Source organism: Dicentrarchus labrax, unplaced genomic scaffold (assembly GCF_905237075.1).
Source record: "Dicentrarchus labrax unplaced genomic scaffold, dlabrax2021, whole genome shotgun sequence".
Taxonomy (NCBI): Eukaryota; Metazoa; Chordata; class Actinopteri; family Moronidae; genus Dicentrarchus; species Dicentrarchus labrax.
The window spans coordinates 25,363,239-25,507,417 of record NW_026136719.1 but is presented as its reverse complement, the minus strand read 5'-3'; the positions used below and the strand labels follow the sequence as shown (position 1 = coordinate 25,507,417).

Below are 144,179 nucleotides of genomic sequence, written 5' to 3'. Positions count from 1 at the left end.
TGTTTATGCAATAAAGGTTTATAACTATGGTGACGACAGCCACCCCCCCCCCCAAAAAAAGGGTCCGAGCCCATCAGGGAAAAGAAAATAGCCTGTTCTGACATAACACAAAATAGCCTTGGTGGGGACTGGCTAATAGTGCTTGGATTGAAGAGCACAAAAGACTCAGTGCTTGATCCAGTGTGAACGTGTAAGGTGAGATGCCTGGAGCTTCTGAAAACTACAATGAAGGAGACTCTTACATATTCCCGCCAAAGGCCTCTGTCTCTGCCTGCCGTCACTACTGATAAAAACAAAATTCTCCCTGAGTGGCTTTTCCTAATTAAATCCAACTTAAACGCACTGAATATGCAATTCATAAAAAGTGTTTCACAAATCTGGCAACGCTCAGTTTTTCAGCCTCCTTATAGACCCCAGAGGCATGGGCAGGCACATAATAACATACTAATTTAGTCTTAAATTGCATTATTTATTACTTCATTTATTTGCTTAAGAAGCAACCCAAATCTGGGAAACCTGCATGTTCTACCTGCCTGCAAATGAGCAATCTATTGAGACTGATATAGAGAAGAAAAAAGTTCTATTAGTTGAAGTTAAATTTCAATTAAACCAAATCGGCTAAAGGTCTGCATTACTACAACCCTAAAGCACTCAAAAGCTAAAACTAAAAATGAATTACTGCACATTTGATGGTTGAGTGTCACTGCAAAAACACAGGCAAAAGGACTTCCTTTCTATCTCTCTCGTGGCCTTGATCCGCCCTAACGTGGTAGTTAAAATACAATTAGAGATCATTATTAGACATGTCAAAGCAGTTATTGGATTAAAGAATACCAGTCTGAAGACTGAAAAGACGTAGGCTCTGTCACGTCTTGTGTGTCAACATGCTTCTTCTTCACCTTTGCACAAATTGTTCAGTAAGGTACTTTTCAAAAAAGTAGCAGACCAAGAACTGGGGTTTTGGTTGTGTTCAAACTGTTCTTTTCATATCCTCATTAGACAAGGGGAGCTGCTGAGTTTTGAGATCCACTGACAACCTATTAGGACCTTTTCATCTACAGCTTGCCTCTTGAGAAATGCTAGAGACAGGGCTATGAATGAGGGAGCTGTTCGAAGAGGCCGACCAAAGGTAGTTCGCTGTCTCCTTGCCACTCCATCACTCAGTGACCCCTCCACAGGACACGCCAAACCAATCAGTAGAGAGGCCTTTAAAAAATCACCCTACCTGTCCCAGGCGATCTACGGTCAGTTAGCGGACCCCTCCCTGATAGGTAGAGCAGTGGTAACTGGAAGAAGGCCCTTATTTCAGAGAGGCCATTAATCTTTCTTTCCTTCTCTTTCTGACACCTGAACCAGACCCACCCAGCAGCCAGCCGCTTCCCAACCGCCCCCCCTCTCTGGACTCAATAAGATCTGATCAGAGGCACACGGCAGGCCGCCTGCAGAGAACCAGCACCACTATACTACCTCCAAACACATGTATGAACACACACACACATACCATGTAAAAAAAACTATGCTGACGCACAAACATACACTTTTTGGAAGCTCACTAACAGGAAACCATCTGAGACTGACAGACAGCAAGCTGATCCCTTCCCCTCATCTCTCCCAAACTCACACACACACACACACACACACATAAACACATCTCTACCTGACAATTTCTCTCATTGTAGTCAGACACCAAACGGAAGGGAGTTGAGGGGCTTTAGAGATGACTTCCGACACTCCCCGCAAAGGAGGCACCTTAAAGATGCTCTGAGGATGGGGGTTTGCCTAAATGCATGTTTGTTTGAACGCACACAGGTGCACTCACACCCAGATGTTATTGCTGTTACTGACACTAAAATGACATTTCTCACTGAAACCCCTGATACTGATGCTTCCTCATGAACTGGGTGGATGATGTGATGACAGTAAGTTCAGAGGATACCGATGATGCGCAGTGATACGACAGCTTACAGCTGTGATACCTGTTTAGACAAACCCTCTGACAACAAGATGTGTCACTAAGCAAGGCTTTAGCACAGCCGATTCCCTCATAACAAGATGCGGATTTGCTTGCTTTAGAAGTATGGAGACTAGTCTCGAAGCCTCTCTTATGACGGTTAGCACTAAGCCACAATGTTTACACAGCCCCTCGGGCCTATTTCACTTTCCAGCACCAAAATAGCAGTCATCTCCCAAATCTTCTTGTGAGGAGAGAAAGTCTCATTGATGAGGATAAGAGGAGAAAGGGACAAGACAAGCTTGGGGATTAGTGGCCCCAAACTCCTGCACAGCACACTCCACCGTCTGGTACTGTGCATTGAGCCGTCTTGACAGGAGGGGGCTGTATGGCATTTGAGGAGGTTAGATGGGGTCATGGAGCGTTGCTCAGCAGGGATTAGGAGGCGTGTGGCCCCCTTCGCTTTTAATCAAACCCTTCCAATCAGGTCAGATTACAATGGGATAAGCAGCTTCAGCACATTGTGTGGTTAATACTCCTCTCTTGAAGGGTCTCCCACAGTCCCCTGCAACTAGAGGACTGTATTATGTCAAGAGAATGCAAATTATTTTCATAATTGCTTTTTATAAAGTTATCCAAAAGCAATGAAGCGACATTTAGAACTGTTGTTTGAGATTTTATTACATTTTTGTGCCACACCGTTTTTCCAAACACATTCTCCAGTCCCTTGCTCTTTTCTCAATAGTGACCCCCGGGGCAAATGCTCTGTCCTTTAATGCCCTTGTGTTGCACATTTGATTACATCGGAAGTATCTCGGGCTGGTTAGTAAGGTCTAATTCTTGCTTGCTGATCATAAACAGGTTTGGATGTCATGTAGGAAACATTCTCCACAGGCTTTATTGGTAAAGAAAAGAAAATCAGTTAATGTCTTAGATGAGTTCAGCTGCTTGGTTTGATTCACATGCACCTCTTTAGATCCACGTCAGCCAGATCACAGTGGGGTTTTGTCACAACTGACTGTTTTACTAGTTGTTTCAACTCTGCAGAGCTTTTCTGAAGAGTTAGGTAAACAGTGTTAACAAGGTAGAGGTTTTCATGGTCTGACTGAACAAAAGCCAGAGACGAGGCACTTTGCCTGCGCTACCATCCAGCACGATCACTATCCTTAATCTGGGAGTCAGGCTGCATACCTTCTGATTTCTCTGTTAGAACATGGAAAGAAGAGCAGTCCGTGGAACTTCAAAGGGCCAGGGAGACGCACATGGCTGCTAATTTTTCAGACTGGGCATATGTGGCGGAGAGCTTGGATTTGAGGCTCTCCTCTCACTTCAAAGCCAGGCGCCTTAAAAGGTCTGGCTGGATCTGCAGAGGTGAATGAGAATCAAGCACCCGCTGCAGACCCTTCAGAAGTCAGGCTCACTCTGTTTAACCCCCCCTCCCCAATTCTCCCTCTGCACACACTCTCTCCTCCCTGCCCTGACAAAGAGAAGAAGAAAAACAAGAAAATTCAATAATGCCTTTGAGAGGCAGGATTACCTGAGGAGACGCCTGCGCTGCTATGCCGCGAGTGAAATCTCATGTGCCCTCCTCTCCGTCTGCTCTCACCACACCCCTCCCTCTTTTCACTTCTCTCTCCCTTCTACTCCCGAACTTGGCTAAAGACAGCCCTCAAAAAGCACATCAAAACTCTCCTTTGATGCCATGGCAGGCAATTAACCCCTCGAGTCCAAAATTACAGATTGCTGGGGATGTGACACATTTTGGTTGGGTTGGGTGGCAAGTGTGCATGTGCCTGCTCAGGGGGGTGTGGGTGGGTGTATTGTTTGTTTGTTTTAAAGCAGGCTACTTCTTTAATGAAGTGATGCCGTGGCAGATTTGAGACAACCCATTTCTGTCAGTTTGAAAAGTAAAGTAGGGTAAACCTCTAGAGAAAGGGCTAGCTTCACCGGAGGAAGTGTTTGCACTCGATTATTTGTACTCCTGCTCACTTCTGATGAACAATGCTGCAATACAGAGGGAACAAAGGAGCCAGGCTCCTTGCGAATTTTAATTAAGTCGTGGGCGCAGCCAAACAATGATGAGGTCTATCCCAATTTCAACTGTGTTTTTGTGTCACTCGCTCCTCTTGTGTTGCTTTGCATAAAAAATAATTAGGCTTGGTTGGAGCAGCAGTGGTGGATGGAGATGGCAGATAAAGCCCAGTGTTCCCTTGACTGATGTAGGTGATGAAGAACATTATATGTCATTGGGAATTAACACAGATTGAATGCCGTGTGTAGTTTTGGCACCGCAAAACGATTTACAAAATGACTATTTTGGAGACTCTGCGGTCGCAGGGCAGGTGTGTAACAAGCTTTGCCAAGTAATGCAATGACAACGTAAGGTGTGACAAGCGCTACACGGTGTGACAAGAATGGCCTAGTGTGAGCCCAGACATCCTGTGTGCAGTGACTGGTGACCCCTGGCAACAGGGGCTGTCTGTCTGATAAAGTGCTATGGCTGTTGCTGTCCACGCCGCTGACATTAAACACATCAAAACACCTGAGACCTTCAGCGCAAGGCTGTTCAGATCCAGCAGTCTGTGCGTGCCAGATAAAACACAGCACAGGCCAAATAACACTGTTAAAGCTGAAAAAAAAAATACTGATGAAGATGTGTACACACACACCTTTTTGTGTTTGCTTCTAGATTTTATTATTCATGCAAGCACGGACCTACCACAGCTTTCTCTCATGGTGAGTCCCGTTTGTGGCTTGCACCCATGGGTCTTTCACCTGCTAGCTTGAGAGTTAGTGATGCTGTCAGTCATGGCAGTGGGTGTCTTAAACTTTGTTTCACACATGAGGCCTCAGTGTGAGCTTCCAGGTATTCACACGCACAGTTACCTAGGTTCAAACAAACGTGCATGCAGCACTGTGATCTAAACAATTAGTGCATATCAGAGCGGTTAGGTACACAGCAGAAATCTGCCGTTTTTCTCTGCTGACGACCAACGAGTCATTTTTCCTCCCTCTCTGCAGACTCCCTGCCTTTTTATCCTGCCAGATACAGGCAAAGGCTTCTGATCTCCCCAAGACATTGTTTTTACTGAGGGCTTTCACGCCGCCCTCCCCTGGCAGACAGTGAGATTACACAGTGATTATAAGCAACTCAATATTGTATGACAGCCTCTTCCACTTGAGGGACTTACAATCATGTTTCATTAATTCAGCTTGAATGAAGCCTCATTTCAAGCATAGAGGAGCTTAAGATTTATGTGAAATTAATAACATAACAGATGTCTTCAGAATATCCTATCTCTGGTATAAATAAGGGAAATCAGATTTTTTCAAAAATGCATTAATAAATAAACATTTTGGACCTGAATAAAACCAGGTTTACAGGGGTGGTACCTACAAGTTCAAGAGCTCTTCACTTACATCATACATTGTAAGGTACCAGAGGGGGTGTCAAGTGACAGATTTGTATCAAATGTCCTTATTTAACACTGCCTCTCGGCTTTAATGCTGGCAAGCCATAGCAATGATCGTGTTGGATATTTCAATAGGATGTAATCACCAGGGGATCTTGCTGAAACATGGTATGCATCAGAGCTTTCCTTTTTTTAATTTTCATGAGTTGCCATTACTTCTCATCTATTCTTTTCTTCTGTAACAAAATGCATCTGTGTTTCGAAAATGTCTCACGCACTTTGTTCAAGCTCAGGGAGCCCTACACAAGATAGCCTCAGGCCAGAACCGCTGTACTCCCTTTCCCTTTTGTATGCACTGTCTCTCTGCATAGACTAAATATGGGGACAAGAGCTTCACAGCCTACTGTCTTGCATGGTGCTGCCCTCCCCAGGTACTCCACCAGCGCAGCTCAGACAGAGGCAGTGGGGAGACAGCATTTCTCGCTTCAAAGAGGGGAAAAAGATAAATCATTCAGGTTGGGCTTTTGTTCCCATATGCCACAGAGCTGCGATCACAATCCCTTTTTCCACTCTCTTTGTTTTCAAACTAAAGCGTCTGAATGTGACAGTGAATCTGACTTCCTCTGCAGGTTGTTTATGCAGCTCAATCACTATAATTCTTCCAATTTGAAATGACACCATTGACGTGCTTGCTTTTAGAAAAATGGAGCTGTGAGAACATCTTGTGCAAAGATTGGCCACTTGTCATTTAAGAAACAAGTATAAACACACACACAAGCACACATATATTACCAAATACTTGAATATACAGATATATTCTGCGGATAAACTGCTATTTCAAACTGTACAATAAAGGCAATAGAGTAACAGAATAATAAGTGCAAGCTCTAAGATGAAATGTGATTAAAATATGATTAATAGAAGTTAAACTGACAAACTGACAATGATCACTGTTATTTTTGAAGCTATTTGAGCTGACACAGACATTGATTTACTCTGTAATTAATTTAATCACATTTATTCTGCTCCACTAAGTCAGCTGAACCATGAATTCAACTTTTTGTCATCCTTACTGAAGGGCCTGTATTTATTCGTGCTCTCAGTCACTGATGTGAGCCCTGTGTACGTCTTTGTCAGGCGAAGCTGCAGAACTCCTGTCTATGCCAGCCTGCCATCCAGCCTGGTTAAGTCGTTTAAAAGAATACAATGCAAACAGAAAAAACAATAAAGGAATATCTGAGTTATTAAATTGGATATTGCGGTAATGCATAATCTAACTTCATCTCAATGGATCTGATGGAAATTCTTTGTTTAGCCAGAGAGAGCTGAGGCACTCTAATAATTGAAAAACCAATTCAAATTTATATGAGAGCCGGGTCTATGCAAAAGTGGGCGGATGGAAGAATGAGGTGTAGGGGTGCATTAATCTTTATAACATTATTATTTTTTCTTCATTTCTAGAATAACAATTGTCTGCTGCATAATAGGATCAAAGTGAGTTTGCTAATAATGTCTGAAGAAGAAGGGGCTTACAGTATGTCAGTCAAACACTTTCTAATGGTGTCTAATTCAGTCTGAACTCAGCAACCCTTTGCACTGCTCGCTCTGCTTTACACATCAATGGGCACAGTGGCCCTCCAGCTCCTGCCGAGAACACAGTGAGGCAGAATAAAACACAGCATTGTGCTAAACTGTCTTTAATCTATTCACTGTTAGGGCTCGGCTAATGTTCAGTGTTTCTGTTTTATAATTACATGCAGACAACAACTAGTACAACTCTTAACATTCACTGTACATTCGTGCTACATCGCACCATCATACCACGGAGGTTGTAAGGAGAAGGCACTTAAAAGAACCAAAGCCCTTTTGCATGCACAATTTAAATTTTTTATCCTTGATTGACATCCAGATTTTGCAGGTCATGGAGGTGAGAGGGAGGGAGGTTAGGAGATCCGGGGCAGGTGGTGGGGGGATGAAAGTGTATCAATGTGACATGATGTTAATTTACTAATAAATAGGGGAAGGAAGGTAACAGGGGTTCCAGAAGAGGGAAAGTGCTCCTGCTTATGGCCCCTGGGGTGATGTGTGGAGAGACATGGAGCCCAGAAGCTCTGGCCACTTGCCAGCGCTAACTGTAGTTCTCCCGCTCCTCCCTGCTGAGAGAACATCCATCTCCCTCCCCAACCTGACACTCCGTTTATTCCCACATTCATTTGTCATGTCCCCAATCAGCTGGATGAATAGAAAGGCTGTGACCATGATGGATGGTCATTCTAATTAAGACCAAAAAAAAAATAAAAAATCTACACTCAACTTGCTCAAGATGCTATTTTCTTTTTTTCACTCTTTCTGTTTATCTAATAAGAGGGTATCCCTATCTTTTTTTTCCCCTGCTGGTGGTGAGTGATGGCCTTTACAGTCAGTGTCAGTCAGCTGTAGGTCATCTGACAGGAGAGAGAGAGAGAGAGAGAGAGAGAGAGAGAGAGAGAGAGAGAGAGAGAGACAGAGAGGCGAGTGGGGAGTGGGGGGCAGCTGAAGTAACTCTGGACCCAGGACGCTTTTGTTTGTTTGTTTGCTGTGTTTAAAACAAAGAGCGCATGGCATTGAGAATTCCATCTGAAGGAACTCCCCTCAGAGATTAGTTATTCAAAGGCATGCAAATGACATTGCCATGTGCTGGTTTACAAGGGGGTTGTGTTCATTTTGGATCTGCTTAATTGCTTCATTTCTAAAATAACTTCTCTGTTGTTTACCAGCACAATACAGATAAAGGCTGTGTACAGCAGAGCTGTAGCACATTTGATGCATCCTTTTTTTTGCATTGTGTGTGCATTATTTTGCTTGTTGGTCTACAATACGTTCATCAAAAATTCAGAGGCTTCTTTTTAAAATACAGTATGATGTGGGTGAGGTCCTTTTGACAGCAATATTGCAAGCACAAAAAATGGAAACACTTAGAAATAAAAGAGCAGAAACACATTTTGAACTTCTAAACATTATACATAAATCACCTTGGCATTATCTTTTCCGAATAAAATATAGAAAAGTTGTAATTACTTCATTTTAAGCCCATTTACTAAAATATCTAAAATATAGAACCTATATAATATCTTAAAGCGAGAATGCACTCTGCAAGGGGAAAGTGTTTCTATAATCTGTTCTTTAAGCTTTTTGCTCATTTTAACTAGCTTGTTTGAGAATAAAATACATTAGTATGATTATTTACAGTCTGTAGTTTACAGTGAATAAATACATATTAGATCCTCTTAAATGTTACACACTGGATCTTTAAATATGTGATTTACAGGTAGCTTAACCACACCAAAAACATGAATTCCACATTAAATTACTGCTAATCTGCTAGTTACCTTTAACAGGCGGTTAGTTTTTAATCTCTACAATAAGTACACTGAGATTCAACTACTGCCTCATTTGGTTATGTGGAATATCTCAGTGAATTACCGAGATGTCAGTTATTAAAAAGCGAAAAATCTGATATACTAAAACTAGCCTTGAACCTTTAGTTTTAATGTTAATGCCTTATATAGCCCTATTATTTTAGCTGTGTTGTTGGCTGTTTCTTTGTGGCAAAGTGAAATAAATGCAACAGTAGGTTACAGATAGCCCAGAGATGACCAAACTGTAGCCACAGCAACCATAGCTGTTTCTGCGTTTTGTCTTGGTTTTCAGCTCAAATTTGTTTTTAGTACATTTTTAAAATGCTGTTGTCACGGAAATTATACATTTGGCAAAATATGTTTCATATAGTAAACATGTGACAAAGACAGATTCAGGTCTTAACTCAATTTTGACCAAACTGCATCTTGCCTTTGTAGCGCTGTATTGTTGTCAGTTAACCACAAAAAAAAATAAAATTATAACATCCACATTTTCAAAGCCAAGTCAGATAAAGAATAAGGGGATGTGAATGTGTGTCATTATGCATGAGATTACATGAGAAAATGATAGTCAATGGACATAATCCAGGGGAGGAAGTCCAGCAGCACTTGTGTTGTAGGGAGTTAATCACATTGGTTAGGTGCAGAAAGGCTGGATTGAATTACAAGAAAGCAACGAATCTGTGGAAGTAAGCCATGCGTGACATTCCTGCACTCCTTTTAAACATCCAATGCTGGCAGGGGCCTCAGCATTTTAAAATCATTGAAAAGAATCAATTACTGTAAATGCAACAGGGGCAGTCAAGCATGTAACACATGACATATCTTTGCATTTCAGTTTGGGGAGCCTAAAGCATCTATTGTGAGATTCTGTAGGGTAGCCAACATTATTCTAAACTGATATCTGTAATACGTAGCACATACATCCCCTCAGCGATGTTGGATACATTTCTAATGCATCTTTTGTGAAAGACTAATATCAGCCAACAAAGAGCACCAGATTTGTTATATCTGATACAAAATAATAAACGGCCACATGGCTGTCGTAGCTGGTAAAATGGTTGCCAATTTAATAAAAAAAATGGCTGATGCCACTGCAGTTTGTGACACCTACAGAAGGACATAGCTTACTTTGACTAAGCAGTATTTTTTTTAAACAATCTATGAATGGCATGTTGTAGCATGTCTTCAAACCAAAGTCTTTGAAAATCTGTGAAAACTAGTGTGAAAACAGCGTATTCTGGATCGCTGTCCTCAACTAAGCCTTTCAAAATAACCCCAATATTGCCCAAATATTCTTATTATGTACATCACATAACCTGCTTTACTTCCAATCAGCCCAGAAGCCTTACTTCAGCTTTATATCAGCAGTAACATGCCTAATCCCATGTTAAACGTAATAACATATAATAAAAGTGAAAAATAAACATCATCTTGTGGTCAAGGCCTAAATCTCTTTTCCATGTCCGTCCTGAGTGGACAAGCAATGTTATTTATTGTGAAACAAGGCGGGGACAAGGATCAGAGCTCTTCTTTGGGCACCATCTGAGGACTGAACCACTGTTTTCGCATCATATCCCAGTGTATACAAGCTGTAAACCCACACTAGTATGGCCTCGGTCCTTTGTTAACACTTGTATATTGGTCCTCCTCTTGATCAGACATACTCACAAATATTGATCGCAACAAATTTTTTGACATTGTCCACATTGCCCAAACAGCAACCTTGAGAAAATAAGAGGTAATGCAGAAGAGGATTGCTTGTCTAGCTCTGTCTGTGTTGTGGAATGACATCCCCCCCCGCCCCCTCAGTGCCTGTGTATGCTTATGCTGGCTGTTCTTGTTTGAGGGGCATTGCTTGATCATTCATTATTAGCTCACATCTGTCAAACCAAACAATGAATAGACTGCTCAAAATTGATGACTATATAGAAGTGCATATGAGCAAAAAGGCTTTCATTTAGTGCCCTTCTCTCCATGTAGGAGGTGACAGCCATGATGGATATGACACTATACACCAGATTTATCTTGGAAATGGAATAATTATGCACTTAATGCATGACTGGTGGTCTGCATTTATACTGATAGCTAACAGGCTAGGCAGCAGGATAAGCAGAGGGGGTTGGACAGTAAAATCCCTGAGGCTTTATTGCCTTGGGCCCCATTGGAAATCTTTAACTACTGGAAAATACATTTTCTTTGGTCAAGGTTAAGATACAAGTCTACATATGCCAAGTGACACTCTGACAGTGTCACCTCCACAGGGACGGCCAGCTCATTGCAAGGTGACCTTAGAACAGCTAATGGTGACTAATACCCCTGTAGAAGGAAGCTAAGGGTCATAACACGCCACACCACTTACAGAAAGAACGATACAGAGACACCAGCTAACACGATCAATATGCTGCATTACATATTCCTCCATCTTTCTTTGTTCCTCTCTACAAGATCAAACACGGAGACACATAATGTAGAAATAATGTAGATTTCCATCCAATCTCCTGTGAAGGCAGAACACAAACACCTGGCATGTAAATGCTCACTGTTTCAAAAGAACGACTTTCCATTACAAGTTCTCAGTTTGGCTGTTGCTCAGGGAACTGAACAAACAGCTTTACATGCAGCGCTGCCTTTATAATTGAATGTGCATTTCCCAGACATCAAAATGATCTGAATGTTGCGGTGGAGGCCTCTCTCTTCATTTTACCTCAGCCTAACTTCAGACAGGGATTCTCTTCTTATACCATGGGGGAGGATGGAATCCCTCAGTAGTGTCGCTGAGTGTTGTGTATAACACTAGACAAATAATCCTTCCCTCTCAGAGGCGTGAATGTATTTTACAGGTATCCGTCATCCAAGTGTCAATCCTGCCAGCAGATTTCACACGCCACTGGCACCACCGCACCTCTGCCTGCTCGCTTCCTGATTGCATAAATACTCCCAGTGACACAGTGGACTGCTTCCAATTCCACACCTGCCCAGACATCTCAGGCTGCACATGCACAAGTCATGAGGTAGAGGAAGAAAAAAATTAACTAATAAACACAGAGCTCCAGTTAAGGACAGGGTGAGGGGTGGCTTCTCAACTGCTGAACTTGTGAGGTTCTTCTAGAATTGTTCTTTTTTTAGAAATGTGTCATTTGGGAAAAGGGTCATCAGAGAGCCTAATAGCTCCTATTAGCTAAATACTATGTGTCTCCACACCTTAAAGACAGCTACTCTGTGATGAAAGTCATTGTGGTCATTAGCCTTGCATTTCTTTAATAATAAATTCCCAGAGGCTTAGTATGATTACACTGTTGTGCTGAGGCCCTTTGAAAAGCCACAAATCCACCCTGGCGCTAAGCTATGTACAACAAATGTTACAATGCCAAATTCTAGGTACAGGATGATGAACAGCAGCTGAATGGGAAAAGGGTTCATATCCATCTGGCGGGGTCCTATTCATTCCTGTTCCTGTGGTTTTAGAAGTGTGCGGTGGTGGTGCGCTGCCATGCCTTTGATCAGCTGATGGAGTCAATGCCGCTCTCCTCAGCCCTGTGGCACGGGGGTTTACCTGCTGCTAAGTCAGGTATCACAGCCAGGGACCGAGCACCTTAAAGAGGCTTTAACCCTCTTCTGGATCAGGCTGACATGATTCATGTGGGCTGGGTGTGGATTTGTGTCCCTGCTGTGGCACAGCGTCTTTCATGTCAGGCTGTTTATGAGAATATGGAGATGGGTTTTGCGTGCTTGCGGGTGTTCCTTAAAGCAGCGATACGACCTCAGGCTGGGCTTGATCCCTGACGAGTCAGAATCTACCTCTCGATGAATCTCTTGTAGCACACTTAATACCCATAAGAACATGGTGCACGAGGCCCCTCATCTTGGTAACAGAAAGGAATTTGAGAGCAGATTAATATTATGAACAGTAATATTCCCCCGGCGGCATCTGCATGCGCCAGGGATTACAGGGCTCTGGGGTGATTACCGGCAGGGGAAGAGGGGTTACAAGTCCAAAAAACTTTTCATCTTCACCCAGGGCACAAGAGCACACACATAGAGAGACATATAAACACACAATAATAGAGCGTCTGTAGGTGTGCATGTCTGCTTAAATCTGTGCCTTGTTATATTCATCACAGAAATATATTTCTTTAGATAGGCACTGTGTCATGATGCATGGATCACATTTTCTTATTTACTCACTTTTTGTCCCATATCTTACTTTTACGTATCTTTTCAAGATGAAAGCCAAAATTCTGCAAGTACACACATAAATGAATAAACATATCAGACATTACATTGGGTCTAACCTGTGCTGTAAGTTCAAGCCTGTCTTTTTTTTTTTTTTGCACATTATTAATCATATGAATTACCCCAGTATATCCAATCTTTACTTTGAGTATTTAATCTTTTTCTTTTCTCCCTGATGTGTGAGTGCACTATTAGTTTAGTGAATTAAGAAAGGAAGCATACAAGGCAAAGGGTAGCAAAGCTAATCTCCCATAGGACGGCATCAGACTTCCCTCAGGGTTCTATGTCCGGCCCACTGTAGATATCAGTTTTCTGTGAGGCATGAGGACCTGCCAGGCTTAAGGCCCTGCTCACTCTAAGCCTCATTATTCCCCTTGCCACCGGGCTGACGCCAGGTCACGCGTGCAAAGCAAGCCAAGGAAATCGCCTTCAGGACTTGTCTTATGACAGAAGACTCAGCAATTTCCTCAGCACCTTTTGCGTGAGGATAAACACAAAGTCCACTCTGGCCATGTGCAACCAATAAGTTGGCCTAATGAAGGCCAGGCCGTGCAGCCAAAGGGGGGCTGGAAAGGGCTGAAACGGGTCTCTCATGTCTGAAATTATCCAGAGGAAAGTGGTCTGACACGCTGTTCTGCTGCTAGGTGGTGGCGTGAAAGAAAAGAAACAACACTGTTTCCATTTAGAGTTAAGTCAGAATCACAGTGCGCCAGAGATTGCACACATTTGTGAGGGAAAAACAGCAGGATATTTCCCTTCTTTAGACTCTAATGTTGACTTTGTAGATTCCACAAGGTCTCAGGGATTGAGTAGAGGAAGGAAGGCAAGGGGCACTGCAGTATGCCGCCATGCAGCGTCTGAGTTTGTCAGCAGCTCATAAGCCTGAAGTTCAAAGAGCAATCTGATAGAAAAGCTGTCTTGGCAGTGGTTTCCTCCCGTGTGTTTGCCAGCAGACTGCTTCCGTCGGACTACACCCAGTAGTCATCAATTAGAAAACTGAAGGGTGCCATCCACACACAAGCACTGCCACTATTTGGGTGTGAGTTGAGCAGACAGCATTGCTGAAAAGATTTCAGGGCTACAATCATATGGGACCAATAAACAACAATGTTTTGTGATATGTGCTTTCAGTCTAAAACATTCCTTGCTGTTTTTTGTTTGAACTTACTCAGCAAAACAGTTCTACTAGTAAAATGTGATCAATGTGATCTGCTGCAAACTAAACAAAAAGCTGTTTTGACATCTGCAAATGGAAGGGAATAATTCTGCATACACACAAAAGTTGCAAATGAATACAAATAACAGAAGCTGGGATACAGTTCATAATTGTCCAAAAGAAGCATGAATTAAAAGAACTATTTGTCATTCTTTTTCCCCCCAAATGTATTCATTCTTAACACACAGCACATTACTGTGTTTCCAAAAACTAAATGATTTGATTTTGATTGATCACTGGCACAAAGGGGATTATATCCCACCAGGCATACAGTATATAATGACAGGGTAGGGCTCTAACGTAAGAAAAACAAACTTAAGGTGTAAATATTTTTTTGTTTTAGAAGAATCTAAATGGTTATATCTGTAAACACTTGACAAATGTTTAAAGTGGATGGATCAACCAATGTGTGATTGGAAAGATTTCAGCTTCATTGATGTCTGAAGACAAGATTGAGTCTGCCAAATCTGCCAGGAAATAATACTGAAAATTATTATTTTCGATTATCTTATTAAGTTCAATTCTATAGTAATGCCGGAAAATGCTAAGATTTTATGTTGCTATAGTAAATTATCATGGATTTACACGTAGTATATATATATCCACTGTGAATTATCACCCAAGTCTGCAGGTCCCCTCAACTCTATGGAGTATTTTAGCTTCTTTCACATTGTCTTGGGTTTTTAGCCGACAAATCAACTGAGTTTCTCTCACTGCTCTTATTAGCATCCTTTCCAGCTGCAGAAAGAAGCAGCAAAAAAAACCTCTGGAAACCTATTGTACGCTACCTGCCCACCACCAAACAGCAGACAGGCAAAGCTGGCAACTAGCTAGTCAACATGGTGGAGTATATAGCAGCTAAATATTTCCCCCAGGAGTTGGTAGAAACCAAACCACTAAGTTTGCCATATCAACTTAAAAGGTGGTAATATGTCTGTGTGTTCACAGTTTTTTTTCAAGATGGCATTGGTCCAGATGCCACCTGGGTCTCTCTCTCTCTTTTATTTTATTTGTTTATTTATTTTATTATATTTATTTACTGATTATATTGTTTTTTTACTGATTCATTTTATATTCTAAGTGAGCATTCCCTTAATTTCACTGCATGTTAAAAAAAACCCTGAACCTTGAACCTTGAACCTTGCTTGTCTCTGCTGCCCCCGAGTGGCAAAAGAAAATCAGTTATTGCAGGTACGAGGTGTCAAGTATATTTCAGTTTCATTAGTGATGTTTAAACTGGTTGAGAATAAAGAAAGAAAGCCAACAATTCTAAAATAAAATAAATAGCACAAATGTTCTTATATGCCATGATTTAAAAGACAAAGACCTTTACTGTGTTTCTCTGTCACAAATTGCTTTTGGGGATTCAACAGAATCTCAAGCCTGCAACAGAAAAAAAAAAAAAAAAAACAGCCTGTAGGAAAAAAACTGGCAAATGATCTTTAGACCTTTTACCTAAATATCATTTAAAATTTTGTGTGAGGAAACATCCCTATTCATAATGCTTGAAATTTATCATTATTGGGATAATACGTTGGATGAATTACTTTGCAAATGGCAGACGCCTGGAGGGTGACCTGTGACAATTCCATACAACACCTCCTCAGAGCTGAAGGAATTCATTTTCATCTCCCACTGGCTGTCTTAATCACCATGTTTCATTGTGACAAAGAGTTCACTGTGGCTGCTCACATTTCAAGAATTGGACTTTAAATGGGTTTCACTGCTGTCCAGCAACATTCTTCATGAGTAGAAACAAGGATTTTTTAAAAATCCAGTCAGACTTCTTGATCAAAACAGCATCAGTGCCGGTTCACTCTCTATATTATCTTGTTTTGGGGGGACAGCCTATCATTTGTGAAGACCGGGTTTTAGAGAGTACAGAGGTGACAATCTACATCACACAGAATATAACCTTTACAATATGTCATAATGTATCAATCACAGCTGGCTATGTGAAAGGTTGACAGGATTAGCAAACCATCTGTTTCAGATCTTTGCCTTATTTAATCCCCTGATCTTCAATTGACAAGTTTCATATCTGCAATGAAATATACAGATTTAAAAAAAAAAAAAAAAAAAGGATTTTACAAAAACATATTATTATATGCATATTATAGACATTGTTAGCTGACTGTACTTAGGGAATAACATCAAATGAGATATCATCAGTTGTATTTAGTTAAACATTATGCACAAACAGATTTCAGCATTAACTTAAACACAGAAAAGACCAGCTTTGTTGCTCCATGTTTCTTAAATGACAATAGTTCTGGGGTTAGAGATGGATGGAAACTGTGGGTAGCAGTAAAAGAAGTAATATAAGTGCAAGAGCACGGGTGCTGTAGAAATCAATACCCCATTGCATTTGCATTGCTTTGATCATGTACAGCAGGACCAGGAGATTAAGTAATACAGATTCTGCCTGACAGGCCGATCATTAACACTAGTTTGCAATCTGTCTGTGAATCCACTCGTCCTGCCTAACGCCTTGGGAAAGACAAGTATTCTACATAAGTGAATTTAGGAGGGCACATGTAAGACAGAGGCTATAACAGGCCGAACAACGTGCTAGGTGAGTGTTGTCTCAGTAAATCATCGTCTGACTTCAATCACACCTAACCTAGAGCCACTTAAGTAAAGAAAGAGGTGTAGGTGAGATCAAATGCTGCAATTTCCTGGAAAAATAATCATCAGATCTTTGTAGCTGAGGATGGATGGAATTTGGGTCAACAGTGACGTTGTCAAAGGTCAACCTTTGCTCTTTGTCTCTCCAGTCAAACAGGTCTCCGTAACCCCCTGGCTCACCCTCCTCCCTTGAATCCAGTCAAGGGTCATTCTGCTTAAATGATTTAGCACACTGATCCAAGGACACAAAATACTATTTCATATGTCACTGATATTCACAAGGCTCTACATGTGACTTTCTGGTCACAGTCTGCCCCCTTTTGCTAAGTCTGAATGCACGCACGCACACATATACACAGACACGCACACATGCACACACGCAATGATAATATGGAATAAATCTGGTCTCAATGTGGCCCAGTTGTGGAAATCACTGTCCCTGATACATTACAAAGATCTGAAATATAATGTGGTGGATTATGCTTTGATATCAGCTCATACTTACTATTGTGTGTTAGGGAAAAACACCTGCCCTCTATCCCAATAGGATCAGCGGATTAATCTTGGTGAGACATAACACACACAGATGGTCAGACAGGAAAAATTAGAAAAATATGCAATATGAATACATTTGTCTTGCGTAATATCAAATATGATTCATCTATCACGGAGATAATGGCTTGATGCATTGGTATACTTAGCAAAGAGACAAAGTTAATTTCTTTATAGGCCAAATATTCCTACCAAGATCTCCCACGTAATAAAAATGATTCAATGGGGAATATTATATAAATTAAATGTAAGCCATCTATCTGGTTTGCATAGTAATAGCAATACCTCGTGCACTGATTCATTTCTAGTCACATTTCAATACTGCAAACACAATGCACTCAGGAAGATATGTTACCACCTGCCATGTGTTATATATTATTTTATACAGCAATAAATACACTCTGGTGGAAAATCAAACAGCGACCAGCAGATTACTCACCTTTTGCTATTAATTTTAAGGGTAAGGTAAAGCACAAGAGCCCGTTGCATGAGTGTCACCCATCAGAAGTCTGACTTTGTTGTTTTTTAGGATGAAGAGAGAAAGGTGATATGGTAATTTGGAGCAGCACGATCGCTGCTCCCCAATGGCCAGTGGGCCTCAGCTTCCTGACAAAGGTCTTTTTCAATATCCTGCAAACAGGGACAGCGGCGGCGTGCATGCTATCCGGTACTTAAAACACAGGGGGCCTATGGGCTGCAGACACGGCCCTACAAGACTCAGATCACAGGTAGCAGCAATAGGAGGAGGCACGGCTTCCATGGCCAGAACACAGGCTCATACATTGGCACACCTCTGCTGCTTGCTACATCTCACAACAAAGCTGTTTTCATGCAACAGTCTAGACACTGGAGTCGTGGTTAAACAGGCCATTACTAATGCTAGGGGTGCATAGACAGTAATACAACTCCCATTTTAGTCAATACAATTTTTTTTTATTGACCTCTCCCCAGCTACCAAAGAATAACAGCAACATCAGCTAGTGTCACAGTGACTCACTCTATGGCAGATACAAGAAACTGAGCTTTGAAGGCTCACAATCTTACTGCCTTGTAATGTGAATATGTTCCCAATCAATCCCTGCAAATATGTAATGGTTATTGTTTGCTATGTGGCTGGAATGCATATTTCAACAGGAAAAAAACTACACACTGGTTGAGCTGTGCTATCAGAGGTTTATACTAGATAGAGAGTCTGGTGTGTTTCTAGGAAGCCTGTAGGGTACTTAGTGGAGCAAAAAAATGTAATCCAACTCTCTCTGACCAACAGGGTGACTAGGGGTCAAACAGAAAAAAGAGAAAACTTTATTGAATCATGCTTCCTCGCCTTCAGAGGTGACATCGAGCTTGTTATTGACAGGGAATAGGAAATTCACTTTTGTCTGGAATTTGTGACGGTGGGCCCAAACCATAATAGTGAATGACCTATTGAGCTTTGAAGGCATTAGTGTTATCCTCCAGGAAGCAGGTTCAGTAAGATGACTGTGGGGATTTGTTTGAGCCACTTCAAATGTGACTTATGTTTGAATGTAGGGGGGGATGAAGTAAAAAAAAATGAAGTCCAGCTGTTGAAATTTGCTGTTTTAGGTAAAGTAGGTATGCCAAAACATAAATCAAATCAAATCAAATTCACCCTGTTAGTCTGTTTGCATGCTGTAATCAGATTAAAGGTGCTTACCTAGGTGTACACTTTCCCTGAAAGTCCTGTCCAAAGGGACATAATGTTCGAGACCTCACCTGACTGACTGTGCAGTATATTCCCAAAACTTTCGTATTTATTAAACTGAAATGATAACCTGAGTGTGAAACTGTTCTTGCCTGGCAAGAAAAGGAGGACACACTGCATGGCAATTGAATATGTCAAAAGGAGGCTAGGCAGTTTTAAAGCTGAAGGAGCCAGGAAGGATGTTGCCAGGCCTGGCCGCCTTTCTACTTTTAATGAGTGAAAGGAGATAATAGTGAATCGGATTTCCCGGAGGGTCTCTGTTGTTTTGGAAACACTATTCTCATTCTGTTTTAATTGATGATTACTTATCTGCTGATTGTTTTTTCATTCTTAATTAAACTCCAAGGGGGGGAGAAAAAAAAATCACCATTAGCATAAAAACTGGTGTTAATGTATGACCTATGGCTGAGGTGGGACCCTCAGATTATAAAACAAACTATTTTCAGATGAATTGTGGAGGACGAACATTGGCGTAAAGTAATAATTATTGTAGAGTTTACTCATTTATAAGCTAAAAGCAACTAGTAGACAGACAGAAGCTTCAGACGCAGACATGTGCAAACAACATAATAGCTCATCTGTGGCACAGCTCTCAGGACTGTCAAGAGCAGCAGACAGACGGCAGCATTTCAACACTCCTTTCACTCACTTGCATCATGCAGTATTTCATTTTCATCCAACAATCCAGGTACCGATGTTCCTGACTTATCAAGGCTATCCATTTACGGTGACGGCCAAATCAGATCACTGCTGAAAAATTCATCCCCAAGTGTCAGCCTGAATGCTCAAAACACGCAAGAGCCACGGCACTCCAAAAATACCACTGTGAATATTTCAGAGTTACTAAAAGCAATCCGAGGCAGACATTCATATTTCATCTTCATGTACATCAAGATATCTTTGAGGGTAATTTGTTTTTGATGTGAGAAAGGCATCAATATTTGAATTTCTTAAAAGATCAGGCTAACAGGCCAATAATGTCTCCATCAGGAAACATAGCAAGCACAAACAAGCTGTTTAGCTGTCCTGAGTTGTAATAACTAAAACTCATGAGTCCTGAGGATTTTTGGGAAATGTATTTTATTGCAGGGGTCCTGTAACTGGCACAATCTCTGATCATAGAGACTTTCTTTGACTGCAAACTCTGTCAAATACTTAGATATAAGTGGACTTAGGAAAGATACAAAAAAATTACAGAATTAAGAAATTGAGAATCAAAAACAGAGATATACTGGGAGAGGAAAAAGAATGAGAAACATTGTGCTGAAAGAGAGTACAAACTGTGAAGTGCTGTAGCGGGGTCAGCCCTCCCCTGTCATGCTTATTCCCATCTGCTGTTGCCAGCCTCTGCCACAGAGTGGTGCCGACACCGCTGTCTTGGAGTGAGGCAGGGCCAGCCCCGTGTCCTATAAACACACACAAATCATTTACATGCTGTACTCATCAAAGGCAACTCTTCCTCATCTCCACCGAGATTTGCTGCTGATCTGAGCTTCCAATATTGCATCTCAGAGCGTTGCGGCTAACCTTTGCAACTGCCAAGAATGTGATTAATTTTTTAAATACAGCTGTTGACCTATTATTGAGATGGAGAGGAGCCACGAGAGACACTCATCTCCTCTCCTCTGTATAATGGAATGCATTATTGCATCAGTGTTTACAAGGCGTGCTAAAAGAGAAACAGAATGTGGGAGAAAGCATTAAATAAAGCAATTCGGCTAATGTCGCTTTGGGCCTTGTGCACACACAAAATGTCAATCAAAACCCTGCAATTCTTTGATTCATTGCAGTTTGCTCTGGCAGTTGCATCTGAGAGAAGAGTGGTGACACAATGTGGAACAATAATTACCCTGCAGTGTTAAAGTCCTCCAGTGTCTTGGTGCATTCATAAATAAAATATGTTCAAGATAATGGATTTATGTTCAATAATTCATCATCGGAATGTTTCAAACCGAGTGATATAATATGTGTCACAGTATTCTGTAACACAGTGCTTAGCCAAATTAAGTTATCTTGAAACAGATTTATTGACAGGGCTGTTGCTGCATTCATTTACTCAGCAACCATTGCTTAATTACTCCTGCAAAGCACATAAAACAAACAATGCCAATAGACTGATTCTAAACCACTCAGTGTCAGTATTAACTACACACCCAGGCTAACTATGTATTCAAGCCTGGACCAAACAGCACTGAACATTACATACTCTATCCTCTCTGAGCAACTCTGAGTTGGAGTGAGAGGAGAGGAGCGGACAGAGCAGCAGTGGGACTGTGATATTTGTCATTCATGACCTTGGTGCTAGCCAGCTATACAGGCAGTTTGGTTTGATGACCCTTCAGAGAATCTGTTTGGGTCCTTGCAAGAGCCAGAGGACCAGGGTGAGGGAAGAGGGTGACATCCAGGGCTGCGGTCTGTTCAGCTGGACTGGGGTCAATCAGTGGGTCTGAAGATCCAGAGCCAGCTGGAGAGCCATAATACGACTGGCCTTCATGTCCAGAATGTCCCATTCCCAGTCGCAAGAGGGGGCCATGCTGGCATGCTGGAGGAATCCACTCATCCTCATAATTAATGACATGAGTTTATACGGTGGAGGACCAGAGCAAACATATTGCAGCCTCGCATTAAGTCACATGTGCATTACAATGTAGAAATTTTCAGAAAGTCGTTCACACTAAAACGAAATTGTCCGTAATGAAGCTGCCATGTATCATTTATGTGTCGCAGTGTAAACGCTGAAGTACAAATCAGCTCTACGAGTGTAAAGCATTGCACGAAACCATGATTGTGTTTAAATCAGCCATCTCAGCAACAAACAAATACAAACGGATGAGATGCACTTGCAATCAACAGCAACAAGACACACATTTTCACACAAAAAAGCAAACCGTATTTCATCAAAATACACACACACACACACACTGTGAGGCGCTTCAATCTAGACGAAGCTTAAGCATTCAAGGGAGGCAAAAAAAGAAAACAATTTACATGCAAATCAAACCTTATCATCACAATCTCTTTATGCCACTTTCGCCTGCAAAATTGCATTCATATGCACAAAGGCATTCAATTACTGTAGCTGTGGCTCAACTTTTCACATCTCAGCATTTTCTATTTGGAGAGGCAAGCCCATGTACATTTAATAGGTAGCCATTCTGTTCCCCGGCTCTGCCAGAGATCACTGAGAGTGTGTCAGTTGGAGGAGATGGCAGCATGTATCAGTGCATGAAATAAAGCTCCTGCTCCAAAGTGACAGGCCCTGGATATTGTTGGCAAATGGATGTTAAATTCACTCTGCAACCACCAACAGCAGCCCCGGCTATGAAAAATTAACTGTACTCTGGCTAAAGGGAAGGGAAATTGCTTTGCTAGATATACCACAAAATCCTGTTTGTGAGCTATCCATCTGTCAGATGTCTTTGCAAAAAAAGTCCTTCAGCTTTCTCTATTAAGGAGTCATACTGGATTACTGTGAACAGCACATGAGAGCGGAAACAAAGAGATGTCAAAGAGAGTTACAGTAAATCCTATATCTATGCCGTACACTACAAGACAGTAAAGAAGACTGGCTTCAAGGGCTTTAGAAGAGACTAGAGATGCTAGGTGTATATCAGCCACCAGAGGGCAGTGATGCTGATGGCTCTCTGCTGCAGCCTCAACAAACTCACTCTGTACAGTTTGTCCTGAATTTGACTCTAGTTCAGAGGGTGTGAGTCAATGTATAGTGATCGGAATTTTCTGGCAGTGATTAGAAAATTGTTTCATGGATCATGTGATGAGTCAGTGATCTGGTTTTATGCAACACAGGGTGTTTTGCTTCACAGCAACATTCAGCACCTCCCCAGAGTTAGGCAAGGTGGAGTGGAAAAAGCAATAAAAAATAAGTGAAACTTAAAACCTAAAAAAGAGCATAAGTGGTTCAAACAGTACTTAGATTTAATTATCAAGGGAGCATCTTCACACAGGTGTCACAGCACAGAAACACCATAAAACAACAAATTCAATAAAAATAGAAGGTGAGTGAGTTTTAGGTTAGTTAATGAGCAAATATTTTGGTAACATATAAATATTGTATATATTTAAATATATGTAAAGATTTCATCTGCAAAGATTTATGCCCCAACCTGCTTGGCCCTTTTTCTTTCTTTATCATGTACAGTGTGACCTTTGATTTTTCCAGCTGTGCAAATGTTGACAGACCCTTCAGTTTAATAAAGTTGTTTGCACCAAAAAAGTGTAGGTGGAAGTAGGCTAAATGCAAAAAATAAAACTAAGAAAGAGATAAATCAGTGTTACCAGTGCGGTTTTAGTTACACGCGGTTCACTCTGCCCTCTTTAACCTGATACTGAGGTGAATTTTCCCATCCCGCCACCAGATGTCAATATACCACTTTAAATAACTTTTGGCCCGCCTACAGCTGGGTGTCTGTGTAAGTAATATATTCACTGGTGTTTTATTTACACCAAGAAATAACAGCTTTGTGACTATTACACTAAAGGAGTTCATTAGAATGACAGAATGATTAATTATTTCATTTGATCATGTAGAAAAGGCTATCCTAGAGAAAGGGGAGAGGTCCAGTTTGAGCAGGAATAATAGTTTGGATTAGATTCTTTAGTGGGAGTCAGGAAGCGTCATTACGCCTTTTCTCATGAATGAATATGAAGTGAATCACTGCACGCACCCCTCAGTGTGCATGTTGTAGTCTACCTGCAGGCTCCAGCCCTGCGACATGTCCAGAATATAAAGCAGTAACACAACAAAATAGGCAGAAAGATTGGATTTCATTACTATTTCTTGATGACAGGTCACTGACCCCGAGTTGGTTAACTAATGCCATAAGTTAACTTAACCCAGTTGTGCCACAGGGAGGCTGGCAGCAAAGGAGACAACAACGCAGCATCATGCTGACCTAAGTACCACAAGAAACATACGCCAAAGGATATCTGGGAAATAATAACCTAACTATTCAACAACTACAACTACTACACATTTAGTCCTATAGAGTCCGGTTAATGCAAATTGATAATTGCCATAAACTGACCATCCAGCACCCCCAGTTATTTCCATCCACACTGCATCAGCTGTAATTTCTGGACATAATATCTTTAATTCTTTTCAGTCAGTTACAAAAAAACAAAAAACACAAGGCTGACTGGGAGGTCAAATAAATGACTAAGAATGTGTGTTTGATTGTGTTCTCCCCCGCTCCTATTTCTCAACCTGGAGACTGCGCAGAAAGCTGTGGGGGGAAAAAGTGCGTGTGCAAGCAGAACTGAAAAAGTTCATAGAGCAGTGCAGGATGTCCCGTTAAGGAGAAAAAAAAATCCTGCAGAGGAGCAGAGGCAACACAAGCTGACGGGGTGGAAAGACTGCAACCGAGAGAGAACGGCATTTACCACAGCTAAGACACAGTAAAACAGAGGAAAATGGGCTTTCCGACGATATTTAGTTGTCGTCGGACGGTTCTCAAAGTACTTTTGGTTCAGTTCATCGCTTTTCAAGCAACATATGCTGCCCCATCGCCTATTATCAGGTTTCCTGGAGACGATACCCCCAAAACAGACAAAGAAGTTGCTCTGGTAAGTTTATTGGTTGTTTTTCATAAAACTACGTAAAAGTGGGTTAAACTGCTGGGAAGTAACATTTTGAACTCTTACAGTATAAAAACTCAAATGTTGGGGAATAGTTTGCAAATCATTTGCTTTTTTTTTTTTTTTTTTTTTTTATTTATTTATTGCAATAACTTCATAGAAATACTTAATCCTGGATGAGTCAACCCATTTGTATGTCTGTGTTTCTCTTTTAGCACTATCTGAATAAGTTTTATGGATGCCCACAAGACAGATGTAACCTTATGGTGCTTAAGGACACCCTGAAGAAAATGCAAAAGTTCTTCGCTCTGCAAGAAACTGGAGAGATTGATGTCAAAACTGTGGATATCATGAGAAAGCCCCGCTGTGGCGTCCCAGATGTGGCCAATTACAACTTCTTCCACAGGAAACCCATGTGGCAAAAGAAAGATGTCACTTACAGGTTAGGGAATTGCTTTACCTATACCTTTTCTGGAGTAGTTTTAGATTGTCCTGCACTGGAAGTACTGGATTTTATCCTGTAAAGTATTTTATAATGGGGGTGGGTCCCAGTTCACTGTGAAAATAATGACATCATGGAAGTTTTAAGCAGTATGCCCCATAAGAAAGGTACAAAGTTATTTTAGATGCCTTGCATGGACCACATTAGGGCATCATATATGATGTGTGCCAACTAAAGAAAGATAAAATAACGGTAAAATAAGTTGACCCCACCCAATTTGAGCCCATAAATCAACCCACTAGTATTGAGAAACACAACTTGGAATATGCCTGAGTCACCCCATAACGCCACAATCTAACAGTTTGAATGTCATTCCCAAAGCAGTGTTTAGTGACTGCACAAAAGTATAAATACAAAGCCAGAGTCTGTTTGCTTTTAGAGATGGACCACAGCTTGGCCCCGCCTGACCCACCCACCCTTCCCTCCCCTCAACTTCCAGTCCACCCCACCCCCATCCAGACAGTTACTTCGGCTCTTGCATCTTGCTTCTTGCTAACACCAGCATTCCTACACAGTATGTGTCAGGTCTTTTGTTTTTGTTCTGTTTGAGGTTTACAACAATGTGGAACTGGTTTATTTATATCAGCGGTTCTGTGTGCCCTGATCATTCCAGCCCGTCTGCCTGTGTGTTTGTAAGGAAGACTGCGAGCCAAAGACAATAACAACTAAGAGATCTTAGACTGCTTTTAAGAACAGGACTATAACAGGGTTTGTAGCTCAACAGTGTTTCAGGAGCATTTTCACCAGATGATTCACAGACTGTTATTGGTATGGTGTAGATGGATTGTTTTCCATGATGTGGAGTAGAGAAAATTTGATCTTATGATATTTCTACATGCTTTTCTAAACATGACACCACCACTATTCTGATTACTTACTTTTTGACTCTGTTAACTCTGCAGAATCCTCGGATACACTCCCGATCTGGATGAGGAGGTCATAAATGATGCTTTCTTCAGAGCCTTCAAAGTATGGAGTGACGTCACCCCGCTCTCATTTACCCGCCTCATGGACGGAGAGGCTGACATCATGATTAATTTTGGCCGCAATGGTAATGCATGTATATAGACAACAGACAGTATATAAATACTGTATTTGTAAATAACTGTACAAGTGTAATGAGTTGAGCTATCGACAGGTTATCTCTATATTGTTGGGCAGTGCAGTCAGTATCTATGAACAGGTGGCACTTTGTTGTGTGAGAAACCTGGCACCACTTCTTGGATTCATATTGTGTATGCCTGCCAGTCAAATTTCATCAACAAATTAGATTTATTTTGCATTAAAATATCCCATTTGCCCTAAAAAAAAAAAAAAAAACATGCTTACTGTAGCTATCATCTGTCATCGTTGTCTCAATTCTGATCTCCTGCCTTGGGATATGGGAAACAATCGTGCATGTATGCTTACTTAATGGGGCTCAGGAATGGTATTGCACGTTAAAATTCAAAGATTTTCTCCCAAAGGACTGTTTATGCACTCTAATAACTAAGTTATGATTATATGAAGTTGCCTCCCACTTCCAAGACGAGTTAGGAAAGAGTTGAAGAGAAGTTCACTGCCTTGTTGACTAATGGTGAAGAAGCAATAATCCAAGTTATTACAGTGACTCACGCGGCACATCTCCAACCTATATTTATGAACACTAAAATAATTAGAACTGTGGTGTTCACACGGGTAATACTACTCATTCCAACTAAAACAACCATTTGATATTTACTCACTGGATATTTATTCACAGTGTCACAATATTGCTGGAACACAAACAAAAACCAACCACTTCAGAAGATGTGAAACTCTTATTTTAGGGACATTAATAGTAAAGAGTATTTTGATGATTTATTATGTACAACTATTATTTTCATTTTTTTTGTATTTTCTCTTGGAGCTAGCTAATAGCTTCACAGTTGTACCAGTTGTGCCTGTTTAAAAAAAGAAAACGACTTCTGATTTTGTTAATATTGAATGATGTCATCAACAGAGCATGGAGATGGTTACCCCTTTGACGGCAAAGATGGCCTCTTGGCTCATGCTTTCGCTCCAGGGCCAGGAATTGGGGGAGACTCCCATTTTGATGATGATGAGCAGTGGACGCTGGGAGACGGCCAAGGTAATAGGGAAACACTATTTCCTAAAACCAAAAGCATATTGCAGAAGCTCCACCGTTCCCCACTACAATTGTGATTTGTATAATAGTATAAAATTTGAGTCCATTCGTCTTAACATGCATCGCCAAATAGGTGGATTTTACATATGCATATTTAGTGTTTTATTCAAAACAAATGATAGGTACCACTACAGGTGACATTAAAAGCATTGGTGAGATGACCTACACAGATTTTGACATTGATAATACATAATACATTTGACTTTCAGATACTTTGTTTTGATTTTCTTAACTTTGTCTGAACTTTCTGGCACTCAATATGACGAACCTCAGCCATCTGGAAGCTGAATAGAAAAAAAACCCTCTCTATTGTACGCATTTGTATTTGCACGCATTGACCCAGATAGTTTTATATGTTTCCTATTACTCAGATCCTCTTGTCTGAATTCATCATTTGTGCAGAAGTAATCTATGAACCTATTTCCCTCGCTCAAGTCTCACAAAAACTTAGAACGAGCTGTTTTCTTATTCCATCTGTGCGTTTGTGAGTTATACCCCATTTATTATAATTCATCATATGTGCTTTACCTTTGAACTGTGCTGACTGTTTTTTGAGAGCCTACTTTTTAAATGTCTTCCCATAGTCTAGGTAGCCACTTTGGTTCCATTTAGTTTAAAACAGTATTAAAGTTTACTTGCAGGAACTTGCTTGCTTCAGATAGGCAGTCTATCACGTTAAACATCATGTCACCTTCAAAATTGTTTGGGGAAAAAATGGATGACAATAATATAATATTTAAATGTTTTTTCCTTGTTAAAATGTGTCATATAATCATTGATCTTCTTAACAGTGGTGAAGGTGAAGTTTGGAAATGCTGATGGAGAGTTCTGTAAATTCCCCTTCCTGTTCATGGGCACCGAGTACAACAGCTGTACCTCTCAGGGCCGTGACGATGGCTTCCTGTGGTGCTCAACTACCTACAACTTTGATGAAGATGGCAAATATGGCTTCTGCCCCCATGAATGTAAGTGTGTCCTGTGGTTCTTTTTTTGACGTAACAATATGGCATTGCGATGTCTTCTAACGTATTTCGCTCCAGTATCTGCACAGATTTGGCATCTCATGGCCCCACTTGACCTCAGCAACACTGATGTTATGCCTTACTTGCATCTTGCTGAACGGAAACTGAAGCACTTATTTCTATACTGGCAACATATTACTTTATATCAGATTACTGCTATATTCAAAGCTGCTCTGCTGATTTTGGACAGAAAGAAAGTAGGTTGAACAGTATGCCAGGAAAGTGTTGTTTTCTGTTTGGAGTGGATTATGGAATATTTCTTATCCAACTCTCTGCCCCACTTTAGAACACTGGGCTTTGTTAAACATTTTGTTTATCTGTGTTATGTTGCTGTCCATGGTACTAACATGATCGCATGCTTGTTATATCGAAGTGCCAAAGTACACATGTACTAAGTTGTTTTAGATGATGAGAACACAAGGTTGGACTGGAGCTGTCTGTTCTGTTAAGCTCTTGTATTATTGATATTCCACCTATTTTGCTCTATTCAGATTTCTGTGTCTTACATCATCAATCAGGGGTCAAATGGTCTTAGTTGGTAGCAATGATAATGTAGGAATTGGAGTTTATTCTTTGTAAGCATTGAAAAAATTTGAAAATGTAATATGTATAATGCTACTTGTTTCTCTATAACACTTCTTTGTATTTGTTGATTTTTGTTTTACAGTACTATTCACCTTGGGTGGCAACGGAGATGGCGCTCCATGTAAATTTCCCTTCAACTTTCAGGGAGTGAAGTATGACGGATGCACCACTGAAGGCAGGGATGATGGTTACCGCTGGTGTGCCACCACTGAGGACTATGACCGTGACAAATCCTTCGGTTTCTGCCCTGAAACTGGTAAGTGGTGTCATCTACTGCCTGTTATGCTGATCACATAATAGATTATTGTACCATTCTGTTGTGCATTGTTGTCGTACATTGCCCTCTGTTTAAGTGTGCTGTTTAAGGGTTATGTGCTTGCTTAGATGCATACAGTGCATTTTACTGGCTACGTTTATTTTGATGTGCAGTATATGGTGCCCTCCTGTGCTTTGGTCTACAGGAATGCTCCAGCTGGGGCTTTCGGTCTTGCTCGTGGTCTGCTGAGTGGCTGTGAAAGTATTTTAATGTGCAGTGGCAGGGCTTATTTTCCATTTTGTCAGTGGGACTGGTTTTAAGGTTGAGGTAGTATGGTAGGGAGGGAGAGAGACAGTGAGATAGATGGAGAGAGGTACAACCACTTGAGCTTTCATCTGGTTCTAATTGATTAGGAATGTAGCTTTGTTGTAAAGCTGTGTGCGATAGCTTGTGCTGAATATGAAATTATATATATATGAAAAAAACACAGCTCAAAACCAGTCTTGCCAGATTGAAAATTATCTCTTTGAAAGAAAATCAATTTGGATGGGTGCTTTTTGGTTTTGTGCCCAGTGGAGTAGTTATTGATGTCATGTGTCTTGTGCCAGTGCTTTCATGATGCTGTTTACAACATCATTTGCGCTCCCTTCAAAATATAATACAAACCGAACTGTTCTGAAGAAACATTTTGGCATATGAATGTGTTCATTAGACAGTGCAGTGGACCAGTGATCAACATTTCACATTTGCAGTTTTATCTTTTTCTACTCCCTCCAGCCATGTCAACAGTGGGAGGAAATGCAGAGGGAAGCCCCTGTGTCTTTCCCTTCACCTTCTTGGGAGACACCTATGAGTCCTGCACCACATCTGGACGAAGCGATGGCAAAATGTGGTGCGCCAGCACCAAGAGCTATGATGATGACCGCAAATGGGGTTTCTGTCCTGACCAAGGTATGAATAGTTTATGTGACATTTCTTGTTGTAGTTCTGGGAAGTGAATTTGCCACTAAATGAGGGACAATGAGTGCCAGATAGTTTAGACAATTACAGAAAACTATGCATTACATATTTTGTCGCCCTTACTTCAGGCACATTACTGATAAACAGGGAAGTAGGTTTAGGTTTATCTGTCCTGATGAGGTGAATGCAAGTCATTTGGCACTCCCAATAAACAATATGTATTACCTATGTGTCTCACCATCAGATGAATGAACATTAAGTAAAACCACTGTAGCTAACAACTGAAAGACTGATCCATATTATCCAATTCCCATGTTCTACTTGTTATTAAGGGGTATTCACTGTCTGTTTCCAGGCTACAGTTTGTTCCTGGTGGCAGCCCATGAGTTTGGTCATGCCCTTGGCTTGGAGCACTCTCAGGACCCTGGAGCATTGATGGCCCCCATTTACACTTACACTAAGGACTTTAGACTTTCTCAGGATGACATCAAAGGCATCCAGGAGCTCTACGGTGAGATGAAATGTCATGTGCGGCTAGTTTCCTGGACAGGGATTAAGCCTAATACTAGAACAAAAAAAAGAAAAACATTTTCTTATTAGAAGCCAGGAAAGATTAATGTACTGTGAGTGTAATTACTCCCTCCGAGGTGAAATATTCTGGGAAATCTCTTGTAAACAGGTGTGCCAACAGACAAGCCTTTGCCTCCAACCTCGGGCCCAGTCACTCCAATGGACATCTGTAAAGAGCCAGTTATCTTTGATGCTATAGCACAGATCAGAGGGGAGACCTTCTTCTTCAAGGACAGGTAATCAAATCAAACAAGAAGTCCTAATGTTGTTTTGACATGAACTAGACTTTAGCAAGTGTACATAAGCCACTCTGAGACATGAGGTGCAATGGGGACAATGAGGTTGGAGCAGGAACAATGAATCCATCACGAATCAAGGTTCCTGACCATGTTGTTTGGATATTCTAGCTGCAATGTTTTCATTAGCTCGCTGAGTCATAAATGCAACATGAAGTCCATGTTTGATTCTCTTGAAACTTGCAAGCACTGCCAAAGTCTGGTTGAATTTCCTGTCTGTGATCTACAGGAAGAACGACAAACAAAACCCAATAGCCTGCTTCTAGTTTTATGACTTATGTGTGAAATAAGCCAGCATGGATTTCATAATAATTTCCCCACAAACAATGAGCAGTCTGACGTGAAGTTTCTTGTTAATTATAGTTTCTCTGTGCCACTTGAACATTGTGGTTCAGATGCTTGTTTGTTTCATGATGTGACAATTAGTAAGAGGGAAAAACAAACTATTCCTCTACTCGTGCACTGACAACCAAAATAGTCATCAGTCCTAAACACAGTCCTTTCCTTCGCCGGCGCCAGTGAATCCAAAGTCTTGTAAGCTTACTGTGTCTACTGGCTGACCTTCTGTAGAAGAGGAGTTTCATCAAGTGCTGTGTTTTCGTCAACCGTCTTTGTGAGTCAGAGTGTTTTCCCGTAGGACGGTGAACACCAGCATCACAGCAGCTGAAGTTCGTTATAGACAAATTCTCCTGAGAGTCAGTAACAGTAATGTAACAGTAATGTGGTAGAAATGGAACTGATAGAAAAGACAAACAGCATCCTTGTTAGTTATGATGTGTTAACACTTCTAGCTGTGCTGAAACATCAACTCCTTGCAATTTTAAGGTTAACAGAGCTGTATATCTGTCATGGCCATTTTGGAAATGTGTCCAAAGCAAACAGGCCAGCATACCTCTGTACCAAAGAGTGTAGTCTTTCAGTCAGCCTGGTTTTCCTCTCTGAGAACATTAAGTTAGAAACTGTGAGAAACAGGCCACAATCCTTCTCATAAATCCTGGTTTAATACAGAATTACTTTGCTGTGGCTCTCTTCAGCACATTTGCAATGATCGTCAAAGCAGCACAGACAACCGTTGGCCTGTTTTTGGAAATCAACCTGGGCTGATCTTTATTCTCTGCTATTCTCTGCGGTTCACCAGACTCCTCAGATAATGCTTTAGTAGTCTGAAAATAAAACTTATGAACTATACAACCAATAGATGAGTGCACCTGATAACCATCTGAACTGTTCATTTTATAATGCATATCAATGTATAGCATGGCTATGATCATTAATTGGAGCACACAGATGCCAAAATGCCATTTGGGTGCTTGTGGGGTATTGGTAGCTATGATATTAATTATGTTCTATTTGAGCCAAGGGACTACACCACTCTTTGGGTATTTGCAGCTGGGCTCATTTCAACAGATGTGTAAACTATCATAATCCAAAAGAAATAGTTTTCAGCCATTGAGGAGAGGCACATTGGCCTGTGTACAGTAGCTGAAATATGCATACAGATATTGCATTTGCTTAACTGAAACCTTATTTAGATATTGATATCCAAAGGCCATTTTGCTTCAGGTTCGGCCATGTTCTGCAGCTCACTGTGTTTGTTGGCTCTCTTGTGTTACCATACAAGACTCTGTGTGATATTTTTCTGATTTGATTTTCCTTAAAGTTGCTATGTGAAAATGTGCTGAGAGCTGATGTGAAGGCAAGGGGGAGAAATTGAGGACAAAGTAATCTCAAGGTACTCAGATGACCATTATATCTATCTGAAGGCTGAGATTAGTAAAGTTTCAGTATGGACCTGTTATGTTGACCTTCACAAAGACTTAATGAGTTGCCTGAAGGTCATGTCAGGTTTGCAAGCTGTAGAGCTCTGGTACAAGCAAAGTTTTATAGCTTCAGAGAAAAAGCGCTGCTCTCTGGGTTCCAGGGCTAATTCTCACTTGACACACGCTATTGTAAATGTAAGATTCCCCTTTTTCTGGCTCAGCATATTTATGATGTAGGACAAATCTTGACTTGATACAGTGAGTAATGCTTGTAGCACTCCCTGAGCTCAGCATAAAACTGTGTCTGTCTGTCTGGGGGATTAAGGAGAAGGCAATTATGAAGTCTGTCTTATAGAAACAGTTTGGCCAACCTGCTCATATGCTTGCGTCGTAGCATGTAGCCAACAGAAGCCATATACAGTATTTAGTTTAAGTTGCAATCCTTAAGATTTTAGTCTTGGATATCAAGGACATCAAATCGCACTGGATTACATGCATGCCTTTTCCCATGAATACCACAAATTGAATGGCTATTGCAGAAATAATACTGACCATAATAGTATCAAAAATAGGCTAGTTCACAGAGTACTGAGAACACCCAGTTAACTGCCAGTTGGCCTTTCTATTGAATCTGTTGCCCAAACAGGTTTCCTCTGGACAGCAAGACTGATACGCTCGCTACAGTGTGTTTGCGTGTTGTCATTTACAGCAAATCACATATTTACATTACTTAAACTGTTTTCTGATGTAAAACTTGTGTGAGAAATCCATTTAAGTTTTTTATTACATTATTGTTGCATCGTAATGCATTACCACACAGTTTTGACATTACTTAGATAACACCAAATGCAAGATAAACTGGTTACCATTTTGAAGGTTTGAAGTGTCAGCAATGGTTTGGAAAAATCACTATATTCTGTCCTCTTAACCAAAAACTTAGGCTGATTATTTATTTTTTTGTGTTATATTAAGAGACTAGAGGAAAAGACAGAAAAGCCTCCTGGATATTGTTGGTACATCACATGAACTTAAATAGATCCACAAAAACACTGCTAAATGAATATAATATATAGGTGGCTAATTCAGATTGAAGTATGTCTCTTGTTTCATCCTGACAAATGCAAACAACACTGAGGATATCTATGTATGTTAGTAAAGTTTTATTCTCATCTTCACTTTATCTTTATTGCAACTCATTTTTGCATTTGGCAGATTTTTTTCTCTTCAAAAAATAGGTCAGTGGAAAAGAGTTTGGGAAGCTGCCGTTGTTGTGCAGCTGTGTATTGGAAATCCGGGCAAGATAGGTCTTGTTCCGCTGGCGTCTGCAGCCTTAGTCCTAACGAGAACCAGATGCTCATGAATCAGGCCATTGTGGCTGGCTCGGCCAGTGAAGCACTTGCACTAAAATCTCCTCTTACACACACACACACACATACACACACACACTTCCCCCACCTCCTCATCACCCCCTCAGCCCCTCTTTCTCTCTCACTCTCATTTCATCCCCAGCTCATCAAGCTTACGATCACTCACCCGCTCATTCTCTTTGTGCCAGGTTCCTGTTCAGGTCAGTCAACTTCAGAAGCAAGCCCAATGGCCCAATGCTAGTGGCCACCTACTGGCCAGACCTGCCGTCCAAGATAGATGCTGCCTATGAAAATCCAGTGGAGGAAAAAACAGTGTTCTTCTCAGGTACGCTGGAGAAAAGACACTGCGAAGAAATGGCAGATTTAGACATTGCTGAATATTGATGTCAAATTGCATGAACTGTGCACCCTGTTCCTATCCTCCCTATACTTCTGTGGTAATCACAGAAACAGACAGTTCCACTTCAGTGAGTAACAAAAAGGTGTCTTCACTCTTTTACCATTTGGATGCCTTTCCCTTAACAGTCAGGCGTTTCTACGAACTGAAACATTAGGAGAAGCAGGAATGTTGGCTCAGCGTGTAAGAGTGTGGTGTGCACTCTTGGGACACTTAAGATATTCAAGCATAGTTATTAGTGGTTTATGATACATTCTTCACATTTTACCAATATGACAACCTTCCTGAATACTAATGAAATTTACATAATATATTTGCACGCTTTGAAGACATTAACAGCAGAGCTGGTTTGGGTATAGGAGAAACTTACTACCCTGATTGGTTAAGGCATGATCTCAGACTGATGATATAATATAATTGGTTAATACATTTGGAGGAATATGTTATAACACCCTGATCAGATGGTTCTGTGTTAAAAGAAGGTTGAAGCCATGGTTCAATGTTTTTTTTTTTACTTGTTCCTCCCTCACAGGCAATGAGATGTGGGTCTACAAAGCAGATGCATTGGAGACAGGTTATCCAAAGAGGCTCTCCAGCCTTGACCTCCCCACTGACCTGCAGCAAATTGATGCTGCTTTCAACTTCAGGAAGAACAGGAAGACTTACTTGTTTGCTGAGGACAAATTCTGGAGGTGAGGAGGAGCAAAGCTACTGAAACTATCTGTGAGCCTTAAACCCTTGTCTGATGGACCCTAGCTTGTTTGTTGATGTCAGCACCTCTTACTGCAGTACTGGGCTACATCTGGAGCTGGTTAGTGTTCAGTGTGACCTAATCTGTACTGCAAACCACAACAGCTCTGTTAGCCCTTGCCCAACATGGAGATTCACAGTGTTGACGACTAACTGCTTTATCTCCATGGAAAAGTATGAGTAGTGTGTATGTGTGCGGAAACTGTGTAGCGCTCATTAAACCATGCACTTTTACTTTGTGTACAGATACGATGAAGATAGGAAGAGGATGGACCCTGGCTTCCCCAAACTTATTGCTGATTCCTGGAATGGCCTCCCAGATGGCATAGACTCTGCCTTCAGTCTGAATGGCATTGGTAAGAAAAAAATAACTTATGAATTTAGAGGCTTTGTATGATTTTAAGAAGGAACATTTGACCAGAAACTTGCAGCATGAGTTATAAATGCATCAACTAAACCCTTTAGAAAATTAAAGGACCATAATGGAAGTTTTGCAGCATGGTTCTTTGATGATGGGAAAGTGCAAACCATGTTTTGGACACTAGAATAAACAAAAACATAATCAGAGGAACACAGACGGTGTTACAGTTCATCCTGAGGAGAAGAGGAATTTACGTACCACATTTTGTAGCAATCCATCTACTAGTGTTTCAGACTTTTCACTTAAAACCACAAATGTCAACCCTGTAGTGACACTAGATAAAATGTCAGAGGATCATTATAGAAGTCATTATAAATTCATCCTCTCTGCCTCTTCAATATCTGTACTGTATTTTACTAAAAACAACAATGGTGGTACTAAAGGAAAGGTCAAGGGCTTACCAAAGTCAGTCTCCATGGTCCTCTAGAGACCATGAATGTTTGTACAACATTTCATGGCAATCCATCAAATAGTCAGAAATAGAGAGATAATTCAGTCAGGACCAAATGGTGAAGTGAGCAAGACACAGACAATGCTTTCCCTAGACCCGTGTGGATAGTGTGACTAAAAATGATCACATCATTCTTTGACAATATGAATTCTGCAAACATAAAGTCATCTTTTACAACATGAAATAAATACTACACCAATGTACCAGTCACTCTCGGAAGGGCTATAAAATAATTATAGAAATAAACCAGCAATGATCAATGTATTGGTTGTATATCAAAGAATAGAGACAGAATAGCAAAACATATCCTCGGCCCACAATTTGTTTCTGAGTCTTAGGGGGAAAAGGATTTATGGGGTTGTGGATTAGGGCTGGTGCTCTGTGCTAGTTTACCGTCTTCAGACTAGCATTCCTTCTGGTTAAATTACAGGCAAATCCAGACAGCTTTATCAGCGAGTCGGGCACTGTGCCTCTGTCAATAAAACTCCTTATATCCCACAACCCAGCAACCAATAAAATGCAATTTAGCGTCATAACCCAGAAATGAACAGTTTAGGGGAACTGACTGTTCGATGAAAGGAAGTAAAACAGGCCAAAGGGAGTGCTGAAGTTAGGGAGTCATCTGTGGTCTGATGTTGATAGAAGACAGAAGGGAGGCAGTTGCTTGATATTGCCCAGTTTTGAATTTGCTGTGAGTGAATAGCCTACCACACGATGGCTAATGTTCATTTTAAGAAGAAGAAGAATTCCTTTAATATGTATTTTACTCATTGGTGAGCAGTGCATTGCAACTAGAGTGCAAGAAATATATGGTGGTGAATTTTCATTATAATACCACCGGTAAACTTCCTCTGAGGCTGTCACTGTCAGCCATGTACCCTTGAGGTTAGAGGTGGTATGTACATTTTTGTCTATGGCAAGCAACTGGGGATTTTTCCATTACTGCTCTCCTAACATACACACATTACCGTAAGCATCACATAGCCCCTCCCCCACACAGTAAACAAACATATTACTATAAAGCAAGTCTGTGCCCCTCTACAGAGGTGCCTCTGTATGCTTCCTGATTAGTATGATTCTGAGAAAGAGGCTTAACATTTGCTTCAGCAGAGCCTGAGACTGATTCTACAGTTAGTCTATGCTTTCGTTGAATCTTGATCATTTTACTGTTATTTCATGGTTGTGGTACATGGTTTTTTACTTGTTTTACACAAGCAATTTAAAATATTTTAAACACAGTGTGCGTTGTGCTTGCCTTTCACAGATTACAGCTACTTCTTCAAAGGTAACCACTATTTCAAACTGGAAGACAACAGCTTGAAGATTGTCAAGTTGGGTGAAATCACAAAGGACTGGCTCGGTTGTTGAGCAATTCCAAAATGTCTCGCAACTGGCTAATTCCTGTATTGACATCTGGCCTCATGAGGCCATAGTGTGGTACACAACTTGCGATCACCGCAGTGCACACTGTTGTAAGTTTTTATCCCAGCAACTCTACACGCTTCTGTGGGAGTCCCTTCCAGCCTGTATAACCAGCCTCCAGCTTTGTAGAAAGGCACCTTGGGACCTTATACACAGGCTGAACATAGGCAACTGGATACTTGCTATATTACTGTGTGATATTGACTTTTCATTTTTAATGCTGATGCAGATTTATTACAATATGTACCCCCGTTTTATTGTTTTATAGTTTTTTTGTTTGTTTTTTAAAAACTCAGACATCAGGTATGTCCACACTGCATTGAACGCAGTGCTATACTGTGCTGTGAGATATTGCCGTTTTATGCAAATTTAATTTTGAAAGGCTGTTTTTGACCATATGAGGAATTCATGTTGGCTTAGAATTACTTCTATGTCCAGTGTACTAAGTGCAGTTTTATAAATGTTTCACTTTTAATTAAGTAATTGTCTCATTGTTATGCAATACATTTCAAAAAATGAATTTGCACAATGTGTTTGACCGAAAATGGTGCTTTAGAGATTGCTTTTTGCATATATATATATATATATATATATATACACATACATACATACACACATTTTATATTAATGTCCTCTGGATGTCAAAAAGTAGTATTTGCAGGCACACATTATTCTTCATTTGGTTAGCACTTTGTATAGGACTATACATGGGAACTGCTCAATATGGAGACCAAATTATTTTGATGGCAACTCCATGTTGCATTTCCCTTCACTTATGGTACAGAAAGATAAAGGCACAGGTTGCCTCTAGAGGCTGTATTGGTTTGCTGCATGATGGAATCATGACAAGAGTACCGCAGTAGTACTGTTTTATAATCTTTTTTATAGTCTCTTTTCTCTTTTGTGTTTTAACAATACAGTCATTGTGGTTTCTGTTGTTTTTAATGCTTGTGCACTTTGTTACTGTCATCAATAAAGATGGTCAATATAATGTGGATCAGTGATACATGCTTATTGGCAGGAATGGAATATAATATTCATAGTGTATAATCACCTGAATATAGGAATCCTGTTTTCGCTACCTTAGAATGAGCCATTTTATCTACACACCATGGGTTGCCTTACATGCAATCTGTCATGTTGAACCGCCATGTTTCTACAGTAGCCCAGAATGGACAAACCAAACACGTTTTTTTTGTCCACCGTAGTTCCTCCTACACACGTTACAGCCTGTTCTCATTCCTAGGTTGTCAAATGAAGATGCCAGCGATGTTCACTTAGTTGCAATCCGCAACTTGACTGCTAGATGCCACTAAATCCTACACACTGCTCTTTTAAGTAAAAGTACATGCTGTAACAATTATCAGCACAATGAACTTGTATCACAATTGAAAATATTCCCCATGTAGAATGGCCACTGTTAGTGTTTTTATAATATTTGTTTATGAAGTGATGCTATAATGTGTGGCTGGCAGTGGTGGAGCATGTTTGAACTCCTTTATATATTGAGGGGTGGTCAATGCATTATATTTTCAAGCTCATCATTAAGTTATTGGAAAATCTGATTGTAAAGTAGTACAGTGTTACAATAGAGGAATAGCATGAAGTAGCGTATAATGAGTATGCCACAGATTTGTACTGTAATGAGTAAATATTTACTTTCCACCACTGCTGAATAACACTTAGGAGAGCAGACATGACTTCCTTTTTTAGGGCAGGACCAGATGAGATTCTGTGAGGAAACTGCGCCATCTTGTGGACATTTATGAGAGCTCGTAAACATATTTGTTCACGTATGTGTTAATACGTTATTATTCCCTTAAATCGTTGCCAATTCGCTACTTGTGTATTACTTCTAATATCTTTGGGCTTGTGTTCATAACAGATTGATCAAATCACGGCTGCATTAATCAGCATTTTCACAAAGCACATTGCAACGGTCCCCGACAGCACCGTCTCCAGCCCTCTCTCTCACCTGATCCGTTTCAACATTTAACAGAAATAAGTCTAAATGAGTAATAACATAATGCAAACATCCGTAACGCGGGTTCTCGGAGTGTATAAACGGGTGCAGGCATTAGGAACACACCGATCGGATTCGAACCGTGCAGCGGTACCCGCGTTGGAGGCGGAGCTTTGGAAAACGCTGGTCCGGTTCCGCTCTCGCTCGCACGCACGATCGCTCGCTCGTGTCCGCGCTCACCCGTCTGATCTGATCGTCTGATACTGGCCTGGAGGGGGGTGGGGGTGAGAGAAACGAGAGAGCTGGGTCCCCCCGTTGAGGAAGTGAGATGATAACATAACGGCGCCTCGACTAAACCATTTGCCTGTTTCTTCCTCCACTGGACTGCAATGCCGCCACAGCGAGTGTTCGCCCTGCCGAGGCAACAATCCCTGCTCCTGCCCGCCGTCATCAACCCGTTCGTCCAAGACACCAAACTGACCACAGCCGCTATCGTTAAAGTGAGTATGGCGTTTAAGCTCAGTGGTCATGTACTGGCAAGCTTTTGAAGAATATAGTCATCGCTTTGTGGGGAAACACATAAACAGTGTTTCATCTGATGTGTGAGATTACACACGTACTCACACACACACACACACACACACACTCACACTCACACACTCACAGGCTGCGGTGTAACCAGGGCCTGTAATCTTCTCCAACGAGGCTTTGACAATCGGCTTGTAAAGCCTCGTTATGTGCAGCACAAACAATAAGAGCCGTTGTGTGCTTTCTAGAAAGCTGTCCAGTGAGGTGGATTTTCATACTCGTGCAGATTTCTGCTCTCAACCACTAATGGCTGTGGTAGTCTCTGACAGCAGTCCTTCCTTCATGATGTGTAGGGCCTGTGTAACTGTGTATGTCCTTCTCCATGCAGTGCGTCCTCCTGGGAATCTTTCTGGTCCCCGTTCGCGCCATCCTCCTGTCCCTGGTTCTTATGGTGACATGGCCCGTGGCTGTCATAATAACCTTCAAGCATCCCCTGAAAGGAGCTGTGGAACCGATGACAGGCTGGAGACGGTAATTAGGATACTAACACCATCCCACTGCAACACAAGTCTTCCACTGGAGCCACCCGCACCTCCCAGCCACCAGAGCTGCCTCAAGACTGGCCTCAAAAAGCCATGGCCTTTTAGATATGAGACTCACTTAATCACTTATAACACTTAAAGCACTTAAAATGTAATAGTTGCACAATACAGCTGCTTTATTGACATCAGTTTGGGTTAAATGTGCAGAAAATTCTCTTTTTTTTTTAACTTGCCTAAGTAAATTGCACTTTGCCTAATGCACAGCTTGCTTCACAGGCCCAGAAACCTGCTTGGACATTGTGTTTCACCTTCTTCTACCAGTGCATTGTTGTACATTTTCTGTGCTTGCAAAGCAACCGCATAGACAAACATTGTGACTATTATTTTGCCCCCCATGTCTACAAAGAGGGAGTAGGCTATTAACACCTCTCTTTCACATCCTATTCAGTGCATATGAACACAGCTTTTGGTGAAGGAATACATATACTTGCACTAAAACAGTGAGTTATGCTAAAGCAAGAAGTAGCAGAAGCTGTGTGTTTCCTGGGTTCATAAACTGAACAGTAAAACACAGCGAAGGCAGCATATTCTCAAAATAATAGTTCCTGACATTGCTTGAAGAATGTGCAGCTGCTTGCACTACTGCCGAATCATACTTCTGTAGATGGTATCTGCACCACAAGCATTACTCAAGATAAGTTCCCCTCAGTTCTCAGAAAGGAGAGAGCCGAGTAGTATTAGTGGGGTTTAATAAAAGGAACTGGAAAAAGTGATTTCTCTCTTTAAATAGTCAAACCAATGTTTCATCATCTAATGGTTGTTATGCAAATGAATTAAAAGGGTCATCCAACTGGACAGTGTATATCCACACAGTGTGAATACAGTATGTAATGATCTGTTAGGATTGCAGTAGTTTACCTCTGAGTACCAAACAGGGTGTATTGCAGATAGTAGCTGCAGTTCTACAGCAAACAGAAACAACGGTGTGACCTTAGACCATAGCTTCTTATATGATTATGACCAAACATGGTGTAGGTGACAAAGGAAGCTTATCTTACCTCATTCTATGTTCAGCTATTTATTGCTTTGCTAACAGGCTCAGACATTCTCAGGTTGGTTTCGACAAGGAAGCTAAGGTTTTACTATGAAACTGTGAAAGATTGCTACATAGTCAAATGTCACAATTGGAATTAGTATTTGTTCATTAAGTATCATAAAAACTCCAATAAATGGTGTCTGTGATGCTTAATTGAACCAAATAATGGGCAATAATGTGAAAAAAGACTTGTATTATGAATCCCACTGAGAATCAATGCCTCACTTTGAATAGCAATGTTGTTTTCAACCACTTTCAGGTCACTGATTTTTGTTTGCCAGTCTGTCACCAGCCTTGCTCAAAGTGTGTAAAGACACATTGCACTTCAAAATTGTATGCGCCCTGCCCTCTGCAAAAAAGCAAGAGATATGTTGCTCTGTGCCTCCTGCATATTTATGCAGGCAATATCTTAGCCACAATATCTTAATCAGCCGATTGTATATCAAGGTGATGTTGATGCTTTGTGTTTGTGTAGGAAACTTTCTACTTACGTTGCATTAAGCTTCCGGCCCCACTGAGCAGAAAGATTAATGCAGCTTTAAATATTCATAGCTTGTATACGAGACAAAGGTTTTTAAAAGTTCCATATCGCCATGCATCATTTTGTCACAGTGTCTGTACAGTATCCGATTCGAGACACAGCTCGGCCTCTGTTATGACTTCATACCCTTTTTCTAGATTAAAAGGAAGTAACTGGAATGTTAACAGGAAAGTACAAAATGGTGAAACACGCTTACTAAACCACTGACAATTTCCCCCCCAGTCAATAAAAGCCAACAAAACATGCTGGAGACATATGTAAAATACTTAGACCACATTTTTAACATGGCTGGTGCCAGTGTGAAACAAAGCGGTGCCCTTTTAGATACGCATGTATTTTTTAATTGAACAGAATTTTCCATAATATAAAATTAAATTCAGTGATGAACATTCTGGTCATCTCCAGGTTCATGTGTCGGAGAGTTATGGCTGCCTTGGGGAGGACGTACTACTTCTGCATGGGCTTCAGAGTGGTGGTCAAGGGCAAGCAGGTCGGCAGCAGTGAGGCTCCCATCCTGGCTGTGGCTCCCCACTCCACCTTTTTTGATGGGATTGTGTGCATTGTTGCAGGCTTGCCTTCCACCGTCTCCCGTGTGGAGAACCTGGCTACGCCCATCTTTGGCAGTGAGACACCTTTCATTTGCTTTGTTGCTTCAGTAGAGAAAAGTAGGGGCGTGTGTGGTTGTAGGCGCCATCTTGTCCTCTCAAGCTCCAGTACAGTATGTACGTGTGAAAACGTACAAAAGTGTGAAACGTTTGTGTCGTTTACTTTACATTTTTGTTTATCTTTAACTGTACAAATCACACTTTCCGTGTCCAACGTGACAATTTAATGAAATGGTACTGCCTTATTTAAAGATAATAAAGTCATGCAATTAAACAAGGCCTGTGCATGAAATATTTAGTGAAAAATATGATTTAAAAAATGATTATTTTACTTTTCTTAGTTTATATGTTAATGTGTGTGTGTGTGTGTGTGTGTGTGTGTGTGTGTGTGTGTGTGTGTGTGTGTGTGTGTTGTACTTTCTCTGCAGGGTTTGTGCGCTGCCTACAGCCAGTGCTGGTGTCCAGAAAGGACCCAGACTCCCGGAAGAATACAATCCAAGAGATTGACAGCAGAGCCAAGTCAGGAGGCAAATGGCCACAGGTCTGTCTCAACACAAAAGAATGTCCCTAATATGAACCTGCTAGTAGAATAGCTGCAGAGATACTCGTCAGCTTAGAAAACCCAAGAGCTCATCTCAGGATGTTGGTTTGGTTTCACAGTTTCCTTTGTCACGTTTAGAGTACTTTTTTTTTTTTAATCAGAGGATTAGCTAAAGTGCATCTAATGTTGTCTCAAATATAAAAGCATACCTTGCGTAATTGCATAATAACATAATTGTACAGCATGTGATTTTACCATTTACTAATGATATTTTGTTCCTCAGGTTCTGATTTTTCCAGAGGGAACATGTACAAATCGTTCATGTCTTATCACGTTCAAACAGGGTAAGATGCAAAATCAAAAATGAATGTAAGGCCCCCGGTTAGCTCAGTTGGTAGAGCTGGCAACCCATATACGGAGTTGCTGCGGCAACCCGGGTTCGAATCCTTTTGCTGCGTGTCATCCCCTCCTCTCTTTACCCACCTTTCGTGTCTATCTACAGCTGTCACTATCAAATAAAGCCAATAAAAGGCCAAAAAAAATAAAAATACATTACAATTAACTTTTTACTGATCATTCCATCTATTCCTTAGGGCACATCTAGCATTTTCCCAATCAAGTGCAAAGGCTACACGACAGAACACTTGATGCTACACTGTTCTGTTCATTCACTATGTGATGTTGTGTGCACTGACTTGCTGTCAACTGATGCTGACAAAACTGGTTGTGAGTGTATGGAATGGGAATGTGAGATAACTATTCAGCTTTCATTCATTCATAATGAGAAATAACAGACTCCATGATTTCTTTCATACTGTGTGTTCCCCATCTCTAGGTGCCTTTATCCCAGGGGTCCCTGTGCAGCCTGTGCTTATGAGATATCCCAACAAACTAGTGAGTGATTGTGATTATGGTACAGTATTAATATATTTCACATCACATCGTGAGAGCCTTATTCATACAGGCCACACTGTACTACACTGTTGTTTGTACAGAAGATAAATATATAGAGGCAGAGCCAAAGATGAAATGCATCCTCTTGGGATATTTCCATCCAAGTAAAAGTACATGGATTTATCGGTGAGCGGAATCTTTGCTGACACCCCTTCATGTTGTTTGCCTTTTCTGTTCTTATGAATTTGGCTGGCTGAACTGTCACAGACTGGTACCAACACCTCACTGATACAAAGGACTTAAGATCAATTTTGAACAAGCCTGTGGTGAACTCTGCGTTAGCTTTATGAACAACATGGTAGGAATCATGGACACCTTGCTATAGTTAAAAGTTTGGGTGCAAGATTATGGTAGCTCTTTCACTACAAAGCTCAGTTTATTGGACTGTTATATATAAAAATATTAGTTTTTAATTCTGTTCTGTACTTTCAGCAGTGAGTGACAGATAAATACAGACAAAGGGAAAGCACTTACTGCATACTGCCGTTAGAGACCGAGTACAATTAGATTATTAGCCTGATCAACCACCGTCAGTAATCAATACACACACATTAATAAACCATTAATCAAACCAATAACTATACATAGCAGCTTTCCTGCACTCTCCGGGGAAAATATTACACCAAACTCCTTTAAGAAATATGACCTATTAACAGTTTCTTATGTGTCCATAAAAAACACATTCTAGAAACACAAGATGAAGTGCGTCGTATGTCGAGAGTCTTCTTGCTTAATTTGGCATCAAAATAATCCATCAAGATAAACAGTTTTCTGTATAAACATTACATTGTTTCACCTCAACTCAGCAGCCTCCATTGGTTTGCTGTGCTTAGTGGGAGAAGACCATTAAGATTCAGATCTCTCACTAAAATAAGTGCTGGTTACCGAACTACACACAAACTCATAACTGATCATTATTTGTCCGTCACATGTATGTCTTTTGGTCCGTGGCTTGTCCTGACTAACCCCTTTTCGTGCAAGCATTATTAAGATGAAATCGTTAATGCAGGTGCCTTTTAAATTAATTTGAGATTTATAGATCACAGGTGTGAAAGTTCCAAATGGGCTTCTTAGAACCTGCGTAAACAAGGTTTCTATGCTCAGTACCTTTTATGAATCAAACATGATCACACCATCAGAAATTATCTTAAGACAAAGTTCAAGTGTAAATCTAAGAAGATTTTAATAAATGAGGCTCCTGAATACCATTACATCCCAGTGTTAATGTTTTATGAAGCTTTACGCATTCCCCTATATTTTCTTCTCCAGGATACAGTGTCTTGGACTTGGCAGGGTTTCAGCTCGTAAGTACGCTTTCTACATGTCTGTATCTTGAGAGGTTTCTTATTTTTCACCCGGATGTTTGGTGAAGGTTGTGTCTGCTGCTACTTTTTCTGAAGACAGTAATCACAGTTATAACACTGAAACAGCAACATTATTGCCTAACAACTGTTTGTACTATTGAATCAATATATGTGACCGACTGTCCTGCTTGTATTATGTGCAGGAAGACGCTGCTGCTTCTGACTCTGTGCCAACTGTACACCACTGTAGAGATAGAGGTAACATTCATTTAGTGTGCATCTTTTAGACATTACATAATGCTTTCACAATATTAATAAAAAACTTTGATGATTCATAATTTTTCACCAATGGAAAACCTTTTGTGAATCCCAGTAGCTGTATACAGCATCTTTTTTAAGAGATGATTTGATTTGATTTACCGGTAGTATCAATGCCACCATTGAGTTCTTTTTAAGAAAACTAAGTATGCAACCTTAAGTTGCAGAAATACAGTTGGATTTTATGTTGTACTCCAAGGTACTATATCAGCCTGAGCCCCAGATGTGTTTTCTCCATTACCAGGTTTGGTTTCCATGCAGAGGTTTAGGGGTCTACTTTCTTTTTCATCTAGTTTATGATCTTTTTTTTTCCTGTTTGCTCTGTTTTTTTAGTTTCTGCCGCCACATATCCCCACAGAGGAAGAGAAGAAAACCCCGGCTCTGTTTGCTAGCAGAGTGCGAGAAACTATGGCCCAGTAAGTGTTCATTGGTCTTCATGCAAGAGTAAAGCAAAGTGAAACAGTAAAGCAAAAGTATATATATATATATATATATATATATATATATATATATATATATATGCGTTTACAGTAGGGCTGGGTATTGGAGTATCGAGTAGTATCGAGACTGCGCCTGTCAAACGATACCTGCAATTGGTTCTTTTTCTACCCACTACCCAGATCAAGAAAACAATGACTGTTTCTATGGTTTTGCTTTGTATGGCGGTAAAGCGGGTGCGCCTAGTAGTCTGTGGCGGAGTTCGCTGCTCCGCATTCAAAGATTTTGTGTTGTGACCTATCCACACATGAAATATTCAAATAAGCCATGTGTTTAATCGCCACAACACGCGCTCACTCACAGTTGCTACCACCAGGCTGTCAATCAAGCTCTCAGCGACAGTGAGCTAACGTCCGTTGTTGGACTGAAATTCTGAAAGTGCTCATACTCAGATGTATAGGCTGTGCCTAGGCTGTGCCTATACATCTGAAACAGCTTTATTTTTTTTTACCCTTTATCTATCCAGATAAAAACATTAAGAACAGTTTCTGTATGATGTTTATTAGACCTATGTAATCTGAATTGGAAGGGCACGTTGTCATGAGCTGTATCTTGTATATTTATTATTAGCTATGTGGTATGTGTATGCACCTTTATGTTATCTAGTGGAAAAACATATTCAAATTTAAAACCGGATCATACCAAACAAATATCTGTTTGCGTGTCCGTGTATGCAAAGTGTCCTTTTTGATGTAAAGGAAATGGGCACCCTAACACAGAGCAACCGTCAACTTCAGGTAACATATATATACACACATATAAAATTATTCGTTGTACATATTTGTACATTTATTAAATAAATATTTGAGCACTTTCAAAATGTATTTGTGTAAAAATCTTTTGAATGGGGAGGAGTGGTGACATTTACGAAAAAAAGTATGGAATGAAGTTCTCAGTTGGTATCGGTATCATGTTAAGGGTACTGGTATCGGTACTGGTATCGAACATTTTGAAACGATACCCAGCCCTAGTGTACAGGTAGTAAATACAATATAATTCAACCCACCATTTTTACGGCATTAGAAGTGTACATTGAGTTTGGTGATTGCATTTATTGGAATTTGCCTATGTTCCTGGCCTGCTGCATCCACCTCTTTATAGGCGAGTATTTAAGCAGACCACTGTATAAGCAAACTGTCACTGTGCTTTCAGGGCTTTGGGAGTTCCAGTGACAGACCACACATATGAAGACTGTCGCCTGATGATCTCTGCTGGCGAGCTAACGCTCCCCATGGAGGCTGGCCTGGTTGAGTTCACCAAAATTAGCCGTAAACTCAAGTAAGAACATCTCACTTAAAGGTCAGGTGTGTAGGATTTAGTGGCATCTAGCTGTGTAGCTGCACATTGCAACTTTCACACACTCTCACTACACCCTCCCCTTCCAAGCGCGAAGGAGAAACTATGGTGGCTGCAAAGTGTGCGAAAAACGCGAACGCCCCTATCTAGAGCCAGTGTTGGTTTGTCCCTTCTGGGTTACAGTAGAAACATGGCAGTTCAACGTGGTGGACTCCATGGAAGGCGGTTCTAAGGTAACAAACACAGAACTATTCCCTATATCCAGGTGATTACACACTAATGAAAACATAGTTATAAATATTATGTTCCATTTCTGCCAATAGAGCCTCCTAAATGTTACACACTGGACCTTTAAGTACACTGTTGGCATCACCAAGCAGGGACATTAACAATGACAAATTGTGCCCTGCTCCCTCAGTCTGAAGTGGGACAATGTGAAGAAAGAGCTGGAGGGCTTCGCAACCATGGCCAGCTCTTGTAAAGGAGGACGGATCACTATTGAAGAGTTTGCCAGATTCCTGAAGCTTCCCGTCAACCCCCCCCTCGAGGAGCTGTTTGCGCTGTTTGACAGAGTGAGACTTGTATATCAAATATTCAGATTTTATACAACCAGAGCCTCTTGGACCACTGAATAGCACCCTAATGGATGACAATTAAATACTGAAGTTCCTTTTTGTTGACACACAGCCAGGGTGTGAAAGTAGGTAAGAAAAATGGCCCCGACCCAACCTGCTGGAAACACACTATAATTATAATGGTTGACATCATAATGTGCAACAATCTTAATATTCAATTTACAAAATCATTTATATGTATTACATCACTGCATATTCTATGTACCAATGAAAGTAACATTTGGTCATTATGCTGTGAGGATTTATACAGTCTGGAAGAGGAAACTATGATCAAAGTAGTTTGGCCTCCTTCCCTCTGTCTACCAGAGACTTGACTGGGAAGAGAGGACTTAAAGCATAAAAACATCCAGTTCAATGAGTACCCTTTTCCCTGAGAAAATGTATGCCTCATAATTTTCCTGTCTTATTATATCACCCTTTAAATTCCTCATACTCCTTTTAACATTCAATACTGTTGATGTCAGACAAAACAAGTCAAAAAGTCTATATTTCTAGACCATAAAAGGGTAAAGTGCTGTTCATCAAAATAATGTGTGCTTTGACCGTTGCAAGTATTTTTATTGCTGTCTCTTTGACCCCGTCTAGAACGGAGATGGCACCATTGACTTCAGAGAGTATGTTATTGGCGTGACCATCTTGTGTCGACCAGCTAACACCGAAGACGTTCTTCGAATGGCTTTCCAGGTATGACAGAAATATTCCACACATGAAAACAGCATGAATTCTTCAAGGTGTGTAATCAACACTGCGTCAGAAATGTTCCACATTCGTCATGCTGATTTGTTTGCACTATACATTTCCTGCTGACATGAATTCTTTCAGTTTAACCGTTTAATATTTTTTGGATTGGATTTTATCGCTTTTTGCTTGGTAGACTTAAGCTGTAGTACCATGTGAAGCAAACATTTTTTTTTAGATGTATTAACTAGAACTTGTGACAAATATTGCATGTATAATGTTTGCTTTTTATACAAAATAAAAGTAAATAATACAATTACCATTAAAAAATGCAAGCCGCATGCAGACAAGTGCTAAATTTAAGCTAAATCACCCAGCCCTGCTTTTATTTGATTTTAGAGCACAGCAGACAGTAGCAGCAGTACTGTAGGAAGAACAGAGGCAGCATTCAGAGAGGCTTGGATAATGTCATGTTAACAATGTGTGTCTGTTGTGGAGAGCATGGAGTCATTTTGCTGGCCATAAGGTTAAATGTGGTTCTGAACAAACAGTCCTGGTGTTTATGTAATGTGACTGAAAATGTTATTTTTGTCAAACTAATTTAGCCAAAAAAAACAAATTTTGCACCTTAAATAACTCAAAAAATTGTGCAAAGTGAAATACATTTTGTCTGTTTCTGTCCTCTCTCGTGCAGCTGTTTGATACAGATGAGGATAAGAGAATCACCCGAGAGGAGTTTACTTCTCTGCTGCGCTCAGCTCTGGGTGTGTCGGATCTAAACATGACCAAGCTCTTCAAGGAGATTGATGCTGACGGCTCTGGTTTCATCACCTTCAGTGAGTAGACTCTGCCTTAAGACAAAAACAACATTTCGATCTTTTAACCAGGGCGTTGTGGGAGTATGTGCAGTAGATAAATGGATTTAGTGTTTTATCATCATTATTTTTACTTTCTTTATCCCAAGCTACACTGGATCGTAATGCTTTTCTTTTTGCCTGTGATTCTTCAGGTGAATTTCAAGCCTTTGCCACGACCCACCCGGAGTATGCCAAGCTCTTCACCACCTACCTGGAGCTTCAGAGGTACCAAGCAATCCAGGAGGCGAGGCCAGGTGATCTGGAATTGTCCAGCCAGACCGATTCAGGGGAAAAACAGGAAGACAGTGTCTCTGACAAAAAAGATGACTGAGATCGGGGAAGAACCGATGAGCTCTCCTTGACTGCACCGGAGGACATACACTGTATCTACTGCACTGAGAAGGAATTAGCAAAAGTGTCATCTGCCCTCCAACGACTTTTAGCAAATTCAAGTCATTTGCCACAGCAGAGCCATATTATAGGTTATGTGCTTGCCTTTTTATAGATGATTTTTAGAGTCCTTCTATTTTCAATTTTAGTGCCTTATAGAGATTTTGAAGAACCACTTACCCAAGCCACTGCACAGGAAATGTCTTCTTTTCACTCCTAAAGTGTTTAGTGTGTGTACTTTGGTTATGTGCCCATCAGAAAAAATAAATAAATAAATAAAAAAAAGCTAGTTATAGGATGAAAATATGGCAGAAAACTCATGGGCCCTCAGTGTTTTAACTGTCTAAACCCTTCAATATAATGTTAGTGAGTGTTTTATGATGTACTTGAATACTTTTTTCAGATCGTTGACTGATATTTGACATAGATACATCATTCTCTGAAGCCTGAGTTTACCCCCTTGCTTGGACTTAGATGAAAATAGCTTTGTGTACCTTCTCCTTTGTCTTTGTGGTCCTCTGTAAATGAGTGTAAAAATGGCAAACCAACACCTTTTTAAATATAAGCAAAGAGTCCTCATGCTTCTGTGTTGCAGTATAATTAGTGTACAGTAAGCTTTATTAAGATCTTTCCAATCTGGTAACCCACAGATGTTCTGTATTAAAGCTATGTCTATGAAGAGCATACATGCTGTGCATTACACTTTTTTCCAAGCGCTCAGGGACACAGACGTTGTAAGACGGCTGTATAATTAGCCAGAGGTTTGCTTTGCATGTGTATCCATTTGCATTTCTACTGAAGATTGTTGTTGCTGAGACAGCAGCGTGTCTACACAGTTTTAAGTTTACTAAAGCAAATCAAGCACTGAAAATAGGGCAATTTGTGAGCAAAAAGGCAACAGTGCTTCTTCACAACAGCATATTCCAGCAGGGTATGCTTTCAGACTAACTAGCGGCACTGTTGTTCATGCAAGGTGCATTGCAATTATTTTTTTCTTTTTTGTTAACACTGCAAAGTTTGCTTTTTAAAATAAAACAAGAATACAATTATATCTCTGCCTGTTTCTTTATATTCTCCACTGAGGGAACTTGTAATGACTTTTAGAGACTTTGTTTATTATGAGGCATGGGGCAATGCAGGGTTCATTGCTGTACCTCTGGTTCTTCATATAACCACTAGGTGGCAGCAGTTATCTATTATATTTCCATGTCTGTTTTTGTTCGACTTGTCAGCTCCACTTTGTGTTTTAAATCTTCTGTCATTTTAAATCAACTTCAGGGCTATACAACAATGAGGTTTAAGTTAGAATCAGATTTACTGTGTGGAATTAATGCGTGTGCATGTGTGTAATATTACTTTACCCATAAGATACTGTTTTTGAAAGTTACGGACATAAGTATTCTGCATATATTGAGGTTTTTTTTTTTATGGCCAAACTTAGGGCCATCACTCCAAACACGAAATGCTTTGAACCAAATCATTAACTGTGCAAAGCAAATATTTAAGTCGCAGCAAATGTTACATTAACTCATGAGTGAACTCCCACACTAAAAAAAGTGGAGGCATAATATGAGTGATTCTGTTATAATCTTTATATTTTAATACCAGCAGGATGAACATAAACATTTGAATAAATCTATAGTTTTTCTCTTCAAAGCACAAAACGTCTAAGCAATATCTTAAAGAAAATAACTATGATATATGGCTTATGTGCTATAATGGCTTGATTCGTCTGCATTGCTGCATGGTGTGTGGTCTATTTGGCCTTTCTGTGAACCAATCTGTTTTCATCATGAGGTTTGACAAAAACTGGATCATAAACATTAGATACAGTATTTGTGTGCTAATAGAACATTTTATCTTTACAGAAACAATACAGAATGAGCATATTTGTTTTTGTTGTTATATACTGTATGTGCTTTTCTGTCAATGCATTTCTTGAACAGAGAATTTGTGTAAATCTCATGTAAATCAGTGCACATGAAATGAAACATTTTCTTCAGAAAGTCCTTTCCTTTTATAACAAATGAGTTATCCAGTGGCTTATTGGTCAAAGCATTTCTTTGTGCTGAGGCCATCAATTAATTTTGGCTTAACTGCTGTCAGGAGAGTAGTTCATCCGTAAGGAGGCCATGATGCTCATGCTTACACTCACACACACACAAACACACAAAAAAAATGCACAGTCTCGCTCTATATGCACACAGGAGGCAGAAATGAGTGATGGAGAGCAGGTCGCTTCATTAAAAGCCCGCTGTTAGACAAACTGTGATTACCAGCTGTGATTTCCACCTTCAATTTGTTTTAACCTTTTCAAACGTACAGAGGCTCATTTCATTTTAATCAAAATTGATGAGATGGCATGGAATCAATTAAGTCACATTGTTGCCGCACGTACAACAGTGTGACTCCTTTGCCTACCCAGAGCTCCCGCTCTCCTCTTTGGTCCCACACCCTCCATCCTCCCCTCTTTCCTCTGCATGGCTCTTGTATATTGCTGTATCCATTTCAGCCCAGCCTGGGGGGTGATCCTGTCGCACCAGATTGTGGGAGATATGTGTTGGTAATCTGATTTGGTCTCCTCAGGACCTGAGTGAGTGAGCAGCCTCTGTTTGTGGACCCAAGCTGGACACGGGCCTCATACGGATGGGAGACTCACTGTGCCAGGCTGGAAGGAAAGGTCAGAACCGACAGGCCTCGCTGGTAAATGGATGTGACACTACTGTGTGCCTCAGTTTAACCAGGTAGCCCAGGCATCTTGGGCAAAACGAGGATGAGTACTGGCTGGAGTTCCACTCCACAAGTTTAGACACAGTATGCCATTTATTTCAAAAACTTAAAGGTTTTTTTCCTATGGTATAACATTGATGGGTTCGACTTATAGAGAGTAAATATGTATTGTTCAAGTTTCTTAATACATTCTAACTTAAACTAATGCTCCTTCCCATCCACTGAGAGTATAAAAACATTTTTACATCTCTATAAATACAGTATATGCAGACTTTACCCAAGGTGCAAGTTTAAGCTTTTACCATGACTACAAAAACACAATACTACAGACTGATTCAGTGCAATAGTACAAATTAAAATTACATAAAAATTTAATATATTAGACTTTGTTAAAGCGAGGATATTTAGGGAGCATTACGTAAAAAGGAAGGCTTTATGTTCCTGTAGAATAAACCTTCCTGCTAAAAACAACAGGATACCTGGGTGTGTATATACACTCCTGTGACCCCTCCTTTGTCCTGAATGACGAACATGGATGTGTAGCCTATAGGTCTTCAAAACAATCAGCACAGTGCATTAACATAAGCCTACAGGTTAGAGAAATATGGGTAAGTTGCTGGATAGAGCTACTGAGTGAGCGAAAAAATACTGTGAACACTGGAGTGAGGAAATGTTAAGTACAAGAAACGTTATTCACTCCAAAACCATGGCTGAAACATTGACTCTCCATGGCCGTCACTATCCAATGGATGGATAACATTCGAGTCTTGCACATAATTTTCACACACATTTCCCTTTAAAGATGGACCCACTGGTTGGTCCGCTCACAGAGCAGACATGGCTTCTATCCAGCTGCTCAGTGCAAAGAGTTCACTTATCTCTGATGGGTGTTTACTTCTACAGATGCTGGCATGGTGTGGATTTTTGCACATTTTTGATGCGAGTCATGCACTCAAACATACACAGGCAAACACACATTTCTTGCACTACCATTGACTCCTGCAGGCTTGAGCCTGGCAAGCCGTCTCCTTCTGCTCTTCAGGGAGTTCCTCCAAACCTCATTGTTACGTTTCCTTATCGCACCAGATGACACCTTGTTGATTTTCTCTCTACTATTATTCTCTCAGGAAAATGATTGTTCTTCATTTCCTGTGTGATAGTTTATGGGAACAGTGAAGGTCCTGGTGAGGGCAAAGTTTGAGGAACCGTATGAAACATCAGTGGTCCAACACCGGTATCTGCAGTCCAGGTTTGTTTTCTCGTCTTCCTCAATGTTTTGGGTGTTTCACATCTCTGTGTTTGATTCTTCTCCAGATGGATTTTTGGATGACAGGCAACAACTTTTCCTGTGTAACATTTGAGGATGGGTCAGCGTAAGGTTGTGGAAAAGACATTTGTCTTTTACTTGTCAGTGAGACTGGCCAAATAAGGTGTGGAAGTGTTTATATGTGCCAAATAAACTCAAACCCATCCCTCTACACTCTGTGAGACAAGGAAAAAACATGTTAAAAAACTGTAACTTTTTTTTTTTTTTCACTGTAGAAACGAACAAAGTATGATGTGTTACAGTGTTTATGACTGTGGAACAATATGTCTTACGCAACATTTACATAAGAGAAAATCTGAAATGTCAGTATGGAAATTTCAAGTGTCGCTCTTATGGGAGATTTAAGTTTAGTCTGAATATCTCTCTGAGACTTGTCAATCAGTGGCAGCCTTTTTTTTCTTTTTTCAAGCACTCTCACAGTTCAAACAGCAATCATGCCAATCCTCCTGCCGTCAAGCCTCCCTTTTTGTGCCCCATAATTACTACCCACCATTCTCAACTCAACTTGTGTGTAGCCCCCCATTGTGTTCTCTATTCACCAGTTGCTTGGGGATTGAAGGGGTGTGACCTACTGAAAGATAGAACTCTTTGATACATAGATGAAGGAGACTGCCAGAAAACCTGGTTATTATTTTAAGCATTTTGAGGACAATGGCACTGCATTCTTACAGATTGATTCTGGAGCGTAGGTGTTGGCTGAAGCATGAGATGAGGTGCTGCAGAGAAGCTCACTTTAGTGGCCTGCACCTATTGGTGTTAAATATACATTTTCCAGATGTGCTGTGTGCTGCTGAGAAATGTTACTCTCTGACCTGACTCATACTGCTGTTTCTTCTCACTGAATGTATACAGCATGCAGCGAATAAGACTTAAAATTGCTGAAGTGCTTAAATCTTTGCAGATACTAGTAAAGCCCGGAGAGAAAAGCTTAATGACACTCCTCCTATCGTGAGGCCTGCAGAGATTGAGACCAGAGATTTTTAATGGGGCGCAGAACAAAAGCAAAGCCCCAAAAAACCCACTCTTTGTTAATACCATGGCCATAATTACCATGTGGTAATTACCTGGTACTTAAAGTCCATGGAATGACATAACAAGAAATGATCCTAATGTGGGAATGTCACTGTTTTTAATGAAGTATTAACACAGTCAAATTTAAGAATCATGGCTCACACGTATACAACACAATCTGGATAGTCTCAGTAAAGTTGTGTTATTATGTCAATAAATGGTCATTCTTATTTGTACTATGGAGTAAGACCCTTTATGGTGTAGGGTTGACACTAATGGCACGGTGAGTAGGTATTACGGAGACTGAAACTGTGAGGTCACCTAAACACTTCAAGAAGGTAGGTGAAAGGTTGTGATGGTGTGTGTGTGTGTGTGTGTGTGTGTGTGTGTGTGTGTGTGTGTGTAGTGGTTATTATCCATTCAAATGGCTATAGTTTATTAGGTAGTGTAAAGAAGTAGCAGTGGATGTTTTCACAAGTAAGTACAGAGGTAAAAGGACAGAAAGGAACAGCGGTAGCATCTTTGCTGTGACCCTAACCAAATGCATGGGTTAAATCCAGAGGGTCATACTGTGGCTGCTGAGAGGCTGCGTCTTGTTTCATTAGCTTTCTCATCCTCAGGTCAACATGGGAAAGCCTGGGGGAACCTTAAGAATGAGAAAGCAGGTCTCAAGAATTGTACGCAGCCAGATGCTGGATGATTGACGTAAAGGGTGATGGATGATATCATTTTGCCTTGAGCAGTCCTGTACACTTCTATGGGTGCAGCAAGATGGTTGAGGTTACAGGTTCAGTTCCTACTTGTTACTGTCTGTTTTCAATATGGCACCTACAATGTGCAGCTCCTTTACACCTGTAAGTCTCTTCAGAGGGACGGTTTCAGACTATGCTACTTTGAAATATTAAGAAACCCAGTTGTTGAATGTACATAATCACACAAGTGGATATTTATCATACACCATCATGATGTTAACACAAAACATTTGGTCATTCTTGGCTGGACAATACCAAACAAAGTGCAAAAGAATAGAACTAATTCAAGAGAAAACAACAGTAATAACACATTATTCTTCCTTGTTACCTGTTCCTTTGCTTTACTATCGCTGCAATCATTCAATCTTCACAAACAAAATGCCCAAAACCAGCCCTATTAGGGTTTTGTAAAACAAGCACTGGAGAGCAAAGAGGACATCCATTGTCTTTAATGGGATGAACTGATCAACCATATCTAATAGAAATCATTGCCACTGGCAAAAGCTGCTGTAGAATTGAATTACTCATGGAACACAATGCTTTTATGGCTTCTTAGAAAACTGTAATTCAATCTGTTTAGTACAGAGAAGAAACAGATAAAGTCCAAATTAAAACATTAAACAAAGTTTTGGTGAATGTTAAAGTCAACTACTAATATGAAGCTGAAGGTAAGGTGATCTTATACCTCTTGTAAAATGTTAATTCCAAGCTCGAGTCTGACCAGCAAAGAGCTGATCTGTCTTTTCACCTTGCTCTTGACATGGAAATCACATAAATAAACATGCCCATAGCTCATAAAGTTCACATAAAGTTTTTCTCAATAGAATATTTTATTTATAGAAATGGTAAACCGTCCCATTAAGTCCCACTCAACATGGATTCATCTTAAAAACCACTCTGCTCCAGACTGATTGGTGCACCTACAAGTCAGGAGCAGATGCACAAGTTTATGGGAACTTGAGCTTCGACAAAAGCGATCATGCCAAGTCGACATCAAACTGGAGAGAAAGTGTTCAATTATAAAATATCACGTGGAAGAGAGAGAGGAAAGCGATTTAAAAGCTCGCATTTTATATCGTCTCGGCTGGAGAAGGCGAGTCTTATAGTTCCCTTCAGAATGGGCAGTCTTCCCTCAGATGCAACTGGACAACAGCAGCATCGGGTCATGGAGAGGTGTCCCTAGTTTTACCAAGTAAGGAGGAAAGCCTTTCAGCTGCTCAACTTTAAATTGCTTTAGTAACGGTGACATATTCAAATAACTATTTATCTTTCTCACTGTCCTTAAAAGTAATGTTTTAAGTAATTGTGTGATTGAGTAGACTGTTTCGCGCACAATGCGCTGAGTGCGCGCGGTGACGTAGAGAGGAATTCGCTGTGAAGTGTCTTTCACTTGACGCCTGCTATTGCTTCTGCATCAGACTGCAGACACAATGTTTTATCTTAATGCTGTACTGGTAGTTGCAGCACACATGCATTGGGTCTGTCTGCTATAGGAGAAATAATGTGACCTATTCATCCCTGGTAGTCGTAGCCTTTATTTCTCACTGTGCGTAACTGTGCTGCAACTTTACGCACAGACACCAGACCTGTCCGAACTCTCTGTTTCTCTTCCCTCCTCTCCAGCCCATGTACGCGGAGGTGTCAGCTGTAGTTTCGTTGGAGAAAGCAACCGTATCCGTTTTTTGCCAGCGAGATTGCCGTCCTTATCCAAGCGCACCGACTCAGACCATCTGCTCCGCCAGAACCCGCAGGGGGCCGTGAGAGCACCGGGCCAGCGTTGGCTTCGTACGCACCGCAGAGAAGATGAATATCCAGGTTCTGCCAGAACACAAGCTCTCGTCGGTGGCCCCGCTCAAACAGTGTAATGTGGAGAAAAAAGAGGTAGAACTGATACTGGTGAAGGACCAGAATGGCGTCCAGTACACCAGTTCTTCCATCATTCCCACCCCTACCTCTGGCCACTGCGCAGGTCCTACCAGACCCGAGGACGACCGCGAAACTTGGGGCAAGAAAATAGACTTTCTCCTGTCGGTCATTGGCTTCGCGGTGGACCTGGCCAACGTTTGGAGATTCCCTTACTTGTGCTACAAAAATGGAGGAGGTGAGTAAACCGTGTATTTTTAATCGATCAATGAGCGTCCACAGCTGCTTGACAATTTAGAAGAGGTCACAAAACTTAAGGCGCGCCGCAAGTTCTGGCGCTAAATGCTTGAAGGAAAAAAAGAATAAAATAATATTAGACGTGACTGAGTCTGCAAGTTAAAGTACATCCACACAGTAAAATGATCGTAGTTTGTTCTTCACTGATGTCTTATGTCTTTTGTTTGGGGGTCAGGTGACAAAAAGGGTTTCTAGTTTTACTTTCAAATGTCTCAGAAATGTGTTCAACCCGTCTAACCAAGCAAATACTGCAGCAATGTTAGTTTAGATTAGATTAGATTCATTTTGCTATGTTGTTGTTCTAATTGTGGTTGCTTTAATCTTCTTTAATTGACGTTTTAATAGTCCCAGGTGTATAAATGGGGAAGGGCATTTAGCTTTCATGATGAAGGAAATACCTCATTTCATCAAGGAATTCACATGGAAAGGGAAATCTACAACTTAATTGGGACCGTCAGATCACCAAAAGCGACAACATCTCCTACCAAATGTATGATTCACCTTATCAGAAGCAGTTTTATCTGGAAATAAAAACACTGGAAAAACAAGTGTCCGGGCTAGTGGTTGCTCAGCGTGTCTTGATGCAAACTAACCAGCGTTAGAATGATTGAAAGCTGAAGGCGCACTGACGTGGGTGGGGTAATAATGGAGATTGTGTCATTGAATCACCAACAACAGGTTGTTTTAAAACAGCATTTTAGCTTCAATATATTTTAGTTTTCCTTTTAATTGCTTGCAAAACTGTATTAATAAACAAACAACACTGGTATATTAAAATATCTTTAAGGTTGTGCCACTTTGAGCTCTTTAAATACATTAATAATTAATGCGTATTTTAGCTTACATGATGAATAATGTCTACTTTCATAAAGGCATGTGCTTCTATAGATAAATTAAATGAACTATTTTGACTACTTATTTGTCTGGCCTATATAAAACTTGGAAAGCAAGTGTTTGAGCTCATTGCTAACGGTTTTCAGAAGTATTGAACACTGAAGCTGCACTGTTGAGAACAATTTTACAGTGTGAGTAGTCTAATCAACAAATGACAGTGTTGTTTCACCTTCGACACTCATGACAACAGAGTTCTCACTAGAAGGTGCACTCTGTCCTCTGTTTGCCTCTGTGTCCATTCACATGGTTAAAATCAACATGTTGTGCTCAGTGCCCCAAAGGGTCAGCTCCACCGCTGGCCTGTCAATCATATTGGCCCTCAGCAAAATGTATTCATTACTGTAGATAATGTGTCATTTGTGATGGACAATGTCAAGAACAATTCAATTACAAGGGGTCATTTCCTTGTTGGTGGATGTGCTACTGAGGCACAGCATGAAAATAGCTGCAAGCCTTCCTGCATGTATGTAATGGTGTGTTGTTTTTCCCAACAGTGCCAAAGACCCCCAACTGCCACTTTTTATTCCTTTTCAAAAAAAAAATTGTATTTTGTTATGTCCAGCATTTCCACAATGAGCACCAATCCTACAATATAATTTTTAATTTAAGAAATATATAAGTTACACTAGCGGGGAATTATCTGAAAAAATACTGTGTACCATGAAATGTTATTACTTTACTTTACTTTACTTTACTTTACAGGTGCTTTTTTGATCCCCTACATTCTTTTCTTGGTCATTGCGGGGATGCCATTGTTCTACATGGAACTTGCCTTGGGCCAGTACAACAGGGAAGGGGCAGCTACAATTTGGAAAATATGCCCCATCTTTAAAGGTGACCTTTAACACAAACACACACGCACAAGTACGCACCCATGTAACCCAGCATGTCCGTTTCCTTCAGCCTTTCTCTGACCTCTTAAACTGTGCTACTTACAGCTCAGTCATGCTCTCTTTTTTCTCTTTACAGTGTCTTGCCCTTTCATTTCATCCCTTTGTTCTTTTCCTCCCCCCCTTAGGTTCATAAGTGTCACTTGTAACTAATCTCTCTGTCACATTGTCTCTCTCTCTGTGTCACCTCTTTGTATTTTTTGATCCCTCTCCACTTGTACTTGCAATCTTCTACCCCGTTGAATGTCGATTTGAAATAAGTGAAGCAAAACCAAACCAGGCTAGTGTCCATGGCATGCTGAGAAACACAGTTGGGGTCAATTTAATTGCAAGTCAGTTAATTAAATTAATCAGAAACATAACCAAAAATCTCAAGTCAGGATTTATTATGCACTATTATAGAGAAGGCTGATAGCACAAGACATTTGGGGGAAGATTCCTACGTACCATTTTATAAATCAGCTGCTCTCCTTGTTTTAAAATTAGAATACCAGTATATACTACTTATCTTGGAGGGGTACAGATGATAACAAAATGAGGATAGTTCTTAAATAACCCAAGGACACGTTTGTGTTTTTACTTTGGAACAAACAGAGGTCCGGGGAAAAGAGGATGCTGTAGGCCTAAGCCCCATATGTTATGATAGTATATTTATAAAGTAGGCCTACTTACAGTATGGCGTACAATATTGAACTTACAGGTGTCTTCGGAAGCTTGAGCTGATAGAGGTTTACTGAGACTATTGTTACAGAGTACAGAGTCCTGTTCATTATTGTTATGGAGTACAGTAAGTAGAAAAGAGCAGAAAATTGACTTTATGAGGACTGTTGTAGATGATAATCAACTTTATAACCTTTCACATCGCAACTGTCATGAACAGTAAAGGACATGATCACTACAGTACAGTAGTAAAAAACTACAGTATAAATCATTTCTAAATTAATGTTTTTACTGCCATATTCCCTGTAAGTACTGTACCGGTAATTAAGTATTGTTTAAAGCATTACCCATGCATCTGGAAAACCATAGCAGCACTTAAGACCTGACTTCATATTACTTTTAAGTCTCTTAATCAACAGATTATTATTTGATGCAGGATGTTTCAAATGTGAGCTAAGTACCTCCATCTGCACTACTGAATCAGCACCGGTCACTGTTTTTGTTGGCTTCGACACTGAGGAGGGTTTTTGTTTTGTTTTCCTGCCTACAATGAGTGGGTGATGGGTTTATGGCTTCTCTGTTTTCATGTAACGACATTACATTCCAGTGGAGACCAAACAACTCATCCCGTAATTTACTCCCGAAAAGTGCAAAATGATGGAAAGTAAGCATTAAGGCATAGTGGCTGTGTGTGAACACTTTTTCAGATTTGGAGAAAGTTTAATTAATGACGACGTGAATGTACCCTCCACTGCACCGCTGAGGGAAAGATATGGGTACCTCATGGTGATAAGATGGTGAAGGGGACCGAAAATATTTGGCGAGGTGCACAAGGTCTCAGATATGAGGCAGAAATGACAACTTTTTATTGAATCAATGATTTACAAAACTGAACTGCACAGAACTTTAGTAAAACATTTTTTATCAGAAAAGGTATACAACACAGCTGACGGTTCTTAGAGATGTGGTGTCTGATAATGACTGTTGATATGATTACTATCATTATTGCCTGGACCCTGCAATCTGTATCTGCAGTCCATTTGTTTGTTTGGTATTATGACAGTTCCTAAAACAAATATATTTATTCAATATTATCACACATAATAAAGCAAACATCATCTGCTTTTTAAAGTGGATCTCCAACTGTCACCAATATTGGGATGTATTGATACAAATTATAAAAAAAGACACATTATTATTATTACATTATTATCTTAACAGCAGGAAATAAAGAAAATAAGGTCTATATGTGTATTAAATGAATTTACACCAGGCGCATGTTCCTCTGCAACAGAGAATGTTGGAATGTCACATACAAAAACAACAATGTCTAGCACAGCAGTTTGTTCTTCCTCTCTAAAAGCTCTGTGTTCCTCAGGTGTGGGCTACACAGTGATCCTCATTGCCTTGTATGTTGGCTTCTACTACAATGTCATCATTGCCTGGTCCCTATACTACCTGTTCTCGTCCATGACCAGAGAGCTGCCATGGCTCAAATGTGGCAACAGCTGGAACAGTCTGAACTGCACCGACCCCAAATCCATTAACGGATCCATCCTCGGCAATGGGACGTCTTACGCCAAATACAAGATCACCCCTGCAGCAGAGTACTATGAGTGAGTAATTTCTGAAAATCAGAGGAATTTATTCATCAGACAGTGACCTGTGTAGATCATTGCGCAATTTACATTACATGCAACATAAGAAAAAAATGTAGGACAACCACCTAAAATTATCAGACTTTTTTTTTTCAGTTTTAACAGGAACATAATATCCTGTACACCACAACTATTCACGCATCCAATTAATCTCCTTTACAATACATTTTGCCAATCCATTAGCAACAAAACACATTAGACGCGGTTATTAAGACATGAAGGCTGAATCTTTACTGAGATAATTTAAAAATCAATCAAAATGGTAAATGTCAAAATGTAGTGATCTTAATTACATTACGGTACTTTCACTGTCTTCATAAGACCATCTATGTTCGCATGTTTTGTTCATTGCCCATTTATGGAAGTTTGTTTATTTTGGACATAACTGATACAATTCGGCTGAGTCAGTATATTGAGTTAATCCAACCAACAATAAACAGCATCTCATCACATGGGAGTGATGCTTCTTTGTTTTAAGAGTGTGGTCTGAATAATACTAGTCGCATATACAACCCAATGAAACACGTGAACCACTGTCCATGTGAAGAGAGTGACCCACTGAAACGTGAGTGTAGTGACTCCAAAATTATCCAACCGTAAATGTTTGCACTATAAAAAGGTGTATACATAAAAAGTTCAAATGCACTCTTTGAAGTGCAAGAAAAAAGCTCCATCTGTTTATACTTCAAAGACAGCCAGTTCTTCCCCAGCTTCTGTGAAGACTGACTGTGCAGCCCAGAGGAAGTCTGTGAAGTGACTTGGACAGTACAAGGGACACATGCTAAGCATGACGCACAGAATACATTGAGCATGCATCCCAAATAGAGCTTGAGCTTGTAAAAGTTCCGCTTCCATTCTGCTGCGCTGCACTGTCTCATACAGTATGTTTATTTAATCAGTATCCTTGGACATCTTTCAACTTCCAGGAACCCTCAAACCTAATATATTCATTTATTTCATTTATTTAAATCCTTAGAAAAACATTGAGGGAGACTAAAACTAAAAAAATCATCAAAGAAAGCTAGGAGGTAGCAATAAATATATAAATATAATACATGGCTAAAACAGCAAAAATACTATCAGCAAACACTTGACATGAGGAGGTCAACATTCACATGAAAGCTCCAAGCTCGTGTATTACTACAGTCAAAAAAGTGATGCAATAGCGCTCATGGTCCATAAAATCAGAAGTTCGAGCATACATTCCAGGGGGACTATTACACTCACACACACACACACACACACACACACACACACACACACAAAAGAAAAATCTGTAGATGTGTGCAGACAGACTGACAACAATGGGGTACTTCAAGACAGATCTTGCATGGGGTTAGGCTCTGTAGGGGACAATAAATCCTCCTGCTTACAGCTAGCTTTGAGCACAGGAGCAATGCCAAGGCACAGCATGAGAGAGGGAGGCCAACTGAGTCAACAATTCTCTTACTTCACCTTTTGCAATCTTCTACATCCACAAACCCTCTTGAGCCTACTGTCTTCATCTATCAGGAACATAGTCTGCAGCAAAATTCAACAGTAAAACAAACATTCTTTAATACTTAGTTTGCACCTGAGCTGTGTGTTTTGCTAGTTAGTGGAGTTTAGGCTCACCAAACAAGATGCTTATTATAGTGTACAGTATTACAATTAAGCTCATATTCTAGCTGATTTATTAACCAACACATGCAACACTAGGTTTTTTCTTGATCTCACACAACTGTACTGTTTATGATCATAAAGTGTATGTCATTTAGCTAATTTAAAGTACATCCAATTTCATTGATTTGCTAACACTAGATAATGGCATTATGCAAGAAGACAAGAAGATTGCATAACAAACAGTTTCCTATCTACACATCAACAAACAATGAACTGAAAGATACTAAAATGCTCTGTAGAGCTGAGGGGAACGGCAGAGTCAGGCATCATATCTCTGCAGGTTCTTCACTACAAGGGCGTCTTTCACATACATGCAGTCATTTGATCCCTTTTTGGAAAGATGAACATAACCATGCATTTTTAAACAAACAAAAATCTGAACTTTCTTTTCAATCTTCTTTATTTTCTTTATCTCTTTAGGATAACCATATTCTTGATTTGAGAATTGTTGTCCCAACAATTAGAGAACACACAAAAATAACATAATTCAAACTTGTAAATACCATCTATAGTAATATTACGTTGTTTTTTATTTTGTCCTTTTATTTCATATACTGTAACACACCATCATCATATTTCATCAAAGGCTGTCCTCTTGAGTAACTCTTGGGTTGCTCATCTACTGTGGCAGCTGTGGCAGAGCAGGGTTAGTCAGGTCACCAGGTAATAGGAGGGTTACTGTTTTGGTTCCTGGCTCCCCGAGTCTAGTCGAAGTGCACTTGGGCAACACACCAAACCCCAAATTGCTCCCAATGTCTGTGCCATCGATATGTGAACGTGTCTGTATGGGTGAGCTTAGTATCACTGTGAGCACTTTGGATAGAAAGCGATGTATTGCTCCTGATGAGCAGTTGGCAGCCTCTGCCATCAGTGTATGGATGTGTATGTGTGAATGGGTGAATGTGCCAACTGTTGTAAAGCTCTTTGAGTGGTTAGTAGACCAGAAAAGCACTGTATAAATACATGTCCATTTACCATCCAAGTAGAATACGAGCTATTAGCTAAATGGTATTACATATAAACAACATTAGAATGTATCAAAACTGTCTCTCAAACATTTTAAAACATGGGGAACCATGAGCAGGCTATCTGTCACTCTAGATCTATGTTCGTCATGTGGGTCACCTCAGGACTGTGACCTGTTCAAACAGGCATCTGATGTGAGCCACATTTAACTAATGATGTGAACAGCCAGAAATCAAATCAAAGAAAGAAGCAATGAATCAGAAGCTGAGGCTGAGGAGTGTAAATGCAGCATAACTGTAACTTCCTCAAAAAGGTTTAATTAAACTTAATAATAATTTAACTTAATCAATATGTAGCTGACTGTAACATGTAAGAATTTAACAATAATACACTGTACACCGCCTTATGACTTGACTCAATGTTGATGATATGAAAGTCAATTGTAAATCATATGATACGGCTTGTTTGGAAGAGGGCTATGTGAGGTCAGCTTCTGCCAAAAGACTGACCTGAAAACAACAGATCTGGGCATTTATCTGTGATTAATTTGATAACTTGTGCAGCCTCAAGAGATCAAAGAAAACCTCCCAGATGTTTAACTCCCAAATCACAGCATCATGTTGATTAACTCTACAGAATAAGGCTGTCTCGCTGCTTAAAGACATACAAATCATGAAGCAGCTGGGCTTTCACAGTGTTCTTACGCTATGCTTCATCAGAGGTGCTTGTGGCCCTACCCTTACACCATTCCAACTTAAAAATTGGGAGGTTTGAATCCAACAATTTCTGTAGCTTTCCAAAGACATTCAACCCTGCCTTCCATTGTCATTCTACAATGTCCTACAAACTAGTTCTTTTATAGCATAAGCTTGCCTTGAGGTCGGGGGTGAAGTCAAAAATTAAAGAATCTGGCAAATTTGGCTAATTTCTAATGTCACATATTATGCTCATAGGCCCGTCTCTTAAAATTTGGTTTTCACTGAGCACAGAGAAACCTTCCAGTTTCAGAAAAAGTAAGTGAAAACATCCTTCCAGTGTCAGATTCTGCACACAAATCATTCTGCAAACTGAAGCTCAAACATCCAGCTGTAGGAACAAGGAGAATAACATATAGTCCCAACTCTGATTTAAAAAAAAAATGAAGTGAAAATATTTAATGTTTAATCTACTTCATTTTTGAGTGTGGTGTTCATGGACGGTGTTGTTCCTGCAATGCAAAGTAAAGGGTTCCACCTTTGGACAAACACTGGGCCTGTTGTGTAAGTCTCTCTGCTTGCAGGTGTAATCAGTCAAGTAGACATAAAATATGTCAGATTCTGTTACAAAAAGTCTTCATTTAAGCTTTTAAATACTTCTGTTTTAAGTACTTCTGAGTATTTAAAAAAAAATACATTTGTAGAAAATGACAACAACAGCAACACCAACTTCCTTCATTAGCATGCACACATATCCTATTCCTTTAGATCTGATTTCATGTCAAGGATAACTAGACTTGATAAATAGCCCTCATTTAAACAAAAAGAACAAATTACATAGACACTTGAGAAGATTGCTTTCACTTCAATCTCACACGCAATTTAACATAGTTGTTGAAAGACTTACTTTTAAAATAACAGTGACAATCATTTGTAATTAATTCAATACATAAATAAGGTTGAAATTAGATAGAACCCCTCAGCTGTGTTTTGATATTTGGGTCTGTAGTCCTTTTGTATTTATTTATTTTTTGCAGGCCATATGCAATAGTGTGACAGCCTCAAGTATACAGAGACTTGCTAATGGCAACATTGAGTGTTAGGATAGCAGCATAACCAGCTCGCTGAGTGACGATAAGAGTAAATGTGTTTAGAGTAACTGGGCCAAAGGGACCTGGCTTGATATTATAGCGACTAAGTGAGAATTTACTGGCAGTGCGCTATCAACGCTATCAGAGGAACAAGGAGGCCTTGGGGCATTACAACACCAACACGATGCCTCCAGGTCAGAGCACAGACTCTAAATTTCCCAAATAAACTGATGTCTTCACGCCGCTATCTGCTTCCCCAAAGGCCGTATAGCTTTGAAATTTAGCAGCCAAAGATAAGTAAAGGAAAAAGAAGAAGAGTTTCACAGATCCTTTGGCCCCGTAGGATTGTATGTCTGGACTTCAATTTGCGTGTTCCTGAGGTTTTGTGTGTCTGCCTGTTGTGTAAGCAACCTGAGTATCAGATCCAAATCTAGTTCCGCTGTTTATCAACCCATAACATCACATGCCAGCTTAATTGAATCTTTCTTCAGGAAAGTTTTAAGACAAATGTGAAAGGAACAAAATGGCTTTTCAATGTTTTACTGCAGGATTTTGATACACAAACAAAATACAACCTGTTCCTGGTTGGAAAGGACACAGTGTATGCTCTATTACTGGTGCAGCCAGATATTCTAACCTTCTCTTAAAAAGTGCAGGCAACCAACTATGATGATGCAATGACTGTCCACAGTCTTTTCCAACAACATAGTCCAGGGGGCCTCATTTATAAAAATGTTCTTCAATTTATACTTGAACTCTTAGATCAACTTAGATCATTTCTGACGGTGTGCCTACAGTCAATCCACAAGAGATAATGAGCATAGCTTATGCAGGTTACAAGAAACCCATTTCTGTAATTTAGGAACCTGTGATCTATAAATCTCAAATTAACTCAAATTGGTTGCATCTGCTTAAGCAATTTTCCCTTATATAATGCTTGCACAAAAGGGTTTAGTCAGAAGTAGCCATGGACCATAAGACACACACGTGGTTGCCCTTTGTCTGTGTTTGTTACTCACTGCTGAAAGTACAGAGCACAATGAAAAACAAATATTTTTTATCCCATATATTAGTCCAATAAATGTAGCTTATGGTGAAAGCTGCCATAATCTTGCACCCCCACTTTTAACTATAACTAGGTGCCCATGATTCCAATCACATTGTTAAATAAAGCGAATGTAAAGTTCAACAGACTTGGCCACATGTGTCCCAAACTGCAATACCCCTACAAAACCAGCAGGAAACTCACTTAAGTCAAGTTTCAAGACTTTGCTTAAAGATAATTTCCACAGCAAAGTATGGTATTATAAATAACTACTATATTGCTTCTTATTCCAGCTTCAGCAAGATCACGTGTAATTGTTTCTGGAATAATAATAATACATTAATATTATGTAATGAAAGAATATTAAACTAGTAAGTCTGGTGTCTCCACACCAGAATACTGTAGAATAGGTAGAGTGGTGAATAAATTTAGCATTAGCTGGCTTATGCTGCCCTCTGTTGGCTACACATAGATAAAATGATAAAATGCTGATACAATAACCACAATTTGGTGCAAAAGGCAACCTTGAACAAATAATAACCTGGATATGAAATACTGAATATTTAGGGACCAAAAAGCCTCATGTTCTTCAGTGCTAGCTCAAAATGCTGATAATGGTTAGCAGGATTAACCCTATTAAGCGCTAATAACTGCTTGTTTGGGACACAACCCTACAACCATTTAACCACATTAATAACAATGATGATTGCTAACTTAGAGTTTAATGGCAGCATACACATGTCCACAAAAGAACCACCACCCAGTCCATAATTGGTTAAATACTGTAGATCCGACCGGTCTAGTTCTGGTCTTACAGACCAAGAGTACATTCAGCCCCAAGAACACGTAGCAAAACTTTTATTTAAACAGAAACAGTGGTGCATTGAACGCTGCTGCGTTATGAAAGCGCTGGCAGCTAAGTCAGACATTCTTTGCGTTCTTTTTGAATAATTTTTGGGGTCTGATGAAATTGGTATAAATATGTGTTTAATATTATAAAAAATTTACGACAAACATGTCTTTTAATGTCATCAATTGTTGCATACACCAAGCTGCAGTGGGCGCATTTGTGAAGGCCCTTAGTTGGATCCATTGTGCACACGGTCTATTTAATAAGGCAGGGTTTACATGTGTTGCTTGCGCACCCACCAAACAAGAGAAAACATACCTCAAAGCCCATTGCACACCGTTTCAAAAAGAAACGTTTTCAACATGGAAACCGTACCCGAATAGTGCACACCATTTTTAGATTTAACATGGCCCAGGCGCAGGAGGGTTCAGTCCACTACTGCCCCTGCTAAGGGTGATGTGGAATAGTCCAAGTTGCGGCAGAAACTGGGTTTTATACACTGATGCTTCTGAGCTTTGGAGAGACATAAAAATGTAAAACATCACATAGTCTGTCTTAGTTGTCAGTGGATTCATGTTTGCCCATCATGAGTCCTCATCTGGACAGATATTTCTATATGTTCAGGCCTTATGAATAGTGTTTTACAGTGCCATTTCACAAAGCATTTATTATGCCTTGGAACAGCCTTAGGGGCCGATCAGACAGATGCATCGCTACAGGTGAAGCTGCTTCAAAAACGCCTTGGCAAAGTGCATCAGGCAAAACAGCTGGTGCACGTGTTGCATGAACAATCAGGCAATCAAATGTGATAGATGGAAAAAAATTGATCCAAGAAGACCTCAAGCTCTTGTTGTTGCTTTCACTCACTCAATCACAAACTACCATGACATGAGCGATAAATCCCCCCTTTACCTCTCACATCTACCGGCATCAAAACCATATAACTGTTTGATACATGTATTGAGAAAGAAAAAAACCAAACCATTTCTTTTGATGAAAGAAACAAAGCTGTTGGTTTTTATTGTGGTAATTTGTCTAATCTCAAGGATTATTCAGATAGAGTGGAAACACAGTTGTAGTAACTTAATTTCACCAGTTTGGTTTCTGGGACTTAAAGGTTTTGGGACCCATTAGGCGAGAGTAAGGTGAAGAGACTGATTCAATTTCAAGTATGGAGCTCAAGTCAGGATGTGTTTAACCTTGCTTAACATAAAGACTGAATGTACAGGAAAACTACAAGCCTGGCCCATTCTATCCCCAGCTGTTGTTCACCAAGAAGTTCTTCTATGACCCTAAAACCTCAAATTTGTATAGGTTAAACTAATAAGATTCATGCTTTAGAGCTGTGGGAATGTATATTCCTTTCACTTTGGACAGAGCAAGGCTAGGCCCCACTGCTTCCAGTCTTTATGCTAAGCTAAGCCAAACACAGCGTCACTCCAGCTCCGTACCTTACGCACAGACATAAAATGGATTATAATCAATAGGTAATCAATCGCTGAAACTAAGCATGGTTCCCAACTATTCTTTTAAGCGTATTCTCACGTCCATTTCCTGCTTTGGTCCTCTTTAAAAGGCTAAGCTGATGAGCTGAACATTTTGAGAGGATGTAATGCTGATGGCATGACATAATGACAGCAACTTCTGACTAAAGAGGCCACACCAATTTATCACATTTACTTTGCTCCTACAATATTGTAAACTTAAGTTGTACACTTCCTTCTCTCTCCTCTGACAGTCAAAAAATGAGCTCGCAGCTGGAAACAATATTTAGATAGGGATGCAAGAGGTACCATTTGTCTCCCTTTGTTTCATTATGTCATGATAAAACACTTGAACCTTTGTACGTTCACCTTGATCTGACAGTAAGCTCAAGGAGAATGGCTGATAATAGTGAAACAATATCAGAGGTCATAATTGACAGTTTCAAAGCAGTGTGTGTGTAGTTGGAAGAGAGGGAGAGAGAAAGGGAAACACAGTTATTTCACTTTCAGTCAACAGATGGCTGTATGATCCAGCTTCACTAAGCTTTCACCAAGATGGATACCTTTACTTTAGGTAAAAGATATTTAATCTGCATTAGTGTTGAAAACAATTGGAATTCATTTCTTCCAAGCCATTAAAGTGAATATTTTGGCCAAGGATATACTGGGGTTAGGGCTGGGGGATATGGCTTAAAAATAAAATCTTTTTTCACACCAAACCCGATTTACGATTTTAATCGTTTTTTTTGTAGACTGTTTTTTAGTGGGTGTTTGGGCTGCGGTCCTGTATATCTCGCAGAGAGCAACATTTCTTCCACTCGGCTGCATGCCTCTGCTTGAGGTGCTGGAATAAATTTGTCTTACCTACCTACCTTTTGGTTGCAACAGCTTTCAAACAAACTTTGCAGTGGGTCGTGGTTTGTTTGCTGTAGGACGCAACAAAACCAAACCAGTTCCAAGCAACCGACGACACTGTGCCTTTTTTGGGGACGAGCTCATCCTGGCTTGCTGCCATGTTGTGTTTATCTGTGGAGAGGGGGGGGGGGGAGCGCCGGTGTTGTGGAAGTTCAAGAGAAAACTGATTTTAACTAAAAATAAATTGTGTTTAACTACAAATTCGAATTAATCGATAAAATCGATTTATCGCCCAGCCCTAACTGGGGTGATAGTAGTTTGGAAGTACTGGTTGAAGGTGTAGTGCTGTAATGCATGTCCTGAGAGAGCCTCTGTCCCATACTTCATCTCCCATCTTCACCCCAGGCACTTACAGTGTGGGCTGTTTTCTTATGACTGCCCCAGCTGCAGTAGAATCAGGGTGGGCTCGTTTGACAGAATCATCTGTTAAGATGTAGCCAAAAACAAAACAACATGCCATACCATAAAAAAATTACAGCACATCATGTGTGCCAAGTAGTGTTTAAAGCTGTGAAATACAGTACAATATATCAGAATAAAAAGAATGTCTTCTGGATGATGCAGTATATATTTTTCTGTTGTGTGTGTGTGTCGTTCTGCAGACGGGGTGTGCTACATCTCCATGAGAGTAGGGGTATCCAGGACTTGGGCCTACCTCGCTGGGAGCTGACCTTATGTCTGGTTGTGGTGGTCTTCATACTCTACTTCAGCCTGTGGAAAGGTGTCAAGTCCTCAGGGAAGGTACAGACCTGGACAACCAAACAACAAAAACAATTGTTGCTTTCTCAGTTTTTACTTTTTTTTTTTTTTTTAATTCAAAAATGTTTTACCCATATCATTTAATGCCATCTACAATATTTGTACAAGAATGTGGAGCTGTGATTCTGTGACACTTTGCAGATATCTTGTAAAACTGCTCAGTATAAACTGTTGGTACGAGGTAAAAAAAGGCTAGTCAAGAGGCAGTGATAAACATTGTAAGGATTGGATGCTATTCTACCATTTAGTGTTTATATTCAGTGCTATATAATATACTGAAGTCACTTGCATTCAAGCAACAAACTGTATCAAACACTATGATTTTTAAGTTGCCATCATAGTTTTTAAGTTATCATACTGACTACATATTGAACTTGTATATTATCGGACATTTTCCGTCTGTTCATTGATAGAATGGTTAAATGAAAAACAGTCTGTATGGTGCATTTCTTTCCTCTTTTACCGATTTGTCCTGTGTATTTCAGGTAGTGTACATCACAGCTACCATGCCCTATGTCGTCCTTTTTGTTTTGCTCATTCGAGGCATAACTCTACCAGGGGCCATGAAGGGCATCAGGGCCTACCTCCATATTGACTTCAAGCGGCTCAACAATCTAGAGGTTAGTGACAGTGTATGTTGGTCACAACACAAGTTTCAATATTTGACAGTCCTTCAGGATTTGTATTTGTTGACTTTTTGTGTTTACACATGGGAATTTCAGACCTATTTATGTTAGACTTTACGAACAACATTACGTAAGAGTCCATGTGAATTTAAAGAACCTTGTTTCAGTATTCCTGTAATTTGCTGGGTGGAGTAATTCATGCTCTAAGGGTTAAAGGCTAGATTCCCATTGGTGCCTCCCTCACTGAATGTGTAAATGAATGAATGTAGTTTATGCACGCATATTTCAGATACAATCTTCCACTAGCTGAGCTGACGTATGTGTGTAAGGGTTGAGAAAAAGTTCAGTTTTGCAGAGCATTTGTGGCACTCATGTATATACGTAATTCACATGTTTTGCAAAGAGCCAGACATTCCTAGCTGATAAAAAGTGTAAAAGGTAAACATGCATTTCCAAAGATAATAAATAATGGAATAAAGCCTTTGCATTCACTCTTTTCTTTTTTTTTTGAGGAATTCAAAAAATTGTTTCTCTTTTTTACCGTAGGTGTGGATTGATGCTGCCACCCAGATATTCTACTCACTAGGAGCAGGATTTGGGGTGCTGATTGCATTTGCCAGTTATAATAAATTTGACAATAACTGCTACAGGTAAGAGCTTGCACTGTATTTGTGAATTTTGATAGTCCAAGAGAAGCCGACAGCAATATAACATCCTGCTGTTTTTGAGCGGTCGGCCTTTTCCAGCATGTAACTGGATCACAAAGCAGCAGAGGTGATGCTAATCAGTTCAGCTGACCCCAATGGCCAGGTGTTAGCAGGATAGATAAAGTACAGGCCAGGAAGGGTTGCCAGATAATAGCCAAAGGCTGTATGTTGACTGGTTTGTGACAGTGCTGCACTTCTTCAGAAAAAGCAGACCCCAGGTTGTGGGCTTTGGCTAATCTTTTTCCACATTAATAGGTTGCAGTAGTGCTGTTGGAGGCAGATGCTGTTGGCAAAACAGCAGTTTAACCTATCATAGTTGTAAATATACACCCAGCAGACAAAACATATTTTGCTGGAGTTTGCTAGAGAAAATCTCTACAAGAAATAAGGCTAAAATGATTTTGCTGCTGCCACTAAAAAATAAAAAAGGATTCTTAGCAGTGTGTCCTCCATTGTGTGTGTGTGTGTGTGTGTGTGTGTGTGTGTGTAATGACCTGGTTGACCAGAGTAAAGCGTAAGACTGAATAAAAACTGTAAAAGGTTCTATCACAGACTGCAATACAAAAAACCCCCCAGAAAAATCAGAGGTTTCAAAGTCAGTAAGAAAAAAATTCTTCATTAAGAGATTTTTTCTCCCTCAACCCAGGAGGTGGCCAAGGCCAACTTGAACTTGTTCCATTTTTCAGACAACTACAGATTAGTGGCCACAGAACAGCTCACTAATTACAGATCAAACCACCAACTAGGAGCAGAGAACAAAAGCTTCTCATTAACCTGAATATCCCCTTTTAAACACAGTGTTTGGCTGAAGATCAACCCATGAAAACTTGAAAGAACATATGGCCCCGTTTTGACTTAATATGTTTGAAACATATTGGCTTACTGTCCCTGTTAAAACAAAGTTAGTGAATATTAAGCCAAGCTATGGGCGCCTGGATAGCTCAGTTGGTAGAGCTGGTGACCCATGTACCGAGGCGGAGTCCTTGCTGCAGCAGCCCAGGGTTCAAATCCAACCTGCAGCCCTTTGCTGTGTGTCATCCCCTCTCTCTCTGCCCCCCTTTCCTGTCTGCCCTCAGCTGTCACTATAATAAAAGGCAATAAAAGCCCCAAAAATATACTTAAAAAAAAAAAAAAAACCAAGCTACAAAACACAATGTCAAAAATTAGATCAAGAAACCTAGCTTTCTTTTTTAACTTGTTTTTGTTGTGTGTTTTCTGTCTTTAGGGATGCTCTCCTGACCAGCACTGTGAACTGCGTCACCAGTTTTTTCTCAGGGTTTGCCATCTTCTCTGTTCTTGGTTACATGGCTTACAAACATGGAGTGGATATAGAAGATGTAGCCACAGAAGGTAAGTGCTGATAGTCCAGAAACAACCACTATGCTAAAAAAAATACACCACACGATCACTGACTGCCTGTTGCTGTATGTTGCTGTTATTCTGTACATCACATAGCATATTTTGTATATTTTTTCCTCACTTGCTTTGGTGGGTGTACAGGGGCAGGATTGGTGTTTATCATCTACCCTGAGGCAATTTCTACGCTACCGGGCTCAACATTTTGGGCCATTGTGTTCTTCATCATGTTGCTGACTCTGGGCATTGACAGCTCGGTGAGTCCAAACAACCACTCCGACCGCTATATAGAACAAAATAACACTCTTAGAAGTAGAAATCTTTTTACCTGGATGGAATGGACAGAGGACAGCTCTTTTACAACCATGGGCAGATACTAACAAGATGTACAAGTGGCAATTAAATAAACATTTAAAAACGTACAGGTAGTACATGTATAAAAGCGCAAATACAAGAGTAACTCAAGTTGAGTGGTCAATATTACTGATGAAATGCATGCATATGGTGCTTGCAAAATGCTGGATATAGGTTTACATAGTTCTGAATCTAAAGATAAAGATAGATAAAGTTCTTCATCTCAAATGAGGAGTGATTTTTCCTGTTTTTTACCCAGTGCCACCTTTACTGTGCACATGGAGAACAGAGTAGACAGTGCACATCGAGGCATCCTCAGGATGGTAATGATATCATGTATCATGTTGGATAGCTTTGTTGAGTTTCCCATTAAACCTGACATTCGTTGGAAACTAATGGGCATTGAATACTCACTGTGCAAGTTAATCTCTGAGCAACTGCCATTTTCCCCCCTAAGCACCAATTTACTTTAAATGATGTGATGTTCCCATGACCTGTCATGTTAACAATTACTCTGCTATGTCATGGAAATAACACAGTAGAATGTCATCTAAATCAAGTTGACTAAATAAATGTCAAATGTAATGTACTCCCAATTTTCTTTTTTTTCTTTCTCTCTTTTATGGTTGCACACTTTACAGCTCAGGTTCTGAGTGCTGTTGACTTTGCCAACTGTTCAATAAGCAGGGCAAATAATAAAGAGGATTTGAGTGGGCATCCAGCACCTCTTTGGTGTGTAAAACTGTAAACCAATATGATTCTTGACGACTGATGGTATGGGTAAGTTGCTGAATTTAAGTAATAAGAGTAAAGTCGCGTGGAGTAAACTATGTCTCTGGTTCAGCATAAAGTGACTGTAAATGGTCTGCACCAACAAAAGCTTCCTTCTTTGACATTTCAAAAGCCAGCAGTAATTTAACAAAAACATCTTCCCTATGACTCACTCAGGCTCTAAATAAACAAGGTTTAGTTATATCGCCTCCTATCTGTCAACAAAGTAACCAAGTAATTAACTCTTCATCATTTGTCGTTTATCAAGTAGATCAGATGAAGACCATTTCAGTATTATACTAAAATATCATTATTATTATTATAATAATGTAAGATCTATAAGTCAGGAAGTCACAACTGGAGACTGCAGGTCTTAACTTAATGGAAATTTACTCAGCACCAAAGTGACACAATTTGAAATAACCAGCAAAAAATGCTACATCTGCCCCCAGCCTCAGGGGATAGAAGACTTGAGTGGTTAAAGATTATTTCTGATGGCAACGTTTGTCTTCATTTTACTACTGACTGCTTTCTTAATGAGGGCTAACTGTTCATTTCAAAGATGGTTTGATAAGATTACCGGCTGTCTGTGACCCAACTTCAATTCATCCAATCCTACCTAAAAATTCCAGAATCTCTGAATATGCAAATTATGTTCATTTCTAAAGTTTTCCTGCCAGACACAAGAAGTATCCTACCTAACTGTAAAGTCCATTCTCACTGTATGTGCACTGGTGGCTTCCAGTTTTTACATCACACTTGTATATGGTGCATACTGGACCAGGACTGACTTCCAAACTATTTGTGATGTCAAATCGTGCTCATAGGCCCGACACTTCAAAATACGATTTTCAATGAGAACAGAGAAACTTTCCACTTACAGCAGATGAATGTGAAAACATCCTTCTAGTGTCAAACTCTGCACATACAGCATTCTGCAGAGTCAAGATCCAACTTTTCATTTTTTGTTCTTAAGAGAAAACTGTTCAGTTTAATATATATCAGCATACTAGTGACTATTGTAAATATTTTTGTCAAGTGGAAGTTCTGAAAGGATCTCACCTGTAGCATACAAAACTGACTGAAATGCTCAAGTCAAAGTCTAGGAAAATGAAACCAGTCCATTCGAGAACACCTTCACTGGGTAGAGATATCTGAGTGTCATGTCTCTCTCTGTTTGTTTCCACCAGATGGGTGGCATGGAGGCAGTCATCACAGGCCTGACAGATGACTTCAAGATCCTCAAGAGAAACAGGAAGCTCTTCACCTTCGCCACAGCCTTTGGAACCTTCCTGATTGCCTTGCTGTGCATTACTAATGTCAGTATCAGGTTTCAATACTTGACTGAAGTACTTGTCAAAGTCACACTTTTAGGATAATGCTTGCTGATGTATTGCATCATTTTGTCTTTAACTCTTGAGTGGTAATTATTTAGTAAAATATAGCTTTGCATTCATTTCAGCCATGTACAAATACTGTATAAAGAACTACCTACACTACAATTGTCTGTCTCACTGGACTGTCCTGTAGTCTCAAAACATGATAAATGAGAGATTTAAACTGTACGTCAACGCTTCCTGGAAGGAAGTATTCCAAGTCTCATGATGATATGTCGTCACTGAAAAATTGCTTTAAAAAAATGCAGAACTATTTCAAAGAAATGATCAAAAACGCTATTGCATCACACTCTGTTAACAAATTAGAAATAAAGCAGTGCCCAGGAAGCAAATTATTAATTTTCTCTGTTCATTTACATAGTATCAGCACCAAGGAGACATGCTTACTGGTTATATAAATACAGACTTTTGAGCCAGAAAAAGTATTATGTTAGTGATTCACATGGTTTCTTTGCTTAATCAAATCAATAAGGTTATTGAGAAAGTGAATGATGCCTTTCCTATGCTAGTTCCCTGGAACAAGATACAAATTTGTACCACTCAGGATACAAATCAAAGATTTGTGGTACAAAAGCTCCAATACACACAGAATCCCCTCTTCCACCATGAGAGGCATGTGTGTGCTCAGAGATCATTGGTTTGCTGACTGCACACAAGGAGATTTATATACCTCACAGACACACAAACACTGTATTTTCTCTCTTTCTCTTTCCCTCTCTGTAGGGTGGGATCTACGTGCTGACCCTGTTCGATAAGTATGCAGCAGGGACTTCTATACTTTTTGCCGTGTTGATCGAGGCCATTGGAGTGTCGTGGTTTTATGGTATGAAATTCTACAGTACACTGGCATTAAATTATTTTTGTAAAATAACTACATTTATATTATGAACACTTGCCATTATCTATATATGACAAGAATCATCAGTGACATAAATGATCAGAAATACAAGATCAGTGTAATAACCTATCTACTTATCTCTGTGTACTTTCACATATGCAGTACAGGGATGAGCACAGGACAAAACATTGCCAAAAAAAACAAAAAAACATGTCATAAGTCAAAAGATTGCATGCTGGAAGACACAGCAGGCCTATCTAACCTAGCATACCTAGTGTATTTCTTCACCATATGTAGACCTTCAAAGGGGAAGAGGAATTTACAGAAAAACAAATGTAGAAACAAAAAATGGGGGGCCCACATCAAGAGGTTTTCCAGAGCAGGAGCAAAAAACATAACAATAAATATTGATAACAGCATGGCAGAATCTTGATGGGATAATGAAATAAATAAGTCAGAGACACATGATGAGTTATGTCAGCTCAAGGTCAGACCGGGAAAAAAAGAAAATCAGTAGACTACGAGGGTGTAGGCTATCATGTGTTGCATTCCCTCCTACTGTCCAGAGAGACTGCATACTTTGCTCAAATAACTCGCTGTAGCCTACATTGATTTAATGTTGAATGTGTATAACATTGCTGTGTAACTTTTCATGCTCACTCCAGGTGTGGACCGCTTCAGCGAAGACATTGAGAAAATGATGGGCTTTAAGCCAGGACTCTACTGGAGACTATGCTGGAAATTTGTCAGCCCAGCTTTTCTGCTGGTAAGAGGAATAAAAAACATTAAAAGTAGTTACATTGAGCTGGTATCCTGGACAGGGAAATCGAAAATTCAGCACATAAATCAACTAAAATGTATAAAAGAAATGACATTTAAAACTATGATGGTTGATGTCTTCCATTAACTGCCATTCCCAATTTTCTACAAGCTGTACAAAGGTATCATTCATTCCAGCAGGCAGTAAACATATGTTAGTTGTGTCAGTAATACAGTGCTGGCCAGCTCAGTTGTAAAATTTAACACAGAATTTGAAATGCATTCCTATTAGAATCAATAGCTAAACTAATGTAATAAGTTGGGTGGCACACACCACCACAGGGACCCAGATTCAATCATCATGTGAATGGTGCTTCTGGATTGCACCCGGAGAGGAGGTGGGATCAGGGAGGATAGTTTGAAACTCAGTGCGCCTCCCGGTGAGTTCCTCTCCTGCAGGTGATAAAGCTTGTGACTCATGTGCAGAGGAAGCACGCGGCTGTGTGCACTTCTGTCCAGGAGTTGGTGTAGACAACCATTTGTATCAGAGGAAGCTCATGACTGTCTACACCCTCCCCTGGACAACAGTGTACGTTTGCAGTAACAAGGTCTACAATGCAGGAGAATTGGTCATTTCATATTGTGAGAAAAAGGGACAAATGCAAAAATAAATTACCATTGTTTACAGATATATTTTGGTGCTGTCCCAATGACAGGCCTTTGTACTCTAAAAGAGTACACACCCTTGTCAAAAATTGCCAACTTGAAGTGCAACAATTAGATGTCCTTTTCTGTTAACATTTAATCATGTAGCATTGTGCTAGTAACACAGGAGATTATTATTGTGATTGAGAAAATATCTCATAGCATCTAATGATGTGCACTGCACGTATGAAGAGATTCCAAACATTACAAACAGCACCAATACAAGTACATGTAACAATATGTAACTCCTTATGTGACACTTTCTCTTTCTTCCTTTCTCTTTCTTCTCTCTATCACAGTTTGTGGTGATAGCCAGTACTTTGACATCATCAGTCCTGAAATATGACGAGTACGTCTTCCCTCACTGGTCTAACGTAGTGGGCTGGGGTGTGGCCATGTCCTCCATGCTGTTTGTTCCCTGCTACGCCATATATAAATTCTTAAGTGTGTCAGGAACATTCAAAGAGGTCAGTATACAAGGTGATAAAGCCAGTGTAAGATTGTGTGTAAGCACAATTGTGACTAAAGGGAATACAGTGTGCTCTTCTTTCAAACAAAACTTGAAAACAGCAATCTGATTTCTGAGCAAACTTTACTCTCTCAACTTGATGACACTGGCACTGTGAGAACACTTTCAAATGAAAAGATAACTTCAAAGCATTGATTTTATGACCATAATCATCAAAGCACCAGAGAGATATTTTCATCCCTCAGCAGTCAGCCAGTGTCAGCTTCACTCTACTGTAACAATTCCCACATCCCATTGGCATTTCCCGTTGGTACTCAAGGTTGAAGATTCTTCTCAGGTTCTCAGTACACACATTCTTCTGGAAAATTCCTGTCACCACCTATCAGGGTTTTGGCTATCTCTTCCTTAGAATGACCAAAATAAACATCGCTGAAGTTCTTGATGAGGATTCCTCACGGTTTCCCAAAGGCATTGGCATATTTTGTCAGAGATTTATAATAATGATAATTTTTACTAATGTCTTGTGTTAGATTTGATTACATTCCTTGTTGCATCTGCAAGTATTACGTGGACTCCTCTGACAATATGCAGATCTGAAAGATCAAGAAGGCAAGAATTTTACAATCAAATAAGAAAACAATTTTTTAAGAAGATATATTGAGATATATTAACAGGCAAGTGTGGGTTACTGTATGTATGTCTCAAAGATGTAAAGGAGTGTTGCAAATTATGTGTGGTAATTATTTGTTTTGCAGAGAATAGCCTACTGCATCACTCCAGAACATGAACATCATTTGGTCGCTGAAGGAAATGTACGGCAGTTCAAAGTAAGGGTACATTTTTGTGCTTTCTAACAGTGTCTTTTTGAAATGGCTAAATGACTGCAATTGATCTGGATTTAAATACATTATTTGTGAATGGATCTGTGCACCAACTATTGCTATTGTACCAAAATGAACCATATGAAGAGTAGAACTAAGAGATAATACTATGTGTAGGCCTTTTAAAGAGTGGCTTATAAAAACAACAGCTACTACTCAGTGAGTAAGCGAGGAAAAAAACATCAACCAAGGCAGGTAAACTAAAAAACAGCTGACATTAAGTCACAAAACAGACCCAAGACATTCTTTTGTTTTCCAGCTCAGACACTGGTTGGCCATCTGATGATAAATACCCAGAATTCCCTCATCCATCCTCACATCTGGTGTCTGGAGTTCCTGTGTGCCACCAGTGGTGGGACAGACAAGGAGAGCGACAGGCTCCAACCTCTCAGCAGCCTCCCCTCTTCTCCCTGTGCATTTACTACCCAAGGCCTTTGTTGTCAACAGTAGCTTCAAGCACTTTGATTTCAGAGCTATGTTACAGTAACATTTCAATACCATTCTAAAGCATCAGCTCATAAGGGAGGGGTATCCCATGCGGAAAATGTACATGTTATTTGCCTGTGGACATAATTATGTTTTTTCTATTATTTTAATTTAGTTGTGATTTTGTATAGTTTGTAATGTTATCTCCTGGAAAGGACAGAAATTATAATTAAAACCAAAACAATCCTATCTTTCTGTATCTATATTCCTGTGTATAACTATACAGGGCACCCAAATATTTCATTTTTTAAAAAAAACTTTTTTAGGCCTGTAATTATTTATTATTATGTTGATAATGAAAGAAATTCTCTGTCCTTGCCATTCTGTTGGCAGAGTTGCTTATCTGTGTCAGTGCCTTATCAAGCGAGACACTCCATGTTTCTTACAGTCCGTACAGGAAGAAAAAAAACAAAAAAAACTGTGTTGACTCAGGAACCGACTAAATCAAACCACAGTTTGTGGATGGCAATCTCTCGATTTGACCCAGTCCTTTGATATTCAAGCCAAAGAGCTGTGGGTCAACAGTGCATCAAGGTCAAGCTCCTTAGCTAAGAGAAAAAAGGCCTGATATAATGCTTTTGTGTCACATTTTGTTACAGAAAAGGGAATAATGCATGCATCACTCCAAAGCTGTAAAAGAACTGAGGCAGGCTTAATTCACCCCGTATGCTTTGAAAGGCCAGACTCACATCCAGGCCTTTATCTCTAGAGACTAAGGCTGTGCCTGGTCATTGTCTGGCTGCTTACTGAAGGTGAAAATTTCAGCAAAACAAATGGCATAACTGTTACAAAATGTTTTGTATTATTATTGTGTGACTTTTACTTTACAAATGTTTGTCTGTCCAGTGCTTCTGAGGAATATCTGTGGCTTTAGCAAGAGAAAGAGTTAGTGTGAATGTCTGTGTGTGTATCGGGATTTTGTTGCCAACCACACAGTATGCAGTTAATGTACAGTACATGGGAGAGGGAATGCCTCTCTCACTGCTCTGTATATGAACTACTATGTTAAATGCATGATAACAACTCTTATTTTGATTTCAAACATATCTTGTGATGTTCCACTTTTTCATCACCATAGAAGTGCCAATATGTTCCTTTAGGAATGTTTTTGATGATCTTATTCTGTTTCTTATTTATTGGAATAGAGTTTAATTTTAACTTTGAATCATAACAGACCCTTGCTGAAAGGAATAAAGCCACAAAGAAAAAAAAACAAATATATGTGGAATATAAGAAGATATAAAAATATATAAATATATTCTTTTGTTATATCTAATCTTGTATTTATCAAATTGTTTATAACAAAACGTGAATGTAAAGTATTTTAAACGTAAACGTCCACAGTCATAACATGGTGTTCGATGTATAGCTAAGATAAAATATTTAGGAAAAATATTCTTCAGTGTAACCTGGGCTACTTTGTCACATATGAATGTGAACAAAATACACCCTGACTTTCCTGGACTATGTTTACAAAAATACTGTGTACAATACCAATGTCCTGTTAAACGTGAGTGACAACTATCTATGAAGAAGTCTGAAGTATATACACTGTGATAATAAAGAATTTCTTCTACACACACTTAAAGACCATGTGTTCTGATTTAATGTCAGTTTTGAGGTACTTTAGATATGGGTTCCTCTTGACTAATGGTTTAGTTTTACTGCTGAATGAGGACTTCTCATAGCTGATTGTGCCTTTCCACTGTCTCTCCCTTTGTTAGCCTGCTGCAACACTGGCACACAGGCCTTCAATGTACATTCTTTGCACCTTTGCTGGCTGATTTACTATTGTTCACAACCCTCTGCTGCAAACATGATAGGTTTCCTTGTTTGTCAATTACTCTTGAAGACATCATCTACAAAACACTTTACTGCATATACATCTGCAACGCTTGTGTTTTTACATAATACTGTATTTTAAACACTGGTTCTGGGTAGGTATTTACGGGGAAGAATGTCCTTTGGCATGCAGAAAGTGATACGGTTTCTAATTCCAATGGCTTAGTGGTCTCCAAAATGTGCACGGTATACCAACAATATTGAGTATAAACTACATGTGAAATTTTCATTCATACTGTTTTGGCACTTAGTGTATACAAATAAATGTAAGCTATCCATTTTCAGCAAATAATAAAAGATGTGAACCTTTGGATTGTGCCTTTGGATCTTAAAGAAAAAGCAACATGTTTAACCAAAGATAACACTTTTACATTGTTTTTCAGATAAGATGTTGATAAGACTTTTCAACCATTATGGGGCAATAACTTACATCGCCATCATACCCATAAAAGTTAAATTAGAGTGCATACTGACATCTTTGATTACTTATTTTTGTGCCTTTTCACTGTGAACACACTAGTAAAAATACAGTTTAAGTAGTTATGGATAGCACAGCTCATATATAATAAATAGGAAATTAGGTAAACAAGAAAGACTGCAGAAACAAACAAAAGGGACAAGCAACAATCTTTCAAAATATAGTGAACACTGATCACTGCCTTTTCAGGATAAAAAGCACTTCAAGATGAGCAGTAACTGAGGATTTATGAAAATATGACTTTTTATGTACTTGTAATTGTGACTTTTGATAATACTTATCAGGAAAAAAAGTAGTAAATCATAAAGTTCACTCCCTATCATGAGTAGGGACAACTAGGACACACAAAATATCTTTATGTAAAACTCCTTCAAGAAATGCAAAAGGGTACAGTGTATTGACCAGCTGTAAAGCTATCTGAAGGCAGTGCATTTATAGCAACTTATTGGTGGACATGACCTGGCTTTGACCAGTAAAGCTAAGACACAAAGAGGAGTAAAACCTGGATCCTATCCAACACACAACTTAAGGAAAAAGACTGTGTTAATATGTTAAGCCAGTGGAATGCCTGCATAGAAGCCACCCAACAAGCATCACCTGTGTAAGGCAGGGGTGGGTGCCAGCAGGGAGGGTGCTGGCAGTGTTTAGCCTTGTTGCCTCAAGCAAGGTCTTGGGTTCGAACCACGTACATTGTCTGTATATGAGCCCTGTGACTGGTGACCTGTCCAGGTTGTTCCCCGCCTCTTGACAGATTGTGAGTCAGGGTAAGCTCCACGCAAACCTGCAAAAGATGCGTGGGTATGGGTCCGTGTATGTTTTGGTCATTGGATTTTCCTTTCAGAAACGAGTATTAAAAAACAGAAAACGAGTGGTTATTTGATTTTCGTTTTAAAATACAAAAATTAAAATTGAAATACAAGGCGTTTTTCTTTTTCATGGTCAGAAAGGGATGAGCGAAATATAAAAAAATATTCGATTTTCATTTTCTATTTCATATAACAAAAAATAAAATCACTAGAAAACAGAAACGGAGAAAAGACCGGAAGTAAATACGCTGCTTCTCCGCATTTACTAAAATGCTGAGAATACTTGTACACTCTAAATTTAAGTGCGGCTGATTTGACCACGGAGATCGGACTCACGGCTGGATTGACCGCAGTCTACTATCCTACTGTTTCTTCTACACAGCACCGTCCTGTAAGTGACAACATCCGGTCTCAGAATATGAAACAACAGGTCTTTTTTCCGTTTCTGTTTTCTAGTGATTTTATTTTTCGTTATATGAAATAGAAAATGAAAATCGAATCATTTTTTTAATTTCGCTCATCCCTTTTTGACCATGAAAAAGAAAAACGCCTTGTATTTCAATTTTAATTTTTGTATTTTAAAACGAAAATGAAATAACCACTCGTTTTCTGTTTTTTAATACCCGTTTCTGAAAGGAAAATCCAATGACCAAAACATACACGGACCGGTATGGATAATGGATGGTGAGCACTCCAGGTTAAATGAAAAATTTAATTTGAACCCTTTAAGATTGCATCTTGTACCCGTATTTAATAATGTATTCCAAAAAGTCAATTTCTTTGTATTTTAATTTAAAAATCCGATCATTTTGTCTTCCAATAAAACAAAAGGTGACACATGCTAGCTACCGAAGCGGGTTGTTTCAGTCCCTTGCCGTGCAGTCCCGGTAGAGTCAGCTAAAGGTCTCGCTACTGTTGTTTGACCCGGGGCCGTAACACACAGTGTTATTGACTTCAGTGACAAGTCCCTCCTTACAATATGTAAATATGCGGAAGCAAATAGCACTCCGCTTTCCTTAAAGTCCACATGAAACAGAAATCAGTACGGACAGAGGGTGAACAGAGATGCTGCAGCAAAGGCCAGTATAGGCATGTAAGGCATGTAAACCCATTTTAGTAGAGCCCCCCGAAATACAACTATAACTACCTTAAAATTAGTATAATATGGCCTTTTTACTGAATCCAAAGTTCCGTTTCTGGTTTCAATTGAAGCGTTTTAGCAAAAGTAGCAATTCAGTGAAGAATCTTGAATTTACCAGATGTTAGTAAAACATCTGCTTACTTATTTCTGAAACACAATTAAACAGTTATTGTTGAAATTTAGGACCTCTTACATTAGGGACTGGGTCCAGAGTTTAACAACATTCACATTGGCTCTGCTGCAGAATGTTTATCAATGGATATAAAGTTACCAGAACAGTTTTTCTTGGGACAAGATCTTTGCAAACTGGAAATAACATTCTCCTTTAAAACCACCTAATTTGATAATGGACGGTTCCATAGGGGATTATCGCACTTTTGATCTGTTGTTTTAAAGTAGGGCTTGACTAGTCTGCCATTTTCATCTCTTCTCATCTCATCTCTGCTCTGCTTCTCAATGCCTCCAGTTTGACCTTAATGCAGCAAAAAGGTCAAAACCACATACTTTCATCAAATTTGTTTAGCCAATAAAAGTCAGCCGAACCACCATAGACTGCTTCTTAATTGGCAGCTCTGTGCAGCACTAATGTGATTGGGGCAAAGGAGAGCCTTTTTCTAATGCGCCTCTTCAGACTGAGGACTTGTTCTATACTCACAATCCAATTGCCAGGGAATAGTCCAACCTTTTGTGGTTGGTAAGAACACTTTGTGGATCCTGACACAAGGAGAGCAGTGAAAGTTTGGTTATGGAAAGACTAATTATAAGATCCCCTGTGGGAAGATGATTATACCTGAAGTTTTGCTTGCTCAGTAAAAGTAAACCGTTTAATCAAATGCTCAGAGTTCTGAAATGCAATCGTTATGAGTAGCACATATCCAGTAGTGTGTCAGATTTCAGATCGTTATAAAGGATCAGGTGTTAGTGTCAAAGCTCTGATTCTGCCCCATGCAATCTGTCTACAGTACATACAGTACTGTAATGTTAGCGCTCTTCTTGGTTCGCACATCTATGATGTATACAGCTGGAAGTAAACATCACAGATGTATACATTATTGCTGATTCACTGCTGACTGATTGTGTTAGGGGAAGGGTAACTGTGGGGATTATATCCAAAGGATAAACCCTCCTTTGGATGTAATACCCACAGTAACCCATAACCCCACATAACAGAGAATGTCAGACATCACTGCGTCTCTTTGGTACAGAAAATATTCCCTTGTTTTTCTTGGAAATATGTAGAAAACTCAGTGAGCGATGAGCTTTTCCACTGTGATGTCCAACTGTGACAAAAACAATCTTTTAATGCTTGAAGTTTAACAAAAAATACTTGCTGGTACTTTAGCATGTGATTGTTTTTCTATTTTGCCCCATTAGGTGTTTTCCATTTCTGAATGCCAAAGAAATGCTGCTGTTTTGTTCTATTCAGCACTTCTAATATATTCTACACTCAAAGATGAGAAGTAACATTCCACTCATTTTTGATAGTGGTGTAACCGCATGGCTAACATGGACACTGAGCGACAACAGAGCAGCTGTGGGCATGGCATGATGGCCGGCATTCCTGACTAGCAGGAAACTCCTCTCCTCCCATGGGCATACTCTGTGGATGATGCATTTCCTGTTTATCTTTTGGGCCACCCCTTCAACTGTGAATACCACAAAGAACCTGGACTAATTCCAAAGAGTCTTTACAAAATCAGAGAACTGCAAAGACTATGTGACCCTTTCCTCCACATTTGTGGTTACAGTCCATCCTTATTTATCCATGGTAGCAAAGGTTTCCATAAAAGGCAGTGTCTGTTTCCTGTCTCCCAAGTGAAAACAGACATGAATCTAATAAATGCCAAATTCTGATTCCCACATAAGATATGGTTACATAGGGCCAGAGTTTCTAAGAACTCCTGGTAAGCATTTTGGACCTTAGATCATTCAACCTGGACACTGGTTAAATATATATATATATTTTACCTTACTGTAAAACAATATCATTGCAGGGAGGAATTTGCTGTAGTTCTTTGAGCCATAAATCTGAGCCCCTTCCACTGTGTGATAAATCACATTTTAAGTTAAAGACACTCAAAAAGGGGTTGCCTACAGTTAATACAAGTATTGTTTTGCATATGAATAAGCTAAACGTCATAATAAAATCTTGTTTGAGTCACGCTGTGAAATAGCATTTATTTAAAATTTAACTTACGTTCACAATATAGTTTCAGTTTAGCAGCTTTTACACCCATTACCGTCCATAGTACTCTTAATACTCCATAGTTATTAGGAAGAACACACAATGCATCTGTGCTTATACATGCTTATACTTACATACCACACACACACACACACACACACACACACACACACACACACACACACACACACACACACACACACACACACACACACACACACACACACACACACACACACACACACACACACAATTCCATTGCAGACCACAAAATCTGATAGAAATCCTTCTGGGAGGGTTACTATGATGTTCACATTTAAAAATAGACACGGTGTGGCTCTTAAAAAAAAAAAAAAGTTTAGCTATTAAGCTGGAAAAACACTTAAAAAGGGGTAATTCTGGTACTTTTAACCTGGGCCATATTTTTACGTACATAAGGGTCTGAATGGTACAAAACGTTTTGGAATTGGTCCAGGAGTAGCTGGTCTTGCTGCCTCGATCAGTTAGTTTTTTTGTTATTGTGTGTCACCCAATAACACAAACAAATTAACCGACTGAGGCAGCAGTACACCAGGACTCCTGTGTTCTGCAAGGTAAAATTACTGTTTTTCAGTATGGTGGCTCTAAGAGAGCAATATAATGGCTTTAGTTCCACGTCAGAAAGAGTCTTAAAGGTATATCTCTGTAGGAAACCTTTACATAATGTTGTCAGACACTTAAAAGTAGAACAATATGAGCCTGTCAGTGACAACAACAAGCACTTTTAGTAGACGTATTTTGACAGGTGCATTGTCCCCGATGGATTACATAGCAGCCACTGTCACAATGATTTGATGATTTGAATACAGTTTACCTTTTGTTCTTGCTTTGTTCTTATATTCTGTCATGGTGCAGCTACTATGATCCATCATGCCATTGCTAAACAGACTCCCAAATGTTCACACCGAGTGCTAACAGTGCAGTGAGGATAAGGCCTCTGGGCTTCTGTGGTCTGCACTTGTAATCATGATGTATATCTCAGTCTGAACAAAATGTTTACTATTGAAACTGAGGACATTTGTGTTTATTCAATCATTAAAAAATTAAATAAAAACAAGAACAGATCATTGAGATTGAGTTATGCTGACCCCAAATTTCAGTTCACATCCATGTTTATCTCTAAAACATCAGTATCAACAGGAACAGTTCTGTAGTTTTCTGTCTTGCCTTGAAATATAAATGGAAATGAATCAAATCAGAACAAGAGCCAATTGAGCTTGGAGAACAATTTACAGAGAGGAAGCATGTTTGAAAGTAAAATGCCATGAGTTTTTTATTGACTGAAAATAAAATGCTTGGAAGGTTGCCTCCTATGGTATATGGGGTCTCATCAGGGGGCTCAGAGTGCTGCTACATTACATCCTGTGCATTCCAGAGCTTATATCTATGCTTTATGTCTATTTTCTTCCATTTTGCATGCATTACTAGTGATTGAATATTGGACTCTGGGTGCTGACAAAATGTTGGTGACCAAGGTAGCCATACTGTGCCTGTACTAGGGATGGAACAGTTCAAGTAAAAATCCGATTGAATTCAATTGAAAAAAAGTGAGCTCAAAAAGGCATTCGCTGAGACTGAGACTTCACAGTTGGCATAGATGAAGTTTCGTTATGCTGTATGGGAGCATTACGCATTTATATGACAATGACAGAAAAAAGTGGTGGATAAAACAGCAACTGTATGCAAGCACTGTGAGTCACGTGTGGGATATTGTTCCAATATGCCTCTCCATGCAGCTTCAGACTGGACAAAATCCATAACTAACATTGCTGCTCTGCTAAATGCTAATGTGCAGGTTTCACCACACAGCTTCAAGCTATATAACTACATTAACAACACATTTTAACCCCCAACCAATTTTTCATCACTAAAGCCATTGAGCATCCAGAAAGAGAGTGACAGAAAGAGAGGGAGAGAGAGTAGCCAGTGTAGTTATCTAGTTTGTCTCTCTGGGACTTTAGGTCAGTAAGATAAAATAATTATTGGTTTTGGTATCTGACCTCTGTAACGCTATGAGACCGTTTTTCTAAGAATGGGTCCTGTGTTGTTTGTCTTGTGCACTTGCACGCACATGCAAGCGGGTGATGCTGTACTCATTCCTGCCAATGGTTTCACACTATTCCACTAATCTACATGTGGCAGTAATGTGCCAAGAAATGAAGCAATGCTCCAGCAAAGACATGTTATGTAATTTGGCAATAAGTTGAACTCTATGAACCAGAACAAAGCATTACACTTTGTTCCTATTCGGAAAGGGGATGTGGTAGGAAGAGAGTGAAGGAGATAAGCAGATGATGGATGGAACTGTTGTAGAAATCCCAAGTCACTGCATGCTAGCCGCTTAAATTTGTGTTTCCATCTATCTTCATGGGAAGTGTTTTGAAAAGTGAAGTGCTATTCTAGCAATTAAGCCCTAAGGAGAAGAATTCCATCTAGTTGGAGATTAGAGTTTTCTTTTACAGTACACTGATTTGTTTCTTCCGTAGTCAAGAGCAAGAATAATTTGCAGTGCTTCACAAACTGAGACAGACATTTATTAAATTAAGGAAGTCTAAGCATGTCCAGTTCAGATAGACCACAGGTAGTGTCCCACATATACTGTAGGTTCCATAAAATGATGCCTGCTTTCTAAAAGTTGATCAAACAAATCAGCATCTGAATGGGCCCGGTGCATACAATCCATATATGGAGGTGTACACTATATACCTACTTACTAGTGCATATGCATCCTGTTCCTCTAATTAATGAATACTCTAGTCAATAAAGCTCCAACATTTTGAATGAATTCAGACAGCTAATCAACAGCACTTCTTGCTTTGCAGGCAAACCAAGAGTTCTAAGCCAATTATTTGCTATAATTTTGAAGAAAAAAAATGTGGAACGTACCAACCACTGGAGAAACTTCATGTTTATAACTACCGTACACATCATTGGCCAATGTTTTTGTTTACCATTACACAATGCTGAAAAGTACAGAGGTTAGATGACGTGCAATGGCTATCTACAAAGAGAAAGCAGAGCAGGATGGGGAAAACACAAACCCGTCCTGTGGTGAGTGAGGAGAGAATGTTTGTTTTCACCTAACCCTGGGTTAATGTCTCTACCTCTTCAGATGTCTGGTCCATGGTTCGCCCTCATTTTTCTTCCTCTCTCTTCCACACTCTCATTTTGTCTGTTTTTACCTTCCTCCTCTGTCTGTATCTCTTTTACTCTCGCATTTCTAATCCAGTTTGAGCTGGTTCCTAGCCTGCAAACTGTCACAGAAGGAGTATGGTCCTGATGTTATCATGTCCATCAGCAGTAGATTTCCTGAGAGGATGGTGTGTGTGTGTGTGTGTGTGTGTGTGTGTCTCACTGTGGGAAAAAAAATACACAGTATGTTATAATAAGAAATATTGGAATAAGATATTGGGATAATAAACTCCCATGTCTACAACAAAATAAAGAATGACTCAGAAAAAAAAGGTAATAAGCCATACTATATGACTGTACTTTCAGAACAGATTTTATTCGACTGTCCTTTGTAGATGTAATTATACATGTTGTGTATTCCACATCACAGGGAGTTATCTTGCTTTGTCACCATGTCTGTGATAGGACAAAGCATGTGCATTAAGTGTGTGAGAAGAGACATAGGGTTGAGTTATCTGAGAGGTTTTCTTATCAGACAAATTTATAGTCTCAGCCAGGGCATCTGGTGTGAGAGCTGAGTTCCACAGACGTTATGAAGGAATTGAGTGGCATACAGGGGGAATTACAGATAACCAGGAGGATATATAAATGTGTTTTTCACAAGATGGTTCAAGAGTGGAAAATATATACGACTATGGAGGTCTAACTAGATTGGGCTCATTTGTCAAGTCTTTCCGACTCTTGATCATATCTGATTAATGTTCTACAGAAATCCATCTGCTAAAGACGATCTCATGTAGGCCTAACTGGAAGATTCATTTTCTGGAGAAAAGATCTGATTATTTCAAGTAGTTTCTGCTCAAAGTCTGCAAGTTGACCTGGAGGCTAGAAAGTGTGGCATTACATCTGATTGTTTTGAATGCCTGATGTCTAAAACGGAAATCCCGGACTTTGTGCAAGGATGGACCATGATGGAATGAAGCTGAAAAATACATATGGCCAACTAAACAGCTAATAGCACAATTTGTTCAAGACCTACAATTCAAGACCAATACTAAATTCATTTAATTATTTCATTATATGTTTCCTGCTTGGCTGAAATAACCCAATTAGGAGCAAAGTTGATGGTCATATTACTTCAAAAGGAAAATAGGACAGAAGTGTAAGAAGGAAAAGGGAGTGGTGTTGTGTTTTCTTCAATGACTATACAACTATTCTGTATTAGCAATTTCCACCATGTTTATACATTTAGTGCCGATGGAGGAGGCAGTGTCACATTCATATAGCAGCATACAAGTTGTGGTGGTGGACTGCCATATAAAGCATTTATTTATGTACTCTAATAGCGGTAGTCACTAATAAACATTTTTATTATTTATTCAACACCACAGTATTCCCATGACATTAACCAACTCGATAAAGGAACTTAATTTAACCAACTGCAGATGTGTGCTTGGAATGTACACTCTGTTGTGCCGAAGATCACAAACCTTAATAACTGATTGTTGATGCTGTAAATTTGCCAGATTGAATACTCGTTAAAAACAAACCGGAATACATTGGAGTCTAACGCCCTGCCAGATAACTTATATTCAACCTTCACATCTGGTTCAAAGTCCCGAGTTTGGAGTGATCTGGGAAGTGGTTTGAGCAGCCTTTGTATATACTGTACAGAGTGGACACTGAATCCTTAATTATTCCACCACTCACTAACGTCGTAAGGCACTGGTATAAGTAGCTTCCCAGTACTGTCACACACAAACTACAGCTTTCAACCAAAACACAAATCAACTGAGTTAATGAATCGTAGAAACACACGCTTCAAATACATGACTTACACACCCCTCCAATCTACTGGTACAAAATTAGCCTTCATGCAGTAATCCATAGTGAGTTACTTATTAAAATGAACTATGTCACAGCTTAAAACCAAAACAAGAAGAAACCATCAGACCTCTGCACAGGCTACAAACAAAAGATTTAAAAAAAAATGACATAGCAACTAATAAATGTTAAATTGTTGGATTCCCAATTCATTCAAAGCTCTTACAACCCTTTCCAGGATGCTGAGGGTGTGCGAACTACACACATAACATATACAGCAACATGCAACACTGCATTTTACCCATAGCAAACATTTTGGGTCGATGGCTCCATTCTACTGGTGTCTTAGTAAGCCAACATGCACCTATACCAGGACCCTGAAACCAAAGCAGCTAAATGGAATTCAACCATTCCTAATTTCATAATTTACAGCTGTGCTTTTTCCCTCCTGTGAAGTGAAAATGTCTTCTCTAAAAAAGGCCTAATGTACAGCTCTGGTCGCAGACTGGCATGGCGGCCATTTCTTTTCAGGAAACATAAACTCCAGAGAGAAGGAGGGAATGTCTCACTTACCATAAGAAGACCACTGTCCTTCATGGTGGCAGCATCTTCAGTAACCACATAATGTCATCTCCCACTGGACTTGAGTTCTCCCAGAATGGACTCCATTGATATTTTGGCCAACTCTCTCCTGTCACAAGTTTTCCAACTATGTCCTCTTTTTTTTTCCAGTGGGGTGCAGGTCCAGTTTCAGTCCATGGGTTGCCTACCATCAGTTTCTTCTCAGTCAGTCATTTTGTACGGTTCAAGAAACCCATACACCCTCCAGTATTGCTAGCTAAGTAGGCTACTATGGCTTTAAAAAAGTGCTAATATTACTGTCAATACTGAAAAACTTGCTAACCTTTCTCTTTTCTTGTGAGTGATGTATGTAGGTTAGCTAACTAAGCCACGGTGGACTGGTTTCCCGCTGCATTCCCAGTATACTGAGCCGTCACAGTTTCACAGTAACATAAGGTTATTTATCCGAGGGAAACCGGCTTCACCTGGGGTCTGTCTCTCTGGCATCGCCCCCCTGTAGTCGCAGTACTATCTTTTACCACACAAGCTGACTGACGTTTACTGCGACTGGAAAGCCAGAGAGGTGCTGTTTCACTCTTTTGAAGACCTCAACATTGAAGTCCGCGACAGCACGAGTCAAATACAATTACCAAAAAAAACGTTTGGTTTGTTTTGTTTTTTGTTAGAATGACGGCAGCATTACAAACAGTCTGTCTGACTTTACCTTCCGGGTGGAAACGCCACTCCTGGCCGATCTCTATCATTTTGTTAGACTGAACGACACGACCAGATGATCAGTTTGCCTCCGTGTCTTATAAGTTAAGGAAATGTTATTATCTATCCAAGAATATTCACAGAGCAAGCACATTTTTGGTAGGCCTACAAATCAGGCCTTAGTTGCATGCACGGTTGCGCCTTGAATGACCAATTAATTTAACTGACATGCGTCCTGAGTACAATAAATAAATACATATAGCCTATATATAGGCAATTAAATCAGTATATATTTCTGCCACCCCTTAAAGTCTCCATACCACCCTCTTACCTCCCCATGAATATTTCTCTAGATCTGCCCCTGCACATGAGACACTGCTTCTACACTGCCCCATCCAAACAAATGAATGTAATATTCTGTATATGAGTTTTGAGGAGGTAAATGAGGAGGAAAGGCTCTTGCTATGAAATACTCTGACCTCATCAATCAGGTTAAAGACCCATAGCTTTCAAATTTACAGATTGGATATGTACAGCAGATGATGTAATGGGACACAAAAGTAAGTATAACTGTAAGTATAAAGGCAGTTTATTAAGCCATCATTAGAGAGCCCAATTATACCCCATAGGCAAACTGAATATCTCTTTGTAATACCGAGAATGGTAGTTATCACCATTGTCCGGCAGAAACAAGACCCATGGAAGGACACAGGCTGAAACCACCAAAGGTTGTTCTCAGTCTAGTTGTATGGACTGGCAAAGCTACTCTGGAGGCAATGTAATAGCATGGGCAACATTTCAGTCACCAAAGCCTGCATGGCATTCATTGTCCACAGTGGCAGACCTTCAGTGCTAGAGACAAAGTGAAAGGGCCCCTGGGGCCACGTCAAGGTAACGATGGCAGCCAAAGGTAATTGGATTGACTTAAGTCCCCTCGGGCACAGTATTAGAAAATCCTAATCAATGTCACTGGTAGAAAGACAAGGGGTGCTTAGCTTTCACAAGCAATTAGGTTTAGCCATGCAGCTAAGTACCATTCATTCAAAATGCAGAGAAATCCCCTCTTTTAGACAATAGTCTTTAAAGTTGTTCTTTATCTCATGACATTTAGAAGGTAGGGCGACTGTGGGAAAAGATGGTTGAAATAAAATCTGAGAGATGCACAAAAAGGTGATTATTTTACATCACAGTTTTCCCCAGTCTTTGACAATGACAAAGTTGTCTCCATGTCCTTCAGTATGCTTTGACTTAAGACCAACTATATACCTATATAGGCCTATTCAATTCTGTTTGAGAATATTCTGTCATTTATTTGGTGCCTTTAAGGGAAGTTTTTTCAGGATTAAATGTCCTCTTTCTGTCATCTCTTGTGATACTGGCTATTATAAAATGTTATTAATCTAATTAAATATTGGACGGTTGTCTCGGAATAATAAGTAACTTCTATATTTTGTTAGCTATTAAAAGTCTGACACCTAGAGGTAGATCAGTTACATTTTCATATAACGGCTGAGAAGACTAAATGTTTGAGGTATAAGGCTGCCATCTAGTGGGAGATAATCATAATCACAAGTCAGAGAAGTATGAACTGTAACAGTAGCACCAAGAGAAAACACAGAATCCCTGTTTAGTGTCTGGTGGGAAACAGGTTGTTTACATACCTGCCTGCCATCTTTAAGATAAGCTAATCATTTTCTGTTTTGCTCTTTAAGTTGCTGAAAGAAATGTACAGGGTCATAACTACAGTACAGCAACTCCCATCTTGGCACAGAGTGACAGGCATGACCTGACCAGAACTGGAACCGTTGACCATACCAGGTAGGCTCAGACATGATGAAGGGCCAGCCCAGGACAAATGTCCCCTCAGTACCTCTACCACCAGAAGTCTCTTCCTATCCTGTAAGCAAGCTGACCCTCTTGGGCCTCATGTTTCCTGGGACCTGCCCCTCCTGCTTACATGTCTTTCCACAAGACTGAGTAATTGTGGTGGAAGAAAAGAGTGTGTCAGGCCCTGCCTCCCTGCCTGCTGCTCACTGACCCTTACTTGTACACAGAGTTGCATGGGTTAGTCAATCTAGGCAATAACCTTATATGGTTGATGGCCTCTTGTGTATTACTTTGCCAAGCCAGGAAGTCAGTCAGGAAAATAAATTATTTCTATGTCAAAGGCTGTCTGGGGAAAGGAGAGAGAAGATTGCAACATGTTGTATTGTGGGACATGGCTATAAAAGTTCAAAGGTACCAATTACTGAAGAATCCTGATATTTACAAAGGGCTACATTTGAAAAAAACTTGTAGAAATAGTTAGTCTAGATAGTCTAAAAATGTATTTCTAAAGAAGTTTTACTGCCCTTAGACAAATAAAGGCTATTTCTAGATTAATATACCAACATTGAGCAGCTGACAGATTTACAGATGTTACAGAGGATGTTCTACAATATTTATAGGAATTAATCATCTTTTAAGTCTCTTTTTTTAAATTTAATTAACTTTCAAAATTGAGTTTTAGGTTGCTACAATTTCCTGTGAGATTATGATGTCATGTGTTATTACAACTATGTAAAGCAGCGGTGTAGTGGTGCCTGGTAAGTGGGTATACTGTTAATTTATGTCCAGCAAGGGATACACTGTGATTTTAAATTGTTGATTTTTTTACTATTATTGTTTTTATGTAGACCTCAGAAAGACTAGCGATCATTTTATGGAAACTAATGAGAATCCAATTTAAGAATAAAGAATATAGAGAATGTGAATGTCCTTCCAGCACCTCAGCCAAGTGAGGACATTTTGCATGAGCTCTTTCGTAGATTATTCCCCAAGGTTTTTTTCTTCTTCGAATAGAACATAGTTGTTTCTAAAACAGTAAAAAATCACCCAAGACACACTAACAAAGCCTCTGCAATCCAAACACAATCCAAGTACCAAGATCTAAAACTGTCTTTAACAGGACCTCTAATAACAGCCTTACTAGACTAGTCTTTGATCTGCTGCTTTCATGGTTTGAGAGGAGCTACCATTCTTGGAAAGAGGGGGGTAAACTTTACCTTCTGTCAGGGACGTTACTGCAATTCACTGCTGAGCCTTTCCTCATAGCTTAACATAGCCTAACAGCTGCTGACCATCACAATTCATTATATATTGTACTTAACATTCATTTATTATCATTTAATGAATAATTTAGCAAAAGTTGGCCAAAAATTCCATTTTGATTGACCTTGGGTTCAAAGGTTAAAATGACAGCTGTCTGAACAGTTGGAATGGGGGCTGGGATCATTTACTCTTTCTTCTCTTTTGACACTGTCTTCCCTTCCCTCTCTTTTCCATTCTGTACTTCCCCAGTCACCAATGAAGTTTGATTATTTTCCAAACTGCCACGTCGCGTGTGTGTGTGTGTGTGTGTGTGTGTGTGTGTGTGTGTGTGTGTGTTTTGGGACAGGCCCACATACACAGAGGACCGTCTGTCTGAACCTTGAACAGACAAGGTTCACTCTGTTAGCTGTCATTATGACACAGACAGCAGAAAGGGGCTTACACTCTCACCATCTCACTCTACATGACTCAGGGATGACAGCACTCACTCCTCAATCAAAGCTGTGCCCCAACAGGTCACTGCTTCCCCTTGGGGCAGCTGTGAGTGTCTTTCCAAATGCATCCCCGAGACCTCCATACCCTGTCTGTTCACACAAAAAGCCCAGGAGGGGCTGGCTTGTGGGCGGGGAGTATGATAATACCCTCCAGAGGAAGTGAGCGCAGTGTAGTGGAATGTAGTTGCCATTAGTGGGAGTTGAACTGAGGCTGGCTAACAGCTAGCCTGCTATGTTAAGTCTGAGCTAGAGACGCAGAGGAGAGTGATGAAAACATGCCTCACTTCACAGTAGTACCGGTGAAGGATCAAGCTCAGTCCAGCTATGACAGTCTAGAGGGGGTTAACTGGGTGGATTACAGGGACACTGGACAGGACTACCCTGATCATCAAGATACTGTCAGCTCGGATGGTAAGACTCACAACTTTTACTAAGCTCTTTATCTCTCAGCTTAAACACAACAGGATCACTTTGGACCACGATGGAGTTGTAAAATGTCTCCTAAAAGTGATACTTCATGGGTAGGACCCAGCGCAGCATGGGGAAGCTTTGTCCTGAGAGCCTTCAGAACAGCTGGTTGTATGGTTACCATGGCAATTCTCCAGGGCCAGAAAGCGGTTTTGCTATAGCAGGCAGGTCTGTTTTGACAGCTCACTTTGGGTAAAGTTGTAGAAACACTTCTTTTATCATTTTAAAGTATTTTTTGCTGGCTGTGGAAGCCTTTTAGAAAAAAATCAGGGACAGATGAGTAACAAAGCAAAGGGGGAAAACAATGAAAGGGGTGAGAACCGTGGGGAAAGGCACAACGGGGGTGGGATTGTGTGAGGGGGGCCGGTACCACCGCAACAAGAAAAAAAAGGCCTCAAGTGCTTCCTTGCACAAAAGATGGAGCTCTCTTTGTGCCAGGGGAGGATTTCCTTTCACAGAGATTTGCTGCTCAACAACACAGGAGCACATTTCTCCCTCCTCGCTTCTCTGCCTCAGCTTGTCTCTCACTGTCACTCACTTGTTTCTCCACTGTATCAGCATGGAACATAGGAAGGGGGGGAATCTCTCCCGACAGAAGAGAAAAGGAGGACAAGGAGAGGAGAGAGGAGTTTGTGGGATTAGCTGAAAGCAGCTCTGATTTGTGCTGGCTGAGGGAGTGAACCAACCAGGGGAACAAAGTTTTTTAATAAAAGACGCACATGGGTGTGGCCTTCAAATGCAGCACCCACGCTTTACCAAGTGCCCAGAGGGCCGGGCTGGGCACAAAAACCACACACTGACTGGCCATTTATTTATATTACATTACTGTATAGCAGTGAATGTTATGCTGACTGTGAGGTCCTTACAACTGAATAACGGATAAAGGATCAGAGGTAAAGGCCGAAGACTCATCTAACTAGTTGATGTTAAGGAGCTAAGGATGGAATGCTTGAGTGCATATGTATCAAGAAAACAATGCCATGCAGATGAGATGATCTATGCTTCAGTCAGCCACACAGCTCAAGTGGACTGATATTTGAAGCGTAACAAGAAGGAATCTCAGCACATGTTGACCTAGCTGTCTGCTTGAATACTTTTGGAATGCGCGGAAGTCTTTAGACCAAATGAGCCAAATGCTATTCTCAGACAGCAGAAATGTAAGTTAATACCCTAAGGCACATAACAGTACATTACAGTGCTTAATGCTTAAATATAGTGGCTTGAATGTTGTCTAAGCAGAACTTTGTACCATGCTCCCACCAGAGGTTACGATAGAGCAGATGTCCTGATATAACCCTGTGTGAGTTTCACACAAGCTTGCTTGCTTCCTGCTGTCATAACTCTCTCGAACTCACCTTAGGAGAGCTTCCTGAAGACTCAGAGCAACAACAGCCATTAACTTAGTTTAAACTTAGCTGCAAGAATCACTTCATGCTGGGGTGTACAGGGTGAGGAGGAGAAGAGGAAGGAGGAAGTGAGACTATGATGAATGATGAGATGGAGCAAAGGGCACACAGTATGTTACCATTAAGTTTCAAACACATGTGGCAACCCATGTAGGAACTGAACAACAGCTGCTCAAGTCAGTGTAGTTGACTGCATTTTTAATAGTGTTTCTAGTGTGTCTTGTTTTTTTTTTTAACATAAATTGAAAAAGAAATAGGTTTTGTAGTAAGAGTAACAAGTGCAGAAAGGCATTTGAAACATGTATGACATACCTATATATATATATATATATATTCAATATTTCTCCAACTTTAGTTTTACATGCAGCATTAAGATACATTTAAGCACTAAAAAGTTAGGTGGGAAAGAAAGTAGGGTTTGCATGTACTGGATGATTTCATCATGGGAGTGGTGGGCTTGGGTATGGTACATGCTTTACAGTGTGACGTCTGCAGCATGGAGGAAATGACACAGTGCTGAGTCTGTTTCAGCCTGTGAACTCAGCTCTGTTCAGCACAGGACAGGACCAACACTGTGGTCATTGTAACAGTGCCATACTCCTGAGCAAGAGTAACTACCCTGAAACAGCCTTCACATTTCAGGGAAGAAAGTTCGTGGCAGCGTCTTGCCCTTCTTAGTTTCTTGCTGCTCTAATAGGAAAATTAGGAAATATGTGTTTGTTTTGAACATTGCTATTATGTCACCAATAGATGGTTAACATCTTGTATCCCTCATTTTCTTGCTTGTGAAAGTCAGAAGGTCACAAAAGATTGAATCTTTTAAGGTCTGTATAAAGGTTCTGTTTTAATAAAAAATGAGTTGTGAGTGTCCAGTTGTGATTCAAATTTAATTAATTGAAAAAAAAGGACATTTGTAGAAATAGGTGGCAAGTGGCAACCTTAAAATGTCCTCTTATTCATCTTTTATCTGTGTACTTGCATTTCTGTTATGATGTCTTATGTATTATCAGTTTATTGTGGCATCACAACCCTAATGCCACAGGTAAAAAATCACTGATACTCTCGGACATCTAGGAGGAAATGTGGGCCATAGACACTATTTTCTCCTCTTTACTACTATCTAAGTGCCCTTTGGAAAGGCATGATTCCAACTGTATAAGAGTTTGTATAAGCATTAGATAATTTTCGCCACAAACTGTAATCACAACATTTACATTTTATCACCATATAAAGTTATAACAGCAAAAGTGATAGCAAACTTTTTGTGTAACACACCCAGCAAGGAGGACAAAGAGTAACACTCAAGTTCATTTGTACTCTGGTTTCTTAAAGTCCAATATTTGTTCTCTACCAACACTTGAGAAGCATATCAGGCCTTTCTGCTGCATGCTTTAATGCTCCACTATGTTCACCAGCTAGTCTGTCTACCTTTTATAGAGCTGTGCAGGTAGTGTAGGGTTAATCAGAGCTTTTGACCACCACTTGCTGCTGCTAGAAAAATTATACCATGCATGATAAGAGCAGGATGACAGAGCCAAAGTTGCAGGTCATAAAACCAAAACTATGAGCTGAAAGATGCTAAAACATCCCCTAGAACTGAGTGAACTGTGTTCTACGAGCAAATAACGCAAACATTAGAATACAAGCTCTATTTTTTTTCTTTCATTGTTATTGGAAATAAAACGTATGTATGTATGTATGTATGTATGTATTTTGCTTTTCTTGGACTCAAACTGAACAGTACTGAGAAACTTATGTTGATAATTTTGAGAATGATGCTGCGTGTTAATTCTCTAATTCAGGAGAACAGGGTGACCTGTCATGCTGCCTACCATGCCACTCAGATTGCCCTTTGAGAGATAAACAAACTGTGGTGGAGAAGAAATGTGTGTCTGATGACAGAGTTAGAACAAATTCAGACCCTCAGCAGCTCTAAGTTTAAGCATTTGTAATACTCTTTAAAGATTGTCATAGATGATAAATAAGGCCATGCTTTAATTATTTGTCACACATAATTTCCTTTGATGCAAGTGTCTTGCCATCCAGTCATCTGCAATCTTTGTTCTATCTGCTCATTCACATAAAAGTGACAACAGTGCTAGCAGAGCAGCTCAGATCCAATTTTTCCAGTGTGTACCTCCAGCTTTCCCTGAGGATCTACTAGCAATTGAATGCATTTAGTGTGTCCTGGGTCTACTGGGGTCACTTTAGACACTAAACAGAGAATCACAGTACATTCAGTACTAGAATATAAATACTTTAGTGCCCATGTATAAATGATTGTTACTGGTTTTCTTGGGTGCATGATGAATGTAAGACTTGTTGGTAATAGTCACAGCTATGGCATTTTCCGATTGTGATACATGAGAAATTCTCCAGTCAGTGCTCTTGACTAGGACACTGGCTCAAATCTGGAGTTGGTCCCCAGGCACTGCACAGTGGCTGGCCACTGCCCCTAGTAATTAGGATCGGTCCAAGAATGATTTTCCCTACGAGGATTAATACATTTTAATAAAGCATAATTTAACTTAATCTGTGAATATAACATTCACTTAAAGCATTTATGAGTATGGGTTATGTGTGCAGCTTATGTACAGCTAAAACTTCATGTGCATGAAACCATTTTACTAAGACAGGACAGACAGACAATTCTCCTGCAGACCACACTTTGGGTTTGTTCAGTCATTAGTTCTGCCCCCATTGACATACACATTTAGTTAATTTGTGTCTTTTTGAAAGTTTGTTGTACGATGCACCTCTTCCCGCCCACCTTTACCCCCTGAGGTAATCAGGCTGAGCTGCCGTCCTTTTCTCATCATTAGCACACATCAAAGCTAATATGTTTTGCTGTACGACTCAGCAGGTTGGCATTCCTTCTCTCTATTCAGATGCAGCTCCGCATGAAACACAGCCATTACAGCTAACATTGCCTATTGCTACAGCAGAATCACATTGTTTCTTCCCACAGGCTAGAGAAGAAGAGAAAAAAGAACAACGAAAAAAAATTACTTTATATAAAGCTAGTAGCGATTTGTGAAAAGGAAACCCAAGACCCATGTGTGTATATGCTGAAATATTCTGTGTAGGCCTTTCAAATGTAAAAGGGATTAAGGTAACTATGTTTATCAGTACATGCTAATAAGTACATTTGTGAGTGACGGACATGTACAGATTAAGATTTTCACAACAAAAGTTTATTAATGTTACTTTTGTGAGTTTGCTTTTGCTCATTGGATTTTACAATGCATTGTGGTAAGTTGGAGCTGTCACTGGAATAATTTTAGGATTGCCACAGTACAGAAAATGTGTGTGCCCCTGGGCAGCTCATTATTAAGCTTGGACTAGGCTTGAGACATACATTTTCATGAACATATCAGTATTTATTCAGATATGGTATTTTAGCCCTCGGCTTGGAGAAAAAGGCAGGATAATGCACTCAGCATGTCCCAGTTATATATGAGATATGATTATGACAAATTGCATGCCTCATGTTGTATGCTGCCTCTATAGTGCTGTACCATACTGGAACTAACATAATATTGGCTGGGTTAGCTCTGTACTGTATGTAAAATAATGATCCAACTGGGTTTTGTTTTTTTTTCAGATTTTGGACTTCCACAACTCCTATTTATGAGCAATGGAAATGAGGTTTGAGTTCAGGGTTGTTTGAACTGGACAAGTTTCTGCGTAGCAACTCTCCAAAAAAGTCATGTTAAAGTTGTTCAGTCTTAAGTGCTCATTCACTATTTTGCCTTACTCAGCTGGTTGAAAAAAGACAAAACTGGTACAGACAGTTGTAGGAAGTCAGATTGGCTCTGAGAGTAGGGAGAATTGTTTTACAGGCCCAGAAACCTATAATGAGCTGAACAATAGGGGTCAAGTTTCCCCTTTAACCATGTGAGCTGCTGCTATGCAACAGTTGTATCATATTTTGCTTATGCTTTGAAGGCATACAGTTTATAAAAGCAGAGGGAGCGAATAATATGCACATACACTTTCTTTTACTGTCTCTCATTTACTTGCATAAACACTTACACAAACACATGCACATACACACACCACCTGCGAACACAATATTTTTGTCAACTAACTGCACAAAGTAGAATGGGCTAAGCTGTACAACTTATCTGCCTTTTGGTGTTAAGTCTTAAATGTTTATTAAAGAGGAAGTTAAGCAAAGAGGCTTTTTCCTCCCTAAGAACCCTAAGAAGCTAATGGGCAGCGATATTGTTTTCCACATCTAATCGGATTTCAAAAGTGCGGTGATATTTTTTTTCTCTCTTTAACATTAGTGGTTTTGGAAAATGTCCATTTGAAAGATTACTGTCAAAACTCTTGTTGATCCATCCAAGTACACTGTGTAAAGTCTAAAGTAAACTAATGACCTGTTTGGATAAAGGTCTTGAAGAAGCTTTGCAGGAGCCTCCTTCTGGAAGTTGTTTGGCCTATAACAAATAATAAATCATACTGATTTCTTCTTTGTATATTTGCCCTGAGATGGATTGTTTTGTTGCGAAGTCATGTACTTTGCATTTTGAAAAGAGTTGACAACGTAGCATCTTCTCTGGGAATTGATCTGGTTGTAAATAGATAGAAAATGATGAGGGCCCTGACACATGGCAGTCTGTCAAAACATTTTCTTTGGACTTTTGTTACATTTAACATTGGACTGGAGCTACAATTGAAAGGTTGTAGACAAAAGTATTTATCTTTTGCCTCGGAAACCTATAAATAAGCTGCTGCCAGTTACAGCAGTTATAAATACGGCAGCTCAAATAGTACTTCTAAGAAAAGGAGTTCATGCTTTTTTTTATTGCTTTCTCACACAGTTGTAAGTGTAATATCCAGTGGCCCCCAACATCAACACTTTATACATTTTTGCTGAGAAACATCGACAAAGCAAATGATCTCAATAAAATGAAAAGTAGATACAGATACAATATCTTGAATGCTTGTCTCTAGTTAGTCAGTAGAAAGTAAAAGTCATGTACGCCGCTGCTTAAGTTCTCTACCTTGATACACCCTTCTGTAAATGTGTCAGTCCTACAGCATAGAGAGTCTCTGATCCTCTGGCAGAAGTTGGGAGCTGTTGTGGTGGGGGCACCTGGGTGACATGTTGGTACACGTTGCTGGAAAGCCTCTGTGCTGTTCTGTGCACACAGCACGGCTCTTGTGTGCCTTCATAACAAGCCAGTTAATCTTTAATCTTTTTAATTAGACATTTAATGTCAAGTTATTAACAAGAGACCCCCCACTGTCTCCTCAGCCCTAAGATGAACTATTTCAGGTTTTAGTATTAGGATAGTTACGTGGACTGCAGTGTTTGTTTCCTGCCAGGAAACATCTGACTATAACTCACTTTATGGCTAATTATGGAGCAGCATCCATCTGCATTGTTCCAAAAAAAACACTAGATGTCTCTTTAGGTTCATCAGAGCCTCTATCTCATCTGCAGTGGTCTCCCTTCACTGTTGCTTCAAGCAGTGTTTCAACCTGTGCCACTGACAGCAAGATGACACTAGAGGACAGTGTTGGCTTTGTTTTTTACTCCTATCGCTTCCTAGGCATCACTACAAACCAGCTGTGTAGTTGGGTTTTGAAAGACAGACCAATAGGAATTTGGCTTTCATGTTTCAAATGATCACCATGTTTTTGCTTCCTTTAGATATTTTAACACAACTATTGCTTTAATTAAGAAATGGAACATCATGCCATGTTTCTTAACATCATACAATGTATAGTTATTGTTTTTCTTATTGCCACATTCTTGGAATAATGACTTTGAAGAAAATGTGTGACTGATGATACATCCATATTTATCCAGACTGAACATCAGTACAATGTAGGAATACATATACCGTAATATGGCACTTCTTTGACATACACTCAACCGAACCCAAGGCTCTATATACCCATATGAGCAAACATGTGCCATGCATGTGAGTGTATGTGTGTGTGTGTGTGTGTGTGTGTGTGTGAGTCAGTGAGTTACCACTGTATCCTCCACTCCCCACCTCTCACTCCCCCTCAACGTGCACCATGTGTTAGATCAGGCCCCTGAATGAGTATTCATCCCGGGTGACCGGGTGTCCTGGATAGTAATCGACAATTCCCCAAGCTAGACCGCAGTACTCTGTTGCAGTCTGCACACAGTGCATAACTATGCTAACCCACAGTGATACTAGCAGCAGTGGGACACAGAGCACAGGTGAGTGAAGACCAGCAATGGAGTTCAACCAACAAACTTGCAACAAAGTTCGTATATTTTCAGTGTAGTTGAGAATATTTTTCTATTTCATGCCCACTTGGTAAATTGGCAGACCTTTTGTTGCAGGATTAATTTGGGTTCCGAGATTCCGCTGTTAAAGTTTACATGCTCTAATAACCCAAGGTTAGGTAATTTCTAGGTAATGAGGTGTGTGCATGCCTGTGAGTGTGAATGTGTGTGATAAAGTTTGCAGTGCTACTTTGTGTGCAATTATTGCTCCAGGCACTGTGCTCATCTCTGCTTGATTCTTTTCTTCAAAAGCAGAAGTTAATGAGAGTAAAATCTAATTATATGCCTGTTTATCACCTGGACACTGCTTTGTCGGTCTGTGCTGCTGTTGGCCTTTCACAGCAGCTTCACTGCATGAATTGAGTTTCTTAAAATTACTGCTACATTGGGATTATTAAGATCCTTGAATTTTAATTAACAGTGACAATTACAAAGGTGACTGATTATTGAAAAGGATTGCCATGGAAAAACTGGAATTGTTACAGAAAATTTTGTTTTTCTTGTTTTCTTGTTTGTTTTATACCAAATTGCTTTTCTTTGTTTTATTAATTGTTGTACAGGCAATGGTGCTGGTCACATTTTACAATCATTGACATGTGAAATATTTTTAATTTGACCAAATGAAATGTGTTTTTTTTGTTCCAAATCTAGACATATTACAAACGTTGGTTTCCAACACGTATTATTTTTTCCAATGCAAATTTGTGACATTGATTAAAACCACGTCTGTTTTATTGTATATGCATCAATGACCGTTAATCTCTATTGACACCTTACATATATCCAATGCCATCTGTGACACTATTTTACAAAGTAACACCAAGGTGACTGTGGCTGTGATTCTGACCCTTTTATTCAAATGATCATAGGTCCAGAGTTGTTTATATTGATTTAACTCATCTTTAATGTAACTGTTAATTGTACATTTTTAATTCTAAAAATAGTTGACTGGATTTCTAATAGTATATTTGATAGATTTAAGTGAGCATTTTTTTTTGTGTTGTTAGAGAAGCTTGTGAATCAGTACTGACACCTCTAAATACTTTATACTGTCCATTATTAAACCTGCCTTTCACAGTAAATAAGTGTATTCTTAACTTTACTTTACTTTACACACTTTCATAGAAATCTGTGATGATATATAATGTTTGCCTGATTTATTGGCTAGACTATTATCTGTTTAGCCCCACAGCTTCAATTGTTGGTTTGCCAAAAACAAAGTTGTTTTCATTGTTAAACTTAAGTGTTTTTTCCTTTCTCTAATAGGACATGGGAATCATAAAGAAGACAGCCCATTTCTCAGCAGTACCGATGCTGCTAGCAAGAAGAATGACTTCTATGACAAGAACCTGGCTTTGTTTGAGGTCTGTTATTCATACTGTCCAATATTTCTGTCAGACAATAGACTCAATCCACACTCATTAACCTCTTCCCTATTCCTTCCACCAGGAAGAGCTGGACATCCGGCCGAAGGTCTCCTCTCTGCTCAGCCGCTTGGTCAGTTACACCAACATTACCCAGGGAGCCAAGGAGCATGAGGAGGAGGAGAGCGCTCAGGCCTCACGTAGGAAGACACCCAAGGTCAGGAGTTGGGGTCACAACACACTGTCTCACTGTTTTTATCACAAGTACACTCGGTCTTTTGAGGTCTAGAAACATTATCCTCTACCTCTGGCTTCCTCCCTGCCACACTATCCAAATTCTAGTTTTGTATTAAGACTTGCTGATTGATTGCTATTACCTTTGCACGCTCTGCAGTCAGACTGTGACTGTGTAAGACCTGCATACATGGAAAGAGCTGATAACACGATTGGATGACCTTTAAAAAGTACATCAGTCAATACTAATGATCAATATGCTTGTTTCCTGAAATGTCATGGTCAATATACTCCCCTCTTTCTCTCTTTGCCCCCCCTTCCTCTAATCCCTCTTTCTCTCTATCAGTCTCCCAACATGGGCACTCTGATGGGAGTCTACTTGCCGTGTCTCCAGAACATTTTTGGTGTCATTCTTTTCCTCCGACTGACATGGATTGTTGGGATGGCTGGCATCATGCAGTCCCTTCTGATTGTCCTCATGTGCTGCTCATGTGTTAGTATGCGCACACACATGCACAAACTGTACACAGACACGCACACTATTATGCTGGGTTGATTCCACAAACAGTGTGGGCCAGCTTTTATTGCTAAACCAGTCTATCGAATCCACATGGTTGCATAAGCAGCAGTAATTACTTAAGGCAAAGAATGTTGCTTTGACATGTGTTTTTTACTTAACATGCTGCCATTACTTTTCTGACATAACAAATACTGTGGTTTTCTTAACTTCCAGGCCGCATGTGCTAAATGTTTAGGAATATGCTCTCTTAGATGGGAGCTGTGCTTCCTTTCAGCCGTCAATTTGATTAGAGGATATTCATTTAACACCCACAAGTTGCCATGACGTCTGTATGTGGGCCCTTTCCATATCAGTCATATTTTCCACTTTCCTCTGCAGACAATGCTCACAGCCATATCAATGAGTGCCATTGCTACTAATGGTGTTGTTCCAGGTAATACTTTGAAACATGTTCATCCACTGTATTCACTGAAAAAGTCCCTCAGCATATATTTATTCAGCATATATCTTTAGTAAGTACTATAAATACATTTGTAGCCTGTTTTTGAAGTTCTTTAAAAATAGTTCTTATTATTTACACAGAAATTGCTTTGACCTAGATATCTCAAGACTACTGTAGAAGTAAAAGTTTCCATTACATACTCTTCCACTTGGGGGCAGCAGAAATTTACTATTGTGTCGACTGCATGCAGTACAAATGATGTGCTCTGTATGAGTAACAGTTTGTGTTACTGTTATAGCTGGAGGGGCATACTTCATGATCTCACGCTCCCTTGGCCCTGAGTTTGGAGGAGCTGTGGGACTGTGCTTCTACTTAGGCACCACTTTTGCTTCTGCCATGTACATACTGGGGGCCATCGAAATCTTCTTGGTCAGTTTGCTAAAACATTATTCTGTGTTTATATTCCAGCTCAAATTTGTATTAGATATTCTTCCAGCACACTATCCTGTTTTAAAATATATCAATCATTACATACATTTTATATATACTGAATATGCAGTAATTGTCCTGTGTAATATTCTGTCCTCAGAAATATCTGGTCCCCCAGGCGGCCATCTTTCATGCAACAGACCCTCCTGGGAGTGACAGTGCCATGTTGAACAATATGCGTGTCTATGGTACTATCTGCCTCAGCCTGATGGCTGTGGTGGTTTTTGTAGGAGTGAAATATGTCAACAAGCTGGCCTCTCTTTTCCTCGCCTGTGTCATTATCTCAATTGTCTCCATTTATGCCGGGGCAATCAAGTCCATGACTCATCCGCCAGAATTCCCGTAAGTCTACAGTGCAGGTTTGTTTGAATAAAAATACTTCTTAACAGGAAATCGGGTGAATCAGTGTGACCTTAATGTCAAATTAGTGGTGTTTATGTGGCAAGAGAGTGCACATTTTGTATTCATTCCGCATGGAGAAATAATACATGATTTCCTACTATTATTTTGTTTTTTTCAGTTTTGTCTTCCATCTTACACCAATTACTTGCAGTGTGATTTTTCCAGTCAAACAGTTAGATAGTCCCTTTTAAAGCCACAGTTTATTCTATCACCATGAATGTGTTAAAATAACACTGGACTAAGTTTTGGTTATGATTATGAAGAAGGGGTGTATGATGATGACGACGATGATAATGCTAGGGGAAAATAATGATGATTAACATAGTAATAATTACATTTTTATCCGTATTATTGTTGTAGGATCTGCATGCTGGGAAACAGGACTTTGGTGAGAGATCGTTTTGATGTGTGTGCTAAGACTGTGATAAAAGGAAACATCACAGTGCCCAGTCAGCTGTGGGACAGGTTCTGTCTCCCAGGAAACATGAGCAGCGCTCAGTGTGATGACTACTTCATCCAGAACAATGTGACAGAGATACCGGGCATCCCGGGACTGGGCAGTGGGATTATTAGAGGTAAATTTATCATTAAATGACCAGGGATTAAAGTATACAGCAATTTATTTTGTTAGATAATAAAGGTAACAACTCTTAATGCTTTATTATTATTATTATAGACATATAGATTAAAGGGTAGAACAGGGTTAATATATGATACGCATAGACGTCCATTTGTATTTTGCACATTATGCCATCATTTTGATCATCATTTTGTTGTTGTTTTTTTGCCCACAAAATCATACAACAATTTTTTTTTAAATGTCCTGCTTTATACACATAGGCTTGATAGATTGCCACTGTCTTCTAATGTTAGTTTGTTGCCAATGATTTAAATGTATGTTCTCTATTGTTAGAAAACATGTGGGGTGACTACCTGCAGAAAGGGGATATCTTAGAGAAACCAGGGCTACAGTCAGTGGATGCCCATGGTGCCATGGAGAACTTTGGCATGTATGTGTCCGCAGACATCGCTACATCATTCACACTCCTGGTGGGGATCTTCTTCCCGTCTGCCACAGGTAACAGCTTCATAAAGTGCTGTCATGGCACAAACCTCAGTCTACAGTTTATATTAAACTGTAACTACTTTTTCTGACTTGTTTTACCTTAAATCTTAAATTATTAGCTATTATTAGAATGTAAGTACAAATTGTAACTTTAGCTATGTTAGCTGTGTTGTCATTTTTACACACAGTGAAACTGCTCTGTGCTGCTTCCTCTAATTCAGCCATTGGGATGGTATAGTTACAGTTTTTACATGCCCTTTGTGTTTTGCCTTATAGGTATCATGGCAGGATCCAACAGATCTGGTGATCTCCGTGACGCACAAAAGTCCATTCCTGTGGGAACTATCTTAGCTATTACTACTACTTCACTTGTGTGTATCCTTATTTTGATGACTACACACAATAAAACTAACAATTGTGCTCCTTCGAATCAGTCAGTTCCTTGACCTCTTGTATTCAGATTTCAGTTCTGTGGTCCTGTTTGGTGCTTGTATTGAAGGAGTAGTCCTTAGAGACAAGTAAGTTCATTTGTGTCTTACTATTATCAAAACACTTTTTGTAAAGTATTTAACAATGGAAAAAAGATCATTTCATAATAAAAGTCTCATATGGTCACCATGCAATTGCAGGTTTGGGGATGCTGTTCGAAAAAACTTGGTGGTGGGAACGCTGTCCTGGCCGTCCCCGTGGGTTATCGTCATTGGCTCCTTCTTCTCTACAGTTGGGGCAGGCCTGCAGTCCCTCACTGGGGCTCCTCGACTTCTACAGGCCATTGCCAAGGATAATATCATTCCTTTCCTCAGGGTGGGACATTAAACATTGTTGCTAGATTCTGTAACCACTTCCCATTCTCTGAAAAAATTGCCATTTCACACTAACTCAAGACAGAAATGACTACTTCAGACTTTAAACTCAGACATTAAAGTTACCCCATAATTTGTTTAGAAATATTTACAAAACACATGATAACATTCAACCTGCTGTGTGGGAAATGTTTGCATTTTGTTATATTTGATTTGCAAGCTTATTTGAATAGCTTACAGTACCAAATGACAGGTGATTTGCATTGCCGCCTGTGAAGGTTTCGAGTTTTTGTTTCAGGTGTTTGGTCACGGAAAGACCAATGGAGAGCCTACATGGGCACTTCTACTGACCGGCCTCATAGCTGAGCTGGGCATCCTTATTGCCTCACTGGACATGGTGGCACCAATCCTTTCCATGTAAGCTCACATACATACAAGACAAACAATATGACCAGTATATACTGCACACACCCCACACATTCATTTCTCTCAGACATGTTATCTGCATGTCTTTCTTAATTTCCCTGTTTGCCTAAGGCCAACTACAACACTGATGATATGACATTATCTATGTCAAATGTGTTAAAAATTCTCTTTGTATTTATGCGACAGGTTCTTCCTGATGTGCTATCTCTTTGTGAACTTAGCTTGTGCAGTTCAGACTCTTTTACGCACACCCAACTGGAGGCCACGGTTTAAATATTACCACTGGTGAGTACAGGTGTATCTCCACCATACTTCTTACATGGGGTGGGAGTTTTTCCCTGTCAGCATTAAAATGACCAATAAGACCACCTCTGTGAAATTTGTGCTACAGTTCCCTGCATGAAAGACTAATGCATTATGCATACTTGTAAATACTGTTCTTGGTATGCAAAAAAACATAACTTTAGGCTTTATGTGTCACGCCCACAGGGCTCTGTCCTTCCTTGGCATGAGTATGTGTCTGGCTCTAATGTTCATCTCGTCTTGGTACTACGCTATTGTCGCCATGGGCATTGCTGGAATGATCTACAAGTACATTGAGTACCAGGGGTATGTCTGGAATCCCATTACAGTGCATTCTTGTATATTATGGGATGATATCTCTGTGTTTCTGTTTGGTCTCTGCATATCTGTAATGGATGCTGGTGGACGGCTGCTCACTTAAATTGTTGTCCCTCATGTTTGTGTCTAAACAGAGCAGAGAAAGAGTGGGGAGACGGAATAAGAGGACTGTCCCTTAGTGGCGCACGATACGCCCTGTTAAGACTAGAGGTTGGACCCCCACACACCAAGAACTGGAGGTACAGTCAGCTTCATCTATGGGAGATGCTGAGATTGTCTCCACATAAACATTGCATGTTTGACTATAGAAGTTGTGTTCACATCTGTGTTCAGTTATGAGAAGAATGCATACACTCTAAATGAAATAGCATAAAACAGATGAGGAGTTGGGGCGTGTTTTTTAAATTAAAAGCATCTTTGCTGGGCATTTCCAGTAAGTTACTGCGTTGGATTTTACTGTATAATATAACCACTCTGATGCAGCATTTTCTCTTTTGCCACTCACTCCAAATACAATGGCAGTGACAAAATAATAGCTTCTCTTGATATTTTCGATTGCGGAGTGAAGAATGGATGAGGGGGATATATCAAACAAATTGTCTACATATCTACGTTGAAACTGGGATAAATTGGAAGACAAGTCAGAGCTATGTTAGATGTTTAGGTCACATATGTATAATTTCCTTTTCAACATTATAGTGAGGACCCGATTCACAGTTAAAAATGTCATTTAAATTTTGTAGAAGCAACAGTAATGTCTAAATAACTTCCACACTTCAGCCAAAGACACACCTGTGATCTGAGCCTTTGCTTCCTTTTGACTGTCTTTGACTCTGTGCACTACAGGCCTCAGCTGCTGGTGCTGTTGAAGCTGGATGAGGACCTCCATGTGAAATATCCTCGACTGCTCACCTTTGCCTCACAGCTGAAGGCAGGAAAGGGTCTGACCATTGTGGGCTCTGTCATCCAGGGCAACTTCCTGGACAGCTATGGGGAAATGCAGGCAGCTGAACAGGTAAATACGGAAAGGGATGTATGCTGTACATGCTCTATACAATTTTCTATTGCACCGTGTTGCAACTAATTGTTACAAATGAACACCTTTTGTAAATGGAAAAGCACAATGAAGCGTAAACGTGCTTTAATGTGAAATTAAAATTTTTGTTACATTTCTTCCTCAGCAACTTTTTTTTTGTTTTAGCATTCTTCCCTTTAATCAAAGGACATAACTGGAAACAGCTTGTTGTTGTCTACAATGTGGTGCCAATGAGCCATTTCACATAAAATAAGGGACTTTGTGGAAGAACATTTTTCACTATGTGATGTTTTTGGTAAAGAATTAAACAAGTGAAGCAACGTTTACTCTTGTTTATGTCACAATAACTGAGAAATTAATCTCTCATCCTCAATTCACAATTCAAGTGTTAAGCCAATATTCATGCATTATGTACAGTATAAGGAGTTATAATTAGAGCTTGTGCTACAGGGAGGTAGTGAAAGTAAAACCTGTATTGATTTTATTTATTGTTATGCAATATAAATCATGCACTTAACTCCACTCAGACATATGAACGTACATAATGCTTTTTCTTTTAAAGCTTTACGTAGGCGGTTTTTAACTGTTCAAATATGGTTTATCTGCTTACTGCTTGTTGTGGTCATGGGACTAAAGTTCTGTTTGCCCACATTGAATCTGCTAGGCCATTAAGAATATGATGGAGATCGAGCGAGTTAAGGGTTTCTGCCAGGTCGTGGTGGCATCCAAGGTGCGGGAGGGCGTTGTCCATCTGATCCAGTCCTGTGGTCTGGGGGGCATGAAGCACAACACCGTGGTAATGGGCTGGCCATATGGCTGGAGACAGAGTGAAGACCCTCGTGCCTGGAAGACTTTTATCAGTAAGAGTCTCACTAAAATACTGCTCATACCACATGAGACTTAAAAAGCCAAGTCAGTATGGTACCCCTGTTAAATGACTACTACACCAAATGAGCCTTGATTGCATACTGTATGTAGTTTTCACACATAATTCAAATCATTATGTACTAAACAAACAACTGACTATTGTGAACTTGTAGTTAAAGCAACCGTGGGCCTGAAAAAGCCAATGTGTATCTTTGAATGTTTAAATACATTCTGTATTAGTTTTCAACTGGCTTGTACAGTATACAGAATGTAAGGTTCATGGGGTATTCGCTTATACAGTACAGTTAATATCCATGAATCCATGTTCTCATTTCTACTCAGACACAGTCCGCTGCACCACAGCTGCCCACCTGGCTCTGATGGTGCCCAAAAATGTGTCCTTCTACCCAAGCAACCATGAACGCTTCACAGATGGCAACATCGATGTGTGGTGGATCGTCCATGATGGGGGGATGCTAATGCTGCTGCCTTTCCTGCTCAAACAACATAAAGTGAGATGACAGATATTTGTCTTTTACTCCAATAAGCTATTTTGGAAGTTGTAGAAGTAATGTAAATTTACGTCTCTGTTATTTGAGGCTTTCCCCTTTGAAGAATGTTGATTTTGGCAACTTTTTTGAAGTATGTTTTTTGTAAGTAATTATATTCACATCCTTGAAACTTGTGCCAATAGCGAATGGTTTTATTTGCATTTTAGGTTTGGAGGAAATGCAAGATGCGCATCTTCACTGTAGCTCAGATGGATGACAACAGCATCCAGATGAAGAAAGATCTGGCCACGTTCCTTTACCAGCTGAGAATAGAGGCTGAGGTGGAGGTGGTGGAGATGGTGAGAATGCCTCTTAAACATTTACTAATCTGAGCAAAAGAGAAGACTAATGTAGGGCTTTTATGGCTAGATCAGTAATAAAAAACAGCAACTGAAACCAGATGTCCATTATGGTATTAAGAACAAACAAGTTTGTTGTTTACTACGAGATGCCGTAAATGTGTTTGTTTGAAAGATTTAGGGTGTTAAGAAAAAACAAAAATCACTGCTTAACTTGAACATGAACTAATTTACTTTCGTGGTCACTCTGTTCATGTTCAACAGACAAATATGTTTCAGCCAGATAAACTTCTAAAATGATTTCTTTGAACTTTAGCATGATAGTGACATCTCAGCATACACCTACGAGCGGACGTTAATGATGGAGCAGAGGTCCCAGATGTTGAGGCAAATGAGGCTGTCAAGTGCAGAAAGGCAAAGAGAGGTATGTTTTTTGTGTGTTTATTCCTGAAATAGTTTATAGATTTAAAAAAAATATATATATAATGCATGATACATACTGAAGATGTCTGTGTTTTAATGTTTCAAATTTTCACTACTGGTTGTGTGTAGTGATGCAATTTGGGAATTTAACCTTCTCAACTTTACCTTATAAATCATACAGAGTCTCATAATATTATCATTTCATTCACAGGCCCAGCTGGTTAAGGACAGACACTCTTTGGTGCGAATGGGAAGTCTATACTCAGATGAGGAGGAGGAGGTGGTGGAGGCTCCTCCAGAGAAGGTTCAGATGACGTGGACAAGAGAGAAGTGTGAGGCTGAGAGGCGGAACAGGAACAATGCGCCTGAGAACTTCCGAGAACTCATGAGCCTCAAACCGTGAGTCACATTCAGTTATTATCAGCAACTTTATCGTGTCTCATTTAAACAATAAAACCGGTAGCATTAAACGCAAAAAGCCTTCACCTGAATTTACCCTAGACTTTTTGTATATTTCTCTGTTCAGCAAAGTTTCTTTTTGGCACAAATCCATTTTTACTCTGTCTTCCCCTCCTGCTGCACTCCAGGGATCAGTCAAATGTGCGGCGAATGCATACGGCTGTGAAACTGAACGAGGTAATAGTCAACAGGTCCCATGATGCTCGATTAGTGTTGCTCAACATGCCAGGTCCACCTCGGAACACAGATGGTGATGAGAACTGTATCCTTTGCCAATATAGCACTTGGGTTAAAGAACATGTGTATGCATACTGACATCAAGATGTTGCCACAGATGTTGGTTGTTTTCTGACTCTTTACTACTCTAGCTCTTGTTGGTTCATTTCTTTAACCTGTAACTCAGATATGGAGTTTCTGGAGGTGTTGACTGAAGGCCTGGAAAGAGTGCTGCTGGTCCGAGGCGGAGGTCGGGAGGTTATCACTATCTACTCATGACCAATTATTGCACATTGCTACACAGGAGCATCGGTCTCAACAGAATACATTCCACCTATGGACACGAGGCAGCACCTGCTTTGCTGCCAGACGGTTCTGGGTAGATGCATGAATTTGATGCTTTTAGTGTGAAGTATGGACTTTTGAGTACAAAAGAGGTTTATTCTATTCTTGTAGAATATTGGGACACATTAGTGTACAAATCCACCTGTATGTTCACGGCTCTGCCATTCTTACAAATGAAAGCTTTTTTCATTTTATACATTTTTCACCCTCAGAAATCAATACCTGTGTGTCAAACTGGGAAAAACACACTTTAGATGAGCATTTTCTTATTTATAGGTCTTCATATGTGCTAATAAACCTGTATTTGACGAGTTGGCAGAATTAACTCTTCTGAGTTGTACACGTTGTTACAACTGTTTAAATGATATGCCAGATTTTTAATCTGAAACAGCTCTTTATTTTGGAAGCACATCTCTATTTATTTATTTATTTTTTGACATTTCCCCACTGAGGTAAAAAAAAAAAAGTTACTGTAGATAATGAACACAGTGCTTGATTGTTGTGTATTCAGTAGCTGGCACAGAATCCCATTAGTAAATGTGGATACCAGAGATCATCAAGTTTTTAAAAAGAGTTATAATTTCTGATTTTTATGGACATATTTTGTGTTGTTGGTGTATATGAATAACTTTTGAACTGTAACATTTTTTATTTCTTCTGCAAACCTGAAAAGATTTTCTGCACACAAAAAAAGGGCTTGATTTAATGTTATAATCACAATCTTCAGACTTTCAGTTTTTGTCAGTTTTCAGCGTAAGTGGCGCCACCATTCCTGCCCTAGATCCAAATTGCCTAACTATGTTACAGTTTCTTTGGTTGTACTGTAAACGGATATACCAGTTGCTATTTGTGACAAAATAGATACTCAAGGAGTGTTTGCTGTAGTATTAAACCACACTGACTATTATCATGGAAACCAGACGACAAAGATTATGACTTTCAGCCCGTTTTGTGTCTTTTCAGGTCTTTTTCTAAAAAGCTAAGTATGATCAGTATTTCAGGCTAGCATACAGTGTAGAGAACAACTGCTTATTTTTATGTAGACTAAACATTCTGTACAAGCCAACAGTGTTTTATATGATAAACCATGATAAGGTGTGCAGTTATTAAAAAACAATCATACAATGCTAAAAGTGCTCTTGGTCTTCCCTTCACTTTAGCTTTAATAAAAAAAAAATGTTTTCCTTTTCTTTTCAGAAAAGCAAAGGAATGGATTATGCCACTTAATAATAATAATAATAATAATACATTTTATTTATAGAGCAAGTTTCAAGGAACTCAAAGACACTTCACATAGGTTAAAATTAAACTTGAACATAATCACTTGCCAGCAATCCAAATATACATTTTGGCAGAATACACACTTTAAGGGGCAACTTGCCAATACAGTGTTAAATGTGAATCTTAACAAGGAAGGTTTTTGTTTCAGTTATTTCTATGTGAAAATATTGAAATTAGAAGAAACAAAGGCGGTTTTCTCTTTGGCCAAAGCTCACAATAAAATAAACACTTCCACAACATCTTACTTTGTAGTAAGATAAAATAAAAAATCTATTCATAAGCTATTCCCCTGTGCTATTCTGATGAAGCGCTTCATAAAATACCTTAAAGTAAATATTATAGCAATAATATGAAATTTATAAGATGATAATGCAACATTGCACAAATAATTGTGAACTGTTTAGCTAACCACAGGCCTAATGACCTCAAATACTGCTCAGTGTGCAACAATACATTAAACCTTCACAAACAAAAAGAAAAAATACAGATTTCAAAGAACTTGTGTGCCATATCTGCTGTTTATGTATCAGTGCCATTGTTCACCTTCATGCCATCATTTTTCATAGTGGTGATGTCAGCACGGGTACAAAAAATTCAGCAACAAATGAAATATCTAATCAATAAATTCCAAAATAAATGCCAAAGTGCCTTTCATAGGACTGGTGATCTGAGTATTTTAATTTATATGTATAGAATATACAGAGGTTGGCAATTAAATTACCTCCCAAATGGGGCTCCATATTGAATGGTTTTTGTGTTGGTTATAAGAAAGTCATCAGTATTTCCTTATCTTTACTGACCTGTGGAAAGTCGGGATGACTCACAAACAGCTACAGCAATCTTATTAAGCTCTTCTTATTAACATTAAAAATTATGCTCTTTAAAAAAAGGCTGTGCAGCTAATCTGAGTTTTTAAATATTTATTCAATCATAAATATGCTGGAAAGCAGCAGAACTATAGCCAGGATTAGCAGACCTTTTGGTCCATGTTGGGCTCTGAAGGAGGAATTCCGGTCAGAGGGCTGCTGTCTTTGGTCAGGAGGTCTGAGGACCATCCTGCACGGGTTCTGCACCTCCTTTAAGTGGATTTGGACCTCACTGGGCAGGTTGGAATGCAGCTGATCACGGACCTGGGGGAAATACAGTGAGAGTGAGGCGATATATAGGAAACAACTTCTGTACCATGCATTTGTGAATACTATTTCATAAAATAAGATGGTTAGTGTGCATTTGTGTCAGGACAGAAAATGTCTTTTATTTTAGGAGAAATACAATATGTAGAATCACATATTTTCCTCTCGCTAATGAAATAATACATGCTGAGGATGTTTTTATAGCCAATTCACTCCTTTGGCCAAGACATGGAGTGCAAATATGCCTTTCAATTACCTATCTACACCTCATTTATCAGGGAAGCTGTTGACATAAAATATAATAATCTTCTAGCTCACCCTCTCAACCTCCACGAACACTCGCAGGAAGTTCCCTCGGAGGACATAAGCCAACTCATTCTCTGTCCAGTTCCTATGCAGGAGTTCCTGTATTAGGGCAGGATACTTTGACACATCCTCTAACCCCTGCGGGAATCTGCAGAGGAAAAACACATTCCAATTCACAAAAGAAACCATTCGGACTGTTTTACTGTCACTTCATACACTCGTTATCAATAAGTAATAATAATAATTTACACTGGCAAATTTGGTCCGTTAATATTATTTTTCTTTTTACATTCCTGTTAGGACTAGATTGTGTCTGCATGCAGGGAACACACAGATTCAATGCCCACCATTCTACAGTAAATCTACTGCAGCAGCTCTCTTTACGCCTGTTAGAAGTACAAAGTTATTGATTTTTGTTTTTATTACAATTTTCCAGCTTGTTGACAGCTGAGACAGCCAAATTGCTGATATCATGACAGGCTAACAAAAGCACAAAATTGAATGAACAACAACCTCTTAAACATGTTGTCTGGAAAGTGCCAGAGATAAGTGTGTACCCTACTGGCATGAGCTTTGTTTTATTTTAGTTTCTGTGTGTGCGTATGCAAGTTGTGTCTCTGAAGATTACCACTCATCCTGATCATAGCACACCTAAAAGCACTAAAGCAATCACAGTTATCTGTATGTTGTGTTTAATGAATATTGAATAGTGAATATTTCTCACCTCACAGCACCTTCAAAGTCCCCTCCAATTCCTATCGACTCAGCTCCAATCACCTTCTTAATGTGATCAAAATGCTCTGTAAAACCCAGGTTGAATAATAAATTATCTGAGATGTAAGAAATACATACTATGAATTCACTCGATGACTTAAAAAAAACAGTCAACATGGATGCCTCACCAGCCACATGAGATATGTTGGCTTCATCCCTGCAGGAAATGAAATTGCTGTGGAGATTCACCATGATCAATCCGTGGTTCTTTTTCTGAAACACAACACAGGAGTGTCACTGCCAAGTGTAGTGAGTCAAGAAATATTATGTAGAAAAGCATTAAGAGGGAATCTATGTATGTAATCACATTTTTTAGAGACAAGCAGCCTGTATTTCTGTCTCATTTACATTCACCAGTTGTAATGGTAGCTGTTGAAAATATTGGGTTTATATTTGTCTTATCTCAAACACCCTGTAACCCTGTGCTGCAGTAAACCGAAAGCCTGTTTTGAGCACGCACACACAGAAATCTGTGGTATAATGAGAAACATGCCTGCTAAAGTGGGATCTGAGGGGGCCAGAGTTGGGTTGAGGTTAAATAAGAGAAATATATCCATGTTATTTATTTTATTTACATTCATTGATATTCAATCTTAATCTACTGTGACACCAGGTATATATATTAAACATGGCAAATTTACATTTTGATAATACACCGATCAGCCATAACATTATGAGCACTGACAGGTGAAGTGAAACACCCTAATAAAAAGTTAATGCTGGTTCTGATAGAAAGGTATTACTACCAAAAATACTTAAAGCAAAATGCAACTCCAACCCTTTTGACATTAACATTTGAAAAGTAAGGCAAGATGTAATTATATCTTTCAACATACATTACTGGTGGTTGGGTTAGGCTGAAACAAAAAGAAATTGATAAAAAAAAGAAAAAGAAAATACAAGTCGTGAAGGAGATTGATGTTCTTTTGTAAGCAAAGTACACCCTATATAAGCAGACCCTCTAGATTCAAGTAGGGAAAAAGTTAGTAATGAGTTAGTGTTAAGCTGAATAAGGACACATGCTAATGGGAGGTATATGAGATACTGAGAGAAAAGAGTCTGGGGTTGTTGTTTGGGGAAAGACATCACAAGTAGAGAGTACAAATATGATATTGCTACTGTTAGGAGTTAACTGATAATTAACCAAACCTACAGCACCACGATTAAAGTACAGTAAAAATCGACTAAAGAATGTTGGGACGTGCACTTTGGAGCTTTGGCTAGACTGTGAATCATCATTTTATTTTGGAAACCCTGTGCCACACAGTCAGCTGACAGCCAAGTACAACCTAAAGTTCAGTAGAGGATGTAGAAGAGATTAGTGCGAACAATGAAAGTCATAAATTAGATCATATGCTACAACTATACCCTTGGGATTTAGAGTCAATTATAATGACCGTTAATGGGCTGAAATAGAATAATTGTTTAATGGTGGAAATCAGCTCATACATTTTTTATCCTGTCGATACACAAAAAAGTTAAAAATAAAAGCATATTACATGTTCTTTGTCAGAGGTATAAATAAAACTTATAATTAAAATTATTCAGTGACTTGATTAATAAGATAGTCATTTAATCAAGCAACTAAGCAAGCAATTAATCACTCAGTGAATTGGTTCTCTCACCAGCTGGTGCAGCATCCAGTCAGGTACGTTGCGGTGGTGGTTACAGATGGAGTAGGAAGATGAATGGCTAAAAATTACAGGAGCCTTGGAATGCTTCAGCACGGCCAAGGCCGTGTCCCAAGAAGTGTGGGAAAGGTCCACTATCATTCCCAGTCTGTTCATTTCCTCCACCACGGCCTAGAAAACACATTGAAAAACCATTTAAGTGGCCATTTACAGTATCATTGGGAGGAAGGAAGACAATTCAGCAGACAGCAGGATATGGTTACATGTACGTGCAAATAACACACTCATGCAGATGGCAATCGAGGAAGTCCTACAATGCTGCTGTTGAGAGGGCCAATTGAATAGGAAAAGCATTATAATTGTTTTAACAAAGGTTGTTTACATTATACAGCAACGTTGCTGTAATAATCAAATGGCAAGTGTTATGTTCTAATACCTTCTCAAATAAGAGACAGCCAAAATCTGCAAACGTGCTGACATGTTGCTTTTTGGAATGCAATAAATGCTAATAGAAGCTTACCTTCCCAAAGTGTGTGAGGCTGTTGTTCTGTCTTTGATAGACATTATAAAGTTTTGAGGATGATTCAGCCCTGTATTGAAAAGGGATACTGTCAAAACCACCAATTATGCAAGCGTTGTAAGTATTGTGTGTCCCTCACTACCAGAAAATGTAAAATATTTCCAAATAGTGCTTCATTTATGGGCTCTGAAATGGAAGTATAAAGAGAGTACAAATACAGGCTTGTTTGCATAGGAGGAAAAAAAAACACATTTGACATTTCCCCTCAGTCAACCCTGTAAACAAATCCTTAATCCAAAATTCTATTATCTTTAAAAATAGCAACAAAAGCTTACGGTAAAGGAAAAGTTCTACGCAGGTCTGAGCCAATGAACAGTGTAATAGAAAATCAATACAACATTATTAAAAACATATTCTATACAGTAATATGAAGTATAGCAGCCTTGGCTTTATAAGAAGTTTAAATTCCAAATATCTGTATTGGACCTAGAGATGCTTTTTTATTAGATCACTAGTACTCTGATACTGATACTCTGTTGTGTTATGTGGCTGTCATTGATGTCCACCCTTGTGTGTGCAAGGTGTGTGTGTATATATATTTTAATAAAATATAATTATTTAATTAAAAAAAATATTTGAAATATAGGACTCATATATATTATTCTAAGTAATATAATGCATTCAGAATAAATCTCCTTATTACCAGGGTGTGTTGCAGGTATGTGTGAGGGCCATGGAGCGGACCCCAAGCTGGTAATACATCCGCAGGGCTGCCAGGCTGCTGTCAATAGAGTGGCCCCCCTCAATACTTATTAGGCAGCCTATCTTACGCCTCATCTCAGAATTCGTTAGTTCTGCATTGACCGACACACATGTATGGCACACACAGTACACACATTATCCAAAATGAAGGCATCTTGCCAAGCTAATAGCTGCTACCTGCTTCAAGGTTGCATTCAGAAAAAAGCATGTAAAAACAAATAATACAAAATCTCCTGGGAAACATACATAAAAATATACATCAAATCACAACTACTTTGTCTTATGCTTACATGTTAGTGAATGTGTTCTTAACATAAATTACTGAACTCTCGTTATGATCATTATAAATTAAATTTGACTGTAAATAATACATACTTAAGAGGATGGATTCATAAATAAGAGGATTGTAATTGAATCATAATTGTAGATAACCAGATAGATCTAAACCCATTACGAGTTATACTATACCCTGGACAGATGTGACCAGCTCAAAGTCCTGGTACTCAGTGCACATGCGTCTGACTACATCTATTTGTTCCAGAGTCAGCCTCACAGCATCCTTCTCCTGGGCCCCACACATCACATAGACTGCAAACATCTGACAAAGGGACGGGGATGTGACACAAGAGAACAGCAGAGACATGTATGTTACTGAGGTGACTGTCATTTTAGGTCTGATCTTTCCACAACACGGTCCCTTCAGGTCCAAAATGTCAAAGTTTGACAGTTAAAAAAAAGTAAATGTGTGCGTTCATTTTGCTGCTCTCTGGAGCAATCCACACTTTATAACAGACCAGTGTCAGCAATGAAAGGTTGATTCAACTACAATACCTGTGCCTGCACATGGCCTGCATGGAGACGGGTGATGTCGGTGGCCAATTTGCTAACATTTTGAAGGTCAATTTGGCTCAGCCGATTGTTGTGAAATATCCTCAGCTGGAGAGCTAGGTCATTGTGACTGACAGATGGAGGGAGAGGGTGTAATGAAAAACAGAAAAGATGAAGAGGTATTCTAATTTGATTCCATTCACTTATTTCCATAAATCAAACCCCTGTGTAGGCAAGACAATAAACATCCTTTACCCATCAATTAGAGGATATCTGGTCATCAAGTCACGCACTCTATCACTCTCAGAGTATCCAGATATAAGACTACACAGAGAGGAGAGTACCACTAGGTGCTTTAGGGACATCCAGAAGCAGCTTGAAGCACTTGTTACAGGTTTCCTAGAAGGCATTCTGGAGAACACACAACAGTAGCAATTATCTGATAACAAAATAATCACAGCTCATCGCTAAGACACACACACACACACACACACACACACACACACACACATACACACACACACACACACACACACACACACACACACAGACACACACACACACACACACACACACACACACACACACACACACACACACACACACACACACACACACACATAAGCCCAGAGCTGGTCAGCCTTATAGGCACACTATTACAACTCTGTAATGCAAGATAGAAAGCAATGCATTGACATTGACTACTGAATAAATACTGAATTTAAAATGTTGATTAGCTTGCCATACTGGGCAAAAAAATCTCTCAGTAAATATTAACCATCAAGTATGCAGTAAAGCCTCAGTATAAATAGTATTTTATATTTGAAAATGTATAAAAGGAAATCTGGGGGAACCAATTTGAATAGGTGATGCAGATATTTTCAGACTTAAAACTGCAGCCATTATTATTTTCTACATTTATATTTTCTACAATGTGAATATTCTCTTTATATTCTATAGAAAATATTCTATTGGATGAATATCATTTGTTTGTACATAATAAAGTATAGATCTAATTCTAAGACCAACAGATGGAACGGTTTTAAAGGACGAAGTACTGTAGTGGGAGCTGGTGTGACTGTATGTCAATGGCAAATGGTTTCCATGGTTTACAGGGTCAGATAGGAGGGCCCCCTAACAGGATTTTGCTTGGGCCCCAGGGAGGTCAGGACCAGCCCTGCATAAGCCACATTCACTATTTTGGATTTGTAATTAATTTTGGAAGGAAACAAATATCACAGCACAGATAGGTCTCTTTCCTACTATTACAGAAACATTATAGAAATATTACAGTGACAACAGGAAATACAAACAATGACAGCACCATTATAAACCTGCTGCTTATCTCATACATATATTTGAAAGTACTTGGAATACATTACACTTAACTCTGATGAGATTAAAATGCCCAAAGGTATGATGATAAATAATAAAAGTTTCTGTCTAGCGTGCTATGATTATGGGAAAAAAATATTTAAGCAACACTAGACTTACCTGCCAGCTCGTTAAAAAGTTACTTGTCAACCACCTAGGTGAACAACTGCAAACGAACAACACGAACTTTCCAGCTCTCCGCCCCAAACAAATGTAAAGCAAATGACCATACAGAACTGGCACGGGATGGGTGCTGCATTCAGGTCCTGTCGGAAAAGATTACCAAAACATGTAGAATAGAATGAATTCCGCCGTGTTTAGTCAACAGAGATGGCTTGATGCTTTAATGGCAGCAGCAATTTTGTTTCACGTTTTCAACTCTACTTGGACTTAATGCAATGCTTCTCTTCTTCACTTTAAAACCTTAATTTATGTCTTACTTACGTTACTATTATACAACCGCGCTGACTCTCTCTACGAGGAGCATTTGAAAGCACCGTTGAGACCCTTGGATTAGGAATTGAGCCCTCTGTTGGCAAAATTGTGTAATCGCTACTATAAATGGCCGATGTTCCAGACCACGCTTGTCTCCCATGCGTTTTTACATTTGACACGTTTACACTGATGATTGCATTCAGGTAACAGAGCGGCCATGTTTGTATTTTGTAAGAGTAATTATTCGTTAAGAAAAACAAAAGAACATAAGTCGTTTGATTGATAAAAAAAAAAAAAACACTCCAGAAATACACAGTCTATAACCAAACAGCTTCCGGTAATGTTCTAGAAAACTACTGCACAAACATGGCAGACCACTAATGGAAACACTGGACAGTAACAAAAGTAAGTCGAAAGAAAATGATAAACACGCAAATATGAAAATGTATAATGGAACGGATAAATAAACCAGGCAAATACAGGTAAATAAACCTGATACAGGTAAATAAACCTGATAAAAATAAGGTTTGCTGCCGCCCACAAGCTAGCTAGGTCACTTCTGGTTGCCATGTTTTTAAGCTGAATGTTTCCATTACAGCTGAATTGAAGACGGTTTGAAGAGTCTGAAAGTTCCCCAAACAGGGACAGGTCATGTTAAAGTTTGGCTTGAAATTTAGATGCTTAGCTTAGTAAGTGGAACATATCATCAGTATGTAGACAGGTTGGGGACAGGCAGTGTATATTGTGTTGAACATGCCAGTAATGACAGAAACCTGATTTTAGCAGTAAGGTATCTTGCTTGTGGTAATCTTGGGGGCTGTCTTGGAAATTATTGAGGAAATTAAATAAATAAATTTGTTGTAGGTAATGATGTTTTTTAGTTGTGCACACTTGAGAGTGGAAACAAAAAGAGAGTGTGAAGACAGGCATTCATTGGCAAACCTATAACATTATATGGATCTTGTTCTTTAGGTTTATACCAGTGAATAAGTACAATAATGGATGAATACAGTAATGATACCACTTTTACACTGATTAAGTCAAATTGATGCTGCATGTATTTTCTGTAAATCCATGTGAGTATGCTGTAGGATGCACTGTATCGCTATATTGCTATAGACTGTTAAGCCACTTTTTGAACAGCAGATTTTGTAGCTTGTAGATTTTTGTCTGAGAAGTTAAGGAATCTTCATAATATGTCTGCAATCCAAATCGTATCGTGAATTGTAACAAATTGTGAGTTGAGTGTGTTGTTACATTCCTACTTTAGAGTAAAACTTTTACTTTTCTATTTTCAGATTGCCTCAGCTTGCAGCCTTGCAGGTCAGTAACACTTATTTTGTTTGATTGTTGAACTTTATTATTTTCTATATGAATTGCTAAAACTGGTATACAAACCCTAAAGATTGCGTATAGGCCTGGGAGCCAGATTGCAGGAGCAGATTGTGTTGTATGATATGATTGTGGCGCAAACTATTGAGGACGTGCCCAGGTTATATGGAAGCCACACCAAATGATATAATGTCATGGGACCAGTGCTAGCCCCCAGCACGCTTCCACATGCTGCTTCCCTATTTTTCCATGGCCGCTTTGGCAAGTCATCAGCAGGTAGATCTGGTAGGGACATCTTTCCTGTGCACAGCGGTTGAACACAAATAGGTGTCCATACATATGGAAAATGGAAATAAAGATTTTGAAAGGACATTTAAGTTGGTCTTTGCTATTAGCTGTGAAAAGGATTTTGAGGCTTTTTTTTAAGGCTTGTAAACAGGATCTCACGGTAGAAGTGGATTTTTATCAAATATTCACTAGTTTGGGGCGTCCTGGTAGCTCACCTTGTAGCTGCCCCATGTACCAAGGCTGAGTCCTTGCTGCTGCGGCCATGGGTTCGACTTCGACTATGGCACCCCATTTGCTTTCCCTCCTTTCCTGTCCCCCTGCAGCTGTCACTATCAATTGAAGGCAATAAAGGCCCACCCAAAAAAGGTTATTTTGAGATTCCTGGAATGTTGTTTATAAAACGGCCCATTTAGACTGGAATAAACAGCTACAGATATATCAGTATTTGCTTGAGTTTGATCCTCTAGCATTCAGCGGTACAGAGTAGTGATGAGAATGGTGAATGCATTAGCTGCTAATGTGTTTGTGATAATTGTTTTTTTTTTGCTTGAGTACTTGGGTTTGCTTTGGAGAGAGGAAAGCTTTTGCATGTGGTGTGTAAAAATAGTCTGTGTTCTATGAATTATAACAACCGTTTATGCAGAGTTTTAGGACTGCATCTGATGGGAAACAAGGGTGGCAACCATGTGGTATATTAGTTCTCATGTATGGAGAAAGGTGTGCTAGTCATCACATCTGTTGTAGTTTTTGTAGCATGCTGCCTGAGACCGTAGTCCCCCCGATGTTCATGCAAGAGTAGATAAATAAATAATACAGCCCTCCACGGGAGCAATACCTGGTCAGAGTACTTTGCTTTCCCTGAACAAGAATCCTTCCCAGCATGATGCATCTGATACTGTGAACTGCAGTTTACAATCTGGCCTGAAAGCAGAGGTCCACACCACAGAATACACCTGTGCTTTTACGTGTTTTAAAACTTGAAATGTGCTTCTGCTTAATGGATCTGGGGTGGATTGCACAAATGTGAATGAGTCCAGTGTTGATGGGTAGCATCAGGGTGCCACAAATGAATTTCAATTAATTTCAGTGGGAAGATACAAAGCCTGATTCTGTGGTCCACCCACTGAGATTTGGCCTTGTAGTCTGTAATGAGGAGAGTGATTCAGCACTGATTGGAGCGCCCTACTGCTTCAATGGAGTAATCACAACTGTGTTGATATTACTCTACCAATCCTCCCGCTGTGCGGAGTGGACCCCCAGCTGACACTGTTTGAATTAGAATTAACCAAATCATTTAGTCATATTGTCGACCTTGGTGTGCAATGTGACTGGCAATAAAAGAGATAAAAATCCCTCACGTTAAACAGAGTTTTAATAGTTCGACAGGGGAACTCGAGCCAGATTCTTGTCATTAGTGCAGCTGGCCACTGTTTTTGTTTTAAATAATGTGGTGGAAAGGTGTGCAGGGGTTAGTTCACTATCAGGTGAATCACTTGAGAAAATAGATTTTCTAAATAATGGTGTTTTTCTTTAAACTCTTAATGAAATGGAGATCGCTTCACAGATAAGCGCTTGACCACATGGACAAAAGGACTGCTCAAGTAGGAAATGCCACTTGCCCCAGGTGTTTTTTTAACCATGAATTCCAGGGATCTAAATATTGAAACTTTAACTGTGCTACTTCAATAATAGTTTCTAAAAGATGGATTACTGCAGAATTCCATGTCAACAAACAGCAACATTAATTTAATGCTACCATGTTCAGTATGTATATAGCATTGTATTGAAAATTGTAATTGTGAAGGGTGAGGTGCTTAATTGTGCATTTATAATTGCAGCATCTATGATTTTACAGTCTCTATAAAATACTCCACTTCCCATGTAGTTAGGTATATTTGTGATTTGTGAACCCCTGGGAAAGCACTGTATTACAGCAGTATTATTATATTTTTAAGTTATACACAATAATAGCTGTTGTATACTAACTAAAAGTTATTATAACTAAAATAGATTAAATGGTATTTAAAAAAATTAAATATGATACAATAAAACATTGAAGACACTTAAGATAGGACTGTAACATTAACTCTAATGTGTGTATTATGTACAATGATAGTGATATTCTAGCTATTGGCTATTGTAGCTAGGCAAAGTTAGTGCAAATTAAACAGTTGTCGAAGAAATCTCAGCTTGGTTGCTACACAAGGTTTCATGGTGAACTTGTATTTGTAGTTATAAATACTCTCTGTTAAAAAAGTGCACTTTTAATAACTGTAAAAAACAAAACTATTATACCTGCAGTTATACAGTGCATTCTTCAAAGTTGCATGACTGTCTGTAGTAATATGTTTAGTCCCTTGCTGTTCCAGGGGTAGGATGCTAAAGAAAACCATGATGCCTTTTCAATATTGATCGCACTGGAATGGGGCATCCAATTACACCGATAACACCGAGAGGCAGCAGCTGTTCGTCACTCTGTTCATCAGTACTGGGTGGAAGAATGTTAATATGCAACCCAAGAGCACTGCACATTATACTTATGCATTATACTGTTTTTTTTTAATTAGATTTTTACATCTGAACACAGCCATTATTTTGAAGCAGTGCGGCCCCCATATTAATCACAGTAGAATTACATTTCCCCCATACTGTACAGTGCACATTTTTACCTAAGGGTCAGAGGGTAAAGGCAGGACAAGCCGGAGGGGCTCCTCATTTCCAGCTCACCATTATTTATCTGGCTTTTCCCTCAAGTCTGAAGTGTCCCGCCTCCACCTTTTAGTAGGCATTGCTGAAACAGAACAAAGCTAATCTTTGCTGGTGCAGACATAAGCTTTAGCTCTGTGTGTGTGTGTGTGTGTGTGTGTGTGTGTGTGTGTGTGTGTTTGTGTGCGCCATGGGGTCTTTTCCGTTCTTTATTTATTTCACAAATATCAGTCCATAAGCCTCTCCTGTTTCTCACACCTTTTAGAAGAGACGATACAGTATTATGCTTCATTTTCATAATATAGCAGACCTCTTTGATACTTCAAATTCTTAAATCTAATTGAGTCTGAAGTCCTCTCGTAATTGTGAGGGGGAGGGAATTAATATACAATGGTAAAAAGTAGTCTTTATACTTGTTGAAATTATAAAAGGAGAAAAACCAACCATTAAATTGCTATAGCATTGAACAATTTAAAAAATACCATTGCTCATAGCTCCCATTTGCTTGTTGTAAATGCAATGTAAAATTATTAAACATGCTACCAAATCATAATCTGTTCAGTGACCATTTAGCTTTGTTGTGCAAAACTTCTACTGCACAGGACCAGAGATGCCTGTCAGATATACCAATAATAGTGCCCATGAGCAAAGGGATGTATCTTTTTCTGCATTTCACTTTGAACCTATTTCTCCACCAGAGGGCAGCAACAGTCAGAACAAACTCCTGTTGGTTTTCCCATCCCTCATGAAAGACAATTAGTCAAATACCTAATATAATACGCAGAATTTACAGATGCATGAATATTACTTAATCCATAAAAACATGCATGAATAATATCTAAAGTGCTTGAGAAAGTCCTTAAAGTTAATGTAAGTTTGCCTCAATTTGCTTCTAATTCTAACAGCACAATGCAGCTCTTCGTGTTAGTAACTACTAAGTCATAGGTGATGTTTTTTTTGTCTTTTATTTAGTGTAAATACAGTGTACCTTCATTTTCTGTGATGGCTTTTGAAAGACTGGTGAAGACATTTTGGTTCCTGAACTTCTCATTTCTTTTGCCCTGGATTCTGGCAGCCCTGTAGTCAGTGTTCATTATCTGCTCTTACAGCTTTGACTTCAGCACAGCAATTACATCCTCAGCTGCGCTGATTAATCCAACATGGAGGCATTTCACAAAATGGTTTTGAAAAGACATTTCCAGACACTTACCAGGGAGTAGCTGTGGCACGGCTTGTTTATGCAGATAGACCACAGCCAGTCATATTGCAATAAGATGTTTTCAATGGCTGCTTAAGTGTTCTCTTAACCTCTAGTGTACACTGTGCAGGAAACAATAGACTGCTCAGAAAGTGATTAATTTAATCAATTTTACTCCTGACATAAAATGGAGGTCTGTCTGATATCATGTTTGGGTAATGTACGTTTTTCTATTGTTGAATGTATTCCCTCTATGACCATTTGTTATATATTTCTCCACTGCTCTCTGCTTAACTGCTTAACCTCCATTCTCTCTTGACAATCACATAATCAATCACTGTCCCATTACTTGACAAGGCAGACAAAGAGAGTGTATGAGTGAGAAAAACCTTTGGCCTGTCTCGACAAGCAAGAGGAATGTCGACTTCAGAGGGCTAACACAGGCAGAAAACATAGGCCCAGTAAATATTCAATTTAAAGGATTCCAAGATAAGGCGAGTTGAAAAATTGAGGCAGCACCCATTCTTCTAGATAAGAGAAGACGGAGCCATCTGGAGGCTGGGAGATAGCGAACTCCCACACCATCCCAGAGACCTCACTCTCATCTGCTGCAGCGGCAGAGGCAGGGAAATGGAGTGCCAACACTTTCATTATGTTAACTTCAAAATGAATTTATTCACATTCAGTGCATGTAGTTATTGGCTTTGGTAAACAGAAGGTTACTGTTCTGTCTGCCGTAAAAGATTACTATAATCGGACAGTCTTAACATAATGTTGTTCTTTATTAATGATTTAATAACTTAATTACTACACACACACACACACACACACACATATATATAAAGACATATCTTTAAACCTGCTGCATTAACAGTTACTACTGAAATTGTCTAAGCAGGGGAAAAGATGGTCAAGATTTTAGCTTTTTTTCTTTTAACTAATAACTTTTTGTCATTTGTAATCTGTGTGTGTGTGTGTGTGTGTGTGTGTGTGTGTGTGTGTGTGTGTGTGTGTGTGTGTGTGTGTGTGTGTGTGTGTGTGTGTGTGTGTGTGTGTGTGTATACGGGGCAAGGTAAACCCAACACAAATGGTGCATTTTAGGCCTAGGCCTGTATCTCCTCCAAATCCACCTCGACTACATCTTTAAAAACAAACATTATTGGCAAAATGGACTCTGAGCTTGTGAATAACCTTGTCCACATTCTTATAATGCACTTTGTTGACTCCTCCACCATGCTATTTTGTGCCAGCCACATTGGATTTAGCTTCGGGATAATGCTTTTGTCAGTATGTTTTATCTGTTCTCTCACTCAGGTACGCTATGCTGTTATCCCTAATTACCCCCACTGCATTTTACACTTGGCCCAGAATTCTTAATGCTTGATAACAGATGCAGGTCGATTTGAAATTTACTTATAGCGGTATTATCTTTTTGACCTGCATTGCAGACTGACTGTCCCATAGGCTCTTGGGTGAAAGCTGTTAACTCTGTGATAACGCCATGAACTGATAACCTTCCAACAGTCTTGAGGACACACAGTTTGCTACATATGTGCTGTATTGCAGTCGCAGCATTTCTTATTCAACCTTGGGTGCTTTGCTGTGCTCTGATTCATTTAATGGGATCGAGAGGGAGGTTATTCACTATGTCCACCATAGACAGTTAAAGTTCTGGCTGACCACTATATGTAAACTGATTTGTATTCTTTGAAAGGCGAATTTGAACGCTAATGCCATAGGTGTGAACTCTTCCTTTTTCTCCATTTTAAGCTGCAACAGAATGGTCTCCCCAGTTAGGAGTCACTTTGATTAATTTAGTTTAGGATGCCGACATCTGCGTTTGCAGATTTTCATTAAGATCAACAGTAAAAGCTTTAGACAATGTTCCCCTTGTCTAAGTTATTATCCCCAGAAGACATGGTTGATTAAGCGGAAAAAGTTCTGAAGTATTCAGATAAAATAATTCTCAGGAGGTTTATTTTGTTTGTCTTGTTTAGGACAATGTACAATATATGTAGAAATCTTTAATCCATGAAATTCTATGCATACGCTCCCAGCTGTTTGTTTTTTTTTTTCTTCCACTGTGCATTCTGCATGGAGTTGAATTTTGATCCAATTGCCATAGATGTCTACAGCATCCAGTTAAGATTTAGCAATTATTCAGAGGTACCTTTTTTTTTTTTTTTTTTTTTTACAACTAAAATGTTATCTAAATGGTATTAAAATGCAGAGAGGCAGTCCACGAAAAATGTTAACTGCAGAAAGTCGGCAGCCATTTCATTTATTATATCAGTGAACTACAAGTGCACAGTGTTACTCTGGAAACTTGTCTCTTTTTAGATCACATTGTTCAGCGTATTATTTTGCTTGAGAAATGGTAGAATAAAGCAGAAGAGGTGCCATACAATAGATATGGTTGTTGGGTAGGCTTATTGGCTGAAAGGGAAGGAGTATAGCATGTTTCTTGGGTTTCATATTTTGCAGGAACAGTGTAGTGTGAAGCTCTGTCAAGCCTAGTTTTAATCCTTTTCTCCACTGTGTTATGTGATGTTATGTTGTTATCTTAATGATAATCTGTGCCTGTATTTCTGCCCTAGGCATATCTGTCAGGCTGGGTTGGTTTAGGAGCTGTGCCTTATCAACAGCTTTGTCATTAAATCAGCTTTTTCTGCAGACAAATTTCACTGCAGTTATTCTTATCAAAAGATCAGCACACTGTGATTTTCTGTTCAATCAGAGCTTTGCAAATGTATGAGTAATAAAGATGAAATACAGAACAAAAATTCGATTGGGGAAAAAAACAATTTATTTAATTTTGTTTTCATGAGAGTTAATAATCAGACAAATAAAATTGGTATGTTTTGCATTTGTCATACCATCAATGGCTTTAAGCTGTTTTTATTTTTTGTTCTTACGTTGTGTATTATTAAAGGCTACACTTAAGAACATGGAGGAATAGAGATGATTGTAACATGATGCAAATAAATAATTTTGTCCACAGGCTGGAGCTAGTTTACTGCAAGCAGGAATCTGGAACCTGTGCTCTTCATGGCTTTTTCTTTCTCAGTGTGAAATGGGATGTGAATCTGGTAAAGATTTTATAACACGACAGCACACATCGTCACAGTTTTGTGGATGTGAGAGACCATGTTGGACGTGCCGAGAAACACATCCCTTAAATGCTGTATGTACAGAGGCAAGCAGTCAAACTGACCTCTGGAGGCTGGAATTGGTACTCAGTTCTTCTGAGAAAGCACTGTTCTGTCTGAGTGAATGTTCTGATTGTCTCAGCATTGTGCTTGAGTGGAGGGCAGCGCCAAATGAACTCCTCTGATTCAATCCTCTCCACTGTTCGACACCGGTTCAGCCAGTCAGTGAGGAGGGTGAACTGAGACTCCCTCTCCCAAACACACTCTCTTACAGTGAGGGAAACTGCTGTATGGCAAAGGTCCAAGAGGTCTCTTGCATGCTGTCTGCGAGGAAGATTCAAGACCCTCTCTCTCCTCCCACAATGCACTGAGAATCTCTGGAGGCTGATAGCCTGGTTCCTGGGGATCTAGTGGGTCTTTGGAAAGAAGGATGCTGATGGAGGGCACAGTCCTGTGCACCGTCATCTCAGATGTCCCCCCTTCAGTATTCTCCCACACCTCTTTCACCACCTTGTACTGCAGTTTGGTCAGCTGGTGCAGAGAGCCCACTTTTCGTTTCATGATTTCAGCACAGGTGATGGTCTTTGTGACTGCACGGCCTGACCCAGTGAAGACCACCTGCCTGAGCCCGCCACTCACACCTCCCCCACTTACACCCTTCTCTCCCTGCATCCGTGCCATGGCAAATCCCATTAAGTTGCGGATCTTACTTCCCTCCTTCACGCGCATCTCCAGCACTCCAGAGGCCAGTCCTGGAAAGGGACAGGGGCTGACCTCCTCAGTTCGGCAGACTTTCTTGAACCCTTCCTGCCCTAGTTTGAGTGCAGGGGGAGGGACTGGTAGCGGCGTTGGCTTCAGCGGGCTGGAAACATTGTTCACCACTACTGGCTGGCCAACATTGCTGTAAGTTTGATCTTGGTAGACAGAGCAGGTCCCTGGGGTTACCCCATTCTCCATTTGTATCGGTCTGTTCACCTCTAGTCCTGGGTGGGGCCTGACAGCGGCTCTGGTAAGGTACTGATTCTGGCCGCTGACCACTCCACACCCTGTGAACATTTCTTCTGTCCTGAATGCTGCACTGCAATGTCAGTCCAGACACACACTTTCCCCACATGGAAAACAGCTCAACATAATTTTCCTATGTATGTGGCACTTTTCTCTCCCTCCAGTCAACAGCTGTAAAGTTTCAAGACTTCATATAAGAAATATTACCCGCTCCCCAAGAGCAATATCAATGAAGTCTTTAATGCTCCCTCTCCGAAAGAGCTGGAGAAATAAGATAAACGCCTGGCTGGTGAATTAAGAGCACTGTCGGGACCATTCAAGATGTTCTTTAAAGAGCATCTCAATTTCATACCACAAATGACTGTTTGGAAAGTGCTCTGGAGATGGATAATAATAATAATAATAATAATAATTAGGAAAAAAAATTAAGCTGAATTATCCTCTTTTCTTCGTTTGTATATATTTCATATGGTACTTTTATCCTTAATTGCTGCAAAAGATATAGAGGACTTTGTTGATTCTTCTTTAGCCAAACTTTTCTAAACGAAAACTAAAAGCTCATATTAAGACTCCACCTTTTTCTCAGCGATCCAGTCCAGCGTTGTTGATTTTGATCTGCTGATCATGCTGCTTCAACTCAAAATTGACCTCTTGGGTTGTCCTGCTGCTCCACCTCCTGTATTGGAACTCTGGATGTTTTACTCCAGCTTGAGTGGGTCTGCGTCTCCTCTCCCTGTGCTCATCTAGGCATCCACAGTAGTTGAGGCCAGGGTTGCATGGAGGTCTGCACCTGGGGTCTTCTCCCCAGAGCTCTGTCTTGTCTCCAGTGATGCTCTGGGAAGTCTATTCTGTTCCCCACAAAGAGACATAAGGGACAGGAGCTGCCTCACAAATGCTCACAGGAGGAGTGTCTGTGTGGTTGAGGGAGAGCATGAGGGAAAGGGGAGACAGCCCTCTTAAAGGCGCAGGTCTTTTCATCTTTTAGATGAACACCCTCCCCTCCACAACTGAAGCCTGCCATCTGAGGAAAAAGAGAAGGGCAGGGCTAGAGTGTCCCTTTAAAACCTAGAACGCAGATCCCCGGCAACTTTGTCAATCTCTTTAGAGGACGTTCCAGTGTTCAATGTACATGACTGATTAAACCTGAGTTCTGAAATAGAGACTCAGTCAACCTTTAAAAATGCATTTTCAGCTCCGAAACAATGAATTAAATTAGCTCTGTTATAATTGAAAACATCCTTCAAAGAGCCACTGAAAGTCAGCAGCATTAAATTGCACTGTACTTAGCCTTTATCCTATTAGATGTTTGTGACCATTACCATTTACATAATGCAGCATTAATAGCTTCATTGTTGAGGCAATCAAGTGGCGCGGTAAGAATGCCTGTCTCTTAACGCTTGGATTGTTATATTGTTACAAGGCTGGAGAGCCCTTGTGATCAAGGACACAAGGACCACAAAAAGCATAGAGGCATGACTTCTATGTTCAAGGTGCTGTATTAATAGTGACTGTCTTCATTAGTCGGCCGTATCTGTGCAGGTGAGGAGATGGGGCTGACAGGTGGGGTAATGAGCATCTTAATGGGCTTTCCATCACCAGTGGAGGGCGCTGGCTCGCTCTCTTCTGCACCGAGTCAGGCCCAGACAGCTGTAGCATCGTCCTGTTCAGCCCAGTCTCCCGGCCGACAGGTGGATTTGTTTTTGTGTGTGACTGACAGATGGGAGAATAGGTAAAGACAACCCACTGAGGCTGAACCTATGAGGCCAAGAGAGAGAGGCAGATAAGTCCTAACTACTCTCTTCTCAGTACATCCCACGGTGCACAATAGTACACAGACAGTATAAACTCACCGTGGCTCAGGCCAGTCCTTAGTGTGAGGCTAATTCACAGTGGCATGTGTATTATATTGGATCCCTATGGTAATCAAAGAAAAAATAAGGAAAAGCCCCTGCACTTCCAGCTCCAACTGGGAAAGTGGGAACTGGATTTGAATGTCTTTTATTAGCAGAGTTTTAATGGCAATCGGCATCGAAGAATCAATGGATTGATTTGGATCCATGGAGTGATTAACTTTTTTTTATTTTTTAGTTCGTATGCACGAGGTGGGAGAGCTATTTATCTCTACTGGAACCATTCCAGTCACTGCAGGAGACGTAGTAACAAATATCTTTCTTTTTCTTGCCTTTCTTGTAAGCTAAAAAGAAAACCGGGAGAGAGAGAAGACAGGGGAGGAGGGAGAGTCTGTGGCTCTCACCACCAAAGTGATCATTCTGTTGTTTGGGAGAAATTACCCTCATCAGTCATACAGAGATGCACAGCTGCCTAAGGGGATCTGGTAATGTTACTGCATAATAAACTGTGTTTGTGTGTGTGCACGCATATGTGTGTGTTCAGAGTTAGAGCAAGAGGAGGCAAGAAAGCAATGCAAGAGGGCAGGGGGTAAAAGAAGTCTGATTTAACCACAGAGAGGTTAAAACTGATGATAAAAGCATCCGTAATCATCCCTCCTTACTACATAGTGTTGGTACATAATGTATTGCTTCTCAGTTTAACTTTAGAAACCTGTTTGCTGTTGGGAATGTGATAAATTAAGCAATTCAGCTTCTGAGTAAAATGCAGGGTTCCGAGCAAAGCAAAACACATATTCACAACTTTTTGTGTCTCCATCAAAGACAAAACTGTTGTTCAGATGGCTAAATAATACCATCAGGGTTTTGCAGAAGTGCTGTGTATTGACCTTTTTGAGCGAGCAGTTTTTTTCCTTTAAGTGGCTTCATTTAATGATGGGTAGAGGCGGCGGCGCTCACGCTTGGTCACTCACTCCTTCACACCTCCTCCACAGAGCTGGCCTCTGCTCCTGTAGCTCTCTAAGCACTTACTCCTCACTTTATCTGACCTTGGCTGGCATCTGTGACAGTCTAGGCATTCTGTCCTGCACGCTCACTTCCCTGTCTTCGTTCAACAACCACCCTCAGCTTTCACTCCTGCCCACCAGTTTTCAAGTAAAGAAAAACCATTTATTCCCAAACACTGTGACAAATAGTAGTGCTTGTGTCTTGCTCCTCTCCCTCTTTGCTATATACTTCAGATGTCTGAAGTGGTTATGAATTGTGGGGCTGTCCCTTTGTTGTTTGTTGCAGCACTGCAGTCTAGTTGTAGAGGGGCTTGTTGTGCTGTTGTCAGGGCTGCACATAAGCGCGGTGCCTCACTGTGACAGCCGGTCGCTCACTTTACGTTAACCGCAAGTGTTTTCACGGTCATCAACCAATGGTGGCCTGGAGGCTGTCATTTCGCTCCGTGTGGAGCATGCCCGTGGCTTGGTTCTGCCCCACAAACTCACAGCCGGCCCCGGTGGGGGGACAGAGCAACACACACACACACACACACACACACACACACACACACACACACACACACACACACACACACACACAGACATGCATATGCACTCACTTATAGAAGCACACGCCCACTAGATGGGCACACACATACACAAAAAAAACTATATGCTCAGCATAAGGCAGGCTGTTGGAGCAATTACAGAAACATGGCAGAACACGATGAAGCAGGCCCCACTATCAGAAGGGAAATAGAGTGAGCAGAGGAAAAATGATGACGCCATTAATAACAGGGAGGCTCAGAGGCTCGGAGGGAGGTGGGGGTGGATGACCCTCCCTGTGATTTCCCTGTGACAGCACTTTGAGGTGCAAATGGTTGTGTTTGTATTAGATTTTTGGACGTTTAAATGGGCATGTTTTTCCATCAAAGGGAAAAAAATAAATATAAAACAACGCTGGTATAATATACCAAATGATGTGTGAAGTGATGTTTTTCTGTCACTCATGCATCCATTATTTTGGTATATGACAGGTCAGACTTCCTTATTCTCATTCTCTCTTTTTTCATCTCTGTCTCAAGCTATTCATACAAATCTCTTCTCCTCCAGCCACTGCTTTCCCCTTGGCACTGCAATGCAGATGTGTCTCACACAGTGGCAAAAAACTTTCATTGAAGATGCTTGTGAAAGAGGAACATGAGAGAGAGAGAGAGAGAGTGGAGGGAAGGGCATGAAAAAGATGGAGCCAAAGGTAGAAGAGGACAGAAGTGGTGGGAATATATGCAACACTACCAGAAGTGATAAAGGAAAAAAAAAGTTTCTGCACTCGGAAACCCTGAGCATTAGAATGTGAAAAAGTGAAAGCATATGGTAGACAAAAAAAACAACAGACATGGCAACTCTTGATTTATGAGGCCTGTCACTGAAAGGGATGTCTTTAGCTTCATCAACTGAACAGCTTTACAAAGCTATCACACCACCCAACACATGTTTTGATGTTTTTGAAGAACCACCATGATGCAATAGGTTGGCATTTTTTGGTTCAACTTTAAATTGAATTGGGCGGAGCTCATCCCTATTGATCTATGCTTTTAGGTGTATTGTTGCACACACAATTTGATTAACGGCACTGTCTCTAATTTAAATTGGCAGCTGTAGTTGATAATCACATTTGTGTTTGATGCTTCTGTTTCTATGGCCTTGGGCTAGAAGTTAATGGACTTGATAGAAAAAATTTGATCAATTATATCAAGAATTAATTTGCCGTGCTGAAACAAATGCAAAAAGTAAATGAATGCCTCAGAGCAAGTACTCACTAACTCTGTAGCTTTCAATTTGGGAATGTAATGCTACTTATTGTATATTCAGAGACAAATCAACAGACGTTTGATGAGAAGATACTCAATCTGAAAAGTAAACATCAAACATCAGTGACAACAGATTGGCAGAGCTGATGTTGATGCTCTAAGTCAGTATGTTGTTGCCCCACAGTGAGTGCATTTTTTAAAACCTGGTACAAATACCATAATAGTGATTTTCCATGTATTAGCCAATTTACTAAAAATCACTTTTAGATTGTTGAATATATTTTTCAGACCTTCCGGGTAGCTATGGCTTCAATCTTTGTCTGTCGACTGTCTTGGAACATGCCTGTGATGTGTAATCCTTCACATCTGGTCTGTATTTACAGTATTTCTTTCAGAACCTCTGAATTTAAGGTTTTGTACTATTGTAAACATGCAAGAAACATCCTTCATCCTCAATTTTTTCATCACATTAAACCCCATATTTGATTCTGTTTATTTTATTAGATGTAATTTATTCAGCAACAGCCATTCAATGTTTAGTAACTATCTTTTTATATAGTAATTTTTATTCCTTCTGGCAGAGTCAGCTTTTCCTGCATGGTATTCAAATTGTCCGCACACAAAGGATTCAGAGTAAACAATGCATGCATGCACGCCAATAAAACTGTTTATTAATTTATGTACAGCTGTGTTGTATTTGCACTGCCTATGCAGTAGCAGGGGCACTTGTGACGCAACAGCAGGAAATGCAATGTATTTGTCAGGTAAGAGGCTCTTTGTTAGCGTTGCTGTTGTTCACTTGCAGTGCTGTTTACACAACAATACATGGACATTTTTTGACTTTTTGTCAATGAATGAGATTTTTAAAAAATGGTACCAGAGGAAACCGCTACAGTAAACTGCTAGATGAAGAGCTGCAGGCGACAGGCTTTTACTGCGGATTGTGCGAACCAGCACACCTCCTACATGTCATAAAGTTAAACAGTGCCTTTTACCAGTCTGTCCCGTACATGAAAAACCATTCCCAGTGTGCACACAAAATGAGATCTGATCGCAGGTGCTCATGGCAGGCTTGGCATGGGTATCCTGGCTGATTGATGATTTTCTTTATTAAAACAATGTGACACAATGAATCCTCTCCACAGTTTGCTGTAAACACCTACACCAGTTGCTCTTCTTTTGTCGCATTTTTGACATACTGCTGCTCAAGGTGAGTTTCCCGCCACCAGTGGTAAATCTGTGTCCTTTCAAATGAAACTCTGGGGCCTGTATTATTAAATCACACTTTATCGTTCTTACATTGTCAACTAGGAGTGGAGTCTCAATATATTTTTTTGGCCACTTGGGGGCAACTCAACAAAACGTGATATTGACATATAATCACATTAGTAAGTTGATATGGCGAATGTGTTAACAGTTGTTTGTTTAAAAATCTATCAGACACAGGGTAAGATTAGCATTTATTTGGATATACGATACTGTATCCTACAGGGTTTTTATGTTGTGTGGCTAATTGTTACAGATAATGAGCGAAGTGCAAGTACTGACCAATCAGTAGATCACTGACCAACTAGAAGTCTGTATAGAGGTGCACATGCCCAAAGCCCTCTATTGCAGATTATATATTAAAAAATAATGTAGATGGATTTTCTTTACAGTAATAAATCAATCTTAATGCAAAAGACTATGTGGAGCTAAAAGCTAACATCAGGTAATTTATGTTGCTCCTCTAGAACAGGGTTTGAACTTACAATATTTATTCTGCTGTATTATATTTTATCATATCCCAGAACCGATTTTCTGTAGCCTAATCTGGCAAAACTACTGTGAAAAAAAAATACTGTGTCTCTGACTATTCACCTCCACTATCTATACTCATTTTCGACTCTTCCCTTTCAGCTTTGAGATCATATACTTGCAGCTTTGGATATTACTTTTCCTCAATTCAATTTATTGACCAATTTATATCTTCCTCCTTTGGGTCCCAGACCAGCCTTTTAGCAACAGTGCACTGGATCAGTGGCTTCTGTACAACAAAATGAGACAAAGTAGGTTGTGGCTCTTTGTTCCCCCCAGTTTCTCATAAACACCTTCCTGTCACTGAGTTTCCAGATGGCCACGCTCCTCTGTATCCCACTGTTCATAGCTCTAAACTTCCTAGCACACACATTTGCATCGGGTCACTGCTCACTCCGACACGCTAGAGGAAGAGGAGCACTAATCCTACCCAGCATGCTTCCCTGGAAATGCTCTCTATGCAAATGGTTGAGTTTTTTTGTTTTTTGTTTTTTGAATCCACGGTGAGAGTGGTTTTGGTTGCAAGCATGTGTATCCAGTGGGGGTGTTGTAACACACGTGTGACTGTGGCTCAGTAGGTGTGGTTCTTTTGGCAAGTGACCTCCTTTCGAGACTTGGTTCAGGTTTCCTGGCTGGTGACTGGTTGTTAGAAAACACAGCAGTGAACTTTAAAAGATCTGTTCACAGGTCCACACCAGATTTATCCTGTATTTAATTGCATCGGAGAGCAATCACTCTCTGCCCTACAAATCCTTGGTAAAGCTGAGCTTTACAATAGAGCCATAATTGCAGGAGTTTAATTGCCTGCCAATGCTCTGCTCCCACTGCCTGCTTGCATTGAAGAGCCCAATAATTAGAAACAGGGAGAAATTAGGTGGCAATTTTGTCTTGGCAATTATCATAATGCAAAAGAAGTGCCATTAGTATTGTTAGCCCCACAGTACATAATCCTTTGACACTGTCAAGTTCCTCTCTTGGCTGCTGGGTACAACAACTCTTGATTTCCCTGTAGCCTTTGCACTCCCTCAGTCACTACTTAAGTCATCAGCTATCCAGGCCAGCCAGCACACTCTGAGTCAAACTAGCAGACTGAACACATGCATGCCCGGAGTGCTGGGAGGATTAGAAGCTACAGCATTAGCAGTCTGTGTTTCCTTTAAAGGTATATGAATTGGGTGTTAATCCTCTTCCACCATGTCAACCATGAAATTGTGTTTGATATAACAGAAAAATTAATGCAGTCGACAGATATTGTATTTGTACTGTACCGGCATTTCATTTTGTTTAACCGGATTTTCTTTGTTTTGACACCCAAGTTGTATATGTTCCTGTTTTAGAAAGTATACTGAGTAGTTTTAGTATATGGACAATGACAAAGAAACCTTATAGGCAGACCTTATCTCCTGGTAAGTCATTGCAACTATGACCTGCATAAGAAATACGTGGTACTGCATGTTTAGTGTATATTTGGACAGCTAAATATGTTTTCTGAAATTTAAAACAAGCTTTTCACTATTGACCACATCTCTAATTTCTGCATAAAACCAAAATGTGTTTTTTTGGTAGACCTTTCAGATGGCCTTGAAGAAACGAATATGTTTTTCATACAGTGTGTGTGTGTATATATACACACACATATATATATATATTTTTTTTTTAAGTAAGCATCAACCTGCATATTGCCACCAAAGCAAGAAAATAGGTAGGGAAAAGAGTCGGTTATGCATCATAATAAATTGTCATTAGCTCTGCTGTCTAGCTCACATTTCTTCATTACTTCAAACAATGTTTGTTGCTCTGGGACATTTTTCTTTTTGCACTTGTTTTGTACAGTTTTGTCATATTTATCAATACCTTGATATAGAGGGTACTGACCTCACAAGTAAGATAGCAAACTCACTACGGCTGCTTTGAATGGATGGAAGTGCAATACAAGGAAAAAAGCATAATGTACTGTACAGTCGTCATGGGCTCTGAAATGTAGCCAGAAGACTACAGCTGGTTTATGTCTATGTCTATAGGGCTGGGTATCAAACTTTGATACTTTTATGACACCGACCAAATTGTGTCGATACTATAGAGTATTGGAAAACGCCGTCAGCGCCAGTGTGCCCACATAGCACGCAACAGGCTGTTAACACTCTTCTTATGAATAGACAGTCGCTTATTTTTTAACCCCGAGCTGCCTATATACACAGACAACTACTGAACTTATTCCTGCTTGTTAGCACCCTGAGTCTCCATACCACATCGTCCGCTGGGATGGAAACCGTGGCACATCCTGTCATCGCCAAAGTGGATGCGGAGTGTGTTTCAGATAGCATGGTGCTGTTTACAGACCGCCAGCTAAAAGTACAGAAACAGACTGAAGCTGATGGTGGACTGCTGTGAGACCAGAAGTAGCTTGTCTCTAGCACAGAGACAGTAAGGGGTCTCACTCTGCCCCTGTTTCCAAGTGGTGTGGGGGGACCAATCATTCCCTTCTTGTTCTTGTTCTTGTTCTTCTTCTTTGGATTAGACTAGACATATTGCTGCCATTCAGTTTGTTATTAATGTTTCTTTGATAGTAATTTATAGTTTTTATATAGTTGAATGGTGTACAGATATTTAGTTTTATTTCATCATTTTAGTCCCGTTACCAGGTTGAGTGCACAGAGTAAAAACAGTTATTTAATAACCTAGCCCCCTAGGTTTAGGAAATTAGTAATTGTACC

General features: G+C 39.8%; 6 protein-coding genes and 1 long non-coding RNA gene across 9 annotated transcripts; 4 read left to right on the top strand and 3 right to left on the bottom strand.

Annotated features, from left to right (window-relative positions):
• The first annotated feature begins 24,403 nt into the window (after positions 1-24,403).
• mmp2 (matrix metallopeptidase 2) lies at positions 24,404-38,629 on the top strand. Its single transcript, XM_051380269.1, has 13 exons — positions 24,404-24,700; positions 24,928-25,154; positions 26,117-26,265; positions 27,196-27,324; positions 28,173-28,346; positions 29,071-29,244; positions 30,022-30,195; positions 30,560-30,715; positions 30,884-31,010; positions 34,386-34,522; positions 35,127-35,286; positions 35,591-35,700; positions 37,481-38,629. Exons 1-13 carry the CDS (start codon positions 24,548-24,550, stop codon positions 37,582-37,584), a joined length of 1,974 nt encoding a protein of 657 aa, XP_051236229.1. The 5' UTR covers positions 24,404-24,547; the 3' UTR covers positions 37,585-38,629.
• Positions 33,970-34,442, bottom strand: LOC127352124 (uncharacterized). Its single transcript, XR_007881040.1, has 2 exons — positions 34,364-34,442; positions 33,970-34,166 (listed from the first exon to the last, which is right to left on the bottom strand). It is a non-coding gene; the product is annotated as an uncharacterized LOC127352124 (long non-coding RNA).
• Positions 38,630-39,786: 1,157 nt separating the features above from the next.
• On the top strand, positions 39,787-51,433 carry lpcat2 (lysophosphatidylcholine acyltransferase 2). Its single transcript, XM_051380272.1, has 14 exons — positions 39,787-40,101; positions 40,518-40,660; positions 42,714-42,931; positions 43,342-43,454; positions 43,738-43,798; positions 44,290-44,348; positions 45,678-45,712; positions 45,916-45,970; positions 46,364-46,446; positions 47,681-47,806; positions 48,243-48,396; positions 49,045-49,143; positions 49,832-49,973; positions 50,147-51,433. Exons 1-14 carry the CDS (start codon positions 39,991-39,993, stop codon positions 50,323-50,325), a joined length of 1,578 nt encoding a protein of 525 aa, XP_051236232.1. The 5' UTR covers positions 39,787-39,990; the 3' UTR covers positions 50,326-51,433.
• A 5,864-nt stretch (positions 51,434-57,297) lies between these two features.
• slc6a2 (solute carrier family 6 member 2) lies at positions 57,298-82,864 on the top strand. Of its 2 annotated transcripts, none has more exons than XM_051380270.1 (15): positions 57,298-57,396; positions 57,828-58,305; positions 59,961-60,092; positions 62,187-62,424; positions 71,777-71,915; positions 72,419-72,553; positions 73,106-73,209; positions 74,492-74,616; positions 74,767-74,879; positions 76,938-77,066; positions 77,868-77,967; positions 78,648-78,748; positions 79,746-79,913; positions 80,671-80,742; positions 81,056-82,864. In XM_051380270.1, the coding sequence occupies exons 2-15, from the start codon at positions 58,008-58,010 to the stop codon at positions 81,077-81,079; spliced, it is 1,878 nt and encodes a 625-aa protein (XP_051236230.1). In that variant the 5' UTR covers positions 57,298-57,396; positions 57,828-58,007; the 3' UTR covers positions 81,080-82,864. The 2 variants fall into 2 exon arrangements, with proteins under 2 accessions (XP_051236230.1, XP_051236231.1); XM_051380271.1 differs by having other exon boundaries at positions 57,316-57,396; positions 57,843-58,305.
• Positions 82,865-97,753: 14,889 nt separating this feature from the next.
• Positions 97,754-117,435, top strand: slc12a4 (solute carrier family 12 member 4). The gene is made up of 24 exons (XM_051380268.1): positions 97,754-97,999; positions 107,006-107,103; positions 107,189-107,320; positions 107,684-107,830; positions 108,236-108,290; positions 108,598-108,728; positions 108,889-109,130; positions 109,551-109,765; positions 110,104-110,268; positions 110,533-110,631; positions 110,717-110,774; positions 110,886-111,060; positions 111,358-111,476; positions 111,672-111,770; positions 111,975-112,094; positions 112,241-112,345; positions 112,953-113,121; positions 113,807-114,002; positions 114,352-114,521; positions 114,728-114,859; positions 115,176-115,283; positions 115,494-115,681; positions 115,870-116,003; positions 116,145-117,435. The coding sequence occupies exons 1-24, from the start codon at positions 97,864-97,866 to the stop codon at positions 116,234-116,236; spliced, it is 3,285 nt and encodes a 1,094-aa protein (XP_051236228.1). The 5' UTR covers positions 97,754-97,863; the 3' UTR covers positions 116,237-117,435.
• A 94-nt stretch (positions 117,436-117,529) lies between these two features.
• On the bottom strand, positions 117,530-128,963 carry dpep2 (dipeptidase 2). 2 transcript variants are annotated; one of them, XM_051380291.1, is made up of 12 exons: positions 125,356-128,963; positions 125,032-125,177; positions 123,793-123,948; positions 123,541-123,667; positions 123,178-123,307; positions 122,651-122,801; positions 121,948-122,017; positions 121,422-121,598; positions 119,925-120,009; positions 119,747-119,822; positions 119,035-119,170; positions 117,530-118,713 (listed from the first exon to the last, which is right to left on the bottom strand). In XM_051380291.1, exons 3-12 carry the CDS (start codon positions 123,945-123,947, stop codon positions 118,504-118,506), a joined length of 1,317 nt encoding a protein of 438 aa, XP_051236251.1. In that variant the 5' UTR covers position 123,948; positions 125,032-125,177; positions 125,356-128,963; the 3' UTR covers positions 117,530-118,503. The 2 variants fall into 2 exon arrangements, with proteins under 2 accessions (XP_051236251.1, XP_051236250.1); XM_051380290.1 differs by having other exon boundaries at positions 125,032-128,963.
• A 4,690-nt stretch (positions 128,964-133,653) lies between these two features.
• LOC127352123 (uncharacterized) lies at positions 133,654-138,389 on the bottom strand. Its single transcript, XM_051380294.1, has one exon. The coding sequence runs from the start codon at positions 135,073-135,075 to the stop codon at positions 134,242-134,244; it is 834 nt and encodes a 277-aa protein (XP_051236254.1). The 5' UTR covers positions 135,076-138,389; the 3' UTR covers positions 133,654-134,241.
• Positions 138,390-144,179: the final 5,790 nt, after the last annotated feature.

Bases quoted from the DNA above. Each gene is read 5' to 3' on its own strand.
- mmp2 (XM_051380269.1), top strand. From the start codon at position 24,548: ATGGGCTTTCCGACGATATTTAGTTGTCGTCGGACGGTTCTCAAAGTA. The intron at 30,716-30,883 runs GTGAGATGAAAT...TCTTGTAAACAG, and splicing joins AGGCATCCAGGAGCTCTACG to GTGTGCCAACAGACAAGCCT. The intron at 31,011-34,385 runs GTAATCAAATCA...TCTTTGTGCCAG, and splicing joins ACCTTCTTCTTCAAGGACAG to GTTCCTGTTCAGGTCAGTCA.
- lpcat2 (XM_051380272.1), top strand. From the start codon at position 39,991: ATGCCGCCACAGCGAGTGTTCGCCCTGCCGAGGCAACAATCCCTGCTC. The intron at 42,932-43,341 runs GTGAGACACCTT...CTTTCTCTGCAG, and splicing joins GGCTACGCCCATCTTTGGCA to GGTTTGTGCGCTGCCTACAG. The intron at 44,349-45,677 runs GTGAGTGATTGT...TTTCTTCTCCAG, and splicing joins TGAGATATCCCAACAAACTA to GATACAGTGTCTTGGACTTG.
- slc6a2 (XM_051380270.1), top strand. From the start codon at position 58,008: ATGAATATCCAGGTTCTGCCAGAACACAAGCTCTCGTCGGTGGCCCCG. The intron at 72,554-73,105 runs GTTAGTGACAGT...TTTTTACCGTAG, and splicing joins AGCGGCTCAACAATCTAGAG to GTGTGGATTGATGCTGCCAC. The intron at 77,067-77,867 runs GTCAGTATCAGG...CCCTCTCTGTAG, and splicing joins CCTTGCTGTGCATTACTAAT to GGTGGGATCTACGTGCTGAC.
- slc12a4 (XM_051380268.1), top strand. From the start codon at position 97,864: ATGCCTCACTTCACAGTAGTACCGGTGAAGGATCAAGCTCAGTCCAGC. The intron at 107,321-107,683 runs GTCAGGAGTTGG...TCTCTCTATCAG, and splicing joins CACGTAGGAAGACACCCAAG to TCTCCCAACATGGGCACTCT. The intron at 108,729-108,888 runs GTCAGTTTGCTA...TTCTGTCCTCAG, and splicing joins GGGCCATCGAAATCTTCTTG to AAATATCTGGTCCCCCAGGC.
- dpep2 (XM_051380290.1), bottom strand. From the start codon at position 123,947: ATGCCTTCTAGGAAACCTGTAACAAGTGCTTCAAGCTGCTTCTGGATG. The intron at 123,308-123,540 runs GTATTGTAGTTG...TCCCTTTGTCAG, and splicing joins CAGGCCATGTGCAGGCACAG to ATGTTTGCAGTCTATGTGAT. The intron at 122,802-123,177 runs GTATAGTATAAC...CGGTCAATGCAG, and splicing joins GCTGGTCACATCTGTCCAGG to AACTAACGAATTCTGAGATG.
- LOC127352123 (XM_051380294.1), bottom strand. From the start codon at position 135,075: ATGTTCACAGGGTGTGGAGTGGTCAGCGGCCAGAATCAGTACCTTACC.